General features: G+C 44.1%; 3 protein-coding genes and 1 long non-coding RNA gene across 8 annotated transcripts; 3 read left to right on the forward strand and 1 right to left on the reverse strand.

Moving 5' to 3' along the window:
* The first annotated feature begins 2,481 nt into the window (after positions 1-2,481).
* Positions 2,482-71,154, forward strand: KDM3B (lysine demethylase 3B). 3 transcript variants are annotated; one of them, XM_030319048.1, is made up of 24 exons: positions 2,482-2,694; positions 18,641-18,808; positions 23,701-23,814; positions 25,328-25,433; positions 27,227-27,351; positions 29,081-29,155; positions 31,529-32,128; positions 35,813-37,049; positions 37,929-38,130; positions 42,241-42,455; positions 43,154-43,306; positions 52,892-52,999; positions 56,078-56,205; positions 57,332-57,611; positions 58,464-58,720; positions 61,965-62,231; positions 63,016-63,187; positions 63,576-63,666; positions 63,804-63,934; positions 64,941-65,060; positions 66,032-66,171; positions 66,664-66,840; positions 67,333-67,467; positions 69,720-71,154. In XM_030319048.1, exons 1-24 carry the CDS (start codon positions 2,500-2,502, stop codon positions 69,798-69,800), a joined length of 5,277 nt encoding a protein of 1,758 aa, XP_030174908.1. In that variant the 5' UTR covers positions 2,482-2,499; the 3' UTR covers positions 69,801-71,154. The 3 variants fall into 3 exon arrangements, with proteins under 3 accessions (XP_030174908.1, XP_030174916.1, XP_030174925.1); XM_030319056.1 differs by lacking the exon at positions 31,529-32,128 and having other exon boundaries at positions 2,483-2,694; XM_030319065.1 differs by lacking the exons at positions 29,081-29,155; positions 31,529-32,128 and having other exon boundaries at positions 2,483-2,694.
* Positions 71,155-72,926: 1,772 nt separating this feature from the next.
* On the forward strand, positions 72,927-79,654 carry REEP2 (receptor accessory protein 2). Of its 3 annotated transcripts, none has more exons than XM_030319096.1 (8): positions 72,927-73,109; positions 74,963-75,035; positions 75,319-75,395; positions 77,138-77,258; positions 77,495-77,608; positions 77,963-78,104; positions 78,212-78,342; positions 78,429-79,654. In XM_030319096.1, the coding sequence occupies exons 1-8, from the start codon at positions 73,078-73,080 to the stop codon at positions 78,495-78,497; spliced, it is 759 nt and encodes a 252-aa protein (XP_030174956.1). In that variant the 5' UTR covers positions 72,927-73,077; the 3' UTR covers positions 78,498-79,654. The 3 variants fall into 3 exon arrangements, with proteins under 3 accessions (XP_030174956.1, XP_030174948.1, XP_030174963.1); XM_030319088.1 differs by having other exon boundaries at positions 72,930-73,109; positions 77,957-78,104; XM_030319103.1 differs by having other exon boundaries at positions 72,934-73,109; positions 74,884-75,035; positions 77,957-78,104.
* A 5,032-nt stretch (positions 79,655-84,686) lies between these two features.
* On the reverse strand, positions 84,687-88,476 carry LOC115516459. Its single transcript, XR_003969551.1, has 3 exons — positions 88,380-88,476; positions 85,784-85,893; positions 84,687-84,725 (listed from the first exon to the last, which is right to left on the reverse strand). It is a non-coding gene; the product is annotated as an uncharacterized LOC115516459 (long non-coding RNA).
* Positions 88,477-93,841: 5,365 nt separating this feature from the next.
* On the forward strand, positions 93,842-97,688 carry EGR1 (early growth response 1). The gene is made up of 2 exons (XM_030319078.2): positions 93,842-94,424; positions 95,129-97,688. The coding sequence occupies exons 1-2, from the start codon at positions 94,124-94,126 to the stop codon at positions 96,454-96,456; spliced, it is 1,629 nt and encodes a 542-aa protein (XP_030174938.1). The 5' UTR covers positions 93,842-94,123; the 3' UTR covers positions 96,457-97,688.
* Positions 97,689-126,823: the final 29,135 nt, after the last annotated feature.

Genomic DNA, 126,823 nt, shown 5'->3' on the forward strand with positions numbered 1-126,823 from the left:
CCCAGTTTCCTGCTTCAGATTTGTGGCACTCATCATTGAATACCAATGAAGTGTGCAAGAGGACAGGATTGGCTTGATAACCTGGAGCAGGAACCTTTGAGGGGATGAAAATACACTCCATAAATAGTGAGGGTTGTCACCTGCCCCAGAAACCAAGAAGAGGCTTTGAGGAGGGTGGGGCTTTGGCATGTGGTTAAAGAAGTCTCAGTATTATAAGTTTTTTCATTACTTAACACTGCTGCTGTTTTCATTTCACCTACCGTTTGAGCAAGAGTCAAGTTGGAGCATCTCAAATGACTTTTTTTTTTCCTTTCTGTTCATTCGTTGTTGTTGTTGTTAGATTTTTCTACTATTTTCTGTGAAGCGAAGTGTGATTTCATTTTCTGTTCCTGAAGTCCTGCTAGTATAAGGAAGAACTCCATGAGAACACAAGGGTTCTGTTCAGTGTTGTGTCCCTGGCATGTTGAAAAGTTAATAGCACATGAAAAGTGCCTACTATGTTTGTTGAATGAATTTCTCATCTTTGCCTTCCCATCCCTGAGCTTAGGCATATTTCTGTCTCCGGTGCTGTGAGAATCCAGCTTTAGACACTGGGGCTGTAATTAGAGCTCCTTATGGGAGAAAGTCTCAACAGTGAATTTTGGTAGGAATCCTGCAAAGCAGGTAGGTCTTAGGGATTCACCCTGGTTCTATTACCAACTACAATTTGTGGGCCATGTGCTTTAAGAGGTGTCTTTTGGCCCGGGAAAGCATTCTGATTCAGGACTCAGGTTGGCTTATGGGAGGTGGAGGTTCTAAGGAATAGAAGAGAAAAAGTCCAAGGAAATGTTTCCCTGGCATTCCACAAGGTTAGTTCTAGAATGACTTCCTCTAGTGGTTTTGTACTTTTAGAAAAGTCAGTAGTTGCTCCCCGATCCCCAGTGCAGACCCCAACCTTTGCAAGGAAAGTATGTCTAGGGTAAAGAAAAGATAGAGTCAGGAGATAACTGGGTAAGCACTTAAGTCTTGGAGAAAGAACCAGCTACTGTTCTTTCTGTAGTGCAGATCATTGAAAGAAATGGCCACTTTGAGGGTAACAATCCATGATTTCTGGTTTGTATCTACTTCCATATATACTCAGTCTGCATCTGTAAAGCTATAGAACCTGTGCTAGTCTCTGATACTACCAATGTTAATGGATTTTTTTAATGTTTATTTTTGAGTGTGTATATTTGAGAGTGTGTGCAAGCGGGGGAGGGGCAGAGAAAGAGAGGAAGACACAGAATCCGAAGCAGGCTCCAGGCTTCAAGCTGTCAGTCAGAGCCTGACGCAGGGCTCAAACTCAAGAGCCGTGAGATCATGACCTGAGCCAAAGTCGAATGCTTAACAGGCTGAGCCACCCAGGTACCCCACCAATGTTAATGTTTTAATGATTGAGGTTTCCCAGTGCCTGGTGTGAATGACCATCTAGGCAAAAAATTCAGTATCTCTCCTTCTCTACAATCCCTTTTCTAACAGGAACTATCAATCTCCCACACCTGTATTAAATGAATTGAGATAGGAGTGGTTGGGGTTTTATTTTTTTTTTGGCCCCCAACACCACTACTTCCATGGTAAGATGAGGTGCTGTTGAGCCAAAGAGAATCTCTTTATTGCTGATCTCTTTCCAATTCCCCTAAAAGTTGAATTGAGAAACACCTGTACTGAATAACATTGGCAGACTTGGAAAGGGAAGAAGTTCCATCGGTTTAAGTAAATATACCAAGATGTTGGAAACACATTGGCCTTCACCCAGTGGAAAGAGTGGTATTACAACATCCAGTGGATGTAGCACATTGGTCAATGGAAAGGAACCTATGAAGTACTAGTAGTATAGAATAGGATGGTACCATGTTATGGGCCAGTGAGAAGACAATGTGTCCCAGGGACCAGTGGGGAGAGTTTTCTAAAAGATAATGACAGGACTGATAGGGCATATTTTCAGGATAGGAAATGAATAGTTATTGCGGTGCTAACTGCTGAGCTCAAAACGCTACCTCTAGGTACCTTGCCCCTCAAGCCCCCTACCCCAGGAAAAGTCTTGGGTGTCCGAGGCGGGTAAGCTACAGCCTTCTCACATATGGGACACCCCAGAAGGAAGGTTGGGACCAGGATGGTACCAAGGAAGACTGAAGGGCCCGCCCACTTCCCTACCCCCGCCTAAACTGCAATTCCCCTCCCTGCCGCAGGGGGCACTGCAGGCCCGGGGGAGGTTGGGGCGGAGCGCTGTGAGGGGCCCGGAGCTGCCGTCCCGCTCCAGAGCGCGGGGGGCGCTGTGCGGGGCCCGGGCTGCGGCTCCGCTCCCGGCCACGGGGGGCGCTGCGCGGCGCCGGTGGTTGGTGGTGGCTGTTGGGGGGGGTGGGGGGGAGGGAGCCGCGGCCGCGGGTGGTGCGGAGGGAGGCCTTGCGGGCGGATCGGGCGCTCAGCGGCAGAGGTGGTGGGAGGCGGCGGGTGGGAGCGCGGGTCTGGCCGGCCCTGGCGATGGCGGACGCGGCGGCCTCCCCGGTGGGTAAGCGGCTGCTGCTTCTGTTCGCGGATACCGCGGCCTCGTCCTCGGCCTCGGTCCCCGCGGCGGCGGCGGCGGCGGGTGGAGATCCGGGGCCTGCGCTGCGCACTCGGGCCTGGCGGGCCGGCACAGTGCGGGCTATGAGCGGGGCGGTGCCCCAGGACCTAGCGGTGAGTGGCGGCCGAGGCAGGCACTTGAGGCCGGGGCTGCGGGGCCTGCGGGCGGCCTCCCCGGGGGCCTTTGTGAGGGGGCGGTGGGGTGGGGGTGACCCAGTTCCTCGCCCCCAGATCTCCTCAGCGCCCCCCACCGGCTCCTCGGCACCCCGAGCTCTGGCCGGCATGGCTTCCGCGTCGGGGTGCGCGCCCCGGTTTCCCCCGGGGGGCAGCCAGGGCGCCAAGAGCTGCTGCCTCCACCCGACAGGCCCCGCCTCCTCAGCGACCCCTTTCTCAGCGTCCCCCCCCCACACCCCCAAAACACGCCTTGCGAGCAGGCTCCCGAACCCTGGGCTCCTGGGCCCCTCAAGAGTTCGGCTGGTGCTGTCGCTGCTCCCTGAAAGACGCGGACCTGTAGTTCGCAGCCTCCCTCGAAATCTGCACCCTGTTCCCTTCCTCCCGGGAGCCCCGAGTGGGGCGGGAATGTGGGCAATTGTGGGAGGCACAGAGGCTGCAGTTGGAGCTGCTCGGGGCTTTTTTATCAGGCAGTTACTTCCTCCTTGTCTGAGCCGGGCTTGGCCTGGCGGTCTCCAGAAAGGCCAGCTCTCAGGACTCTTCAGGCTCCCTTTCTCTTTGAGCTTCTGGGTGACAGGAGCTGCGGTTGTGGCTGTTTTTGATAAGTTTGAGATCTGTCTTAGGAGCGGAATGGGGCTGCTAGGTGGTGCTTTTTTGCTCCCAGCTCGGCTACTCCCTCAACCCTGGGAGAGGTTTTGTTTTGAAACTTTGTGTTGGAGCTTGGGCGTTTTTGAATACTTGGCCTTGGTGTATTTCGTGATTGAAGTTATTCAGTAAAATAGAACTTAACTAGCATTTGGGACCTTGTGTTATTTTTGTTAATGTGGCGGCACAATATTGTCTTTGAGCTTTGGCAAGCCTCTTTAGTTCCTCATTCTGATAGCAGCCCTAGCTTCTCTGTTAAGACTATGAAAATAGGGAGATTCTTTTGGAATGTAATAGACAGAAGGTAAATTTTCGTGATGAACTTGCTTCTGCAGATATTTTATTTGCTGTAAGTGGGAATGATTTCCTGAGATTTGATGTTAATATTGTAGGCTTCTGATACTCATTTTTCTACCTATTGATTAGTGGTGTTAGGCTTTTTTTTTTTTTTTTTTGCTTTTTTTTTTTTCTTTTCCTCTGATATGCAGGCTTTATGGGTTGTTTAGCTTGCGGCTGGCTTAGCCTTTCCTTCTGCTACTTGAGTTCACATTCTTTGATCTTTCTCCATGCTAAATAAGAAAAGGCTGTTTGGGCATTTATGTGGCTTCAGTGGGGCGAATTTATAAAAAGCTACCAGGAATATAAAGGGATGAGGATGATGCTTAAGGAGGGGATTTGGTTGTAAAATACTCTGTGCTTTCTTTAAAAGATTGCTTTCTAAGTTGGGATGGGGGAGAGGTGTCTATCTCAGATCCAAAAATTTACTCCCATAAACGAAAAACATAATTAGGATCCACTATTATATGCATACTTCGACCTAAGGCCTAGTCTGCCCTAGCTTTTCAGTTAGAATTTTATATTCTAGTTGTTTCCTCCATCAGATGAATTGCTAATGAGCTCTGCACCTGAAATGGCTACCCATTCACTTTGTTGTTTGCTGAGCTCCCTAAGGACAGAGGTTTTTGAAGCTCACTGAAATGCTGGACACCTACTAAGCTAAATACTGAATAATTTTACCACTGGGCTCATGAAGTGGTTTCCCAAACCAAGTAAAAAGTTGCAGTGATTCTTGGAAATTAAAGTTAAGGGTACATTAGAAGTGTGTTGGGGTCTCTCATGGAGCTGTGTGCATACAGAAGCAAAGGCAGATTTAGTTTTGAGAATAAACTTAAGCTTGTATGTATATTAAGGGACATAGGTGAGAAAACTACCACAACAAAACTCACAGCCTTTAGAATTTTTCACCAGTTTGCAAAATTGCTCAAGAATTACAGTAGCTATGTTGAGGTTCTGTTAATGACAATGACTAGCCTAGGATGAGAACTGGACATTTGTTTTTCTTTTTCATTAAAGAGATTTCCTTTGGACCCTAGACATGTGGGCCTTTCCAATTTGCACCACACACCGTAGTAAACACAACCGTCTTCCAATCAAAAGTGTTCTTCCTGTACTCACGGGTGGAGTTTTCAAGCAGCTGGCCTGTGATTGGGCAGATTTTCATTCAGTTAGTTTAAGATGTTTTCAGGCATGCTTGGTTTTGAGCATTGCATAGCAGGGCGCCCCCTGTTAAGGATGAGTAATTGAGGGTTGGATGAATGAGTTTTTGAAGTGATTGAAAACACTTTTCAGTTTTAGGCTCCATTAATGGTCTCTTTCTAAATATTATTTGATCCTGAAATCTTTAAAAATGTAGTCCTGCCCCTTTTAATGAACCCTTTTCTGGAAAACATTACCAAAGCCATGTACTTCCTTAAGATGAAATATGAAAATAGAAAAGTCAGGATCCTGTTGATTGGGAGTTTGGTTGGTAAAGGTTTGCTAGAGGGCATTTTCATCTTCAAAGCTATGCTGACAAATAACTAATGAGAATTTTAGATGTAATAGGACAACAGCTTTTTACCACTACCCCCCCCCCCCCATGGAGTAGTAGCTTTATTTGTATTTCAAAATAGGCCTGTCCTGTTATGTTTAAAAAAAAAAAAAATGTGTTGCTGCAAGATTAGTTTAATGGGTTTCTATGCATTTATTTCTGATTCTTCTAACTGTCCTCTTTGTGTTCCCAATCATTACTGGTCCGTATAAGTTGCAGAGACCTTGGGACCTTCATATATGTAGGTGTGGTAGTTAAACACACAGACCAAAAAAAAAAAAAAAACAAAAAAAACAAACCATGGGTTTTCCTTTTTTTATTAAAAGGCAAAACTTCTATTTTGCGAAATGTCTAATAACCAAAAGAATACACAGGAAAAGCCAACAGTATCTTTCACAGGCTTCCACATTGCAAAAAAAAGGCTTTGCTTGTCTTTTTTAATTTTTTTAAGTAAAAAAGCCCAGCGTGGGGCTTGAACTCACAACCCTGAGACCAAGCAAGGGTCACATGCTCTGTTGACTGAGCCAGCCAGGCACCCCATTATCTTTCTTAATACTGGTACAAAAAATATAAAAACATTCATCTGTTTACAAAAGGTTGCTTTTATTAGTGAATAGTATCATACTGCAGCCTTCCCCTCCCCCCCTTTTTTGTAAGGACTTTTTTTTTTTTTAAGATTTTGTTTTTAAGTCATCTCTTTACCCAGTATGGGGCTCAAACTTAGAACCCCAGGATCAAGAGTTGCATGCTCTATGGACTGAGCCAGCCAGGCACCCCTCCCCTTTTTTCTATTTACCATTATACCATGGACATCAATACCTATAAATCTTACTCATCCTTTTAGATAACTACATGATATTTCATAGAACGGATGTACCATCATTTGTTTAATCATTCCTCCTTATCCTGGATGTTCAAGTTAGTTATATTTTTGGCACTACAAATAATGCTGTGCTTAATAAACTTGTACACATATCTTGTGTAATGGTTTTGTTTCTGTAGTTTAGACACCTAGGAGTGGGTTAGGAATTCTAGGAGTACATGAATCTTCAGTTGTATTAGATAATACCAGGTAGTTTTCCACTAAGATGATAGCATTTCTCATGCCCACCAGCAGTGCATACATGCAATGCTGGTTTCCACCTTTCCCATCACTCGTGTCATCAGTCTGTCTCTTTTGGCAATCTGATGGGTGAAAAATAATACCTAGCAGTTTCACGACTACTGGTCTTTTTCTATCTTTATTGGCCTTTTATATTTTTAATGAGTTATATACCTATCTTTTGTCCATTTAAAAAAAATAGGAGTCTTTTCACTCTGTACAAGTTCTGTGCATTTTAAGGATATTAACTCCTTTATCCCTCAGGTGTGTTACAATTATTTCCTCTCATTTGTCTTTGAACTTTATGAGTTGTTTTGCCATACAGAAAAACAAGATGTTTACATCATTAAATTTCTTACACTTTTCTTAATGGTTTCTTTACTTGCTTGGGGATAGCTCCTTGCCCTTGAATCTATGTAAATGTTATTTAATGTTTCTGTATTTTTACCTTTAGATCTTTGGTCTGCCTGGAATATTTTTGTAAGTGGCATGTGCGGTGGGGGATCTAGCTTGCTTCCTACTGAGTAATCAGTTGTGGTAGCACCAGTTTTATTAAATAAACTATCCTTTTCTTGCTGTTTGTTAGAATTAAATGATTCTTTTAGTAGCCAATGATTTGTTTTGAATGTGTATCTTAGCTATCACAGCTATCCAGAATTTGCAAGAGGAGTAGAAGCATATCTGCTTTATTGTTTTTATCCCTTAATCTTTCATCTTTATCTGGCAGAAAGGTGGACTCTAAAGTACTCCTTTCCTTTGATTCCAGATAATGTAATAATTGTAGCAGTGTCCAGGCTAGTACCATGTTTCTTCTATCTGGGAGTCTTCCAAGAGGAATGAAAACTTATCTGTATCTGCCTTATTTTTTTACGTCCTCCTCCAACCTTTCTTCCTTGTCTCAGGTTAGGTGGACTTTAAAATACCTCTCTACTTTGTTCCTAGATAATGATTATAATCAGGTCTAGGACAGTACTCTGTTTCCAGGGCACAATCTCCACCTATGTTCACACAAACGTAGAACTCAGCCCTAATTGAAATGGGAGTTAATGATTATCCTTAAGTGTCCTTTACTTTTAATTCCAGGAGTTTAATAAAAATCTGCCTGGTACATGATACACTGTTTATTAAAATAAATAGAATATGTTTTGTGGATCAGTGTACTGTTTACAGAACTGTAAATAAAAGTGAGATTATACAAAAGAATATGTAATGTTTAAGTGTGAGCCCCTCTAATGTTTTTCATCTTAATTCTCTTAGAGCAGGAGGTCTATTTTTGAACCTTAAGGTCTATTTTTGAACATTAAGCCATCCTTGAGTTTTTCAGGCACTCAAGTGCTTCATATAATTCATTTTTTAAAAAAAAAGTTTGTCTTATTGTGTGTGTATAGTTGTTAGTAGTTCTATCTTAATTTGCATTCTGTTGAGTTTAGAGCTGTGCAGTATGTCCACCAGTGATCACATACTCTGGCCATTTTGTCCATCCAGCATCCTCTCCCTTTAGTGCACAAATATTTCCTCTTAATTACCATTTATTTCTAAGAGTTGCTTCACTAATTCCCCACCTGCCAGGGGCTCAGTCCCTCCTTTAGTACTCACTTGCCTACTTTTTATCTCCGACTTGTTATGGTTGATTCACTTGCCCCACTTCCCTTCTTGTAAATGGTGGGTGAATAACTGTAAATGGTGGGTAAGTTACTTGGCCTTTTCTGTTGTTAGTGATTTTCTCAACAGCTGGAGTTGATTTCTGTAGGGTTTGCTTCCACAAAGCCTGCGGGATGACACCTGTTGCTGCTTCTCAGTTTTTCCACTGCCTTTGACAGGTTGGTGGTTTTTAAGTACTCCCGACCCCACTATCCCGACTGCCAGAGTGTCTTTTACCCTTGTTCTGTAGGTGTATAAAACCTACCTGATGTTCAAGTAGTGACTCATATATATGACCTCTCTCAGTTTTGCAAGGGTAAAAACTCCATTTGTGTGTGTGTGTGTGTGTGTGTGTGTGTGTGTGTGTGTGTAGGGGTAATCAGGCTCTGGGGAACTGATTCTCACCACACTCTGGAGACTGATTTGTAAATTCGCATATAAGGTTATTAATTTACAGTAGGAGATACACCTATCCAGAGATCTGCACAGAGCCTCTTCCTGGTCTACTCACGAGACCAAATTATAGATACGAAGGACCCTTGGTGTGCAAAGAATCCTATGAGGGAAATTGGGTGTTGCCAAAAGGATGTTTAAAGCAAGCAGCCCTGATTCAGTGATCCTCCACTTTCTTAGTACTTTTTGGCTTTTATTGCTTTGTTTCCCCTTTCCTCTTTGCTTTTAATATTAACCATCAAAATCCTATAAAGAGAAAGTTTGTCCATTCCAGGTTCTACCACCTCTATAAAGCCTTTCTGAATCCCCAACATGTTATTTTTTTCTTTGCTGTTGTAGCACTTTGTGATATACCTCTTTTGGAATATTAATCACATTTTTCTTCTTATAGATATATAACAAGATATATAGCTTATTTCCTCTACTAAATGTAAGTTCCATCAAGAACAGAATGTGAATTTTTCTGTTAGTATTTTTAAGAGGTCTTTTCTGACTACCATATCTTAAAAAGTAGACTAGGGGCACCTGGGTGGCACAGTCGGTTAAGCATCCGACTCTTGATGTTGGCTTCGGTCATGATCTCATGAATCATGGGTTTGCCCCGTATCAGGCTCTGCACTGACGTTGCAGAGCCTGCTTGGGATTCTGTCTACTTCTCTCTGACCCTCCCCTGCTTGTGCTCTCTCTCTCTCTCTCAAAATAAACTTAAAATTTTTTTTTAAAGTAGACTATGTAGAAGCCAGTATTAGATTGTTAACTTTCATTTCTGATTTCTTATGGAATTTCTGCTCTCTGGCCTCCTGTTTTAAGGTGTTTATAATTGATCTTTAACTTTTTTCTGTTTATATATATATATATTTTATTTTATTTTTTTAACGTTTATTTATTATTGAGAGACAGAGACAGAGCATGAGCATGGGAGGGGCAGAGAGAGGAGGAGCATAGAATCCGAAGCAGGCTCCAGTCTCTGAGCTATCCTCACAGAACCCGACGCAGGGCTTGAACTCACAAATCGCGAAATTATGACCTGAGCCGAAGTTGGACTTAACTACTTAACCTACTGAGCCACCCAAGCACCCCTGTTTATATATTTTTATGGATATGGACTCACTACTAATTTTTTTGTCTTGAGATTATTGGAATCTTATTGGAGACCCCAATCCAAGGCCCATTGTCCACCTGACTTGTCACATTAGAAGCTTTAGATATTTTATTTTTGTGGTTTTGTGGTAATACATGCCTGTAATACAAAATGAAATTAATTTGATAATAATTTTAAAAGTCATCCCTGTATGTCACAACCAATTAGAAACAGCTGTTCATATTTTGATACATATTTTGATACATATTCATCTAATCTCTTTTTAGAATTGTCAGAAGTTGAATTGTACTGTATTTTCAGTTTTGTGTTTTGCTATTTTACTTAATGTAGCACTTTTCCTGTATTACTGAAAACTTTTGTATATGGGTAATTTTAATTTTCTTGGGGCTTTATTTTCCACAGGTAACATGTATTGCTCTCGTAAGTGAAAGGAAAACAATAAAAGCTCTTTAAGAAAAATTTTATAATTTTTATTCTGGATAAATTATTAAACTGTTCCTCTTTCACTGAATATTGAAATTGTTTAAGATTTTAGACTTTATCAATAATGCTGTGTGAGCATTTTTGTGAATAAAGCCTTCCCTCTGTTTAAGGTTATTTCCTAGAATTATTGCTAGGAATGGTTATTATGAAGACCCAGAGTATGCACATATTTAAGATTCTTGATAATATGTTTTCTTGTTTTTAAATCATACCAATTTATAATCTGACCAGTAGTGTGAGTTTCTTAAGGAGTGCATGTTTTTCAGGAGCCCCAAATCTGCTAGACATTTTATGCTTTCATTTCATTTAATCCTTAGACAATCCTTTGAGGTACTTACTGTCCCTATTTATAGGCAAAGGAAATGAGGCTCAAAGAGGCTAAAGTGTCTTGCCCTGGGCTACACAGCTAAGAAATAAGGAAGTTGGGATGCAAAGTCAGTTCTTTATGATGCTACAGCCCCTAAAAACACTATATATTTGTATGCTTGAGTTTTTATTTAGGCTATCCTTATGATACTCAAGTACTTAACATTTCATATATTGTAGATGTTAGAAATTGGGGGGGGGGGTTGATGAGGTTAATTGTTAGAAAGCTATCTCTTGAGAAAAAAAGAAAGCTATCTCTTGATCAGATGAACCATATAGAAAAAATTGTTTTATATTTGAAAACAGCCGTCTTCTAGACGTGCATCATTCCCCATCTTGGCTGTCAAGATATCCCACAGTTTTGTAAAATCATTTCTTTAAAAAAAATTTTTTTTTAAGTTTATTTTTCAGAGAGAGAGAAAGAGACAGAGCATGGGTGGGGGAGGGGCAGAGAGAGGGAGACACAGAATCCGAAGCAGGCTCCAGGCTCTGTCTGAGCTGTCAGCACAGAGCCCGATGGGGGCTCAAACTCATGGACCGTGAGATCATGACCTGAGCCGAAGTTGGACGCTCAACCTACTGAGCCACTCAGGCACACCTGTAAAATCATTTCTAATAGACTTTACATTTTGTTTAGAATCATTTAAAAAATAAAATTCAGCTGGTAAATTTACAGATCTTCTTGGCTTTATTCAACAATACCTGAATCAACAGCATCCCTTCGAGCTGAGAGAAAGGAGCTCCAGAGAGCTGTGCAAAATGGAAGACTTTAATAGGCAGAAGGAGGTGGCACAAGGTGGTTATTCTAGCAAAGAGCTGATTGTTTCAGACAAGGTTACCTTCCTTTGGGGGAGAGCAGGGGTCCATCAGGCAGATTACCTCTCTAGTGCTGACCAGGTAATTCCAGATTTACTGGTTTAAGATTCCCTTCCTAGGAGAAGTTAAGTTGTGGTTTGATGACTTGCGCTTAGCACAAGTGACTCCATTTTGGGCTTGTGCGTTTTTTAATGGTATGTATGTAGGTAGTAAAATTGGAAAACTTAGGGACTTCGGGAGTTGAGTTATTCTTCCATTTCTCTTACTCTCAGCCATCATCATCTGTTATTTTTATCTCTGTAGTTTCTCAAATACACTTTGTTTTCCATTCATACCTGTTTGGATTAAGCCTTTTTCATCTTTTTACTGGATTATCATGACTTTGTAATTTGTCCCCCTGCCTCCAGTTTCTTCTCTCTGTAATTAACCTTCCACCCTGCTCCCAAAGTTAATTCTTTCCTTTTTAAAACGTGTTAATTATTTAAGCATTATATGAATATAGATTTTGTTTTGTTTTTAAAAAAGCATTTACTGATTAAGGCAAAAATGCTATTATCCCCTCTGTCCCAATCCTCCTATTCTCTCACATACACATCCTAAAATCTGCAACCAGCTTCTTTTGCATATAACACATCTTGGAGATCTTTCCATGGTAGTCTTCTAGATATATCTCATTTTTTAAAACTTCTCGATATTTTTCCATAGTATGAATAAAGTGTTTTGCCATTCATCTAATTATAAAATACTTTGTAATTTCTATTTTGATTTTCTATTTAAATTGAGCATTGAGAAGTTTTCCCACAGATGATATTATCTTTATAAAACATTGTACCATGTCTTCCCCCTCCCCATTTAAAACTATCAGTGGCTCCCTCGAGGCCTATATCAGGGAACATAAACCCACTTGTGTCCAAGGTACCAGGTGTATGAAAACAGCTAGATGACAGACTAGAGAATATAGTGGATTGGCAACTGGAGAGTGCAGATAATGCCTACAGATGTTCAATGCACATTAAAAACAAATCAACAAAAAAACCACTCTGCTGGCCAAATATGATACCTTTGCCACCAGGTTTCAGTGCATCATGCATTAACATGCCAATCAGAGCCCTTACAGCTTACTTACTAACAGCTGCCACTGCTGCCTGGAACACTCAATCAGCTTTTATGTTTCTCTTCCTTTGCACCTGCCAGAAAGTCTTTCTCTGCCAGAAGGCAACTTGTCCTTTTAGACCCAGCTTGTATACTACTATCCCTTCTGTGAAACCATTCTAGTTTCTCAAGGCAGATATGTTTTCTAGCCTAACATAACATGTTTGTTATTGCCCTTATTACACAGCTCTGTAATCATTTTTATACCTCTGTGTTGACTCTTTTGGGGTGTGAGTCCCTCCTGCCAATTGCTACCGTTATTCACCTTGATATTCTTGGTCAGTAAATGCTCTGTATATACATAAGAGATGTTCTATTTTTGGTGAGCATGACTGAATGAATAACTTTATTAATTATAGTAAGAGTAGCCTTAGGCAGAACCAGACCTCAAGCTGATATTAACACAATAAACATGAAAGCTTATATTACTCAGGTTACTAGTTAGTATCTGATGTTATCAAACTTAGGAGAACTTAATTGATTTTATTAAAGAATTTCTTTGGTTTTAATGTCACTAAAATAAATGTAAGTCACATATATACCATAAAAGGAATTTTGAAATGAAAGCAAGAGTTTTACTACTATCTCTCCTTAACTCATGAAATATTTTACATCTACTGCTTGGATTCTAGCTATAGCATGTGTGGTTCTATTTGCTATTTTTATTCTAATAGTAGAAATTTTTAAAGACTTTTTAAATAATCAACTCAAACTGTTTTAGTCTTGTTCTATTCAGATTATCAGCCTGTCTTGGTCATCTGTGACTCAGTTCAACCACAGCCATTGATTTTTTGTTAGTTTAAAATTTTTTTTTCAACGTTTTTTATTTATTTTTGGGACAGAGAGAGACAGAGCATGAACGGGGGGGGGGGGGTGCAGAGAGAGAGGGAGACACAGAATCGGAAACAGGCTCCAGGCTCTGAGCCATCAGCCCAGAGCCCCACGTGGGGCTCGAACTCACGGACCGCAAGATCATGACCTGGCTGAAGTCAGACGCTTAACCGACTGCGCCACCCAGGCGCCCCGATTTTTTGTTAGTTTATATGCCTTCTTCCTCTTCTCTGGTCTTGCCACTACCATTTTAAGAGTTCATGTTGTAGGTACTTTGATCTGAAATTATTGTTTACCTTATATGTTCTCCTTTGTTCCATTACCTAAGCTAGGAAGTAAAGCACAGTGCTAGGGCCAGAAATAAGCCTTAGTGTTCAGAGAACGTGCTTACATATATCCACATTCCATATTGCTCTTAAAACAGATTCATATTGGAGCTCCTGGGTCGCTCAACCAATTCAGTATCTGACTCTTAGTTTTGACTCAGGTCTTGATCTTGTAGTTTGTGAATTCAAGCCCCTCATCCAGCTCCATGCTGACAGTGCAGAGTCTGCTTGGGATTCTCTCTCTCTCCCTCTGTCTGCTCCACCCCTGCTCGTGCTCTCTCTCTCAAAGTAAAGAAATAAACTTAAAAAAAAATAGCAAACATTCATACTGTTAGCCTCGAACTGTAGCTTGATCCCAGAATGTGTAGCACTGTTGTTGTTGTCAAAGTAAACACTTCATTCCATATATGTCCTTTGCTGGGGTGGGTTGAAAGTTTATTTCCTTTAAGTTGGGTGAAATCTGGTTTTTCAGTAATTGAACTTTTCCCTGATGTTTTCAGGTAAGTAATGATAGGATTCCTGAATATTAACTTTTTGAGTGTTGAAGTTCTTTTGTAAAAGCAATAAAAATTGTTATAGCTATAGTACAATGACTTCTTTTAGTATTGTATTTGTGTATTGCTATAACTTAGAATTTTGTGACTCGCCTTTGATTTTTAAAGTGGTTTCAGCATGGCACCTTGCCATCAGTCACGGTGGAGCCTCAGACTCTGGTTTTCTGAGTGATGCCTGGTAGCGTACTCAGGGTCAGACTCAGCCAGGGCGTTTAATACTCCATGCTACTTTTCATGCCGTGCAGGGTCTTGTCTGTCCTCCAGCCATCTCCTCCTCTTGATATCAGTTATGTAATGGTATCACTCTGGTTCAAAATCCAATTCATTTTTAAATTTTCCTTTATCCTTTTATCCAGCCATTCATCAAGCTTGATGATTCTTAACAACCACAAGTCACTTTTCTTCCTAGTCTCACTGCTCCCACTCTAGGTCATGTAAGAATACTCCCTATAACCTTCCCCCAACTCCAGTCTGTCTGTATCCACTGGTTAGTAGCTGAATTTCCTTAAAACCAACTACTCTGTTCATATCTTGACCTCACTTAGAAACCCTTTAATGACACTTGTGTGCATGCACACGTATACACAGCCCTCCCATTGGCAGCTAGATGAAGCCTCAGTTTTTTATCCCAGTATTCAAGGTTTGCCACATTGACTTTTTTTTTTAAGCCTCATCTCTCACTCCTTCCCCCACAGTCTGCTTATATAGCTCCTGGCCATCCTAGAACTTGAGTGGACTTTTTTTGGGGGGGGTGGGTAGGGGGCTCAGCCCATATCAGTCCCCTCTGCACCCTTAAAGTGATCTCTCCTGCCTCTGAACATCCCCCGTACTTGATTTTTTTACTTTATTTCTCCTTATTTTATGGCATATTATGCTTTTGAATCCATTACTTTATTTGAACTTCACAACCAGTCTATGAGATAAACAAGACAAGTGTGTCTTATCACAGGGGAGAAAACCAAAACTTGAGGAGGGAAGAGTGACTTGTCCAAGTTTTGGGGTTAATAGAGTAGACCTCAGGGTGCCTGTGTGGCTCAGTCGGTTGAGCGTCCAACTTCAGCTCAGGTCATGATCTCGCGGTTCGTGGGTTCGAGCCCTGTGTTGGGCTCTGTGCTGACAGCTCAGAGCCTGGAGCCTACTTCAACTGGTGTGTCTCCCTCTCTCTCTGCCCCTCCCCTGCTCGCTCTCTCTCTCTCTCTCTCTCAAAAATAAATAAACATTAAAAAAATTTTTTTTTAATTTTTTTAAACATTTATTTATTTTTGAGACAGAGAGAGACAGAGCATGAACGGGGGAGGGTCAGAGAGAGAGGGAGACGCAGAATCTGAAACAGGCTCCAGGCTCTGAGCTGTCAGCACAGAGTCCGACGTGGGGCTCGAACTCACAGACCGCGGAGATCATGACCTGAGCCAAAGTCAGCCGCTTAACCGACTGAGCCACCCAGGTGCCCCAATATTAAAAAAAAAATTTTTTTTTTTTTTAATTTTTTTTTCAACGTTTATTTATTTTTGGGACAGAGAGAGACAGAGCATGAACGGGGGAGGGGCAGAGAGAGAGGGAGACACAGAATCGGAAACAGGCTCCAGGCTCTGAGCCATCAGCCCAGAGCCTGACGCGGGGCTCGAACTCACGGACCGCGAGATCGTGACCTGGCTGAAGTCGGACGCTTAACCGACTGCGCCACCCAGGCGCCCCCAAAAAAATTTTTTTTAATAGTGTGGAGCTGGTACTCAAATCCAAGTCTCCTGGAACATAAGCCCCAACCTGTGTTTATTATGCTGCTACTACCTTTCTTGGTGCCTGAGTCTGCACATAAGTATAAGTTTGATTATCTCTTTCCAATGGTCTGCAAGTTATTTGAAGTTGTGTCTTATTCCCTTGGAACATTTATGTATATATGAGTGAGCCCATTCATGTATTAAATATATTGCAATTCATTGTTCTCCTCTTTCTCAGTAAAAATTGTGCTTCTCGTTTCTGAACCTTGTTTCCCCACTGTGTGTGGGGGGGGTGGGTATGTATATGTGTGTTTAATCAGAAGTGAAGCTTGGTATATTACAATAATAAAACTGGAGCTTTATATAGTGGATTTGATTTCTGGGATAACTTCTCAGCAATGCACTCCACATTCACAAGTATGCATTGGCTGTGAAGAGATTAAGCCTAACACTAGGCTACTGCACAGTGCTTTCACACTTTGTGAGAATGTAAGTATCCTAGATTTTCATTTAATTTTACCTTTAATTTTTATGTTGAATAGATGAGAACATGTATACCATGAAAGGCTGATATGAACTCAGTAACAATTTTAATGGATTTGAATTTTATTCATTGTATCATCTACACATATTTTAAAAATAACAGTACATACATGTACTGGAAGCTTCGTGTGAGAAATTTCTTATTGTGCCAAGAGGTTGGAAAAGCATTGCTTCCCTGAGTAATTACTTTGTTTTCCTTTTAGACCGTGGGAGGAGCTCCTGGCTCCTCCAGTTGGTAGAGCATGTAAGTTCAAGCCCCATGTTGGGTGCAGAGTTTAAAAAACAACAACAACAAAAAAAACCAGGCACCTGGGTGGTTCAGTCTGTTCAGTGTCCAACTTTGGCTCAGGTTATGATCTCGCAGTTCATGAGTTCAGGCCCGGGGTCAGGCTCTGTGCTGACAGCTGAGTTTGGAGCCTGCTTGGGATTCTGTGTCTCCCTCTCTCTCTCTGCCCCTCCCCCGCTTACACTCTATCTTCTCTCTCGATTTTAAATAAATAAACATTACCAAAAAATTTTTTAAAAAAAGATGCTGACAGTGGAAACTATGCAACTAACCTCCTCATTTTCAAATTGGCCTTTAGGAAGCTCAGAGGCACATGTATCACTCAGTCATACAGCTGTATAGATCCTTGTGGCCAGCTTAAGTTTTCCCTTTTACACTTTCATAGTGACTTCTTGTTGTAGTTTGCTTGGCCTTGATTTTTTTTTTTTCATTTGTATTTTGTCATTTTATTGCATGTGCTTCTCAAAAACCAACTAAAATTCTATGAAAATGAAGGGGCTATGAATAAAATAGTCTTTCACCAGCTATAATTTAAGTCCTGGGTATTTCTATGCTAACTATTGATACCTGTATGCATATGTCTTGCTCTTTATGCTGCATGTGAAACATACTCAGAATTTATATAGAAAAGCCAAACCTAAGCATACTCGTTATTAGAAAAATGTAGTTTTGGGTACCTGGGTGGCTCAGTCGGTTAAGTGGCTGTCTTCGGCTCAGTTCATGACCTCACAGTTCAGGAGTTCAAGCCCTAAACTGGGCTCTCTGCTGTCAGCATGAAGCCCACTTCGGATCCTCTGTGTCACTCTTTCTGCCTCTTCCCTGCTCCTGCGGGTGTACTCTCTCTCTCTGTCTCTTTCAAAAATAAATATTATTTAAAAATTAAAATTAAAAAAAAAAGAATAATGTGGTTTAGGGGCGCCTGGGTGGCTCAGTAGGTTGAGCGTCCGACTCTTGATTTTGGCTCAGGTCATGATTCCTGGGATGTGGTATCAAGCCCTGCATCAGGCTCCACACTCAGTGTGGAGCTGTCTCCCTCTGCCCTTCTCCCCCGCTCGCACTGTCTCTCTCTCTCTCTAAAGTAAAATAAAATGAAATAAAAGAAAAAAGAAAAATGAAGTTTTGTTAAATCTGAATCACTTTTTAAAACTTTCTGCACTGTCTATGTAACTATATCTCAAAAAGTAGAGTATCTCTGCTGGGAGGGAGTGAAGTATTGTTGATGTTGACAGCATGCCTCTTCTAACAGATATGAGATCACTCCTGGCAGGGGTAGTTAAAAAATCCACATGCAGAACTGGGAAGGAACCTTTTTTTTGGTGTTCATCCTTTGAATTTTATATCATGTTCGTATATCACCTATTCAAAAAAATTCCTCAAAGAAGTTCACTGGGGTGCCTGGGTGGCTCAGTTGAGAATCCGACTTCTGTTCAGGTCATGATTTCAAGGTTTGTAAGTTCAAGCCCTGCATCAAGGTCACTGCTGTCAGTACAGAGCCTGCTTTGGACCTCTGTCCCCCTCTCTCTACCCCTCCCCTGCTTGCACACTCTGAAAAAAAAAAAATAAACATTTAAAAAAAAGTTCTGTCATATTCAGTACAAGTGTAAAGAATTTCTCTCTAACCTGTTAGACTATGAGCTCCTTAAGACCAGGAAATGTGCTAGATTTCTCTATTTCTGAACCTAGCATGGTGTCTCATACATAGTAGGCCCCTAGCTGGTGTGCATAGATATAAATTGGAAACAAAGAGTTACAAATTTCAATAGGATAACAGCTAAAAATTGCTAACTGTGGATGTGCCCCCTTAACTCTGCTACCCATTTCAAAGTGAAGCTGAGATCAGCTTCCTTGCTCTGAAATAAGATGGATTTTTATTGAAATTCATCAAAAGGACTTAAAAACAAATTAGGATTTTTCCTAGTCACAGTTTATGTCTGTTTATATATTATAATGTGGGATTTTTCCAAATGTGACCTCCAAACTCCTTTTTATCTCTTTTTGCAGATCTTTGTAGAATTTGATGGCTGTAATTGGAAGCAGCACTCCTGGGTTAAAGTTCATGCTGAAGAAGTTATTGTGCTTCTGCTGGAAGGGTCTCTGGTGTGGGCACCCCGGAAGGACCCAGTCCTTGTCCAGGGTACTCGAGTCTCAATTGCACAGTGGCCAGCCCTGGTGAGTGACTTACTGCCTACGAACATATTTGAGCTTTACTCCTGTACTATAACTGTAACTATGGTATTTATCCAATAGCTGAACTCCTGGGGCGCCTGGGTGGCTACTCATTTAGGTGTCTGACTTCAGCTCAGGTCACGATTTCACGGTCTGTGGGTTCAAGCCCTGCGTCGGGATCTGTGCTGACAGGTCAGACTGGCCTGGAGCCTGCTTCAGATTCTCTGTCTCCCTCTCTCTCTGCCCCTCCCCTGCTCGTGCTCTGTAGATCTCTCAAGAATAATAAATATTTTTTTAAAAATAGCTGAACTCTTTAGAGTTCCCAAAGCATGTATATTCCTAATATACTTTTATTCTGATGCTACTGAAGCAGAAAGTGGGAGATCTTTTCAACTGTGTCTTCTGAACTTGTTTTGTGTTTTTGAAATATAATTAACATACAGTGTTTATATTAGTTTTAGGTGTACACTATAATGATTCAACAGTTCCATTCATTACTCAGTGCTTGTAGTGATAAGTATTTCTGAAGTTTGACAAAATAATGCCATAAATTTAATCCTCTTTATTTCACTCATGGCCCCACCCATCTCCCCTCCGGCAACCACCAGTTCTCTATTAAAGAGTGTGGGGTTTTTGTTTCTTTTTCTTTGTTCATTTATTTTGTTTCTTACATTCCACAAATGTGGAGCGCCTGAGTAGCTCAATCGATTTAAGCATCCAGCTCTTGATTTCAGCTCAGGTCATGATCTCACTGGTCAGGAGATCAAGCCCTGTGCTGGACTCTGCCCTGATAGTGTGGAGCCTGCTTGGGATCCTCTCTCTCCCTTTCTCCCTGCTCCTGCCCATCTTGGCACGCTCGCATGTGTGCTCTCTCTCTCACTCTCTTCCAAATAAATTAACAGTTAAAAAAAAATCCACATATATGTGAAATCATATGGCATTTGTTTTTCTGTGACTTATTTCACTTAGCATTATCCCCTCTGAGTCCATTCATGCGGTTGCATATGGCAAGATCTCATTCTTTTTTTTATGAATGAATAATATTTCTGTGTGTGTGTGTGTGTGTGTGTGTGTGTTCTTTATTCAGTTATGGATAGACATTTGAATTGCTTCCATGTCTTGCCTGTTGTAAATAATGCTGCAGGAAACATAGGGGTGCATGTATCTTTTTAAATTTGTGTTTTCGTTTTCTTTGGGTAAACACCTAGTTGTGAAATTCTTGGATCATATGGTAATTCTACTTTTAATTTTTTGAGGACCTTCCATACTATTTGCCACAGTGGTTACACTAATTTACCTTCCCACCAACAGTGCAGGAGAGTTTTTGTTCTCTACCTCCAACCCAACACTTTTTGATACTCTCCATTCAGACAGACAGATGTGAGGTGGTATCTTGTGGTTTTGATGTGCATTCACCTGATGATTCGTGGTGTTGAGCATCTTTTTATGCACCTGTTGGCCATTTACATGTCTTCTCTGGAAAAGTGTCTGTTCAGGTCCTCTGCCCATTTTTAACTGGATTATTTGGACAGTTGTTGGTGTTACATATTTTGGATATTAACCCCTTATCAAGTATATCATTCTCTATCTTCTCCCATACAGTAGGTTGCCATGTCATTTTTTGGGTGGTTTACTTTGCTGTGCAAAAGCTTTTTATTTTGGTGTAAAATCCCAATAGTTTATTTTTGCTTTTGTTTCCCTTGCTGAGATGTATTGAGAAAAATGTTTGTATGACCAATGTCTACAAAATACTGCCTTGTTTTTCTTCTAGGAGTTTTATGGTTCCAGGTCTTACCTTTAGATGTTTATTTTTGTATATGTTGTAAGAGAGGCGTCCAGTTTCATTCTTTTGCATGTAGCTGTCCAGTTTTCCCAGCACCATTTGTTGAAGAGACTGTCTTTTTGTCATTGTATAGTCTTGTGTCCTGTCTCAGAGATTAATTGATCATATAAGCTATAAGCATGGGTTTGTTTCTGGGCTCTTTATTTCTGTTCTGTTGATCTCTATGTCTTTTTTTGTGCCAGTGCTGTATTCAATAATATTTGATACTTTTATTTCTAAAGAATTTTTTCACCTTAGTGTTTTCTCATGTAAGGTTGTGAAACAATGTTTGTAATCCTTAAAGCCTTTTCTTTCCATAAGAACTCTTATTTTTTTTTCCCAGCCTTACTGAGGTAAAATTGACATATAACATTGTGCAAGTTTGTAACAATATAATAATTTGATATATATTGTGAAATGATTACCACAATAAAGTTAGTTAACACATCCACTGTTCACAGAGTTAACATTTTGTGTGTATGTGGTAAGAACTTTGAAGATTTAGTTTCTGGGGTGCCTAGGTGGCTCAGTCAGTTGAGCATCTGACTCTTGTTTTTGGCTCAGGTCCTGTTCTCATAGTTTGTGAGTTCGAGCCCTGCAATGGACTCTGTGCTGACATCATGGAGCCTGCTTGGGATTCTCCCTCTCTCTCTGATCCCCCCCCCATTTGCATTCTCTGTCTCTCAAAATAAACTTAAAAAAAAAAAGAAAGAAAAGATTTACTTTCTTAGCAACTTTTAAGTATACATTATTGTTTTTTTAATGTTTAATTATGTTTAATAATGTTTAATTATTTCTTTTTGAGAGGGGGAGGACCTAGCCAACCTAGCCGCTCAGGCGCCCCACATCATTGTTAACTATAGTCACCATGCTGTATGTTAGAACCCCAGAACTTATAACTGAAGTTTGTACCTTTTGACCACATTCACCACATTTCACATTCCCCACTGCCCACACCCATAGGAACTATAGATCTACTCTAGGAGTTCTTTTTTTTTTCACACGTAAGTGAAATCATACAGTATTTCATTTGCATTTGTGACTTATTTCACTTAGTTTAATGCCCTCAGGTTTTATCCATGGTGTAAATGGCAGGATTTCCTCCTCTTTTTTTTATTTTTTTTATTTTTTTTTTAATGTTTATTTATCTTTGAGAGAGAGAGAAAGACAGAGAGCATGTGGGGGAGGGACCAAGAGAGTGGGAGACACAGAATCTGAAGCAGGCTCCAGGCTCTGAGCTGTCAGCACAGATCCCTACATGGGGCTCGAACTCACCATGAGATCATGACCCAAGCCGAAGTCGGACGTCCAACCAATTGAGCCACCCAGGCACCCCAGATTTCCTCCTTTTTTATGACTGAATAATATTTCTGTGTGTGTGTGTGTGTGTGTGTGTGTGCATACGCGCGTGCACGTGCATGCACATACACCTCATATCATTCCCCGTATCCATTCACCCATCACTGGAAGCTTAGGTTGTTTCTATATCTTAGCTGTTGTGAATAACACTGCAGTGAATGTGGGTGTGCAGATAATCCTTTGAAATGGTGATTTCATTTTCTTCAGATACATACTCAGAAGTGGGATTGCTGCATCATATGGTAGTTCTGCTCTTAATTTTTTGAGGAGCCTCCACACTGTTTTCTATGGTGGCTGCACCAATTTATAGTCCCACCAACTGCAAAAGGGTTTGCTTTTCTCTGCATCCTTGCCAGCCCTTATTTTATTGTCTTTGATGATAGGTCTTCTAACAGGTGTGAAGTGATGGCTTCTTGTGGTATTGATTTGCATTTCCCTAATAATTAGTGTTGTTCACCCCTTTTTATATACCTATTGGCCATTTGTATATTTTCTTAGGAAAAATGTCTATTTAGGGTGATTTGCCCATTTTTAAAGTCAGATTATTTGGTCTTTTGCTTTTGAGTTGTATGAGTTCCTTATATATGTATTTGGATATTAACCTCTTGTGTGATACATGATTTGCAAATATTTTCTCTCATTCCTTACGTTGCCTTTCATTTTGCGGATCATTTTTTTACTATGCATAAACTTTTTAGTTTGTTATAGCCCCACTTATTTATTTTTGCTTTTGTTGTTTGTGCTTTATTATTATTATTAAGTTTTGTTTTCTGAAGTTTGACAAAATAATGCCATAAATTTAATTCTGAGAGTATCCTTTTGTTTCTATCCTGTTAGCAAAGTAAAGGCATAAATGGCTACATTTAAAAAAAACCTACTTCTATGGCTAACCAGATCAAATAAATAATATTCAAAGTAAATTTTCTACTTAATTGATTATATGTAACATCATTTACTATACTCTCCTTTTTCATTTGTTTTGTTTGTTTGTTTGTTTTTTCCAGTTTATTCATTTTTGAAAGAGAGAGCATGAGTTGGGGAGGGACAGAGAGAGGGAGACACAGAATCTGAAGCAGGCTCTAGGCTCTGAGCTGTCAGCACAGAGCCCGACTCAGGGCACGAACCATGAGATCATGACCTGAGCCGAAGTTGGACACTTAACCGATGTAGCCACCCAGGCACCCCCTTTTTTGTTTGTTTTTAAGTCCATTTCCAATTGAACTTTTGGAAGAAGCTCAAATGGACATGGGCCCCGGGTGGCTTTTATAGGCTATTCATTTATGAGACAGCAATATGAATTCACCCATGAGCATTTATACCAGTGATTATTTTACATATCTCCCAAAGATTTTAGGAGTTCTAGAGACGATAATGTTGTAAGTCTTTATTTTGGGAATTTACTGTAATTTAGCCCTCTTGAAGCCTGGCAAGATTAGTCAGATCCCTAGAGGTAATTGGGAATTTCTTATTCTTTGTGTCCTTTTCAGCTGTAAATCGGAGTATTGGGCTGAGTTTCTGCTCTAGTTTGCTTCCTATGATTATTTGTGGGGTAGATGATGGGTTGGGAATGTTTTATGCTTTAGTTTATCTGTATTTACTGGGGTGAAAGATATATTAATGATGGATACTGTCTCTGAAGTTAGAGATGTGGATGAATTGTTACCTATTTTCTTTTCCAAGTTCTAATCAATTTCTTGTCATTTCTGTTTCACAGACTTTCACTCCCCTAGTAGATAAACTTGGTTTGGGTTCTGTGGTTCCAGTTGAATACCTTTTGGATCGAGAGCTTCGTTTCCTGTCAGATGCTAATGGATTGCATCTGTTTCAGGTACTTAATACTTCCTCTAGTCCTAAACTTATTTCCCTCCTTGCTAATTTGTTTGTTGATTATAAATATGTTTCCCCTTTTCTTTTAGTATTGAAACAAGTGCTTCCGTTAATTCCCTGTGCATTTTAAAGCTTTTCTGCTACCTTGAAAGTCCATTCAGTGGCTGAGACTTGTTTCCTCTTCAGCACACCCCACCCTACCTTGAAACCACTTAAGACTTAAGACCACAATTCTTTTTATTATTATTATTATTTTTAATGTTTTCATTTTATTTCTGAGAGAGAGAGAGAGAGAGAGCACGCGAGCAAGCAGGGAGGGGCAGAGAGGGATAGATACAGAATCTGAAGTAGGCTCCAGGCTCTGAGCTGTCAACATAGAGCCTGACATGGGGCTCAAACTCATGAACTGTGAGATCATGACCTGAGCCAAAGTTGGATGCTTAACTGATTGAGCCACCCAGGTGCCCCAAAGACCACAATTCTAAGGGTCACCTCAGAAGGTGGTTTCACAGAGGTGGCTGCTTGTATAACTTGAGGGGGCCTATACTTAGGTCAGTGGCAGAGAGGCTGGGAGTTTGGGCTTATTCCAAGCAGCATTAAATATTAAAGAGCTTAGGTGTATCTCTACTTAGAAAGAAAAGGGGTAAATTAGTAGTTTAAACAAACTAGCATCTGAGTTAGAGTTTGAAAATTTTTGGATGGTAATATTTATTTCTCACTTGTAAGATTTATTGTCTGAAGGCTAAAAATTAGGAAACTTCTAAGTTTTGCTGTCTTATTGAGGCAGCCAAGAACAGTATTTCCTTAACTGTGTTGTGTGAAATATTAGTGATGATTTCCTTGTTGATATGTCTTCCTTTCTCTTTCGGCCTCACTCCCTCTCACCACCCTTACTTTATTCATCTTTGCAATCTTAGTGTTTATATGAGTAGGCACTCAGTAAATGTTGAATAAATATCAACATATACCAAAAGTTTTACATGGAATAAAATATTTTGTGGTCATATATGTGTGAAAAACCTAAACAAATTTTTTTTTACATGTCTTGTCAGAGCCTTTCATCTGCTACAACATATAGAAAGATAGAGTATATAGTATTTCCTATATAATTAAATGATCCGAGCATCATTTTTTGCAGAACATCTCATGAGACTAGGGTTCTACAGAACATTCTTTGGTGGGGTGCCTGGGTGGCTCACTTGGCTGAGCATCTGACTCTTGATTTTGGCTCAGATCATGATCTCACAGTTTTGTGAGTTTGAGCCACATCTGGCTCTGTGCTAGCAGCGCGGGGCCTGCTTGGGATTCTCTTTCTCCCTCTACCCCTGCTCGCGCTCTCTTTCTTTCTTTCTTTCCCTCAAAATAAATTTAAAAAAACAAACAAAAACAAAACAAAAAAAAAACATTCTTTGGCACTGTCAGTATAGAGCTCCTCAAGGGTATGATTTTCTCACCTGGTTAGATATTGCTATTTATTTTAATATTCGGTTGTTTTCTTTGTTTGTCTTTACCAGATGGGAACAGATAGCCAAAACCAGATTCTTTTGGAACATGCTGCACTGAGAGAAACAGTTAATGCTTTGATCAGTGACCAGAAGCTACAAGAGATATTCAGTCGAGGTAAGAACAAGCAGTCTTCTGTCCTTGAATCCTGAATCAGGTGTGTGGTCAGTGTTGAAGTGATAGTATGTGAAGGACACCATGCAACTCTAAACATTTGTGTTTCTTCTTGTGGGTAGAGTCCAGAGTATTTCCAGTTAGCAAGATCTCTAGAATAGATGGGAAAAATAGAATCTCACTCAGACCACAGTTACCTCTTTAAATTACATTTCATAATATCCAGTTTTGTTGTGAGTTTTGTTTTGTTTTCCATTTCCTAAATAGTTACCAAGGACAAATCTTGTACTAAACACAATGTTAAGGAACTAGAGCTAGAAAACCTCTGCCCTTATTGAGCTCAGTGTCTGTGAGGTTCCTAAGGACTAAAAAGACCAGTAACATAAACAACAACCTAGAGTGCAAGGTACATGTTCATAAAAGAAGGTATCCACAGACTCGTTCACATTAACAACATGTTATTTTTTTAAGAATTAAAACAAAAGAATCCTTAGCTGTTTCCAGTTCAGATACAGATTTTGCCCAAGAGTCTACATAAAGAATATTTATCCTTCCCTTCGTGTTGCACATCTACTCCTCTTTTTTTCTGAGCCTCTTGAAAATCATGATTTTCAGTGAAACAGGGTCCTTGGTTCTCTTTGTCAAACTGTATCTGAATGGGTAAAAGTAGGAAAACTGGCTTATTTGGAGAAGGAGAGTATCAGCATAAAGTGATGTTTAATGGTCAAGGAAAGATATGAAAGAAAGAATGTGAGAAAAACTTGATAGAAGAAAACTGGACAGAATGAGAAGTGAATATGTACATGGATACATAGAGAAACATTGAGGAAGCTTCATTATAGTTGTGAGAGATAATAATAATTTAAAATAAGTGATGACTTAACTATATAGTCTCAAGTGTATGAGATAATGCAGAGGAGAGAAACTGTCCTTCTTGGAGGGCAAATGAAATTGCAGGGTAACATTACCTGCTGATAAAGTAATATCTTTAAAACTTTGTTTTCCTAGGAAGGCAGGTGCTATGTTTGTTCAGACTATTACTAGTGCAGAGGCTGGAGACCTCATAAATGGAACTCTCCACCTATTGCTATTGAAAGTCAGCAGAGTACAGATGGTTATCTAACATTCCTATGGTCACATGACAAAATAGTATGTTCAACTTACTGACCTCCCTTTTTTGTTGTTTTTAATTTTTTATTTATTTTGAGAGCAAGAAAGAACGCGCCAGCCAAGGAGGGGCAGAGTGGGAGAGGGAGAGAGGGGGGGGGGGAGAGAGAGAGAGAGAGAGAGAGAGAGAGAGAGAGAGAGAGAATCCCAAGCAGGCTCCGCACTGTTAGCGCAGAGCTGGACTTCGGGCTCGATCCCACGAACTGTGAGATCATGACCCGAACTGAAATGAAAAGTTGGACACTCAACCAACTGGGCCACGTGGGCGCCCCACTGACCTCCCATTTTTTTTATATGTGTATATCAGATGAGATACGTCTGATAAATTTTCTTACTACCTGTAGTTTTTGTTTGTAAGTTTTGTCTTCCTTTTATTCCTTCTAGAATTGGAAGATTCAGATAGGGTGAAATCAGATTTGGAATGCTACAGAATCTCCACATAGAATTTACAAAGATCATGAGGAAAAATTATTTTGTTTTTAAGTGGCTTAATAACCATTTTATTCAGCTCTATACAAGAGAAGTGAAAGTGCTAAATATTTACACCAAAGTTTTCTTTCTGCTTTTAGAAAGAACCATGAATTATAACTTTGGCAAACATTTTCAGTACTGACTGATCTCTCCTGTAGGTCCCTACAGTGTTCAAGGTCACAGGGTCAAAGTATACCAGCCAGAGGGGGAAGAAAGTTGGCTCTGTGGTGTTGTAAGCCATCAAGACTCCATCACCCGTCTTATGGAAGTGTCTGTAACTGAGGTGAGGTTTGGGGTTATTTCCTTTACGATTCATCCATCCTCTTACAGAGGGTGGTGTAGAGAAAGGGAGCATTTAGCTATATGTAAGAAGACTTAGGTTCTGTCTCCAGCTCTTTCACTTAATGACTGTATGATCTTGAGAAAGGCTATTCAACTTTCTTAACCTCTTTGTTCTCATTTGTAAATTAAGAGATAATTAGGTAATCCCCCAGCCCCACCTCAGCACTGTTTTGGGAACTGGGATAGTAGATCTGAACGTGCTTTGCACTCTGTAAAACAGTGTAAAAATGTGAAGTAGAATTATCATTATTTTATCATATCCATAAAGGTTAGTAGTTTAAAATCTAGTCAGTTAGCATTTGCTTCTGTAATGCTTATGCCACTCCCCTTTGGACGGTGAACGTATCTAGAGCGACCTGGAGAATTGTCTCAGAAAAACAATAGATGAATGGGTTTTTTTAACTTATTTTTGAGAGAGAGAGAGAGAGAGAAAGAGAGCGCGAGGGAGGGGCAGAGAGCGAGAGGGAGACATAGAATCTGAAGCAGGTTCTAGGCTCTGAGCTGTCAGCACAGCCCGATGTGGGGCTTGAACTCTTGAACTGCAAGATCATGACCTGAGCTGAGGGTGGATGGGCTTGACTGACTGAGCCACCCAGGCGCCCCTAGATGAGTGTTTTGAGGCAAACATAAATGTATTTATCTTTGAATTGGTTTCAGAGTTGTTCTTAACCACATATAATGTAAGCATAAATGATTTTACTTAATTTTTTACTGAGTTTTCAAAAAAATTACTAATTAATCTTCATTTTAAAATTTCAAAAATACACATATATAAAGTATATATTGGAAGCCACCCCTTCCCTCAGGGAAATACCACTCCCCTCAGTGGTAACCACCATTAACAGTTTGGTATGTATTTTTTATATTCTTCCAAATATCTTCTGTGTGTATGTGTAATATTTGTATGTTATCTATTTATGTGATATATATATATATGAACCATACTTTATTAACAAATGGAATTATACCATACATATATAGTTCTTTACCTTTTTTACATAACTGTAAATTATCAATATCTTTCTTGTAAATATACATAGAAATTTGCCTTATCTACTGAATGGGTATGTCATAACTAATTTAATCTAAAATTGGTGGACATTTACATAATTGCCATTATTTTCAGTAATACAAATAATGCTGCAGTGAATATCCTTGAATAGGTATCATTGTATACTGCCACACATTGTTTATTGGAATAAGTTTTTACATATATAATTTCTAGATCATAGGATATGCACATTAAATCTGACAGTGTCTGTCAAATTGGCTGCTCCCTAATGCTTTTATTCTTTATTAGTAGAGTGATTCCTTTAATGACTTGATTCTGTAGGTTTACTTTCTGATATGTACAGAATAGGAAGATTTTAGAGATGTAGACTTTGAAATTAACATCTCTAAAAGAGACACTTGGTCATTGAGCTCAATTCTTTCATTCATGTAACAAATATTTGAGTGCTTACTGTATTCTAGACCTTGTTTTGGATGTTGTTATTCTGGCAGTGAATGAGATTGCAGGGATTCCTGGTTTCATGGAGCTTTCATTCTATTGGGGGAGTAGAAATAGATAATTACATGGATTAAAAAAATACATAATTATATCTTTGGACAGGGCTTAAATCTTTTTCCTCCCCTTTTTCATATTTTCTGCTATCCTTCTCCTACTCTAGAGTGGTGAGATCAAGTCCGTAGATCCCAGACTGATCCATGTGATGCTGATGGATAATTCAACTACTCAGAGCGAGGTACAGTAATCAACTAAGTCTCTGAGACTCATGAGCTTTCTTTATCTTATTATGCAGATTCCTCATGTGTGTGTTATCCATGGATGCCCTTTGGGTCTCCATTCTGGCCACTGTACATTTCTTGCTCTCACCACAGTCTTATCTACTTAAGGGAAATACAGTCTCAAGCAGGAGTTGTAGTCTAAGAAAACCCTTTTAATCATGACTGTGTTGCCTAGCCTTTTTAAAATCCATGGCCTAACTATTTCTTTTTACAGTCATTCAGGACAGATATATTTGAAAGAAACACTAGACAGTTAAAGCTGTAATAAGCAGTAGTAATATTTATAACCCATCGAGTAATAAGAAATGGAGAAGATGCATCCTCTTTTTCTTTTCATTAGGTGGTAGTGAGCTCCAAGAAGTCTGAAATTTTGTACTCCAAGAAAACTCAAATCAAACAGGTGCCTAGTTCAGTGCTCAGCACACAGTGGATTACTCCATAATTACTCTGAACCAGGCCAGCTCTTGGTTCATTCAGAATTATCATAACCCAAATAAAGATACATAATAAATCAGTACCTAAATCAATCAGGAATCCTGTTTGAATTTCCTTCAGTAAGACATTGAGTATGACAGCCATCTATCCACATATTCCTGACAGTCTCTTAGCATCTCTGTAATATTGCTGTCTTGGCCACTCCTGCTAAGTAAGTATACATTTCTTCACATTTATCCAGTCATTCTTGACTTGATATAACAAGATCACATTAGGAAAAGAAGAATCAGAGTTGAATTCAATAGCTTTTCACTACATGTTATATTGCCACAAGTAGGATATGCCTTTTGACTATAAACATGACTGAAAACACTTTTTACTTTGAGGGTGTGTTGGGCCCCTTTCTTATTCCCTTCCTTATTTCATTCATTCATTAACTACTACTTACATGCCAGCCACTATTCAGCTGGTCAGATATAGCTGTAGAGTACTAGTCTCAGTGTCTTATGCCATCTACTCACATGTGAGGAGCTCACTGTAAGTAGGACATACATATAATTTCAGGGAAGTTGCTGTGAGCCAAGATCAGCAACTTGGCTGGATGTGTTGGATAGAAGATCTGTGGTTTCCACAGCAGACTACCAACAGTATGGGGGGAACAGGAGTAAATCTTGGGTTTGGTTAAGAGCAGTAGAAGGAAATTAAGGAGAAAAGATGCAAATGAAGGCAGCAAAAAAGAGAGAATACAAAAGCTAGAACTGGCAAGATGAAATATAAAATTTGAAAAAGTTACAGTTATAACTATAGTAATGGTTACAATAAAAATATAGATCTGCTCAAAGATTCTATAAATATTCAAGAGCATTAAGAGTAGTTTAATGAAGTTGGTAAATATTAATGGCTAAATAACTACATATCACTAGCTTATTACCAGCCCAACACATGTTATTTGAGTAAAACTATCTGAAAGTTAACTGAATAAAGCTAAAAAAAAAAAAAAAAATTGCTTCATGGTGGGATACCAATCTAAGAATGTTCTAGACATAAGTTCTTGCTGCACAAAGATTGTTTGAGAGAATGGTACTGTGTTCCTAGCCCCTTTCCCCATGCTCTTGTCGGGGGAGGAGTTTATTCAGAGATAGGAATCATGTCTCCTAATCTATCTTTTAAGGTTGTTAGGCCTCTCAAATAAGACATAAGTAAGATTTCATAAAATGGGCTGAAATTATTGGAAAAGCTGCGGGATTTGGCTGTATGGTCTGTGGTAGCCTCCCTTTTTTGCTTTCCTTTGTCTAATACTTTGAAATAAGTTCTGGAAATTGTTTGAGTATTTATAGTGTCCACAAGAGCAATCCACACTTGTCTTTGTTGGGCTCACTTTTCCTTTGGTCATAGACTCACCACTGTTAGTCGTCTTATTGCTAAGTTGTCCCCAGTTTTTTAGTGACTTCTGGATAGAGGAGATTTTTATATTTCAATAATTGAAATGCGATTGTCAGGCAAACAAGGAGAAAAATATGAAAGAAAGCAGATTTTTTTTTCATCAAGGGGCAGTTGAGCTCCCAGCCTAGCAATAGCAGTCTTGTTTTATAAAAGAAATTCCACAAATTTTTAAAGCCCTCAAAAAAGTCCATTTGAGGAAGCATTTTATTTAAGGGGAGGGTTTGCCAAGTGAGTGAACTTGTAGTAACTCTTATCTTGAATATGTGTGTAAAATGAGTCACAGGAAGATTGGAGCTTTCTGACTAAGGGGATGTCTTAGAGCTGGCATTGGAATGTAGCAATCTGCCTGCTTTCATTGTCTGCTTCTAGAGATGGGAAAGAGCTAATGGTTTATGGTTTTCACAGGATGGAAGGTTCCTTATAATAAATCTCTTTTGAATTTTGTTTTGTAGGGGGGTACGTTAAAAGCAGTAAAATCTTCCAAAGGAAAGAAGAAGAGAGAGAGCATAGAGGGGAAAGATGGCCGGAGGAGGAAAAGTGCTTCGGACTCTGGGTGTGACCCTGCATCAAAGAAATTAAAAGGAGACAGGGGTGAAGTAGACAGTAATGGGAGCGATGGAGGTGAGGCGAGCCGAGGGCCCTGGAAAGGAGGGAATGCCAGTGGAGAGCCAGGGCTGGATCAGAGAGCCAAGCAGCCACCGACTACATTTGTCCCCCAGATTAACCGCAACATTCGCTTTGCCACTTACACCAAAGAAAACGGCAGGACTCTGGTGGTACAGGATGAGCCTGTAGGTGGGGACACACCTGTACCTTTCACTCCATATTCTACAGCCACAGGTCAGACACCTTTGGCCCCAGAGGTGGGTGGAGCCGAAAACAAAGAGGCAGGAAAAACACTGGAACAAGTTGGCCAGGGCATGGTGGCTTCAGCAGCTGTGGTCACTACCGCCAGCTCCACCCCAACCACGGTGAGGATCTCAGACACTGGCCTTGCAGCAGGGACTGGGCCGGAAAAACAGAAAGGCAGCCGGTTACAGGCCCCAGGAGAGGTGAGTTGTTTCAGGGGCAGATTTGCAAGATTTGGGTTCATTCTTTTACCCTACTTTATTGTTAACACATTAAGAAGCATCTAAAATGCCACAGGAAAGGAAGTATTTCTGACATGTGCTTAAATTGTGCTCTGAACAGTCCTTTACTGCTCATTGGGCAAATGTATATATTTTCATAACTTTATCAGCTATTAAAAGTCACCCGAACAATTGCACTAATCAAAAACTGATGATAAAACCCAATTTAATGAGATATTAAAGTAGATCTGATGGGGAATCTTTTTAATTCAATTATCTATTTAGTTCACACAGTGGTTGAGCCTCTACCAGGCCTATGAGAGACAAGGTTAATGAATTACAGTGTTGGTAACAGTGAACACTATAATTAAGGCTATGTGAGAGTGACTATTACCATCCCCTGTTTTTAGTTCATCATTTTCTATGATATTTTCCTTTGAGGCTGGGCTTCTTTCCATGATTTGATATAGCTATAAAAGCGTTTTGGTTTTTTTTCTTTTCTTTTCTGACTTAATCTTTTTAAGCCTTACTGGAAAATTTGATGGAATTAATCACAGTAGTATCCAACTTCCTACGTTTTTTATCTGATTTGCATGTATTGTTGCTGAAATGGAACTTCTGTTAAATAAAAGTTAACATTGGGGCACCTGGGTAGCTCATTCGGTTAAACGTCCCACTATTAATTTCAGCTCAGGTCTTGATCTCAGGGTTGTGAGTTCAGGCCCCACATTGGGCTTCACACTGGGCATGAAACCTACTTAAAAACAGATAGATGGATGGATAGATAGATAGATAGATAGATAAACTTCTAAAAAAATACAAGTTAAATTTGAAACAATATCAAAATCATTTCTCACAGTCTTGACTCTTGTACACCACAGAATGATTTATGATGCTAGTCATTTTCTTTCAAACTGGCTGTTTCTTCAAGCTGGAATATGAAATACAAAAAGTACTAAATGATTTTTTTAATTATGTATAAGAAACTACTGTGTGCTAAGTACTGTATATTATAGACAAGGAATTGAAATCCCTATTTGAAGGAGCTCACATCTTAAGATGGATCATTATAGGCATAACAATGCCAGATAAAACATGGCATATACATTTCATCTGAGTTCGTCCCCTTCTAGCAAATGTGATTTGTGAATCCCTAGTGTGCAAGGATGGGCAGGGACGTGAAATGTCCAGGCAGAAGAGAAGGTTTGTAAATGCAGATTTCATACTGATAAATGGTTTGTCCTTTGTTAGTTCACCAGCATTCCCAAGAGAAGTAGGTGAGGATCTTAAGTGAATTTCCACCGTGTATAAGTCATTATATTGCTCAAACTAATTAAAATCCACTCCATGCTGAAGGCTGTGTAGATGTAAAGGGGGTTACAAAGTAGACCAAATCTTATATGCTGGGAGATCCACTGAATGCTATTATTCTTGGGGTAGCAAAGCTGATTAGAAGAAATGTGGATTCAAAGGGCATTTCTTTTCCAAATAGATTGGAGAAGTTTCTGTGACTGTATCAGTGATTTTGGTAATGTGTCAGCCTAGGTATTCTCCTGGGATATGATTTAGAAGTACAGAAAAGGATGTTTCATTATGGTATCACATCTAAATTAGGGACATAGCCCCCAGGAAATTTCTTGCCCTAAAAATTAAGTTGAAATCAATTTGTCATCACTTTCTTATAAGAAGAGGATTTAGAATTTAATCATGTGAAGGAAAATGAAAGACCATCCAAATTATTTTGCATTCATGTGTATATTTATTTTCAAAGGGTAACTTTAGTAGTGAAACCTAAGCTACCCATGCTGGATCCTTGGAGTCATGCAGGTGTCAAGGCTTCTGGCCAAATTCTGCTTAATGAAACAACAGACAATTCTTAGGGCTGTGTCTTTCTTGTCTCTTCTTTTTAGTTGGGAAGGGGTTTAAATCAGTAGTAGTTGATTAGTGGGAAGGAAAAGAAAAAGTATAATGGGGTTACTGGCTGGCTCAGTTGGTAGTAGAACATGTGACTCTTGATCTCCGGTTCGTGAGTTTGACTAAGTAGAGTTTACCTTAAAGAAAATAAATAAATAAATAATAAACAACTTTAAGTTTTTAACTCTAAAATGCCCTGAAGCAGCCTCTGTAGCAAATGTCAACTGGAGACAAGCCATAGGTGGCATGCCTGGTTCTCATGCCTCTGTGCCATCCTCAAGGAAAGTCCTAATGTAGGCTCTTCTTGCATATTTAATGAGTACCTTAAGTAAATTAACACCTTTTTTTGAACAATAGCCCTTTCATTTATCTGGAATAATTTTTTTTTAATGTCGAAAAGTAATAACCATTAGATTTACCATTTTAACCATTTAAAGTGTTCCAATACTGTAGTATTTAGTACATCCACAATGTTACACAAGAATCACCACTTTCTAGTGGTGATTTTCATCACCCCAGAAGGAAACTCCATATCCGTTAAGCACTCCTAGAATAATTTTTATTTGCCATGTTTTAAAATGAATGTTTAATGGTATCCTACTACTACTACCTGAAGGTTGATTTTAAATGTTCAAACCCACCTGTGGATGAATGTTTCCCTCTTTGTATAATATATATGAAAGTGATCCTCCCCTTCTTTATGCACACACCTTTTATTTACATGCAGAAGTTAACATTAACAAGGTGAAAAAAAGGAAAATTTTTTTTCATTCTCCAATTTGTTGGGCTGAATGCTTTTGTTTGGTGGGTGTATCAGTATCTACACTTTTCTTGTTTGGAGGCTTGTTAGATCCTAATGATAACAGAAGGGTTCAGTAATGAGTGCTTTGTAATTCAACATCTTTTTTTTTTTTAACATCTTTTATTTTGAGAGAGAGTGAGTGAGCACGAATGTGGAAGGGGCAGAGAGAGAGAAGGAGACACAGAATCTGAAGCAGGCTCCAGACTCCCGAGCTGTCAGCACAGTCTAACGTGGGGCTCGAACCCACGGACCGTGAGATCCTGACCTGAGCTGAAGTCGGGCACTTAACCGACTGAGTCACCCAGATGCCCTGATAATTTAACACCTTTAGGTCTAACTTTAATTGAAGTAGATACTCAACTTTTAGATTGATTTGGACGCATAAATAAATGGCCAAATTCTAAAAGGGTCCATCTTGGGGAGTTTCAGACTAAGAAAGAGAATATTTTTCCTTGTTATGGGGCAGAAGTCACTTTTGTAAAATGGGCAGTTAGTTTAAATAAATCGAAACTTTGACAGTAGCTAAGATCATTGAGGGAGATTAATATAACAGGGTCACTAGGTACATTTCAGAGTAAAAGCTAGTATCTGTCTGTTCAGGAATCCTTTTCTCCAATTCCTGGTAGAATCTTCCATTTCCAAGTAGAAACTGAGAATCCTACACAGCCTCCTAGTACTGTGACAGACAGTTGGCTAACAGTCAAGGGAGTGGCAGGGTGAGTGACATCCTGCTGTCTATAGCTCACCTTGTTAAAGATGCCCTCTGTGTGGTCTGTGGCAGGTGTCATCTCTAACACTGGTAAAAATCTAGTTATAAGAGCAGTTTTCATGGAATTGTAGGGGAGAAAAGTTGATTTGACCCACAAGAAATGTTGGCCTAGGCCCAGGAAAGAGGTGGTAAGGTTGTCAAGAGAAACTAGAATTACTAATTCAGGTTATCTTCTTTTCAGAATTCAAGAAGTACTGTTCTGGCCTCTTCTGGATTTGGAGCATCTCTCCCAAGTTCATCACAACCTTTGACTTTTGGAAGTGGAAGGAGCCAGTCCAATGGGGTTCTAGCCACAGAGAATAAACCTTTGGGTTTCTCTTTTGGCTGTAGCTCTGCACCAGAGTCTCAGAAAGACTCTGATCTCTCCAAAAACTTGTTTTTTCAATGCATGTCCCAAACTTTACCCACCAGTAACTACTTCACTACCGTTTCAGAGAGTTTGGCTGATGATTCCTCCAGTCGAGACTCATTCAAACAAAGCCTTGAGAGCCTGTGTAAAGGCAGATCGGCTCTTGGAGCAGACACTAAATCAGGCTCTAAAGCTGGCAGCTCTGTGGACCGGAAGGTGCCTGCAGAGTCCATGCCCACCCTCACGCCAGCCTTCCCACGGAGCCTCCTAAACGCCCGCACCCCAGAGAGTCATGAAAATCTATTTTTACAACCCCCTAAACTATCCCGAGAAGAGCCCTCTAACCCTTTCCTAGCATTTGTGGAGAAAGTTGAACATAGCCCTTTCAGCAGCTTTGCATCTCAGGCGTCAGGTAGCTCTTCCTCTGCTACCACTGTCACCTCTAAGGCAGCACCCAGCTGGCCCGAGGCTCACTCTTCTACAGATTCGGCATCTTTAGCAAAGAAGAAAACCCTCTTCATCACAACTGACTCCTCCAAACTGGTGTCTGGTGTTCTGGGCTCAACTCTTACCACCGGGGGTCCGAGCCTCTCTGCCATGGGGAATGGCCGCTCCAGTTCACCCACCAGCAGCCTCACCCAACCCATTGAGATGCCTACTCTCTCCTCCAGCCCCACAGAGGAGAGGCCAACTGTGGGGCCTGGGCAACAGGACAATCCCCTCCTCAAAACCTTTAGTAACGTCTTTGGCAGGCACTCAGGCAGCTTTCTGTCCTCCCCAGCAGATTTTTCACAGGAGAACAAAGCTCCTTTTGAAGCTGTGAAAAGGTTCTCACTGGATGAGCGAAGCTTGGCTTGCAGACAGGACTCGGACTCCAGTACCAACAGTGACCTATCAGATTTGAGCGACTCTGAGGAGCAGCTGCAGGCCAAGACTGGCCTGAAGGGGATTCCAGAGCACCTGATGGGGAAGCTGGGCCCCAATGGGGAGCGCAGTGCTGAGCTATTACTGGGCAAAGGCAAAGGGAAGCAGGCCCCGAAGGGCCGGCCACGGACCGCCCCCCTGAAAGGTGATCTTGCTGGGCTTATTCATGGGCTTGGCTCTAGCACTGGCTTCGAATGCCTATTGTGGTCTTGGGCAGCAGAAGCCCTTTCTTTGATGGAAAGTTCTGTAATCACGTAGAATAACATGGCCAAAAGGGCCTATTAGAGGCCCCTCATCAGACCTGTTGGTTCAGGGCAGGATTGCATCTAAACCCCAACACTGTAAGAGGGATATCTACCTGTATAATGAGGACAGAGAAAGGGAAGACCCCTGATACTCCTTTCAGTCAAGAGTTCTTTCCCGGTGTTTTTCTCATCCCTTTCTACTTCTCTTTGGCCCATCCTCTTTAATTTACTTTAGAGGAATTACTGAGTACTGGACTCTGTTCTCACATAGCAGCCTTTCATAGACTTAATTAGGCAAAAAGAATCACCCCTCAAATTTACTTCTGTTACATATATCAGGTTTTAACACCTCTTCCAAAAGCCATTAACTCCTATGCTGTGAGCTTCTAGCCCAGAAATGTGTAAGGGCAAGCGTCCATTACTATTGTCATTAGGAATTGGTACCATGGGGGCCCAACAGTCTGTGATTAATAGAACAGTCGTATCCTGAGAGTCTAGAGGCAAGTGGCTACCTTCTGCCTTCTTGGGTTTTCCTCACCCATACCAGAGTTGTTTCCTTGTAATGGGGCAATGCCCACAAATTCTCCATGGTCCTTAGCTTCCTTTTGAAGCCTCTTGGTTCCCTCCCTTTCTGTCACGGCTGGACATGATGCACACAAGCCCAGCCATGGCAGGAGCAATGACCCAGGTCAGGACAAGAATTCATCCCCAAGAGGATTATGTTATTGGGTCTCATTAATACCAATCATGACCAACCGTTTCTCCTTCCCTTGCCACAGTTGGCCAGTCAGTGCTAAAAGATGTGAGCAAGGTGAAGAAGCTGAAGCAGTCTGGAGAGCCCTTCCTGCAGGATGGGTCATGCATCAATGTAGCTCCTCACCTGCACAAGTGTCGGGAATGCCGCCTGGAGCGGTATCGGAAGTTTAAAGAACAGGAGCAAGATGATTCCACTGTGGCCTGCCGCTTCTTTCACTTCCGGAGGTACCCAAACCTGCCTGTCTCCTTCCCACTTTCCATTAGTGATATACAACTCCCACTCTCTGAATCTGTAAGCATATGTCCAGTCTATTCCTTGTTTTCCTTAACCTGTTTGCTCTTGAGTCTTTGCTGAGGCTCTATCCATAGTAGCCATTCAGTTTGGATTGTGAAGTGACTTGTGGCTTTGTCCGTAGGGAACTGAACAGCTCAGCCGCTGGCCCCTGAACTACGTTGAGTCATTCCTAATTTGGATTCCATTTGAAACCAGTGGTAGAAGCAGAGGATGCTATTTTGTATTATGGATGTGTCTGACCCTTTATTCCTCTACAGTGCTAGAGTAACTTGAGTCTCAGGGAGAAGGGCAAGTAAGATGAGGAGATACTGTGAAGTGTCTTTGGAATAGATATAACTGATGAAAATCTTGGGAGTATCCCCTGCTTTTACCAAACAGCAGATAGTCACTTTTTTCTGCTTGATAAACTTAGAAGAAGAATTTCTTCTAAACAATCTTCCAAGAATTCTTAATTTTTAAGATACAGAAATCCAAATGATTTATCCACATAGTGTAGCTTCACTTATTCTGCAAATGTTTACTGAGCACATACTCTGTGCCAGCCATCGTTGTAGGCATTGAGGATTAAACACTGTATAAAACCATAAAAATCTAGCCCTTCAGAGGTTTGCTGAGGAGGCAGACAATAAATAAGGAAAAGAGATTAAATGTATGGCATGTTAGCTGTTAATAACTGAGAAAAATAAGGACAGGAAAGAGGATTGAACCGTGGGGAGGTTAGAAAGCCTACAGTTTAGTGGGGGGTTTTTGTTTTTGTTTTTTTGAGAGAGAGCATGTGCATGTGAGTGAGGGAGAGGCAGAGGGAGTGGGGCACAGAGGATCCAAAGCAGGCCATGTGCTGATAGCAGTGAGCCCAATGCAGGGCTCGAACTCACGAACCACAAGATCCCGACCTGAGCCAAAGTCAGACACTCCACTCACCGAACCACCCAGGCGCCCCTAGAGAGGCTATAGTTTAAATAGGATGACTTGAGAAGATAAGTAAGACTTGAGTAAAGACATGAAGGAGGTGAGAGAGTGGACCACACATGTCTCTGAGAGACAAGTTTTCCGGGTAGAGGGCACAAGGGCAACTGTCCTGAGGTTGGAATATTCCTGGTGTGTTTGTGGACCTAGGGTGGCTAAAATACAGAATGGAGGCAGGGGAATTGAGGTCACAAAATTAATGATGAGTCCATATTTTAAAGGACTAATCTAAGGGCCTTGGCTTTTGTGCTGAATAAGAAGTCATCGGAGGTTTTGAGTTGATGAGTGACGCTGAGGAATGTTTTAAAGAATCACTGTGACTACCTTACTGAGGATAGATTATATTGAAGCAAAGGCAGGAGCACAGAGAAATTAGGAGGCTGTTGGAATTATCCAGGTGAGAATGACAGTAGCTTAGTGATCGAAGTGATGAGTCCAGTTGGATTAAGGATATATTTTGAAGGTAGAACTCACAGGATTTTCTGATTGATCAGATGTGGAGCATGAAAGAAGAAATGGATTCTACAGCTTTTGACCTGAAAACTGGAAAAATGGGACTGCAATTTACTGATGAGGAGATTCCTTAGGGAAAAGCGGGTTTGGGGAAGAAAATGGGAACTTTTAATTTGGGCATGTAAAATTTGAGATGCCTGTTAGATTTCTAGATTGAGGGGCACCTGGGTGGCTCTGTCGGTTGAATGTCCAACTTTTGATTTTGGCTCAGGTCATGAAATCAGGGTTTGTGGGTTAGGGCCCCACATCAGGCTCCATGCTGACAGGGCAGAGCCTGCTTGGGATTCTCTCTCTCTCCCTCTCTCTCTGCCCCTCCTCTGAATTAACTAACACTCTCTCTTTCTCTCTCTCTCTCTCTCAAAAATAAATGAATAAACTTAAAAAAAAAAAAAGATTTCTAGATGGAGATGTTGAAAGGGCAGCTGGAAACTCAACTCTAGAGTTGAGGGGAAAAGTCCAGGCAGATAAAAATTTTGATGTCATCAGGTATTTAAGCCTAATTGAGATTACTGAAGGAGTCCAAATGTAGACAAAGAAGAAAAGCATTCCTAGGACCGAGTCCTGGAGTTCTCCCACATTGACAGATGGGAAAGATGAGGAGGAGCTAGTAAAGGCAGCTAAGAAAGAACAGCCAGTAAGGTATCCTGGAAGGCAAGTGAAGAAAGTATTTCCAGGAAGGAATAATGAACTCTGGCAAATACTGGGGATTGGGTCAAGTCAGATGAGAACGGAAAGTGACCGTTGGATTTAATGAGGGGTAATGACCTTGTCAAAAAACGGTTTTGGTATGTTGGTGAGGGAAAGCCTGCTTGGAGTGCAGTAAGAAAATGAAAGGGAAGAGGAGCTGGTAACAATCAGTATAGACAACTCGGTCAAGAAACATTGCTCTTACAAGCAGATAAATGGAGGGGGGTGTGGGATCGAGAGGATTTTTGAGATAGAAAATTCTTAGAGAATTTTTGAGATAGTTCAAATACAAGAATGATTCAGTAGAGAGGAAGATAGATGATGTAGAAGAAAGAATATGTGGAGGGCTGCCTACGTGAGAGGATGTAGAGGATGTAGAGCATAGGTGGAGAGATTGGTCTTCGCTGGGATCCTAGTTCATTCCTAGCAGCAGCACGTCAGATGGAACATGGGCCCAGTTGCAGGAAGGCATGGTAGTATGGTGTTGGGAACTTGGGGGACATCTCTTCTGACTCCTTGTATTTTCTCCATGGAATACGTAATAAGGTCCTCATGAGAGAATTATATTGGAGGTTAGAAAAGAAAAGAGAAGCTACGAAACAGGCATCTAGGAGAGGGCGTGCACCAGGAAACTGTTGTAACTGGAAGGCAACATGAAGGGCTCAGCTGACATAGTTAGACGTGAATTTCAAATGTGACAATGAGCATGGCTGTTTTCCTCTGGTCACATTCAGTGGTGTGGGTGCACACCACTCAGGTGGATAGAGAAACTGAAAGATGTTTCTTGACACAGCTTTTTAAAGAACCCAGACATATTAAGTGTTAATAATAAGCCTTTCTACTATTGCAGAGAATGTATACTGTGTTGGTCAAATAGGGTGAAAATTCGTTTTTATTTTTATTTTTTTGTTTTGTTTTTATTTTTTGAAAATTAGTTTTTAAACAAAATTTGGGGGCACCTGGCTGGCTCAGTTGGATAAGCATCTGACTCTGGCTCAGGTCATGATACCATGGTTGGTGAGTTCAAGCGCCACATTGGGCTCTGTGCTGACAGCTCGGAGCCTGGAACCTGCTTCAGATTCTGTGTCTCCCTCTGTCTCTGCTCCTCCCCTGCTACACTCTGTCTCTCTCTCTGTCTCAAAAATAAATAAACATTAAAAAAAATAGATAAATAAAATTTGGAGGGGTGCCTGTGTGGCTCAGCCAGTTAAGCATCTGACTCTTGATGTTGGCTCAGGTCATGATCTCACAGCTCATGAGATCAAGCCTCACATCAGGCTCTGTGCTCACGGCGTGGAGCCTCCTTGGGATTCTTTTTTCTCCCTATCTCTGCCTGTATCTATCCCTCTAACATTCTTTCTTTCTCAGAATAAATGAATAAACTTAAAAAAAATTTTTTTTCCTTTTTTTTTATTTTTATTTTTTTTTACATTTATTTATTTTTGAGACAGAGAGAGACAGAGCATGAACGGGGGAGGGTCAGAGAGAGAGAGGGAGACACAGAATCTGAAACAGGCTCCAGGCTCTGAGCGGTCAGCACAGAGCCCGACGGGGGGCTTGAACTCAGAACCGCAAGATCGTGACCTGAGCCAATGTCGGAAGCTTAACCGACTGAGCCACCCAGGTGCCCCCTTTTTTTTCCTTTTTAAATATGTCTACACCCAATGTGGGGATGGAACTCATAAACCCAAGATCAAGAGTCACATGCTTTTCTGACTGAGCTAGCCAGGTGCCCCACTAGGGTGAAAATTCTTAATGCACTCTAATGCCTTTTAAGGCTCATTTAATTTTTGTAGATCCTAGGCTTTTAGGTGTGTTTTAGTTTGCATGGCTTCTATTTACCATGTATTTGATTATCTGCCTTCCTATCTCAGGTTGATCTTCACTCGAAAGGGAGTACTCCGTGTGGAGGGGTTTCTGAGTCCCCAGCAAAGTGACCCTGATGCCATGAACCTGTGGATTCCCTCTTCCTCCCTTGCAGAAGGAATAGACCTAGAAACCTCAAAATACATCCTCGCCAACGTTGGGGACCAGTTCTGCCAGCTCGTGATGTCAGAGAAAGAGGCCATGATGATGGTGGAGCCACATCGTAAGACACCCACTTCCTTGTCTTCCAGGCACTTCTATTTGGGAACTTGTATTTTCTGTTACGTCACAGGAGTAGAAGGAGTGACAAATGGCATTCTCTGTGGACAAATTAAGACTGATAAGACTTCTCTTTGTAGCAAACTAAGAAGCTGAGGCTCTAACTATATCCAGCAGACATTATTCCTTCCTTGATCCCTGTCTGGGTTTGGGTCACTCTAAATACTTTGAGTTTGCTTTGAACCTATTTGTGTTAGTAAGTGATATTATGTGGTTTGTGAGTAGATGAAGTGCTAGTGGGTACGATGTTTCATACCTAGAACCCGCTGTTATTCAGACATTGATGATGTTTCCATATCTGTGAGATACTGTACCCTATTTCTACACCAAGGAAAATTCTCCCAAGACATTATACCCTACATTTCAAGTGAAGAATCCTCTTATTTCAGACTCCCCCACATTGACATTTTTACAGTATCTTTAAGTAACAACACGTGGCATTTATATCGTTGACACTTGTTTAGAAATATTAACAATTCCATCTATTTTGTTTTTCTTACATTTATAGAAACACTAACTTCTTGCATCTTTGAGTTTGATTGCTGGACAAAACAGTTTGAGGAGCAGTCAGTGGATCTGTAGTCTTTTACTGTTATTCAGGATGATCAATGCCAACAATATCCCTCTTCCTCTTTCCACCAGAGAAAGTGGCATGGAAGCGAGCAGTGCGTGGTGTGCGGGAGATGTGTGATGTATGTGAAACAACTCTCTTCAACATCCACTGGGTTTGTCGCAAATGTGGATTTGGGGTCTGCCTTGACTGTTACAGGCTCAGAAAAAGCCGTCCGCGCAGTGGTGAGCAAATATTGTCCTGTTCAATTCTAAAGGTAACCTGTCATTGGAGGTATGGGACTTGAAGCAAGAATGGGTTTGTGCCCCCATTTTAGCTGCTTAGCTTCACTCATTTTTGTTGCATTATGAGGCGTTATGGTTGCCAATATTCCAGCCTAACTGGGAAGGCTAAAACAATCCAAGGAGAGTTATTCTTCATCTTCCCTTGTGTGTGTTTTTTTTTTTAACAGCATCTTTATTGAGATATAATTCACATGCCATAAAATTCACCCTTTTAAAGTGTACAATTCAAAAGTTTCTAGTATATTCTCAAGGTTGTACAACCATTTCCACTATCAAATTTCACTTTTGTCATTCCAAAAAAAAATGTAACCTGTAGCACTAACTCCCTATTTTTCTCCCTCTCCTCAACCCTTGGTAACCATTAATCTTCTTACTGTCTCATCTCTCCCTGTTCTGTACATGTCATATAAATGGAATCATACGATATTTGGCCTCCTGTGACTTGACTTCTTTCACTTTAGCATACTGTTTTAAAGCTTCATCCATGTGATAGCACGTATCATTAACTCATTCTTTTGTGTTGCCAAATAATATTCCATTGTATGGGTATATTATATTTTGTCTATCCATTCATTAGTCAGTGGACATGTAGGTTGTGTCTGTTTTGAGCTATTATGAAAAGTACCACTATGAACATTTGTGTACAGGTTTTTGTGTGAACATAGGTTTTCATTTCTTTTGAGTATATACCTAATGGATTTTATGTGTTATATGGCAGTCCTATGTTTTTAATTCTTTCAGAAACTGCCAAGTTGTATTCCATAGTAGCTATATCATTTTATAATCCCACTAGCAATGCACAAGGCTTCCAGTTTTTCCACGTCTTTGCCAATGCTTATTATTGTCTGCCTTTTAGGTTATAGCCATCACAGTGGCTATGAAGTAGTCCCTGTTTCATTGTGTGATTCTGATTTGCATTTCCCTGATGACTAATGGTGTTGACCGTCTTTTCATGTGCTTGTTGGCTGTATTCATCTTTGGAAAAAGGCTATTCAAATCTTGTGCTTCCTTTTTTCCTTGCTTTATCTTACTACTTGCCCCTTAACCTCATTCTTCCCTCTTCAGAGATAGTGTGCAACCATTGGAACATGGTGATTTAGAGGTATGCAACTGGGATTTGAATCCTACTTCCACATCTTTTACACCACCTGTGGTATCTTAGGCTATTTTCTTAATCCCTCAGAGCTTCAGTTTCCTTATCTATAAAACAAAGATAATATGAGTATTTCTCTCACAGCATTGTTGTGAGGATTAAATGAGATCATGTACTTGAAATGGTTAGCACAGGGCCTGACATCTACTAAGTACTATGTGTTGTGTAGCTATTAGATCTTCCACTTCTGCCCACGAAAGATTAACTTCTACAGGAATTGCCCTCCTGCCATAAACAATAAGAAAACCAGACTAAATATATGAAATCATGGATTTAAACATTGGATAGCAGGCAGCATGAGTCTGTCTCTTAAGAGAAGGGAAGAAACAAGGCACATCCTACAATTGCTCCCGTTTACTGCCCGCAGGCTGCTTCCAGGCTGTAGTAGAGGGAAAAGCAACTACAACGGTTTGACAGTCTCACTGAACTGAAAAAGAGATAAGAGTCTGAGAAGAGTGAGGCAGAGTGCTGAAGGCGTTAGAACTGCAGAGAGATCACCTCAGTTTTTGGCTCTGTAGTGATCTGCACACACATGAGGTGAAACTCCTTAAGCCCCAAAAAGGAACTTTCAGAAAGCAATTGACTGAATAATTTCCAGAACTTACCATTTGTGTTGCCACGAGCCAGACTGGAAAGACTCTAGATAAGAGTGCACAAGGGTCACGTTTTAGCACTGGGACTAATGTAGTCCCAGAATAATGGCTGTTGTGGAGATGCCATAACAAAGTGTAAAGCAAGCCTTGGAGGGATCAAACTGATCTGCAGGTTACTTAACTATGCACCAGACTAAAATCAAACATTCTTTAAAGGATTACAACAAAATCCAGTACTCTGAAACATTAAAGTCACAAAGCTCTGCATTCAATCAGGAAAAATCAGGGTATGAGTAATAATCAGCTAAATGGCTGGCTCATTTGGTAGAGCCAAGGTCTTGAGTTTGAGCCCCCCAATGAGGATAGAGTTTACTTAAAAAAAAAAAAAAAAAAAGCATAATCAGGTGTGAGTCTCTTAAGTAAATGGTGCTGAGAAAACTAGACAGCTACATGCAAAGGAATGAAACTGGACTACCCTCTTACCCTATACACAAAAATAAACTCAAAATGGATTAAAGAATTAAATGTGAGACCCAAAACCATAAAACACCTGTAAGAAAACACAGGCAGTAATCTCTTGGGCACTGGCCATAGCAACATTTTTCTGGATATGTCTCCTCAGGCAAGGAAAACAAAAGAAAAATAAATGAAAGCTTTTGCACAGCGAAGGAAACCACCAACAAAACAAAAAGGCAACCTTCTGAATGGGAAAAGATATTTGATATTTGCAAATGATATATCCAATAAAGAGTTAATATCCAAACTAGAATACTTACACAACTCAACACCAAAAAAAAAAAAAAAAAAAAAAAAAAAAAAACAAAAAAAAAAACAACTAAAACTGCCCGATTAAAAAGTGGGCAGAGGACCTGCATAGACATTTTTTCAAAGAAGACCTACAGATGGCCAAAAGATACATGAAGACACGCTGCACATCACTCTCATCAGGTAAATGCACATAAAAACTACAATGAGATACCACCTCACACCTGTCAGAATGGCTAGTATCAAAAAGACAAGAAATGACAAGTGTTGGGGAGGGTGTGGAAATAAAAGGAACCGTTGTGCATTGTTGGTGGCAATGTAAATCTGTGTAGCCACTGTGGAAACAGTGTGGAAGTCTCTCAAAAAATAAAATACAGAAATGCAATCCAGTAATTCCACTACTGGGTAATTACTCAAAGAAGATGGAAACACTAATTCAAAAAGATATATGCACCCCTATGTTTACTGCACTGTTATTTACAACAGGCAAGATATAGAAGTAGCCTAAGTGTGTATATACATGTATACACCTACATATACATTATGGAATATTACTTGGCCATAAAAAACTATGACATCTTGCCGCTTGCAGCAACAGAGATGGACATACAGGGTATTACACTAAGTGAAATAAAGATACCATATTTTTCACTTACATGTGGAATCTAAAAAACAAAACGGGGGTGCCTCTCTGGCTCAGTCACTAGAGCATGCATGTCTTGATCCTGGGAACATGAGTTCACGCTCCACGTTGGGCATAGAAACCACTTTAAAAAAATAAGGGTGCCTGGGTGGCTCAGTCGGTTAAGCATCCAGCTTTTGCTCAGGTCATGATCTCATGGTTTGTGAGTTCAAGCCCCACATTGGGCTCTCTGCTGTCAGTGCAGAGCCCGCTTCACTTCCTCTGTCTCCCTCTCTCTCTGCTCCTCCCCTACTCTTGCTTTATCTCTCAAAAATGAAACTTTAAAAAAAATAAAAATTAATTAAAAAAAAAACAAGACAAACTCATAAATGCAGAAAACAAACTAGTGATTGCCAGAAGGGAGGCAATGGGGGTGGGGTGAGTGAAATACGTATCAGGGATTAAGCAGTACAAACTTCCAATGATAAATAAGTCAAAAGGATGGAAAGTATGGCACAGAGAATATAGTCAATAATACTGTAATGACATTGTATGGTGACATATGGCAACTACATTTATTATAGTGAGCATTGCATAATGTATAGAATTGTCAAATCACTGTGTTGTACACCGGAACTACTTTAGTATGTTAACTGTACATGTCAACTATACTTTAGTGATAAAGTTTTGTTAAATAAAAGAATAATCAAGTATGCAAAAAAGAATGTGACCAATAATCTGGGGGAAAGAAACATTCAATAGAAACACATCCAGAAATGACAGTGATGATAGAATTACTGTAAAAAGGCCTTAAAGCAGCAATTATAAATCATATGAATATATTTAAAGACATAAAGGGAAGAGCGCCTGGGTAGCTCAGTCAATTGAGCATCCGACTCTTGATTTCAGCTGGTTGAACATCCGACTCGATTTCGGCTCAATTCATCATCTCACGGTAGTGAGATCAAACCCCATGTTGGGCTCCACACTGGGCATGGATTTTCCCCCTCCCTCTGCCCCTTCCTCACTCAAGCACATGCTCACTCGCTCTCCCTCTCCCTCCGTCTCTCTCTCTCTCTCTCTCAAAAAATAAAAATAAATATATAAAGGGAAATATGAGAGAAATAGAAAATACATAAAAGACCCAAATAAATCGTCTAGAGATTAAAAAATCCCCAAAAAATTATACTAGGTGGGATTAATGGCAAATTAGATACTGCACAAGAAGCTGAATTTAAAGATGTAACAATAGAAACTATCCAAAACTAAGCACAAAGAGAAGAAAGACTTAAATTTATAAGTTAAAGAGTGCCTTGTTTATGTATAGGAAATATCAGGCAGCCTGCCAGAACTTTAACTAGAGTTTCAGAAAGAGAAATGGTCAGAGAGCAGATACAAAAAATACCTGGAAAATTCCAAAAATTTTCCAAATTTGATGAAAAAGCTATAAAACCACAAATCAACAATAAATCTCAAATAGAAGAAGCATGGGCACATGGGTGGCTCAGTTGGTTAAACATCCAACTTTGGCCCAGGCCATTGAGCCTCTTGTCGGGCTCTGCTGACAGCTCAGAGCCTGGAGCCTGCTTCCGATTCTGTGTCTCCCTCTTTCTGTGTCCCTCCCCTGCTTGCACTCTGTCTCTCTTTCTCAAAAATAAACATTTTTTTAAATTAAAAGAAAACTACACCAAAGCACATCATTACCCACCTTACTGAAAAGCAATAAGGAGAAAATCTGAAAATCACAAGAGGGAAAAAAAGTACTTTATATATACAAACTAACAAAGATGACAGCCAAGTTGTCAGAAACGCTCTTCTACTGAAGACAACGGAACAGCATCTTAAAGTGCTGAAAACCAATTATTAACCTAAAATTCATACCTAGTGAGAATATCTTCAAAAACGAGAGTGAAATAGTCTTTCAGACAAAGAAAAGCTGGTAGAATTCATCACCAGCAGATTCACGGTGCAAACAAAGGTAGTTATTCAAGGGGAAAAAAAGATACAGTAAGGGAATTTGGATTTACACAAAGGAATGAAGAACATCTATGGGTAAATATGTGACTACATATAAAAGACTTTTTCTTATTTTTAAACTTTTTAAAAGATAATTGTTTAAAGCAAAAGTAACAAAGTAATTTGGGACTTAGAATGTGTAAAATTAGGGGTGCCTGGGTGGCTCAGTTGGTTAAACGTCCAACTTCGTCTCAGGTCATGATCTCATGATTTGTGGGTTCAAGCCCCGCATTGGGCTCTTTGCTGATAGCTCAGAGCCTGGAGCCTGCTTTGGATTCTGTCTGTCTGTCTGTCTTTCTGTCTGTCTGTCTGTCTGTCTGTCTCTCTCTCTCTGCCCCTCCCCTGCTTGCACTCTGTCTCCCTCAAAAATAAACATTAAAAAATTTTTAAAAATGTGTAAAATTAAAATATGTAACAGCACAAAGGAAAGGAAGGGGAAATGGAAGAATATAAGAATCTTACACAGTGTGTGAAGAATGGTATACTATTTGAAGACAGACTGTGGTAAGCTAGAGATACTACAAACCCAAGAACAAACAGTAGCAAATAAAGAGGTGTATATAGCCAGTCAGCCAAAAGTGGAGACAAAGGCAACTCATACAAAAGCAGTTAATTCAAAAGAAGAAGGAAAATGAAACGGTATATACAATACAGATCTGTAGTGTATCTTGCATTCAGTTTTCTTGGGGTGGGTAGTATAATTACCAAAAAAAAAAAAAAAAAAAGTCTATAAAGGTCTTGGGAGAGAAGTGATAAAGAAATAAGGGTCAAAAAACACTGAACCTAGGTATAGATAGGAACATCTTACATAATGCAAAAGACTGAATATTTCTCCTTAAGATCAGGAGCAAACAAAAATACCTGTTTTCACAGCTTCTATTCAGCACTGAGCTGGAGTTACTAGTCAGCATGAGAAATAAAAGACAAAAGCATAATGCCATCCCTCCCACAAAAAGCATATACTGGAATGAAGTAAAAAAAAAATTTTAAGATTTATTTATTTTTGAGAGAGAGACAGCAAGTGAGGGAGAGAAGGACAGGACAGAAGATTCGAAGCAGGCTCTACACTGACAGGAGCAAGCCTGATGCAGGGCTCGAACTCATGAGCCGTGAGATCATGACCTGAGCCAAAGTCAGCCATTTAACCAACTGAGCCACCCAGGTGCCCCAAGTAAAATGTGTTTTATTCTCAGGTGACATGATCATCTATATAGAAAACCCCAAGGAGGGCTTCCTGCCTGGCTTGGTCGGAAGAGCATATGGCTCTTGATCTGGGGCCATGGGTTTGTGCCCCACGTTGGGTGGGGCGCCTGGGTGGCTCAGTCAGTTAACTCTCTGAATCTTGGTTTCAGCTCGGTTCATGGAATTGAGCTCAAAGAGCTGCGCTGAGCTCTTTGCTGAGAGCATGGAGCCTGCTTGGGATTCTCTCTGCCTCTCCCCTGCTTGCACTCCCTCTCCCTCTCTCTCTCAAATAAACTTAAAAAAAAAAAAACTTAATAAAGAAAACCCCAAGTAATCTACAAAAAAAAAGCTACAAGAACTAATAAGTGAGTTTAAGCAAGATTACTGGACAAACTGAACAAAAATCAATTATATTTCTATATGCTGTCAATGAGCAACTAGAAATTGAATTTTTAAATTAATATCATTTATAGTAACATCAAAAAACCATGAAGTGCTTAAGGATAAATTCAATTAATAGGTAAGAAACACATGGGGTGCCTTGGTGGCTCAGTTGATTGAGCATCCGTCTCTTGGTTTCAGCTCAGGTCATGATCCCAGGGTTGTGGGATGGAGCCCAATGTTAGGCTCCGTATTCAGCGTGGAGCCTGCCTAAAATTCTCTTTCTGTCCCCCACTCACACTGTCTCTCTCAAAAAATAAATTTAAAGGTGCCTAGGTGGCTCAGTTGGTTGAGGGTCTGACTTCAGTTTGGGTCATGATCTCATGGTTCATGAGTTCAAGCACCACGTTGGGCTCTCTGCTGTCAGCACAGAACCTGTTTTGGATCTTCTGTCCCTCTCTCCCTCCCTCTCTCTCTCTCTCTCTCTCTCTTCCCCTCCTCTGCTTGCATGTTCTCTCTCAAAAATAAACTTAAAAAAAAAAAGACTAGAATAACAAAAACAATTTTGAGTAAGAAGGCATTTGGAGGATTTATACTATTTCATTTTAAGACTATACAGCTACAGGAATTTAAGGCACTGTGATAATACAACAGCAGAGATGTACACACATATATAGTCAGCTGATTAGGTAATGAAGGTGCCAAGATAATTCAGTTGGGAAGAGATAGTTCAACAACTGGTACTGGGATAATTATGTATCTGTACTAAATATAGTGAGCTTTATTTGTTTATTTTTTAGTGTTTATTTTTGAGACAGATCGAGAATGAGTGGGGGAGGGGCACAGAGAGAGGGAGACACAGAATCTGAAGCAGGCTCTAGACTCTGAGCTGTCAGCACAGAGCCTGACGTGGGGCTCAAACTTATGAACCATATGATCATGACCTGAGCCGAAGTCGGATGGACACATAACTGACTGAGCCACCCAGGCGCCCCAAATGAGCTTTATTTTTACCCACACGATATATCAAAAGTAAATTGTAGGCCTAACCATAAAAAGCTAAAACTACAAAATTTCTAGAAAAAAAAATAGGAGAAAATCTTTGTGTCCTTGGGTTGGATAACTACTTATATGGACACAAAAAGCAAAAGAAAAATTGTTACCAAATTTGAAATATTTTGCTCCTCAAACAACACTTTGAGTAAATGAAAAGACAAGCCACAGATTGGGAGAAAAGATTTGCTGATTGCCTATTTGTTAAAGGACTTGAATCCACCATAAAGAGCTCTCACAACTCAATAAGAAGACAACAACCTGATTTTTAAGTGAGCAAAAGATTTGAACAGATACTTTATCAAAGAAGATAGATCAATGGAAAATAAATGCATTAAAAAAATTACCACTACTCATTTGGAAAAGGAAAAAATAAAACCGTAACGAGAAACCCCTCTACCCACTTAGAAGGCTAGAATTTTAGAAACTGACAGTACCTGGTGTTTCCAAGAATGTGGAGGAACTAGAACTCTTAACAGTTGCTGGTAGGAATGGAAATTGGTACCATCCTTTTGGAAAACGGTATGACCATGTCTTATAAGTTTAAACATAAATTTTCCATATGACCCAGCATCCCACTTCTACATGTTTATGAGAGAAATGAAAATGTGTCCACACATGGGGTACCTGGGTGGCTCAGTTAGTTGAGCGTCCGACTGCAGCTCAGGTCATGATCTCACAGCTTGTGAGTTTGAGCCCAGAGTTGGGCTCTGTTGCTGACAGCCCAGACCCTGGAACCTGCTTCGGATTCTGTGTCTCCCTCCCTCCTTCCCTCCGTGTCAATCTCTCTCTCTCTCTCTCTCTCTCTCTCTCTCTCCCTCCCTCCCTCCCCCACGCTTGTGCTTTCTCTCTCTCTTTCTCTCTGTCTATCCATCTCATAAGTAAACATCAGGGGCACCTGGGTGGCTCTCTTGGTTAGGCGTCTGACTTCGGCTCAGGTCACAGTCTCACGGTTCGTGGGTTTGAGCCCTGCGTCAGGCTCTTTGCTGACGGCTCTGAGCCTGGAGCCTTCTTTGGATTCTGTGTCCCCATCTCTCTCTGCCCCTCCCCACTTGTGCTCTGTGTCTCTCTCAAAAATAAATAAACACATAAAATAAACATTTTAAAAAATGAGAAAAGAATATATGTCCACACAAAAGATTGTACTTGGATGTTAATAGTAGTTTTATTCATAATAGCCCCAAATTGGAAATAATCCAACTGTTCACCAGCTGGTAAATGGGTAATAAAAATGTATATCCATACCACAGTATAGTATTCAGCCATGAAAGGAAATGAATTGCCAATACATGAACAATATGGATGAATCTCCAATCATGCTAAATGAAATAAATCCAACACAAATGACTATATACTGTATGCTTCCAGTTATATGAAATTCTAGAAAAAGCAAAAATGTTAGTATTAGGAAGTTGACCACTGGTGACCAGGGGTTAAGAAAAGGCTATTGACTTTAAGCAAAGGGCTCGAAGGAACTTTAGGAAGGAAGATGGAAATGTTCTATATTATGATTGTGGTAGTGCTTATGCAGCTGTATACATTCATGAAAATTCATGGGAGTGCACACTAAATTGTTGGATTTTTTGTATGTAGATACAATAAATAACAGTAAATCAGTGAAGTAGATTTTTTTGAGTTAGATACTATCTTCTTTGGCTGAAGAGAAAATTGGCCTTCAGGATCTGAAACTCTGACTCACTAAGAGGGATACATCTTATGACCCTAGTAATATAAATAAAGTCGTTTCATTTCTGTTTCAGAGACGGAGGAGATGGGTGATGAAGAAGTTTTCTCCTGGTTGAAGTGTGCAAAGGGGCAGTCCCATGAACCAGAGAATCTCATGCCTACACAGATTATCCCTGGCACAGGTAAGGGAGTTCTTTTTTTTTTTTTTTTAAAGTTTATTTCTTTTGAGAGAGAGAAAGAGTATTCAAGCAGGAGAGGGGCAGAGAGAGAGAGAATCCCAAGCAAGCTCTGCACTGCCAGTGCAGAGCCCAACTTGGGGCTTGATCCTATGAACTGTGAGATCCTGACCTGAGTGGAAATCAAGAGTTAGATGCTTAAATGACTGAGCTGCCCAGGCACCCAAAGGAGTTCTTTTTTAAATTTGATGAAAGAGTGGCTCCTGGCTGACTCAGTCAGAGGACCATGTGGCTGTCGATCTTGGGGTCATGAGTTCGAGCCTCACATTGGGTATTGAGATTACTTGAATAAAAAAACTTAAAAAATAAATAAGTAAATAAATAGAGGCACCTGGTTGGCTCACTCAGTTAAGTGTCTCACTCTTGGTTTAAGCTCAGGTCCTGATTTCTGGGGTTCGTGGGATCAAGCTGCGCATCCGGCTTTGCTCTGACAGCAGGAAGCTTGCTTGAGATTTTCTCTCTCCTTCTCTCTCTGTTCCTCTCCCACTTGCACACTCTATCTCAGAATAAATAAACCTTAAAAAATATTTTTAAGCAAAGAAAAAATAAAAATACATAAATTTGGTGGAAAAAAAGTTTTTTATTTAGTTGAGGTTTAATTCATACATCATAAGATCTGGTAAAATGGTTTTATCTCAGCCTGATTTTTGTTAAGCTTCCCCAGATTTTTCTGAGTATTTGAATCTTCAGATATGTGTTAGATTCTGTGTAGCCATTGCACACACTATGCCTCACCTTTCAGGTTAGAGAAGTTGGTTACTTTTCTACATAACATTTTACATTCCTGTGGTTGGCAGGACCAGAATAGAAAAAAGTCCCACATGCTTCCAGAAAGACCTTTGCTTTTAGGCTTGTAAAAATCCAGCTGAAGGTAAGCAAACCTTTTGAATCCATGAAGGCAGCCTATGAATGGTCATGTTTATGTCACTATTGAAATCATTAGTTCAATGATTCCTCCAAAAAGTGTGTTTTCACCTTCCATACTTACAATAACACACATTGAAGATGATCAATCTACTGCCTATATTCTCCTCCAGTGTGACAGAGGGCACTTGTTGAATCCTTTATACCTCAGCGCTTCCAAGCAGAGGGGCTCCCTCAGGGCACTGGTAGGATGCTTGCTCCCTACTGATCTAAGCATTGGTTAAATGTTCACGTTAAGTTTACAGTGGTCTGCTTTTTCCCCACTTTTCCTTTTTTTTTTTTTTTTTTTTTTTTTTTTAGGTATAAGTTAAAGTATATAAATCTCACGTGTACAATTTAAAATGTTTACATGGGGCGCCTGGGTGGCTCAGTCGGTTAAGTGGCTGACTTTGGCCCAGGTCATGATCTCGCGGTCCGTGAGTTCAAGCCCCGCGTCGGGCTCTGTGCTGACAGCTCAGAGCCTGGAGCCTGTTTCAGATTCTGTGTCTCCCTCTCTCTGACCCTCCCCTGTTCATGCTTTGTCTCTCTCTGTCTCAAAAATAAATAAACGCTAAAAAAAAAAAAAAAAAAAAAAATTAAAAATAAATAAAAAATAAAATGTTTACATGGTCGGGAAGCCTGGGTGGCTCAGTGGGTTGAGCGTCTGACTTCAGCTCAGGTCATGATCTCATGGTTCGTGAGTTTGGGCCCTGCATCAGGCTCTGTGCTGACAGCTCAGAGCCTGGAGCTTGCTTTGGATTCTGTGTTTCCCTCTCTCTCTGCCCCTCCCCCACTCATGCTCTGTCTCTTTCTGTCAAAAATAAAGAAAACTAATAAAAAAAAATTAAAATGGGGGCGCCTGTGTGGCTCAGTCGGTTAAGCGTCCGACTTCAGCTCAGGTCATGATCTCGCGGTCCGTGAGTTCGAGCCCCGCGTCGGGCTCTGTGCTGACAGCTCAGAGCCTGGAGCCTGCTTCGGATTCTGTGTCTCCCTCTCTCTCTGACCCTCCCGTGTTCATGCCCTGTCTCTCTCTGTCTCAAAAATAAATAAACATTAAAAAAAAAAAATTAAAATGTTTTACATGCTCTTGAACGGAAGGGAATCTACCCCCTAGAGTTTCTCCTGCAAGACACCTTAATATTTACTGTAACAGGGAGAGAGTGTAACTTGTTAAGAGTACACAGAACTTTAGGCTAGTTATACTTGGGTTAAAATATTAGTACTTCCATTTACCAACTATATGTATTTGAGAAATGATGTTCTCTGAGTATCAGTTTCATCATCAAAAATTGAGAGTATGGGGTGCTTGGCTGGTTCATTTGGTGGAGTATGAGACTCTTGATCTTGGGGTTGTGTGTTCAAGTCCCACATTGGGTGTAGAAATTATTTAAAAACTAAAATCCTTAGGGGCACATATCTAGCTCAGTTGGTAGCATATGGCACTCCTTATTTTTATTTTTTTAATGTTTATTAATTTTTGAGAGATGGAGACAGAGCATGAGCAGGGAAGGGACAGAGAGAGAGGGAGACATAGAATCTAAAGCAGGCTCCAGGCTCTGAGCTGTCAGCACAGAGCCCAACGCAGGCTCGAACTCACAAATGGTGAGATCATGACTTGAACTGAAGTCTGATGCTGATTGACAGAGCCACCCTGGTGCCCCACACATGGGCGTCTTAATCTCAGGTTTGTGAGTTCAAGCCCCATGTTGGGTGTGGAGCCTGCTTAAAAAATGAACTTAAGAAAATAGTCTTTTTTGTTGTTGTTGTTAAGTTTGTTTATTTCGAGAGAAAATGGGAGAGGGGCAGAGAGAGAGAGAGAGAGAGAGAGAGAGAGAGAGAGAATCCCAAGCAGGCTCCACAGTCAGCACCAGAGCCAGACTTGGGGCTCCATCCCATAAACTGTGAGATCACAACCTGAGCCAAAATCAGGAGTCAGACGCTTAACCGACTGAGTCACATAGGTGCCCTAATAAATAATATCTTTAAAAAAATGTTGAGGGTAATAGCTGCCACCTCATTGAAATGTGGGTAAGGATTGAGGAAGATAATGTAAATGAGATCATTAGCACAATATCTGGCACATAAGACATTCTGAGGCTTCTGTTGCTGTCTTTCTCCCAGCTCTTTACAATATTGGAGACATGGTACATGCTGCCCGGGGCAAGTGGGGAATAAAAGCAAACTGCCCTTGTATTAGTCGGCAGAACAAATCTGTGTTGAGACCTGCTGTCACCAATGGGATGTCACAGGTAAAGTGGTATGTGTGGGTATGAATGAGAGAAACTTCTCTTCTTAGTACCAGGAAATGCCCCATTTTCACCTGTGTTGTCCTAGGAATTAGGGGATGGAGAAGCCTATCTAGAGAGAACCCCCAAAAAGTTACTCAAGGGATTTTAATTCCCTCCAGCTGGTATGAGTTTCTCTTCATTTGTCTTTAAAACCAATTCAGGCTGGGTTGATGAGTAGCACAATGAGATTCTTTTCATCTTGTCAAGATTTATACCTCAGGGTCCTTGTATAGGTGAAGAGTATAGAAAAGGTTAACAGGAAGGCAGTCCAATATGTGTGCATGGTCCCTGTCCTTGTCATGTTAGGTACTGAGGACAGAAATATGAAGATTGGCCTGCTGAGCTGGGATCATTCTACTCTGAAAACAATCCCAAGCCTCCAGAGAGGCAGTGGTTTGCTCATTGCTCTATCAGAGGTGGAGGTCATTCCGGTTTGATGGTAACTGTTTTGAACAAGAGGCCGTTTTAAACACACACACACGCGCGCGCACACACACACACACACACACACACACACACACAGCTAACTTGCTTATATTTGGAGTGCTTTCCAGGAACACTACTAATTCATGGTCTGTAGGAGGTACAAGAATTAAGGCTGAGGGATCTCAAGATATATTTTCAATAGAGTTGACATATTAGAGCAAATCATGTGGAAAATTCAGTAATAGAATAGTAAACATTTATGGAACATTTATGTATGCCAAACACTCTACTAAGCTTTTTGCATATACTATCTCATTTAATCCTCAGAACAGCTTTATGAGGTCACATTTTAATCATCGGTTTACCATTGCAGAAACTGAGCCTCAGGCATGCTAAATAAATATATTTTAATATTTTAAAATAAATTGTATTATTTATTTTTATGTTCACTGATCTTTTCACAGAACCAAGCATAGTTTCTGTCATGTTGTAGGACTCCTTAAATATGTGTTAAATTAATCAATGAATGAAATAGTTTATGAGACAGTTTCAGGTTGTTTTCCCAGACTTTTTTAGTGTCAGTAGCCCTTGCTATGTGTTTGTTTGTTTTTTTTCCTACACAAGAACAGCACTCTAACCATGTTGGCCTTCTGTGCTTTAGCTCCCTAGCATAAACCCTAGTGCCTCTTCTGGAAATGAAACCACTTTCTCAGGCGGAGGAGGAACTGCAGCAGTAACAACATCAGAGACTGACCATGTTCCCAAAGCTGACAGCACTGACATCAGATCTGATGAGTCTCTGAAAGCAGATAGTTCGACTTCAAATAGCAATAGTGAGCTAAAAACCATCAGGCCCCCTTGCCCTGACACAGCCCCCCCCTCATCTGCCCTGCACTGGTTGGCGGATTTAGCAACTCAGAAGGCTAAAGAAGAAACAAAAGGTGAGATGAACACAAGCCTCTGCCCTGCCTTTGGGTGGAACCTGGACTTATTCCCAGATTCTTCAAACTCACACATGACCATCCACGTTTATGAAACATGATGCTTGCTTTCTCTGGGTAATCACATAAAATGAGGGAATTGCTTTCAATATTTTTGCAGAAGCGGAGCTTTTTTAAAAGACACATGCCTGGGTACCTGAGTGGCTCAGTTGGTAGAGCATCCGATTCTTGATCTCAGGGTGATGAGTTCAAGCCCCACATTGGGCGTGGAGTCTACTTTTAAGAAAATAAAACATAAAACTTCAAAAGAAAAGGCACATGCCTGGGCTGTACCCCCGACCTCTTTAGTCAGAATTGATAGGAGATTTTTATTAACCTTCCAGGTGGTTCTGTTATGCAGCCAGGGTTGATTTTCCATGGGCCCAAGAGTTGCCTGGGGAATTATTATAAATAGAGATTCCTGGGCCCCACCAGAACTGTTAAATGACATTCTCTTAGAGTACAAACAGGAATCTCCATTTTTAGTAAACACTCCAGGTGATTCCAATACAAGTATTCTGAAGACCCCCTTGCAGAAACACTATGTTAGAAAGGGAGATGAAAGATGGATTGGAACAAAAGGAAATTTGAAATCCAGATCTGGTAAAGGAAGGAAGAAGTAGGAGAGCTTCTCCTTGGCCATGATCCTGCTATAGTCATAACCTTGTCAAGGTTGGCATGGACAAACTGTATGTAGTTTGTGGACCAGGGAAGGGGAAAGTCCTCCTCCCCTCTTGGCTCATTTTTAGGAGTCATTTGCTTGCTGGGTATTACTTGTCATGCCTAATGCTATTCCTGGTTATGTCCTTACAGAAGCAGGGTCCCTGAGGTCGGTGCTCAGTAAAGAGTCTCATTCACCCTTTGGGCTGGACTCGTTCAACTCCACTGCAAAGGTCTCTCCATTGACTCCAAAGCTTTTTAACAGTCTGTTACTGGGTCCCACTGCCTCCAACAACAAAACCGAAGGCTCTAGCCTTCGAGACCTCCTTCACTCCGGACCCGGAAAGCTTCCTCAAGCCCCCTTGGACACAGGCATACCCTTCCCCCCGGTCTTCTCTACATCCTCAGCAGTAAGTGTCCTTTCTACAACTCTAGCCTTTGCTGCTTTTCCAAGGAAGAGCCATCAGAGATCTGATAACTGGATTAGAGTATATATGGGTAACTTGTGTTATCTGTGTTGTCTGTCCAACTGACAAGTTATTTACATCGCGTTTGGGAAATGTTTGAGATCCGTTTAAATAGTGAACCTTTTGTGCCATGTTAAGAAGTCAATAGGGGCGCCTGGGTGGCTTGGTCAGTTAAGCGTCCGACTTCGGCTCAGGTCATGATCTCACGGTCCGTGAGTTCGAGCCCCGCATCGGGATCTGCTGACAGCTCAGAGCCTGGAGCCTGTTTCAGATTGTGTGTCTCCCTCTCTCTCTGCCCCTCCCCTGTTCATGCTCTGTCTCTCTGTCTCAAAAATAAATAAACGTTAAAAAAAATTTTTTTTTTTAAAAGAAGTCAATAGAAATTGAGACATTGAAATTTTCAGTCAGCAGGAATCACTATTTTCTTGACACTAACAGGCATTATTATTTTTTTTAACCTAGACAGTACATTCATACTGCCTTTTCTTGGATATCTATAATAGACACCTAAACCTAACACATCTAAGACCACATGCCTGATCTTCTGCGTATAAGCCTCCTTCTCCTGTAGTTTCCTCTCTTGGTCATGAGCATCTACATTCTTCCAGTTGCTTGGCCAAAAATCTTGGAGTCATTTGGGACTTTGCCTTTTCTTGGATATCTATAATAGACACCTAAACCTAACACGTCTAAGACCACATGCCTGATCTTCTGCGTATAAGCCTCCTTCTCCTGTAGTTTCCTCTCTTGGTCATGAGCATCTGCATTCTTCCAGTTGCTTGGCCAAAAATCTTGGAGTCATTTGGGACTCCCCTCTCTCATATTTCCTATCTAATCTGCCAGCACATCCTTTTAGTCTGATCTTTAAAATGTATGCAGGGGCACCTCAGTGGCTCAGCCATTTGAGCGTCCAGCTCTCAATTTCAGCTCAGGTCGTGATCCCAGGGTCATGGAATCGAGCCCTGCATCAAGCTCTGTGCTGAGCATGGAACCTGCTTAAGATTTTCTCTCTTTCCTTTTGCCCCTCTCGCTCTCTCTCTCTGTCTCTCTCTGTCTCTCTCAAATAAAAAATAACATGTATTCAGAGTCCACCCATTTCTCATTAGCTCCACCACTTCCTCTCTGGTCTGAGCCAACATCCTCTCTTGCCTGCATGTTTGCAGTAAACTTCTTACAGGTCTCCTTTATTTCTTCCCTTTTCCACTCTATAGTCTATTGTCAACACAGCAGCTTGAGTGGTTCTTTTTAAATATGAGTGGTTTCATTGACATGATTTTTGTTAGCTCTGCTGAAAATCCTTCAAGGGCTTCCTATTTCTCTAATAATATAAACAGAATCCTTTCAGTGGACAATAATGCTCTAGCTTTATCTGTGCAAGACTTCTTCCTTGCACTTCTCTGACTTCACCCACCACTTTCCTTGTTCACTCTGCTCTGACCACACCCACCTTCTTACTGACCGTGACCAGGCAAGAATCCCTGGTCAGAGCCTTTGCGCTTACCCTTTTCTTCCACTTGGAACTCTCTTTGCCATGTAACCATATGCTTGCTTCATCATTAATTTCATCTCCTCCCTTCTGAAATGTCACGTCCTGTAGGCCTTCTTAAACCACCCTTTGTAAAATCCATCACAGCTCCATCCTCCATATCTGTTTTGTCTGCACTTACTATTTTTTCCATAGCATTCATTACCATGATTGATTTGTTGTCTGTCTTCCCTTTTCTTAAAAGATTTTTGACTGTTTTATTCACTGCTGTATCACTAGTGCCACAGTGTTTGATACATAGTAGGTATTCGGTAAGCATTTACTGAATGAATGAATTCACAAGATAAAAATTTAAATGATGTAGTGAAAAGTCTCCTTCCCATCATCATCTCCCAGCCACCTGTTTTCTTTTCTGCAGGTCAGTCATTGTATGGTTTTTTTCCTTTTTTTACTCAGATGCTCTACACCTTGCTTTTCTGTTTTCAGTGTGTATTGTCTTAGAGAACATTTCAAACAAGTACATAAATATATTTCTCCTTCTATTTTATAATTAGTGGCTAAAATTCAGTGAGCTGTGGATGGTTGAGCCATGTACGATGTGGGTTATTTGTTTCTTTTGCATTAGTGACTTGAAAAAATTACTTTTGGCTCTCTTTTATATGTACTTGCTCTGACCTTCAGTTCTCCTTTTTCTTTTTTGATTTTCCCAGGAAGTTCTATGATTACATGTACTTTGTAGAGATAATAATTAGTGATACTTCAGACTTAGGAATACTTCAGGCTTTTTATAAAAGCCCTCTCAGTTCTGTGACATTAGGTATGTCACTTTGATTTTTGAGCCTGGTGATTTCATCACCTGGAACGTGTGAGAGATTCTCAGTGGGGTGATAAGCAAGGGAAGAATTGAACATTAGGAGACTACTTTCAGAATATTTAGTTCCTTTTGAATACTTTCATTTACCACTTTTTTGGGGTATACTCCCTGGTTAAAAAACAAACAAACAAACAAAAAACCACTGCCTTGGCACCTGGGTGGCTCCGTTGTTAAGTGTCCAACTTTGACCCAGGTCATGATCTCACAATTCGTGAGTTCAAGCCCCGCGTCGGGCTCTGTGCTGACAGCTCAGAGCCTGGAGCCTGCTTTGGATTCTGTGTCTCCGTCTCTCTCTACCCCTGCCCCGCTTGCACTCTGACCCCCTCTCTCTCTCAAAAATAAAAATAAACATTAAAAGAAATAAAAAACATTGCCTTGATAAGTCACTTTATTATTTAGTTGAAGTATCCTTGGGCATGCTAGACAGAAAAAAATTTATAAGCCTCAAAGTAAATAATCTTTTTCACTCAGTTAAAGCATTTTGTGATCCTTGTGGTCCACATGCAAATCCTTAATACAAGGCTGGATGGTAAAGACATTTCTTAGGTCTCTAGGCTCTTGAGGCAGATGCGATCTTTGCATACTTTTCTTGCATAAATGTAAAGCACAGTATAAAAGATGGAAATTTAAGATACTGACTTCATAAACCCCCATTCAATTACAAAAAGTATCTCAGAAAAAAAAAAAAAAAGTATCTCAGAAACGTTTGTGAAACTTAATCAGGTAAGTCATAACTCCTTCTTGTGAGTACAGTTGTGAGACAGTTTTTTGAATGCTCTTCTCATGGTGCCTCATTCATACTTACCTGATAGAATTGTATCTGGCAGGGAGTGAAGAACAAGGCCAGCCTACCCAACTTCCTTGACCACATCATTGCCTCAGTGGTAGAAAATAAGAAAACCTCAGATGCTGCAAAGCGGGCCTGTAACTTGACTGATACCCAAAAGGAAGTGAAGGAGATGGTGATGGGGTTGAATGTGCTGGACCCCCATACATCTCACTCCTGGCTCTGTGATGGCCGACTTCTGTGTCTTCATGACCCCAGCAACAAAAACAATTGGAAGATCTTCCGGGAATGTTGGAAGCAAGGCCAGGTAAGTAAGGATAAGTAGCTACCAGGACCAGCTGGCTGCTTGCCCACCACAACTACAACAATAGTTTCAATTCTGTCTAGGAGATTTTTTGACAGGGAGATTGAGACATAGTAAGTTCACCGAAAAGTTCCTTGCTACTTCGATTTTACTTGGATTTTAAAAAATCAGAAGATTCCTAAAAATATATTGTGGTTCCTTCTATTTCTAAGCTCTATAGGTCTGCGTTCTGAAAAGGGTAGTTGAAATTTCTGGGAAGTGGTGATCTGACATTAATGACACTTTTAGAGGAAAATCCTTAAGTGTGATAGGGGTAAGGTGAAGGTGGGTAGAAATGGGTAGTACTTTTCTAGGTAAATGTTCCAAGGCTGCACAAATTTGGATGATAGTGTGATAACACTTCCTAATTTTTATACTTTAGCAGGTGCTTGAAAAACGGGGAGCTTATGGAATTGTCTGGATAGTTCTTCATTCTCACTGAGAGGAAGTATTCTCAAAGTTGCATTAGTCAGCTTTTTGTCCTCTCACCTCAAAATAGTGGTAGATACCAGAGCAACAGAAGTGATTTCTGTAGCATGCTTCCCAGCATGAAACTCAAAAATTATAATGGAGAAGTGGTTTCCATTTCCTGCACCTGACATGTTGAAACCTATAGATTCTGAAGCTGGGACAGAACAGTAAATCATCATGAAGAAGAGGTTGTCCTCAGGAAACCTATCCTGTCCTTGAGCTCTGAGCTAAAAAGTATTTCCTAAATGGTTCTGATTGGCATATTTTGTTTCCACAGCCAGTGTTGGTTTCAGGGGTACATAAAAAGCTCAAGTCTGAACTCTGGAAGCCAGAAGCCTTTAGCCAGGAATTTGGAGACCAAGATGTGGACTTAGTGAACTGCAGGAACTGTGCTATAATTTCCGATGTGAAAGTTCGGGATTTCTGGGATGGCTTTGAGATCATATGCAGTAAGTAGTTTTGATGACGGCAGACTGGAAAGGAAGTCCAGCTCTGCCCTTGGACACAAATCATACCCCCTTGGCGGGGGGACAGTCTGTCTTGGTGCCAACCAAGCTAGCTCTCCTGGCAATCATTGGCTCCCAGAGCACACCTGGGCTTAAGCACCTTCTCCCATGGGTTGTGTGGAGCACTTTCACTCTTGAGGCTGGAATTCTTGTGAGATGGAAAAATATAGCATGTGTTAAATAAAGCAGTGGGCGAGGAAAACAAAGCTCACCTAGTCCATTAGGATGGGTTACAAGTGTGAAAATAAGTTAGTCTCCTAAAACTTGCAGTCTTTGGAAAACCAGGCAGCAGCCAAACAAGCAGATTGTGGGAGTGCTGTCTGTCTTTCAGAGCGATTAAGATCAGAAGATGGGCAGCCTATGGTGCTTAAACTCAAGGACTGGCCTCCTGGGGAAGATTTTCGAGACATGATGCCCACAAGGTTAGTGAACTACAGTAGGTCATCTTGAGACCCTGTGCCTTGCTGAAGCATCACAAAGTAATGATAGAAAAGTGGACTTTGCCTCTTTGCTTTTTTCCCTCTTAACAAGCTAAGTCATCTTTCCTGATCTTCTGTAGGTTTGAAGATCTGATGGAGAATCTTCCTCTGCCAGAGTACACCAAACGAGATGGCAGGCTGAATCTGGCTTCTAGGCTACCCAGCTACTTTGTAAGGCCCGATCTGGGCCCCAAGATGTACAATGCCTACGGTATGAAGAAGCCAAAGCCGTAATTGCCCTTTTGGGACACTACTGTTCCCCATTTCACCTATAGAGGGAGATATTTAGTCAAGGTCCTGTGTAGAGCTAATAGAGCACAAAGTGACAGGTGCTAAAGAATTTAACAGTAGCCATAATGGTTTGAGGTTTGTTTGTTTGTTTGTTTGTTAAGATTTTTTTTATTTTTAAGTAATCTTTATACCCATTATGGGGCTTGAACTTACAACCCTGAGATCAAGAGTCACATGCTTTACCAACTGAGCCAGGCACAGGCCCCAGGGTGGATTTAAATGCGATGGCTTTTGTCATACTGATTTGTATCACATCTATACTTTGTATATCTACAATAATTAGAAAGTTTCCTCTCAAACATTCTGTGCAAGAAGACATGATTCTTAGTTTTTAAGAGCCTTGATAAAATAACAGTGAAGAAGACAGAGTTCCATACCACCCAGCAAGCTCTTTGTGAAGTCACAATAAGGCCATAAATCACTGTGAAAGCCAATTCTCATTTGTATGTCAGTAATGCACATATCTGTTTTGCTTTTAAAGGAAAGATTGTTGGGGTGCCTGGGTGACTCAGTCAGTTTAGCATCCAACTTCAGCTCACATCATGATCTCACAGTTCATGAGTTCAAGCCCTGCATTGGGCTCGCTGCTTTCACTGCAGAGCCTGCTTCAAATCCTCTGTTCTGCCCCTCTCCTGCTCATTCTATCTCAGAAAGAAACATTAAAAAAATAAATAAATAAATAGAGATAGTGTTGTAGGGAGTGGAATTGGTTCAGTGAATGGCCAAAACTATAGTGTCAACCGAGCTAGAAATCAATCTTAAAACACTAGAAAAGAGATGAGAGTGATTTTTTTTAATAAACCGATATACTTCACTCTCCCTGTTACCCATTTAAGAACATCTTAGAGTATGTTCTCACTTGTAGAGTTGGTATGGATTTTTCACAATATTGCCCTTTCACCCTGCATATCCTCCTTTTCCCTCAGGCTTAATAACCGCAGAAGATAGAAGAGTTGGCACAACAAACCTTCATTTAGATGTATCTGATGCAGTCAATGTGATGGTGTATGTTGGGATCCCCATCGGGGAGGGTGCTCATGATGAAGGTACTATTTCTATATACCCTCTACTTCAGGATGGTGAGGCTCAACGTCAGGAGTAGAATCGGGTGACTTTCTCCTCAGGGCCTATGCATAGTAGGTGCCCAGTAGATGTTGCTAAGTGAAAGGAGGTTTTAGGAAAGAAGAGTGGTACTTGTGTATCTCTGACCACAGTCATTCTCTTTCTGGGAATGCTCCCTTTTCCACTGAGTATAGAGCATCAGAAATAGGAGCAAAGAAGGAAGGGCAGTCTGGCTCACTTGCCATCAGCCAGATCAGTTTATCAGATGATAAAGCCAGCTTATTTGCGCAGAACGAAAGCATCAAAGTGATATTTTGCTGCATTTTTACTCCCTGCCATCTCAGTATAAAATTAATACGTGTTAATTATGGACATTTTAGAAAATGTACAAAATGTTAAAGAAATACGTAATTCAAAATCTCACAGTTCAGGGATTATTGGTGTCATTATTTTGGATATTTGCTGCCACACATTTGCTTTTAATGCGATACACCTGCAGATCCTTCCGTTAGTTGTCCTTTAGAGGATTATAATAGACAAGCATTAGAAGTCTACCCTCTTAACTTGCCAGAGAAGCTTTATGTTTCATGGCCTTATATCCGTAGAACCCTAGAGTTTATAAAGAGGTCTTGAAAAAGTACATGGAGTCTGTCTGCTTACAGCAGGAAATAACCTGCATTTTGAACATAAGATGTGGCTAAACAGTTTGAGCAAGAAATATGTTTTAAAAGACTACTCTCCCTCCAAAAAAATGCAGAGTCTCTATTAAGGAAGATTTAGGGTTGCTCTTACTGTGTGTAGAAAGCTTAGGCAAATATGAGTTTTGATTCTTTGATTCTACCTTACATTGCTTCAGAGAGATGGAGAATAGTAGAGACTAAGCTTGTTTGAATTGAACATTTTGCTTTACTCAGAGGAAGTGAAATGACTGGAAAAGTAATTTTGCTCTTTTCAGAGGTACTCAAGACAATTGATGAGGGAGATGCTGATGAGGTGACAAAGCAGAGGATTCATGATGGAAAGGAGAAGCCTGGTGCTTTGTGGCACATCTATGCAGCCAAGGATGCAGAAAAGATCCGGGAATTGCTACGAAAGGTATGCCCCCAAGTAGGCTATCCACTCACGGATGAAGGGTCTGGGGGTGATGAGACCACCTGTTTAGGTTTCTCGTGTGGGGTTTCTTGGCTTTTAAGACCTGTACTTTTGGGACACCTGGGAGGCTCAGTTAAGTGTCTGACTTTGGCTCACGGTTTGTGAGTTCGAGTCCCGTGTCTGGCTCTGTGCTGACAGCTTGGAGCCTGGAGCCTGCTTCGGATTCTGTGTCTCCCTCTCTCTCTGTGCCTCCCCTGCTCATGCTCTGTCTCTCTCTGTCTCTCAAAAATAAATAAATGTTAAAAAAAAAAAAAAATTAAAGACAGGTACTTTTCGTCCAAATGCCCTGAAGGCCTGAATCCACACCTGAAGGGTGTTGAATAGAATAAAGCAGAAGACTTTGGCCCCACTAGGGACATTGCTGCAGGAAGTTGGGTTTATGCTATAATTTTTATGCATTGATTTTTCCATCTTTGGGTTTGGTTATGGCTTCAGGTTGGAGAAGAGCAAGGCCAAGAGAATCCCCCTGATCATGACCCAATCCATGACCAAAGTTGGTACCTGGACCAGACCCTCCGTAAGCGACTCTATGAGGAGTATGGTGTGCAAGGCTGGGCCATCGTTCAGTTCCTGGGAGATGCTGTCTTCATACCTGCTGGAGCCCCACACCAGGTGGGTTCTACTGGATTCCATAGGCTTCCTTATTTCTGAGTTTCCTACTAATCTGGCAATAGATACATATAAATGGCTGCATTAGGCTGACTGTTCTTACACTGCAACTTCTTTTTTGCTCTTTAAGTTTCATCAGTGTAATTCTCAATGCACGTTTGAAAATTTTTAAATAAGGGAGAAAGTGAAAGTCCCAACTCGGCTACTTGTGCCATGCCCCTTTTCCATCCCCTCACCCTGCTTTCTCCAGAAGTAGCTTGTGGTTAACAGTTTGGTATATATTTTTCCAGATCCTCTTCTGTGAGAATACTAACATTTTCATTTATAAATATATACTTGGAATTTTTCTGCTTTTGTTTTTATGACAATGGAATATCATAAGCATTTCTCAAGTTTGGGGGGTTTTGTCTTCTTTTTAAAACTATGTCATGGATATTTTCCATATATTGCTGAACATCTCAGGGCTCTTTTCCCTCTGAATTTTTCCTCTCCCAGGTGCACAATCTATACAGTTGCATAAAAGTAGCAGAAGACTTTGTATCTCCAGAACATGTAAAGCACTGTTTCCGCCTGACGCAGGAATTCAGGCATCTCTCTAACACTCATACAAACCATGAGGATAAACTGCAGGTAAATAACTCCTCCTTCACCCCCACTCTCTCTCCTTATCTCCTGCTTGCCTACATACATAGGATGAGCATTCTGCTTTCTGAGGGTATTCTACGGGAGGTATTACTGGAGAGATGATCCTCTTCCACAGAGTATTTAATGAGTCCTCTTCCGATTTGCTTTTAGAGGATACACATCTTTTAACCTAGTCATTTCTGCTATCATCTTCTATTTCTCTGCCCCTGGGAGATAAAGTATTTCAGTGTTAATAACTGACTAGACTGACTTTTCCCAGTTAGATGGCGAAAGCACTGTGGCAGAGTGTTCCAAGCATGTTTCCAAGAAGGGCATTTCCCCAGAGCTGCTTCTCACAGCATGTTTCTGTGCAGGCTCCATTCCTTACTGCCCTGCTAGGTACTGCAATCCATATCCCTGAGAATTGTTGGGTGCTTTAGTAGCATTAAAAAAAAAGAAGAAGAAGAAGAAGGAAGCAAGATTTCCCAGGCAGGACTTCAGCAATCTGAATATAGTCTCCCAGCCTCCCGCAGGTAGATTCAGACATCTTCAACCCTGAGTCTCCTCATTTTTGCTGTTCCTTTTTAAAAATTAAGAACATTTCAGGCTGCCTGGGTGGCTCAGTCGGTTAAGCATCTAACTCTTGATTTTGACTCAGGTCTTGATCTCTGGGTTCGTGTTCCGAGCCCTGCCTCCAGCTCTGTGCTGACAGAGCAGAGCCTACTTGGGATTCGGTCTCCCTCTCTCTCTGCCCCTCCTGCTTACACTCACTCTCTCTCTCTCAAAAATAAATAAACTTAAATAAAATTTTTTTTGAACGTTTCAACCTTAAAGTTCTTATTACAAAGTACAATCACATTGATAGATAACATTGATATTATAGATATAATGCAAATATGCAGACATATATATTTTCAGATATCAGCTCCATTAGGTCTCTATTTATAATATGTCACCTCCAACACTCCCAATCCTCTGTCACTGCTCTATTTTTGTCTGTAGTATTTTTTATTGTCTAACATATTATGTATTTTTTCTGTTTGTTTGTATCCCTACTAGAATATAAGCTATTTAAGCTCCATGAAGGCAGGAATTTTATTCCTTTATTCACTGCTTTTCCCTAGCATGATATCTGATACATACTAGGTACTCAGTAAATATTTGTTGAATTAGGGGCGCCTGGGTGGCTCAGTCGGTTAGGCATCCGACTTGGGCTCGGGCCATATTCTCACGGTTTGTGAGTTTGAGCCCCATGTCGGGCTCTGTGCTGACAGCTCGGAGTCTGGAGCCTGCTTCAGATTCTGTGTCTCCCTCTCTCTCCCTGTCCCTCCCCTGCTCATGCTCTGTCTCTCAATAATAAATAAACATTAAAAAAATTAAATAAAAAAAATATTTGTTTAATTAATACAAAAATTATTTTTTTTTAACGTTTATTCATTTTTGAGAGACGGAGAGACAGAGCACTAGTGAGGGAGAGGCAGAGAGAGAGGTTGACACAGAATCTTAAAGTAGGCTCCAGCCTCTGAACTGTCAGCACAGACCCCGAGGCAGGGCCTGTAGCCTGCCTGGAGCCTGGAGCCTGGAGCCTGCTTCACATTCTATGTCTCCCTCTCTCTCTGCCCCATCCCCACTCATGCTCTGTCTCTCTGTCTTAAAAATAAATAAAACATTAAAAAAAAAATTTTTTTTAAAGAATAGACCTAATAAGACTGTGGTAAGGATTAAGTGAAAGTCCACATAAAAAGCTTAGCAATAGGGCACCTGGGTGACTCAGTCAGTTAAGCATCGGACTTCAGCTCAGGTCATGATCATGTGGTCCATGAGTTCAAGCCCCACGTCGGGCTCTGTGCTGACAACTCAGAGCCTGGAGCCTGCTTCGGGTTCTGTGTGTCCCTCTGTCTCTGCTCCTCTGCCGCTCACACTCTGTCTCTCTCTCTCTCTCTCTGAAAAATAAACATTTAAAAAAATTAAGCAACAAAAACAAAAAACTTAGCAATAGTGCCCAGCATGTACTGAGTACATAGATGATGGTGATTATATAGCCTTTCAAATGATTTCATCATTCTTTTTTGAATATAGACCTTCTATCCTCTGTGATTTGTAAATCATCTATGGGATTGATTTGGGAAGTATGCAGTCCTCGTTGAAGGATTTCCTCACTCACTAGTAGGCTTTATAGGTTGTTTCAAATATATATCTTCATTTGAGAATATAATATGAGGCCACCATGAACTGACTGTGCCGATTGCTCTCTCCAGGTGAAGAACATCATTTATCACGCAGTGAAAGATGCCGTCGGCACCCTCAAGGCTCATGAATCCAAACTGGCAAGATCTTAGGCATGGAGAAATTGTTAACTCCCCTGTGAAGCAGGTCTTTCACTCACAACACATACAGGGAACGGCAGGGTTCTCTGCTGGAGCAGAGGCCCTTCACTGGGAGCCAGTGTGGTCAGTATTACAAACTCTCCAGCCACTCTTTTCTACGCTGCCTCAACACTGAAGGTTGACCCAGGAAAGTCACACTGTTCACACACACAGTTTCAGACTCCAAGCCAAGGGTGCCACATACCCATCCTGTGGTCTTTGGGACTCTGAATTGCCTGAACATTGCTGGGCTTTCCTGCACATTCTCGTGACTTGAGATTCATGGAAACCGGGAATGTGGGCACACCTTTCTTTTCTTTGTTCTCTCGTGCCTAGTTAAGTGGGAATGTGTTTGGAGGTAGGGGGAATCACATAACTGGTACAAGTAGGGGCTAATTGCTTAAACACACCTGGTGGAAGCCTGACAGTGTCTCTGCACGTGACCTCTGACACAGACCATCCCAGGAGACGGGGTGAAGCCATTCCCCACAATCTCTCTCGTGAACACTGGAGTCTTGCAGGACCCAGGGAGAACCCACTGCTTTTCCCAGGAGGCTCCAGGATTAGGAAACGTGTGTATTTAGTGAAAAATAGGTTTGTAGTGAAATAGTTACTATTTCATGAAAGTAGATATTTTTAGAATTTTTGAAATACCACAGTTGTTTTCCTGGATTATGAGGAAAGGCACATTACATTTAGTCTTCCTTTCGATAAAAATCTTTGAAGAATTATGATTTTTAGAAATCAACTGCCCATTATAGCACAAAATCAGCCAAAGCAGAATTGAAAAGAATTGGCTTTTTAGGATTCTTTTAGTTTCTTCCCTTCCCATCTCAGTCCTATCTTGAGGGAACAGCCATCTGAGAAAGAACTTTGTCATGTCTGAGCTGTGGTGTGTTTTACAGATACACACACTGGTGTCGCAGGAACCATTTTCACATATTACCAGCGTTCCCTTGGGACTCCTCTTACATTTCCGAATGCAAAGGAAAGTTTGATTTCCTACATGAGTCTGTTTGGTTTTTTGGGTTTTTTGTCCAAAAATGTTTTCAGCAAAACTTTCCAACTCTGTGGAGTTTTATTAAGAATTTATTTGAAAATGATGGAATTCATTAGCCCATAGATACATTGGAAAATGTATCTATCTTCTTTCCAGCTGTACTGTAGTGCCCTGCAGGCTTGTTTATATGTTCACAATTACCTTTTTTTTTTTTTTTTAATAAAAGTCATTTACTGTAGAATACTTTTAATTTCACTTTCTGTATTTTAATTTTGTTGAAGGGCTGATTGGGATTTCCATGTTCTTATTAAAAATCTAACAAATCTGTTTGGAGTGGACTAAATTCTTCTGTGCTGGCCATTCTAAAAAGCAAAGGCAGGTTGAGGGCGGGGTTGGAGGTGGCGAATGGTTCATTTTCTGACTTTCATTACATTGCTGCATCCGATTACCCTTTACTTCCTGAATTTGTGCCCATTTGAGAGCGGAAAGTGCCAGGTCATTGTGGTTTGTGGGTTTGGGGGGTGAAGGGAAAAGAGTGGCAGAAAAGATGGGTTTTCCATTGTTGATGCTATGTGAATGGAGTGGGAAAGATGAGGTCTTTAACCTTCCTAGAGCAGCTGGGGGTAAGCGCAGTGGGGGACAGCCTGAGCAAGGTTTTGGGTGATCAGTGATGAGGTTCCTCAAAGCAGGAGGCCCACCTGCCCACATAAGAAACATGTGGCCCTAGGTCCACCTCAGAGTTGGTGGGAAAAGACCCAAATGGATTTTTTGTTTATAAATCAGCAATTAAAGTAGCTTGAGGAGTAAGGACAGACTACATTCCAATTAGAAAAGGCCTTTTGAAGAGGAAGTTGTAAAGAATAGCAAGAGGGGTCATCGGAGGCTGCTTCTCCAGACTCTGTTGGAAAACATCTTCCAAAGTGTTTGAGCCTGGAAATACAATTATCAGGGTGGAAATAGACCATTGTGTGGTTCAAGGATACTGAGTTTGAATAGGACCATAACTGAAATACAGAGCTCTGAACGTGTCCTTTCAGGCTGGATGGGCACGGGTCGAGGCTGTGGTCACCAGAAGACTCACACCTCCACTTAAAGAATGCAGAAGCTTTGAAATGGGACAGGAAAGGAAAGCAATGGGGAGAAAGGGGGTTGCAGAGGTTGGAGCTTTGTTGCTTTGGTGAAAATCAGGAGGCGGGCTAGCCTACATTCTGGATATAAATGTCTTCAGAATTAGGGCATATACTGCTGCCAGCATTTGCTGGTGGGGGTGGAACTGGAGGCCCTAGATCCATCTCCAACCCAGACGCCATGCCTCCCTACCCTTTGTTTAAAGAGGGTCTACCCCTGGGTATTCACCTTGAGAGCCTGGGCTCTGTTTCCCTGCAAAGCTTAGCAAGCGACAACGTAAAAAAGATCAGAGTGGGGGACGGGTCCTCCAACAGGATTGATTGGTAATGGCCAAGAAGGGGTGAGGTGGACAGGTGTAGCTATAGCTATACCTTTGACTTGAGAAGTTCTTGGGTGGGTGTCTACAGGGCCTGTAATGGAGGAAGACAGTTTGCTAGTCAGCAGTTAGGAGAAGTGGCCTGATTAAAGTAGACTTCATGGGTTCATACCTTAGCATGACTTAGTGGTTTTGTGACCTTGGCAAATTATTGAACTTCCCTAAGCTTCCCATTTCCTTATCTTCAAAATGAGGATAATTATGACCTCTGCCTTATGAAATGAGGATTCAGTGAAATAATGCATGTGAAGCTCTTAGCTCAGAGGCTGGCACAGTAAGCACTCAGTAAGTCCTAGCTAGTATTCCTGGGGGAATGTTTAAACCTTTCAGCCTGATGTGGGCAAGGCAGGAAGAGGGCTAGGACGTCAGGATGGAACCTGAAGGCCTGTAAGGACCTCAAGCCACGGCTTGGAATCCAAGGAAGATGAACAAGCGATTAGACGAAGGCAGGGCGGTGAGGGTCAAAGGCGCATGCCCGGTGATAGCAGGTGCAGGGGGGCGCGCCGCCGCCGCCGCCGCCGCCGCCGGCGGGCCTCCCCTTTAAGAGCCGCCGCCGCCCACGGCCCGCCGCTGCGGCAGGGACCTCCCCTTTAACCGCGGCTGCTCGGCACTTCGCGGCCCCCGCGGCGGCTGCTGCTGCGGCTGCTGCTGCTATTGCGGCTCCTGCTGCCGCCGCCGCTCGACCTCCGGCACCTGCATCCTCCGCTCGGGCCGGGTCCCCGCCCCGCGCCCCGCCCGGCCCCGCCATGGTGTCCTGGATCATCTCTCGCCTGGTGGTGTGAGTGCGGCGGTGGCGGGGCGCGGCCGGCAGGGAGGGGGATGGGGAATGGGAATTGGGGGCTGAGGGGTGTTGAAGCCCAGCATGGACCGTTCCGTGGCTTCATACAACAGAGTCCCCTAAAGGCACATCGTTCCGAGGGGTTCCCAGAGACAAGACATGGAAGAGTAGGACCCAGGACCGGAGGGGGGAACATTAGAGGAGCATAGTAAACCTGGCTTCCCACCCCTTTTATTTTTAATTTTCGGTGTTCCTTCATTCTAGGGCTGGGCAGCATGGCTTGATTTATGAAGGGGAGGCAGCATGTCCCCTCCCCCACCTAGCAGATCTGGGCTGAAGAAGCAACTCAGACCTGGGCCGTCATCTTCATGCGGGGAGAGGGCTAATGGAAGAGCGGGGAGCCAGACAGGGCCTCATCATTCCATTGCTTAGGGCCGTAGTTAGCAGCCTTGGCCTCCTCTTTCTTCCAGTATCAGGACACTAGAGATGAGGGCATAAGCTCTGAAGGCCCCCCAGGGAGGACATCTGGGTGTTGGGAAGCAGAGATGCTTGGAGGACAAAGTGTGGGAGGTAACCGGGAGGGGATATGTGTGCTCAGCCTGGATTTGTGAAAGCCACAGAGGGGAGGGCCTTAGGTGGCCTTCATTCCAGGCTGCCAGCTACACTGTGGAGCTCTGTCCCTGCTCCTCCCCCGGGCTCCAGGAGGGAAGCCTGCTCCCACACCCCACACTTCGTCCTTGAGGACTCCACCCCCGACCCCTTCTCCACAGGTCGGTTTGAAAGTATCTTGCCTGTAAGAGGCAGGTCCCTGGGAGAACAGGCAATACCCACACATGGTCAGGGGGCTGGGCCCAGCAGGGGCTTTGCTTGGGCCTCAGCCAACCCCTACCCTGGCTCAGGACCCTGCCCCAGGACCCTGCCCCTCAGCCTCTACCGCGGGGGACTGACACCCCAAAATTCCCTCCCCCTGCCTTCTTCCCATTCAGTGCTGTTATATGCTTGTATTCTGGCTCCCTGTCACTGGAGTCTCCCTCCTTCCTCTCCCCCACCCCACCCCAGAGGTTATCCACAGGCGTCATACCTCCCTGTGCCCTTCAGAGTGGCTGCTTCTCTCTTGGCTGGATGAGCTCCCTGGGGAGCATCAGTCTTCTCCTTCCCTCACCTGTGTCCTGTATATGGTCTCTCTAATGGGATCACTACCAGGTTGTACTCCAGCTAGGGCCTCGAGCCCAGGACCCTCCCCCGAGATTGGTCCCAAGCGTACTTATGGGGGAATAAACCTTTTGCCCCTCTTAGGCCCTCCTGCCCCTGTGCCCTCTGTGCTCCAGGTCCCCAGAACCACAGAGGTGCCTCTGATTGCCACATAGAGTGCCCTGTTACATGGTGTCTGGTTCCCCTACAGACCTGGCCCTAACCAGCCTGGCTCAGAACTAGAGGTAGAAGGTAAGGGCAGACAGGTATGAATGAGCACTGTATCTGGAGAAGGGAGCCACCCTGTTGCAGTGACCAGACTCCCACTCCCCACAATACGGATAACCAGTGATCATGGGTGAAGATACCACATTGGACCCTCTGGCCTCTGGGTCTTTCTTTACCTAAGGGGCTGGAGAAAAACTGAAAAACAGAGAGAGGAGAGACATCACCTTCACTGGCTGGGGACCTCCAAGCTTGTCACCTGAGGCTTAATGGCTTTGACTGTAACCACTGGCCTGAGTTCATCAGTCCAGTTGATGTGGCACTCTGGAGTTCTGTCCTTCTCCCCTTACCTACCCAGGGACTGACTGATGCAGAGCTGGGAGGGAGAGGCCACTGCTCTTGGCCGAGGGGACCAGTAACCATGCCTGCCTCCCTAGGCTCATCTTTGGCACCTTGTACCCAGCCTATTCTTCCTACAAGGCCGTGAAGACAAAAAACGTGAAGGAATATGTGAGTTTATGACCCTTTAATCTCCTACCCACCCCACGTGGCAAAGATAGGCCAGTGGATCACAATACAAACAGTACTGACTTTGTGCCAGTGCTTCAGCACTAATGAGACCTTACTTCAAGGAAGTTCCTTTGTGTTCCCTTTCCCCTGTGGTGTGATCCACAGGCAAAGTTGAGGTCCCGAGTGTCCCTTCCCCACAACACCTCCAGCATAGTTGGCAAGAAAGATGGGGTCCTGGGTGTTCCCTCAAGGCCCCAGCTAATACCACTCTCTGTACCTTCAGGTGAAATGGATGATGTACTGGATCGTCTTTGCCTTCTTCACCACGGCTGAGACACTCACGGATATTGTGCTTTCCTGGTGAGGTCCAGCATCCCCACCCTGCATCTCAGGGTCCAGAGTTTAGACTCTCTACCCCCAGCAGCCCAACAGAAGATTGAGAACCAGGGTAGAGTCCTCCCACAGCTCCATGGGGTCCTGGATGTCCACTCTCCCCCCGTGCAGGCCTGGCTTAATCAGTAGAATAAGAGACCCAACCCCCACATTTCTACCTGATGATAGCCAAAGCACCACAATAGAATTCAGGAAACCTGCTTCTGCCAGACGTCCTGTATGACTTTGGGCAGGTTACAGCTTCCTAGGTCTCAGTTTCCTTATTTGTAAACTAGGCATATGATTCAATCTTATAGACATTCAGTGCTAGTATTTCAAAGCACTACTAGACTATGTTGTGAACCCTTGAAGGACAGAGAATGTCTTAATCACCTATATGTATGTTCACAGCAGGAGGGCAAAAAATGTGTACTGAGTGAGCAGATGCCTCTTGGAAGAGAGGACTAACAAAGCACAGAACACTAAATCAAGAGAGAAGAGAGTTTTATGGAGAGGTAGAGAACAAAAGATGATTGCATTGGCTCGCAAGGGCCAATGACCTTTGAGAAAAATAGTTTTAGCAGAAGTTGAGTAGGGTTAGATTAGGAAAGAATAGTGGGTTAAAAATTGTGAGGAAAGTGAGCATAGATGCTTCTTTTTTTTTAAAGTTTATTTATATTTATTTTTGAGAGAGAGAGAACCAGCAGGGGAGGGGGAGAGAGAGATGGGTCAGAGGATCTGAAGCAGGTGCTGTGCTGAGAACAGAGAGCCCGATGTGGGGCTCAAACTCACAAACTGCAAGGTCATGACCTGAACCAAAGTCAGACACTTAACTGACTGAGCCACCCAGGAGCCCCTAGCATAGATGCTTCTTGCCACAAACAAAGGAAAGTGCTTTGTGAGAATGTAGGAGACATGAAGGAGTCTGGCCTGAGGAGAAGGAGCCAGGGAATGGACAACAATCCTTAAAAGTAAGAGGCAGCAAAGAATGGGATCCAGAGCACAGCTGGAGAAGCTTCAGTCTTCCTTGTGGGAGGAAGGGCAGGAAGAGAAGGGGGTGAGGACCCAGGAGTGGACCTGGGAGGTTAGGAAGCTCGCCTTTGTGTTGGCCCTGGGATAGACAAGCAGGAGTGTTCTATCAGAGTGAGAGGCCTGGGACTCCCAAGAGAAAAATGTGCAGAGAGCCACTGCAAGGGGAATTCTGCTGGAGGCACTTACCATCCCCCTTGGAATCTCAGCTATGCCTCCCATTTTCCTTGAGATTAGAAATGCCAAGGGGCACCTGGGTGGCTCAGTCAGTTAAGCATCTGACTCTTGATTTGGGCTCAGGTCATGATCTTGTGGTTCTTAAGTTCTAGCCTCTCATCAGACTCTGTACTGACAGCCTGGAGCCTGCTTGGGATTCTCTCTCTCTCTCTCTCTCTCTCTCTCTCTCTCTCTCTCTCCCTCTCCCTCTCTCCCTCTCTCTCTCCCTCTATCTCTGCCCCTCCCCTGCTCACACTCTCTCTCTCTCTCTCTCTCTCTCGGTTTCTCTCAAAATAAATAAATAAACTTAAACTTAAACAATTAAAAAAAAGAAGGAAAGAAAGAAGGAAATGCCCAGTCTCCTGAGCCACGTGGGAACCCAAGTGCACTAAGGGGTGGGGAACCAGGCAAGGTCTTGCAGGGGATCAGCTCACCTCCTGACTCCCTATCCCAGGCTCTGCCACTTGCCTCTGTCCCACCCACAGGTTCCCCTTCTACTTTGAGCTCAAGATCGCCTTTGTGATATGGCTGCTGTCCCCTTATACCAAGGGCTCCAGCGTGCTCTACCGCAAGTTCGTGCACCCGACACTGTCCAACAAGGAGAAGGTTTGCCTCCACTCTCAGCTGACTTCCTAGCCTGCCCCAGGCCATGGCAGCCCAGTGTCTGCAGCCACGTCCATTCCTGGCTCTCCTTGTGGGCACCCAGAACCTGAAGTGATCTGGCAGGGCCCTGGCCTCCTGGAGCAGGCAGTGCCTTTGTCTGGGTGTGAACAGGGGCAGGGAATGGCCTAGCCAGCAGGGACCACCCCTCACCTCCTACTCCTTCCCCTCCCACCTCTCAGGAAATCGACGAATACATCACACAGGCCCGAGACAAGAGCTATGAGACCATGATGAGAGTGGGCAAGAGAGGCCTGAACCTGGCTGCCAATGCTGCAGTCACCGCTGCTGCCAAGGTGAGATGGGGGCAGACCAGGCTCCCAGGGCCCCACCTTGCTCATTTCATCCCTCTGGCCAAGCCTCTTTGCATCTAACCTGTCCTTGGTGCTGTGATGGTTTGGGGCTTGTGCAACTCAGGGTTGTAGGCCTGGTTCTAACACCTTCCAGCCAAGTGACTTCAACTCTCTGAGCCAGTTTCCTCAACTGTCCAAAGGGAAATTATGGGCCTTTCAGTGCTGCCAAAGGACTGGGTGAGGACAGTGTGAGGAAAACACTGAGCTCAGTGGCTGCCCGTGCTCCATAGTGACCTCTATCTCCACCCCGCCCCTTCCTCCGGTTCTCCCGGTGCGTGGTGGTGACCCTAGGGCCAGGGGGTGCTATCAGAGAAGCTCCGAAGCTTCAGCATGCAGGACCTGACCCTGATCCGGGACGAGGATGCACTGCCCCTGCAGGGGCCTGACAGCCGTCTCCGACCCAACCCTGGCAGCCTCCTGGATACCATTGAGGACTTAGGTACAGGCAGGGCCCAGGACTGGGCAGAGGGAGGGGGGACCTCAAGGGCATGGAGGCCAGGTAGGAGAGCCACCAGACCTCTGTTCTCCTTTCTTCCCCCAAACCAGGAGATGACCCTGCCCTGAATTTAAGATCTAGCACAAACCAGGCAGATCCCCGGACAGAGACCTCTGAAGATGATATGGGAGACAAGGCCCCTAAGAGGGTCAAACCTGTCAAAAAAGTGCCCAAAGCTGAGGTGAGAGCCCAGGCCAGAGCAGGAGGAAATGGGGAGGGGGTGTGACCCCAGGCTGAACTCTCTAACTTCTTCTCTCCTTCCCGCAGCCACTGGCTTCCAAGACACTGAAGACCCGGCCCAAGAAGAAGACCTCTGGTGGGGGTGACTTGGCTTGAGGTTCTGACCCCCCGGAGGCTGCACACTGTGCCAGTAACCCACACGCCTCCAGCCCCAGGGCCCCTCAGATGGCTGTTTCTGGTGCCTGCCCAGTGACCACTCCTCTGGAAGGGCTTGGAAAAGAGGAGGGAGGCCCTGCTATGGGGGTGGAGGGTAGAGGCTGGAGGAGTTACTGAAGACTGAACCCCCCCAAGGAGGCGGGGGCTCCTTAGAGCCCAAACTGCTATTCTCCCTGCTCCAGTCCTGCTCCCACCCACCCAGTGCCTTGCTGAAGACCATGGCCATCCCCTTTTCTGAGGTCCTAATATGCCCCCACTGCTCTCTCTGGGCTGGGGGAGCAGTCACAGCCCAGACTGACCAGAGATGGGCCTGAAGGCACCTGGGAGACAGAGGGAGAGGGGAAGGCTTCAGAGAACTTGTGGCACAGGCCACAGATGTGAATGGAGGACAGGGGCTTAGCATGTGCTTAAATGACCAGGATGATGAGGCCAGAGCTGCAGCTGGGGGCATTGGATAGGGCTGTGTGCTACATGTCCCCACTAAAAAGAAGTGGGGTCCTAGGGGTGTGAGTGTGTGTGTGTGTGTGTGTGTGTGTGTATCTTTCTAGGTCTAGGGCTGGGGAGATTTTGAGTAAAGGACTTTCCTGCCAGCAGTGACCACCCCCCACCCTAAGCCCCACAGCTAGCTGGCCCTTCCCTGCTTTCAGCCCTCCCTCCTAATCTCAGAGCCTCAGAGGACCTCAGCCCAAGAGAGGATGAGGCTCTGAAGGCCTCTTATCTCCTCCTCTGCCCTTGATACCCTTTTGCTTCCTCCCATTCCTGCCCTGCCCCTGGGCTGGGCTCCTCTACCCCTCAGGGCCCATTGTAGAGGGCCCTGCTGAGCCAGCTCCTTTCCTCCTCACCTGGGGGCCCATCTTCCTTTTCTCCAGACTCCTTTTCCTGTGCCAAGCAAACTGAGCCCATGTAAGCAGGCAGACCCTTATTAGCCCAGCCTTTGCCCCACACTCTACCCCAGCTTCTGCCGTGGCTTCAGGAGGAATGTGTGAAGAAGAAAAGAAATGTTGGAGCCAAAGTGCTTCCAATTCTATGAAAAGAGGGTGCCCATTGGACCTTTGGCACTGGATGAGCCAATAAACCAAATTCTGGCACCTCATGTATTTCAGCCTCTGTACTTTGTTCTTGCTCCTCCAGTCCCCAGGTGGGAAGGACCTCAAGTAAAAAGCAGGGCTCAGCTATAGGAGGAAGGGGGGAAGAGGTCAGAATGTGAGACCCAAGAGCTCTGATCTCCAAGATAAGAGATAGGTTTGAGCTGGTCCATCTGGGAAAATGGTTTGGAGGTTCAAGATACAGCCAGAGGAGTAGGAGGGACCATGACTTACGAAGGCCTAGGGGTCTCCAACTGTCAAGGTTGTCTTGTCCCTTGGAATTCTGCCCAGAGACCTCCATCCCCAGTGGACCTCCTGGTACCTTATGGAAAGTGTCAGTATAAGCTCTGAGGACAAAGACCCCCATGAGTGTCCCAGGGAAGAGGGAATAGGATTTGGGGGTTGCTGGGCAGGGAACTGGTTGGCCATGCTGCTTAGAAAGGCTTAAGAATGTTGGAGGAGGGCTGAGAGGGAGAGACTCTGAAAGGAGGAGACAGGCTGAGGGAAGAGGTAGAGATGGGGAACCAGCCTCACAGTGCATGTCTGAGCCTGGGGACAGAGAAGGATGACAGGACACCAAGGACTGGAGACAAAGAGATAGTCCCTGTGGCCCCAGGAGGAGAGGCTTGAGCCCTGGGCTGCTTGGGTAGGTTGGAGGAGACAAGGAAGGAGGCTGCAGGGCATGGGGTCTGAGTCCTTGGGAGGTAGAAGACCACCAGGGGCCAAGGGTAACAACTAGCTGGGGATGAGCCCTGCAAGGCGGTGCCCAAGAGAATGGAAAGGATGGCAGAGGAGCAGAGGCAGCATGGGAAGAGAAAAACAAAGGGAAAGAGTGGAGAGGGAGGGGGGAGAGAGCAAGGCAGGGAGGAGGAAGGGAGAAGGAAGGGGAGAAACAGTAGTGCAGCTTTGTAGAAGGAAAATGAAGGAAGCAGAGCATGGGGTGTGGCATAGGGTGTGTGGGGACCTAGCCCCAGGCTCTGGACCCCACAGTTGGCAAAATGCCCCTACAGCAGACTTCCCTCTCCCTTCCCTGGCATCACAGAGGTATGTCCTCTCCAGCCTCACACTCAGGCCAAAGTGGCCAAGAACCTCCTGAACTGAGGTCACAGTGGAGGTGGAGTGTGAAATGCCCTTTTCATCTTCTCTGGAATCCTCCAGTCAACAGCCCTCTGAAGGTCATTCTTTTCACCACTGGCCTCTGAGCAAATTGGTCCCTTCCTCTAGAAAGGAGAGGATGCGTCAGGATAGGATTCAGGGAGAGACTCCTTTGTTCTAGAAAGATCTTGAGAGAGTAAGATGCTGCAGTCTCATGCTAGCAGCTACCATATGGCCAGAAAACCAGGTTAGGCCCTCCCTAACCTAAATCCCATTTGCTGCATAACACACAAATATGAACGCGTGTGCATGGATGCACACAGATACATGCTTGCACCCACAGTGACCACTTGCTAAGAAGGTCACTGCCAGATTCCCCACTGCCAGGCTCTCCACGCACATCTGGGTTTCTCTGTGTCAACAGGAACATGCTCAGATTTCCAAGCTCCTTGGTCCGTTGCCATGGAAACAGTCTCCTAGAACTCGGCACAGGGCCTGGCCCCTGTGGTGCAGGGGAGGAGAGGAAAGATGGAGGGTGACAAGAAGATGGAGGGATCAGATTCTTGGAGGGGCAGGCAGGACACATTTGGGTCTAGGTGACATCTTGCCATCTCATTCCTTAGGACCACCCTCTCTCTCCCCTCCTCCTCAGTAGACCTCTAGGCCAGGGGAGTGGGGAATAGATGTCACAAGAGAGGTGTATGGTTAAAACTACGTGGAGAATTCTTGTTCACTCCCTGGGTCCCCAGTGAGCATTGAGAGTTACTAGCTTTTGAGTGGGAGCTAAGGTCTAGCCCTCTGTCCCACCATGCTGGGGGACACTGGACAGCCCTCCAGGCCTGAGGTCCCTGGATAGAATGTCCTCATGGCTGGAGCTGCTTCAGCTGGCTCCCCCTCTCTTTCTTGTGTGTGTCCCACACCCAGAGAACCTGCTTAAAATGGGATTTCCAGGCTGTGACGTCAGAGGAAAGCCAGCAGCTCCAGCCTGTGCCAGTTCTTCCTTGATCAACAGAGCTGAGCCCAGTCTTGCTCAGCCTGGAGGAAAGGGGGTTGGCAGAGGAGGGAGTGGATCCAAGGGCTCTAGGCCATGGACACCATATCAGTGGCATCCATGATAATAGGGAGAGACTGTAATAGGAAGAGGCAGGCCGAAGCCACTGCTGGCTTCCCCACTGCCTTAAATTTCAGCCATTTCGTGATCATTTCCCTCCCAAATTCCTCTAGTTTTTCCCTCTCTGAGCTGAAATAGGCCTGTCTGGTGGAGGAGGGCACTTTAAGTATTAGAGCCATTTGGGTTCTGCCTGACAACTTGTCCCATATCTGGGCTGGAGGCAGGGATGGGTAGGAGGGATACCAGCAAGGAGGGGGAAAAAGCCCACTAGGTGGCGCAGCTCACTCCCAGTGTGGGATTCCCAGCCCCTGAAGGGGAGAATCTTTTCCTGCTGTCAGTCAGCCTTATGGTCTGGTGAGCAGGGTGTCTCATGCCCCACTCACTGGAGTTGCAGGTTCATGAAGAAAACATTCTTGCAGGTGCATGGAACAACTATGGATTTTCAAGCAATTACTTCCTAAGCCCAGATTGTGTACCACCCCCTGCACACTCCCCAGGAGAACGTCAGGCCCAAAGGGCAGGTATTCCCTTTTGGTGAGAATCAGGCACTGTCCTGGAAGCAGGGAAGTTGCCAAGCTGACTCTGGGAGGGTCCTGCAGCCCAAGGGACCCAACATGAGTTTCTGAAATGACATCAACGAGGCCACTGGAGCTAATTTCAAGGTCAGGTGAGGAGAGGAACCCAACAGGTGGCAAGGGGTGGGGAACTTGGGAGAGGCAGGCTAGGCCCAGAGGGATGGCAGCTCACCTGGCTGCAGGACTCTTCTGGATATGATTTCCCTGATGGCCATAGTAACAGTCCCAGGCCAGGCCCAAGTGTTTGTGTTTCCTGTCCCTTCCCTTATTTTATCTGATGCACTATGAGATTTAAAAAGGAGAAAAAAAGACCCTAATTTCCAAATTCTGGAATCCCAAGGTACTTCTACAAGAGCCAAGGTTGGGCCTCCTTAGTAACCTACCTTTCCCTGACCTCCTTCCCAAACTGACCCCACCAGCCCTGCATCCCTAATGAATTACCCTCTCCTTTTGTCCCAGCCAGATGAGTGATCAATAAATAATGCTACCTGAAATATTGATGGTGAGTTTTACACTAGCATCCCTTTGCTGTGCCTGTCATTGGGGAATTTGAGAGCTGACAGAGAAATGCATGGCCACCAGAGAGTTCTTTTCTATCTCTGCCAAGAGAGGGTCTTTCTTTGCCAAGATTTCAACCTGTTCCCATCTCAGCCAGAATCATGACTCATTCTCATCAAGTAAGATGAGGACTCAGCCAGCAACCTCCAACCTGGGAAGAGTCAGGTAAGCTAAACAAAGCAGAGACCCTTCCTGATAATTTTGTCTCAAGACAAAGAGATCCCATTTCCTCTGTTCCATGTCCATCTTGGACCTTCCAGGTCCAGCTCTCTGAGCAGGATCTCAGAAGGAGAACTGCAGGTTCCCTGTCCCCCAGGTTGACCGTTTAAAGCATGAACAGAAGGACTCACATGCTCCCAGACTTCTCTGGCCCAAGTCACTGTCATCTAGTTTTGTTCTCCCTGGAAGAAGGGTAGGGGAGAGGAGGAGCAGGTAGAAACTCTTGAGCCCTGTTGAGCCTGACTCACCCGATGCCAGGGCCCTCCTTGGCAGAAACTAGGCACACTCAGATCTTTGCATGCATAATGCCTTCGGCCTAGGCACTCTAGTTCTGCTCCACTTGGTCAGCTCCTGCATGCACTTCAAGTCTCAGTTTAGAAGTGACGTCCCTGCCCCATCCCATCCCGGACCCTTTGGCATTCTGCTCTTCCTCCCCAACACCTCCCCCTGTTTGGTCATTGCCTGTTTCCCCACCAGACTGAAAGCCAGGGCATAGGCAGTGAGTGGGTCTACCTGGTGCACCACGGTTTCCCCAGCATCTAGCAGGGGTCCTGGCACACAACAAGCACTCGGCACATTTTTGCGGAATGTTCTAATGATGTCCTGTAGTGCTTTTCCACTCCTGAAAAAAACATCAACCTTCAAACTTCACTGTCTCTCTTGGCTGAGCTGTTTGCCTGCACCGGAGGATGGGTGTCTGCACTAAACAGCAGCAGCCCAGATCAGCCTCCCTTGCTCTCACTTCTCCTGCATGTGTTCATGCTCATTTGCTCTCCTTTCTCTCTCACACACACAGATGGGAGTCAGCTTTCCAGCCACATTCAGTTCTCACTTTAATTCAAAAGCTAAATTGGGAAGAAGAGCAGCTTCACACTCCTAATTTAGCCTGGGAGAGAAAAAGGGAGACAGCCTGGATTTGCCAGGGAAAGGAGAAAGTTGGGTGTGGGGTGGGGAATGGTGGCAAACATACCCATAGCCTAAGGGAAGACAATGAAACTCTTACCACCCAGCTCCTAAAAATAAACCATCTACAGCTATGACCCCAGAGTGACCCTTATTAAGCCTCTTTCCCATACAAGTGCAGCCATTCCGGGCATTCCCCCAGTCTAGGGGTAGGATTAAGGGAGGCAGAGGAGATTGTGGTTATTAAAACTATGAAAAGAGGGAGATGCTGCTGCTTTGGTCACTGGTAGTACAAAATCAGGAAGTCCTTCTTAAATCTAACTTTAATCCCTCTTTTGATAGCTGAAGTGGATGATGAATAAAAACAGTCTGCAGGTACTTGCCCACTAATATTCATAGCAGTGTTATTCACGAGAGTGAAAAGGTGGGAACAGTGGCGCCTGGCTGTCTCAGGCAGTTAAGCATCCAGCTCTTCATTTCAGCTCAGGTCATGATCTCATGGGTCATGAGTTTGAGCCCCGCGTTGGGCTCCATGCTGGCAGTTTGGAGCCTGTTTGGTATTCTTTCTCTCTCTCCTTCTCTTTCTGCCCCTCCTGTGCTCATGAAAAACAAATAAATAAACCTAAAACAAAACAAAACAAAAGGTGGAAATGGTCTAAATGTCCATCAACAGATGAAGGATTAAACAGAATGTGGTATATACATACAATGGAATATTATTCAGCCTTAGGAAGGAATGAAGTTATGACACATGCTGCAACATGGACAAAGCTCAAAAACATTATGCAAAGTGAGATAAGGCAGTCAAAAAAGGGCAAATATTATGATTCCACTTACATGTAGTACCTAGAATAGACAAATTCATCAAGACAGAAACTATAATAGAGGTTACTAGGCAGTGGTGTGAGGGAGCAGGATGAGTACAGAGTTTCTCTTCAGGAAGATGAAAAAGTTCTGGAGATGGATGAAAGTGATGGTTGCACATTGTGAGTGTACTTAATGTCAGTGAATTGTACACTTAAAAAAAATGGTTAAACTGGTGGGATGCCTAGCTGGCTTGGTTGGCCGAGCCTGCGCCTCTTTATCTCCAAGTCCTGAGTTCAAGCCCCACGTTGGGCATAGAGTTTACTTTTTCAAAAAAAAAGATTAAAATGGTAAATATTATGGTATGTATATTTTATAAATGTCTTTATTTTATTTTATTTTATTTTATTTTATTTTATTTTATTTTATTTTATTTTATTTTGAGAGAGAGAGAGCACAAGCAGGGGAGGGGCAGAGAGAGAGGGAGAATGAGAATCCCAAGCAGGCTCTGAGCTGTCAGCATAAAGCCTGATGACACAGGGCTTGATCCCACGAACCATGAGATCATGACCTGAGCTGAAAATTCAGGTCAGACTTAAGAGTCGGATACTTAACTGACTGAGCCACTCAAGTACCCCTATGGCGTATATATTTTACCGCAATACATTTTTTAAGAAGGCACTGAGTCCAATGTTGGCTTGAAGACTGTCACCCTGCCATGATGACTCTCTCTGAGGCATGACCAGAGGGAAACTGAGTCCTAGAAGCTCAAAAGACCCCTCCCCTTACTCACAGGAACAGAAATGCTGCTTTTGCCTGGAGTACAGAGAAGAACCCTCTGGGGCATTCCTGAGGATAGGAGCTAACTCTGCCTACCTCTTATGTCTTCTTATCAGTATGATAATCTGGAGGGAAGTTCTTCTTCCTGGTTCTGGATTCCAGCATCCTCTTCAGTCACTTCTTTTGACTTTGCCCTAAACAGGGCTCTTATATGGGTGTAGTAGATAAGGGGATGGTTAGAGAAGGGAAAAAGAGAAGACCCTTCCATTTAGCCTCTCCCACTTCCCTGTGGCCACTGTACCAAGGAAAAGGGATGCATGCACCTTTGGGCTGAGCTGCCTGTCAGTAAATTTGGGTGTCAAATTTTCTTGCTCTCTGCGTCTGACTGGGTGGCACCTGAAGGGAGTGTGTGATAGCTGGTACTGATGCATCCAGACCTCACCCTCTCTCCTAGATGACTACATGATTTCCTGCCTGGTCTCCCCACCAGCACTCCCACCCAGCCTCCTGCATGCAGAATGGCTAGTTGGCTCCCCAACTGCCTGGGAAGCACTTCGGTGGGTAGGAGATGATTAGGGGTTCCACAGTCACTAAGCTTCCCCTATGATAGCACATTTCACACTGTTGTGATTGCCTGTTTATCTGTCTGTCTCCCACACCCAGACTACAAACTGCAAAAGAGGAGTCACCTTTTTACTTCTTTTTGTATCTTTAATACCTAGAGGAGCAGATGTTTGATAAGTAACTGTTGAAATGGTCTGTTCACATGTCTGTCTGCCCTACTCGACTTGACTCAAGAATCCCTAGAGGGTGGGGGTGCCTGGGTGGCTCAGTTGGTTAAGCATCCAACTTTGATTCAGGTCGTGATCTCAAGGTCTGAGTTCAAGCCCCATGTCGTGCTCTGCGCCGACAGCTCAGAGGCTGGAGCCTGCTTCAGATTCTGTGTCTCCCTCTCTCTCTCTGCCCCTCCCCTGCTCATTCTCTCTCTCTCTCTCTCAAAAATAATAAATAAACGTTAAAATGTTTAAAATAAATAAATAAATACAAATAAAGAATCCCTAGGGGTGAAAGCTTTGTCCAGTTCATTCTGGAACCCCAGAGAATATGTTGTTCATGGTATGACTTTGGTTTCAGCCAGAGGTTCTGAAGCCAGACTATCTGGATTGGAATCCTGGCTCCCCCATTGCTCAGCTTTCTGACCTTAATCAAGTCACCTGCCCTCTCTGAGCCCCCTTCCTCATCAATGACATGGGGGTGAGAATAGTACTTACTTCATGAGGTATTGTGAATACAAATGTCTGTCAAATGTTTAGCACAGAGCCTGTCACATTGTAAATGTGTCTTATGGGTGAGGTGGGGGTAGAGAATGCATCTAGATGTTAAGAAGAATAAAAAAAAAACAAGCACCCACAGCTCATGGCTGCATCCTGGTATTTTGGGGTAGGGGGTGAGGCCAGTGCCACCGTGACACAACCCCAGGGGCTGCCTGTCCCCTACTTCCCTCCCCCTCCCACCAGGTCTACAGAGTCCAAGCTCACCCACCATGAAGCTGAGCACCCCCGGCGCTGGGCTGGGCGGCGGTGAGGGGCCAGAAATAACCGCCGTTGCTATTCCTGCTTTTCTAGGCTGGATGGGAACGCTGCCTCTCTCATCTAAAGGCTGCTCCAGACTTCCTGCACATCAGTGGGCTCTTATGTAACGCTCCCCTCCCTCTGCCTGCCCAACACGCTTCCAGAGATTTCTGCAGCCAGCTTTGCTGCACACTCAGCTGAGGGGTGGGGAGAGCAAAGAATCCACCACAGGCCAAATTGTCCTGTTAAGTCCAGGGTCTTGACAGCCCCAGGCCTGGGAGAGGATCCACACAGCACAGGGCAGAGAGACTGATGTCCAAGGACAGCAGCCTCTTTCTGCATCTGCAGGTTACTCTGAGGCAGAAAGGACCAGGAGAGCCCTATCTGAGTGTTCACCCTCTCCCTCTGCCCAAAACAGATGCTCTGTGCCAAAGTATTATGCTTTAGTGTCTCCACTTTAGACCTAACCTGTGTCTGGCACACAACCCATCAGCCAGACTCTGAGGATGGCAACACAGACCCCAACTCTCTCAGGCAGAACCCCTATTCTTGGCCAAATCCTCCATGTCCCTTTCCCGAAGCTCCTAGAACCCACCCCGAGCATGCCAGGTACCCTCTTCAGAGCCAGGGGCCCCTGTGCCTCAGGCCTCAGCATCACTCTCCATGAGCCCTTCTTAGAACTTGCCCCTCTCTGGGCACCTGTCAGTTAAACATCTGGCCCTTGGTTTTAGCTCAGGTCGTGATTGCAACATTCTCGGGATTGAGCCCTGACAGCATGGAGTCTGCTTGGGATCTCTCTCCCCATCTCTTTCTGCCCCTCCCACGCTCTCTCTCTCTTAAAATAAATAAACATTAAAAAAAAAAAAACATTAAAAAAAAAAAAAAGAACATGCCCTTCTCCACCTGGCTTAGGAGTCAGGGTTTTCCTCTGGCACCTGGTTTCCCCACCTGTAACTGGAGCAAAATACAATGGCTTCACACTCCAACACCTCGAGGGGATTTTCTCTTTCATCTCCCCTGGTCATTCTTCATGTCTCCATTTCTCCTCTTCTGTCAGTGCACTTTCTGTCCCCTCATTCGACCCCCCACCAGATCTGGCCTCTCCAGAGGTTTCTCCTCACCTCTCACAACCCTTCCTTCACAGGGTGGGAGTAGAGCTGTACCCAGACCTATTGAAGGCCAGGCCCTCCATATTTCCGGCAGAACCCATCAGCCATCGGAAAGTGTGACAGGCACCCCAGACGGAACTGAAGGGAGAGTCACTTCCTGAGCCCCAGGCTGGCCACAGCAGTGGCAAACCACGATCTGAGCAGCACATGTGGGTGCTGACGTAGTCGGGGTTGAGGAGGAGGAAGTGGCAGTGGAAAATGGGGCTTGTTTTCCTCCGACAGATGCTGGGTGCTCAGCAATGGGTCAAGTTTCTGAGACATAATGATTCCCACTGGCTTTTGCTTGGAGCCCCAGGTGCCCTGGGCAAGCTTAGTTCTGCTCTCACCTCTGTTCCCTACTCCTCTCCTGCTTGCAAGGAAAGTCGGAGTGTAGATGGCAGCCGGAGTGGACGGCACCCCTTCCAAGAGCTTCTCACCTTTCCCAGGGCTTCTGGCACCAGTCACCCAGGATGCAAGGTGTGAGAGTCCCACACTCATCCCTAATGCTCCTGGAAACCCTGTAGATCCCAGGTCAGGGTGCAGGAGTGACTCTGAGTCTTGTTTACCCCCAGTTTCATTTCCATTAGACCCCAGGCTGGTTGTCAGGTTTGTTGGGCACAAGTTAGGTAGGTGCTCAAAAGCCCACCTGAGATTTGGCTCCTTGGGAGGGGTCAGTTCTTTTCACTCTGTCTCCTCCTCGCCTTCCAGTCCTCCCCCAGCCCCCACCCATGAGAGCAACCAGGGTTGTGCCATTGCCCAGAAGACAAACCAGAGGAGAATGGGGATAACCTAGATGCTTCCAGCTGTATTGCTGAGAAGGCAGGCCCAGAGCATAACTCTATCCAGGGAGAAGACTCTCAGGCCCTCCTTCTCACTGGTTTCCCAGTCAGAGAGAGGGCTAAGGTCTGTGCAGTGTGTAGGGGCTTTGAGCCCACTCCTCCCAGTGCTCTTCAGGGGCGTATACCATGAAGGCAGAGCAGGGTGGAAAATGATACCTCCTCCTCTGTATGAGCTATAGGGGGCAGAATAAGGGAGAAGAGGGTGGAGGGGTACAGTTGAGCCCTAAACATTCTCACTGCCCATACCTTAGCTTGAGGCCCTAGACTGATCGCAGCCTTTCCCTCCTGAGGCCTTTGCACAGCTGTCCCCTTTGCCTGGAATGCCCTCCCCACCACACTGTTGGTTGCACTGTTGGTTTCCTCTCATCCTTTATGTCTCTGCATAAATGTCACCTCCTCTGAGATGCTTCCCTCACCTCTCTAGTATGTTTTACTTACCATAATCTGAAATCATCCTTTTTATTTACATAGTTGTTTACTTGTGTCACTGAATAGCAGTTTCCAAGAGGGCATAACTCCATCTGCTTTCTTCATTGCAGAATCCCCAAGACTTAGAATTGTTTCTGATACAAGCAAGGGCCAATAAACCTTTTAAAAAATAAATCAATGTGTTTTTTTTAAATGAATGTTTTACTCAGCCTTACCTCCTGCTATCTCCCAATCGAAACCCTCTCTACTCTAGCGCTTTAAAAAAATATATTTATTTATTAATTAAAGTTTATTTATTTATTTTTAGAGAGACAGAGACAGGGTGAGTGGGGGAGGGGCCGAGAGAGAGGGAGAGAGAGAATCCCAAGCAGGCTCCATGCTGCCAGCACAGAGCCCAACGTGGGGCTCAAACTCGTGAAACTGTGAGATCATGACCTGAGCCAAAACCAAGAGTCAGATGCTTTACCAATTGAGCCACCCAGGTGCCCCTGAATGTTTATTTGTGTGTGTGTGTGTGGGGGGGAAGCGAGCCAGAGAGGGGCAGAGAGAGAGGGAGACAGAGGATCTGAAGCTGACAGCAGAGAGCACAATACAGGGCTCAAACTCACCAACCATGTGATCGTGACCTGAGCCAAAGTCAGACACTTAACCAACTGAACCACCCAGGTGCCCCTTAGCTCATTTTTTCCAGGCAGATCACACAAGGACTGTTCTGGCCACCCTCCCCCCAACCCTGGCCTGAAAGTGCTTCACTTCCTCACCACAACGTTTGGTTCTTCTCATGTTCGCTCTCCTCTAAAATCTTTTTATCATCTTTGTCCCCTTCCCTGGAATCTCTCCCTCCTCTTATCTTCTGTGTTCTTCAGCACAACTGACATTTGGAGGCTAACAGGGCTTCTTCCTATTCTTAATTCTCTTGCAACATGGAATCCAGTCTTCTTTTACCTAACTGTAAGCTTCTTAGAGGCCGGGGTGTATGCCATAGGCCTTCCCAATCCTTGCCCACAGAAAGTCCTCAGAAAAGTTCTTTTTGTTGTGGAAAATGGGTGTATTAATCAGAAACTGCTGGATTGTGAGTAACAGAAACTGAAAGGAGCCTATTTTATTAAATCAAAAAGAAATGCATTGGCCTGCATAACTAAAAACCTCAGGCTGTATCCAAAGACTTACTCTCTGTATGTAGAAGCCTTCTATGTTTTCCTCTGCATTGGCTTCATTTTCAGGTAGGCTTTCCAGTCCTCATGGCAAGATGGCCTCCAGGCTTACATTCCATTGGCTTAGTACCATCAGAGAGAGAATTGTCCTTTTTCAAGAGTTCCAGAAAAAATCCCAGAAGTGCTTTTCATTAGCCTTGTTTGGGTCATGTGCCCATCCTAACTCAGTTGCTCTGGCTAGGGACATGGAATGGTCCTAGGATGGAGCATTCTAGATGGATGGCCAGGTGTGGGTGACATACCCACTCCTAGGTCTAGAACAGGGTTGTCTTCCTCCAACCATATGGACTGGAGTGGTTCCCCAAAAGAAACCGTTGTCTGGGGAGCAATTATGAAAAGAGAGGGGAATTGATGTTGCATATGCAGAACAAAAGATATAGACTGTAAGGATTTCCATTGCCCAGCTCCAGTAAGGATCTGAAGATAACTTAGGTCAACTTCCACATGAGAATCATAGGGGAATTGGTTTGTTCTGGCTGTGCTCTTGGGATCTGGGCAGCTCCCCAGGGACAGAAGGAGGATCCTAACTAAGATGAGGAATCCACTCAGTTCAGTTCTGGCACTCACAAGGTCAGAAAAATTGTGACTCAGTAGGTCTAAGGTAAAATTTCTTCTTCTTTTTTTCCCAGAGCTCCAGAAGTGATTCTGTCACACACACAAGGTTGTAAAATTCTGTTCTAGGAAGTGATGTTTTACTTCAGCAAGAAAGATTCAGATTAGCTCTTCAGGACAATGTCCCCTGTGTTAGAATTGGAATGTTTCTCCCTTTCTGCACAGTTTTTCAGAAAAGGATCACTGGAGTTTGCTTGGAGGCTGAAGACGGGTGGGTGAATTGTGGGTGACCCTGTGGGTCAAAAGCCCCTGAAAATAACAATAGTCACTGTTTATTGAATGGTAATTCCAAGGCAGGAACTGTGCTTTGGGACTTCAGTGATGTCAGTCCATGTAAGCTTCAATTTTTCACAACAATTCTTCCATGTGGGTATCATTAACATTAGCTCTATTTTACAGTTGAAGAAAGTGAGATACAAAAGGCCTGGCCAAGACACCCAACCTGGGAGTGGCATTCAGACACAAGGCCATCTGACCCTGACTGGCAGGAGGCCTCAGAGAAGGTACATCACTCATGGGCAACACGGTTAGGCATTAGGAGTGGGCCTCTCACCACGCCCTAGCCATTTGGGTTGGGGAGCTCAGACTTAGAGCACACAGGTTCATTGCTAGATTCCTTAAATAGATTTTTATAAGAAAACATGTGTGTGTGTGCCTGTGTGTGTGTGTGTTGGCATGCGTGTGTGCGTGTGTAGAGGATAGAAAAGGATGAAGCCCAAAAGTTAGTGCCCCTCCCATTTAAACCCCAGGACTCTGACCTGTTTGGGTTCACAGGGACCCCAGACCTACCCCCGTCCGTCCTTGTGTCCTCAGCACCCTCCTTCCACACAAATTTTGTGCTTTCTTTTTAAATTCAGAAAAACAGCACCTCCCTGGATTGAGAGCTAGAGCAGGAGCCTTCCCCTCTCGGAATCCCTGTTTTCTTGGGGTGCGCATTTAAATGCGGGGGTAGGGATGGGACCGAAAGGGCTTCCCCATTCGCGTCCTGCTCCTGGAAGACCTGCGGGAATCGTTCCCGCCTACCCACCCCCGCCCTCCCGCCCTTAGGCTGGCTCCAGGAGGGAAGTGTTATCCCGCCTGGAGTCTGGGCGCCTCGGCGGTGGCGGCTCCCCAGGGACTGCAGGGAGAACCCAGGCTGCGGCGCCTGCTCAGTTCGCGCTCACTGCGTCTAAGGCTCCCCCGGCCTGGCTACGCGCCCAGCACAGGAGCAGGGAGGGGGAACCCGAAGCCGGCGGAAGAGCCCACTCGGCCCGGGGCCCGGGGAACTGAGCTGGAGAGGGGACCTCCAGGGGGCAGCACCAGGCCGCTAAGCAGGTCCTCTCGGTGCCAGCCTAGGGGTCCCCAGACAGCCCATAGGGAAGCCCCCTTTTCAGATTGCCGCACTGCCCGCCCATCTCCATTTGTTCTGGATAAAGGTGGGAAAGTCTCCCACCACCACACGGACCACCAGCTCCTGGTTGAGAAGCAGGTGGCCCACCGCAACCCAAAGAGACCTAGGGAACCACCTAGCGAGTATTTCCTAGCCTCAGTTTCCCCCATGACATCTGGAATGGCTTCGTGCCATTGGTCAAGGCCGGGGGGTCAATGCCCCGCCTCTCCTGGGCGGCCTCTGCCCCGGCCAGCCCAGCCGCTCCTCCCCTTAGCTCCCGCCCCGCTCCCACGGTCCCAGAGGTGGGCGGGAGGGCCCTGGATGACGGTGGCAGAACCCCGGGCCGACTCGCCCTCGCCCCCGCCCCGGGCCCGGGCTTCCCCAGCCCAGTCCCCGCTGGGGAGTCTCCTGAGCCGCGATGCGCCAAGCGCTACGCGCCCGGAGACCTCCACCAGGGCGTCCCCAGCTCTTGCGCTCATTCTGGCTCCCGGGGAGGGGGAGGGGGGGCAACCAGGGAGCAGCGAGCAACGACCCGGAAACGCCATATAAGGAGCAGGAAGGATCCCCCGCCGGAACAACCCTTATTTGGGCAGCGCCTTATTTGGAACGGCCAGATATGGCCCGGCCGCTTCCGGCTCCGGGAGGAGGGAAGAAGGCGGAGGGAAGAGGCGGGGGCAAGGCTGGGAACTCCGAGGCAGCCTGAGTCCGGGAGTCCCCAGCTGAGGCTTGAGTCCTAAGCTTTCTCGAAGCCTAGACGCCCAGGGTCCAGGAGTCCGCGCAGGGGCCGGGGTGAGTGATGGCGGTGCCCACAGCTCTAGGATAGGGGGCTTCACGTCACTCTGGGTCCTCCCGGCCGGTCTTGCCATATTAGGGCTTCCTGCTTCCCTTATATGGCCATGTACGTCACGACGGAGGCGGGCCCGTGGCGTTCCAGACCCTTCAAATAGAAGCGGATCTGGGGAGTCGCGAGAGATCCCAGCGCGCAGAACTTGGGGAGCCGCCGCCGCCGCCTGCTGCCATCGCCGCCAGCTTCCGCCGCCGCAGGACCGGCCCCTGCCCCAGCCTCGGTAGCAGCGCCGCGTCCACACCCGCTGGCTGCGAGGGCGAGCCTAGAGGCCCCACCTGCTCCCGCCACAGTGTGCCCTGCGTCCCGCATGTGACCCGGCCAGGCCCCCGAGAGTGTGTCCCCCGCAGCCACGGCTCCGGGCTGCGCCCACCCGCCCCAACACCAGCTCTCCAGCCTGCCCGTCCGGGATGGCCGCAGCCAAGGCCGAGATGCAGCTGATGTCTCCGCTGCAGATCTCCGACCCGTTCGGCTCCTTTCCTCACTCGCCCACCATGGACAACTACCCTAAGCTGGAGGAGATGATGCTGCTGAGCAACGGGGCTCCCCAGTTTCTCGGTGCTGCCGGGGCCTCAGAGGGCAGCGGCGGTAACAGCAGCAGCAGCAGCGGGGGCGGTGGAGGTGGAGGGGGCGGCAGCAGCGCCAGCAGCAACAGCGCCTTCAACCCTCAGGGGGAGGCAGGCGAGCAGCCCTACGAGCACCTGACCGCAGGTAAGCGGTGGCCGACGCCGAGGATTAGCCCCTTCGCCACCATCCTGGCATCCAATCCTTCCCCACAGCCTTGCAGCGCCCCCTTCACCGCAGCAGTGCTCCTGGACCTCAGGGATGCAAGTGGGGTTTCCCTTCCCTTCCTCGCATCCTTAGGGTCATGTGCTAGAGGGATACCTGGGGACACCCACCTCACCCTCACCCTCCTGTCCCTAGCTGTGCGCAGAAGAGCGAGCTTCTGTTTTGGATGGAGAGCTCGGGCTGCGTGGGTGGGTGGAGGGGGGAGGGCTTGTTTTGAAGATCAGGGCTGCGCCCCCCTTTCTCCAGACATCCTTGCGTTGCTTGCCGCCTGTGCCCAAGGAATGGCCGTGATCCGTGCCCAGGGATGTCCTGGCAGCTCGGGGTAGGGGGCGCGCACTAGCCGCGGCGGAGGGGTTGCTGGCGGGAATCCCTCCGTGGCGCAGCCGCCGCTGCGGAGCGCGGTGAGCTGCAGTGGAGGGGGATTCTCCGTATTTGCGTCAGCTGTTGTTGAAATGGGCTCTGCCGCTGGAGCGGGTCCAGGAACATTGCAATCTGCTGCTATCAATTATTAACCAGCTCAGGAGTCAGTGGTAGCCAGCCCGACCTCTTGCCTGGCAGCTCGTGTCCTCGTCCTCCAGTGATTGCTCTCCAGTAACCGGGCCTCCTCCCTCTCTCTCTCCTGCCAGAGTCTTTTCCTGATATCTCTCTGAATAACGAGAAGGTTCTAGTGGAGACAAGTTACCCCAGCCAAACCACCCGGCTGCCCCCCATCACCTACACTGGCCGCTTCTCTCTGGAGCCTGCACCCAACAGTGGCAACACCTTGTGGCCTGAGCCCCTCTTCAGCCTGGTCAGCGGCCTCGTGAGCATGACCAACCCACCGGCCACCTCATCTTCAGCACCATCTCCAGCAGCCTCCTCCTCCTCCTCTGCCTCTCAGAGCCCACCCCTGAGCTGTGCAGTACAGTCCAATGACAGCAGCCCCATTTACTCAGCAGCACCCACGTTCCCCACACCTAACACTGACATCTTCCCTGAGCCACAAAGCCAGGCCTTTCCAGGCTCGGCAGGCACCGCGCTCCAGTACCCGCCTCCTGCCTACCCTGCTGCCAAGGGTAGCTTCCAGGTCCCCATGATCCCTGACTATTTGTTTCCACAACAGCAGGGGGACCTGGGCCTGGGCACCCCAGACCAGAAGCCTTTCCAAGGCCTGGAAGGCCGTACCCAGCAGCCTTCACTCACTCCACTGTCTACCATCAAGGCCTTTGCCACACAGTCGGGCTCCCAGGACTTGAAGGCCCTCAACACCACCTACCAGTCCCAGCTCATCAAACCCAGCCGCATGCGCAAGTACCCCAACCGGCCCAGCAAGACGCCCCCCCACGAACGCCCCTATGCCTGCCCCGTGGAGTCCTGTGACCGCCGCTTCTCCCGCTCAGATGAGCTCACCCGCCACATTCGCATCCATACTGGCCAGAAGCCCTTCCAGTGTCGCATCTGCATGCGCAACTTCAGCCGCAGTGACCATCTCACCACCCACATCCGCACACACACAGGCGAGAAACCCTTCGCCTGCGACATCTGTGGGAGAAAGTTTGCCAGGAGTGATGAACGCAAGAGGCATACCAAGATCCACTTGCGGCAGAAGGACAAAAAGGCAGACAAAGGTGTTGTGGCTTCTTCTGCCACCACCTCCCTCTCTTCCTACCCGTCCCAGGTGGCTACCTCCTACACATCCCCAGTTACTACCTCTTATCCGTCCCCAGCCACCACTTCATATCCATCACCTGTGCCCACCTCCTACTCCTCTCCTGGTTCCTCAACCTACCCATCCCCTGTGCACAGTGGCTTCCCCTCACCCTCAGTGGCTACCACATACTCCTCCGTTCCCCCTGCTTTCCCAGCCCAAGTCAGCAGCTTCCCTTCCTCGGCTGTCACCAACTCCTTCAGCGCCTCAACAGGGCTTTCGGACATGACAACAACCTTTTCTCCCAGGACAATTGAAATTTGCTAAAGGGAAAGGGGGAAAAAAGGAAAAGGGAGAAAAAGAAACACAAGAGACTTAGAACAGCAGGAGGAGATGGCCACAGGAGGGGGTTCCTCTTAGGTGAGATGGAGGTTCTCAGAGCCAAACCCTCCCCCTCTACTCTACCCTAGGGTCGGCGTGGAAGGTCTATTGGCCTGCAATCCTCTCTGCCCACTTGCCCTTCCTCCCCCATCCCTACTCCCTTTGACTTCAGCTGCCTGAAACAGCCATGTCCAAGTTCTTCACCTCTTTCCAAAGAACTTGATTTGCATGGATTTTGGATATATCATTTCAGTATCATCTCCATCGTATGCCTGACCCCCTGGTCCCTTCAATGCTAGAAAATCAAGTTGGCAAAATGCGGTTTGGGCCGTAAGAGCCCAGCCCTGCACCCTTGTACAGTGTCTGTGCCATGGATTTTGTTTTTCTTGGGGTACTCTTGATGTGAAGATAATTTGCATATTCTATTGTATTATTTGGAGTTAGGGCCTCACTTTGGAAAAAAAAAAAAAAAAGAAAAGCCAAGCAAACCAACGGTGATCCTTTATTTTGTGATGATGCTGTGACGATTAAGTTTGAAGCTTTTTTTGAAACAGCAGTCCTTGATATTAATCAGAGCATGTGTCAGAGTGATGTTCCGTTAACCTTTTTGTAAATATTGCCCGACTGTACTCTCACATGTGACAAAATACGGTTTGGTTTTTCTTCTTTTTTTGGAAAGTGTTTTTTTTTTTCGTCCTTTTGGTTTAAGGAGTTTCACGTCTTGGTGCCTTTTGTGTGCTGCGCCTTGCTGACAGCTTGACTCATGCCGTAGTGAGGGACGTGCTCACCTCTAGCCTTAAGGGGGGCAGGGAGTGATGATTCGGGGGAGGCTTTGGGAGCAAAATAAGGAAGAGGGCTGAGCTGAGCCTCAGTTCTCCAGAATGTAAGAAAACAAAATCTAAAACAAAATCTGAACTCTCAAAAGTCTATTTTTTTAACTGAAAATGTAAATTTATAAATATATTCAGGAGTTGGAATGTTGTAGTTACCTACTGAGTAGGCGGCGATTTTTGTATGTTATGAACATGCAGTTCATTATTTTGTGGTTTTATTTTACTTTGTACTTGTGTTTGCTTAAACAAAGTGACTGTTTGGCTTATAAACACATTGAATGCGCTTTATTGCCCATGGGATATGTGGTGTATATCCTTCAGAAAAATTAAAAGGAAAATAAAATAGTTGTGGTTGGGTGCGTGTTTCCTGGGGTGGGAGAGGGGGCGGCCCTTTTGTAGCCATCTTTATCGAGGGCTTTGAAGGGCTTTTACAGAGACAGGGAGATTCCTTTCTTGTTTTTTAAGATTTTATTTTTAAGTAATCTCTACACCCAACATGGGGCTTGAACTCACAACACTGAGATCAAGAGTCACATGCTCTGCAGACTGAGCCAGCCAGGCTCCCTGGAGACAGGGAAATTCCAGTCAAAGTCGTGCCTGCTGTGTGTCACTGGAGTGAATTCTTTGAGAACTGTGTGTGGGTCTCTTGATACTGGGCCTCTTCCTTAGTCTAGCAGACTGGAACCTTAACTTGGTTAATTAAAGCTGAAGAAGGCTACAGGTAGAAATGGAACATGAAGGGCACCTGGGTGGCTCATTCGGTTGAGCGTCCAACCAGACTTCGGCTCAGGTCATGATCTGTTGGTTCTTGAGTTCAAGCCCTGCATCGGGCTCTGTGCTGACAGCTCAGAGCCTGGAGCTTGGCAGATTCTGTGTCTCCCTCTCTCTCTGCCCATCCACTGCTCATGCTTTGTCTTTCTCTGTCTCTCTCTCTCTCTTAAAAATAAATAAACATTAAAGAAAAAACAAAAAACAAAAAAATAAAAAGTGGAACATGAGTGCTCAGAAGCAGTGCTATTCTCCTGGCCCCAAATGTTTGGCCGACCCTGCCCCCTATCTCTACCCAGGGTTGGGGAAAGCTATGTTCTTGGGAGTTCCTGCCATATATACTTGGAGGAGATAAAGGGTGGGCCTGAGGGCTTTGGGAAGTAGTAACAAGGCTGGAGCTGACTCAGCCTCTCTTTCCCATTCTCCACGTCCCCCGAAACCTGAGGGTATCGAAGAAGCCTAGAAGAGACGAGGGCCAGTTCTCAAGCCAAGAATCCTTCCAGGAAGAAATCTAACTACTTGCCAGCTGGAGCTGCGATCCTTGGCAGCTTCTGGGAACACAAGGCAGAGTGGGCAGGAGGCTGGCCTGGTATTTAAGGTTCCCATCCAGACCAAGTCTGTTCCCATTGTGTAGGAGGCCTGAGGTTCTAGGTTCCCTAGCCCCAGCTCCCTGATGGTGCACACTCATGGCTGGAGCAATTCTTATGGGTTTATTAGCATCTTCTGCTCTGTGAGAGGCCTTGAGCTGGTCACAACAATGTAGACTGTTGAGGACACGGATATGTAGGCCAAAAATTATAACATGGTGTTATATAATATGGACAAGCATGGGGCTCTCTGAGAGCAAGGAGAAGGACACCCAACCCCCACAGGAGCTTAGGAAAGGTGGAAAAGTTGAGTTGGGAAGGCTAAGAGTCAACTCAATTGACTTACTTTTTATGTGTGAGCTAGGGAGGGTGTTGGTGAGTTTTTACCTGGGAGAATGAATGAATGAATGGGTAGATTACTGAATGCAAGCACTACCTTCAGCCCTGATTTGAGTCTTCTGTAAATGGGTCAGACACTACCAACCATTGGTCATTTGGGTACAATAGATTTGATGTCCTGGAATTCCCAAGCCTTGGATCCTGTCAACTTCTGATCCTCCCAGTCAGGAACAATGAAGTATATTCTATACCCAGTGTGGTTATCAGCCTTTGAGTGAGGGTGAGGTCTAACCTGTCTCCTCCATTCCTTCTCCCTCTGAGGGTCTCCCACACTACTTCTGAAGCCAGGGAAATTCCAGAAGTCTCCTGGCATTAGTCCAATTCTTTCTCTTCTATTCTAGCCCTCAGCCACCAACACTGTTGATCTTTGCCCTTTCCCATGATACCACACTGCTCAGTCTAGAGCAGGAGCAACCAAGCCACCTTCTCCAGCTAAGGTCACATCCCCATGAGCGTTCTGGCAAAGTTGCCAGGTCCTGATGGGACAGTATTTGCATTGACACACCTTTTCCCAGCCCCACCTTCCCTTCCCCATCTCACTCTGGCCCCAGAAACACAAGTCTATGCCTGTAACACAGTCTTAATAATTTCTCACCACAGACTACCAAGGCAAGGGTGGGCATGGGAGGACATGGCAAGAATAAAATATGTAAGAAGGAGCAAAGAAACTCTATTCCTTTAAAGCAGAAAATCTTCTATGTTATTACAATGCATTAGAATCATATTCCCAAGCCCCATCCCAGAGCATCTGATTCTTGAGGTCAGGGTGGGGGCCTGGACCTGGTCTTGACAACAAGCACGCCAGGCAACTCTGATGTAGAGGGTTTGTAGAGAAATTCTGCCAATATTGCCAGCTAATTTTTATTAGTCCTGTTACCAGGGTTCCTTTGGATTCTGTCACTTGAAACTCAAGTTTCTCTGCATAGCTGAAATAGGGCAAGACTAAAAAATTGCCCCATTTTATAGTCCTATAGTATTAAAAAAAAAAAAAAAAGGAAAGTATTTTAACTCCTGCTTCTGTGAGGGAAATCTGAAACCAAGGGCACAGGGTGGTGCTGATAAAAGCTCTATCATCATAAAGGCTGAGGTTTAGGAAGGGACCCAGATAGTGTTGAACAATTGATTGCTACCTGGGGACATTGTCTAGGGCTTCAAGGATGTTGAGGACAGAGGAGTGGGGTGGAAGAAGAGAAGGGGCAGGGAAAACTTGGCCAGCGAAGGATAGGTTTAGATTCTGAATTTTAAAAAGAACCTGGTTTTAAGGACCCTTGACCCTTCTTTCTAGAACCTGAGAGGTACTCTTTTCTCTTTAATTTCAGGAATGTTGAGTCTATGAGGCTTTCCATTTGGAAAGATTCTAAGCACTCAGGCAGAGTTTAGCCTGGTTGTCAGGCTGAGTTTGAGGTGTGCTTCCTTCTACCTACCCCCCTCTTGGAACCTCCAACTCTAGGAAGCAGGAATGGGTACTAGAGGGTTAGAGGTAGTTCCTGCAATGTCCCTCTCACTCCCTATCCCTGCTGTTTTCCCTGGTTCAGCCACACTTAGTGTAGTTTGAAAGGCAAGGAGTAAGCAGAGCAAGATCTCAGTGGTCCTAAAGGACCAATGAGGCCGAGTCTAAAAGAATCAGGCACTGAGCAAACAAGGTTTCAACATTTTATCTGTTAGCGTCCAGGTGCTATTAAGATTTTTGCCCCCAAATAGCAAATCTAGTCCTTCACTGCAGTGAGTTTTCTTTCTATCTCCCTTTCCCCATTACTAGAACCTAGGAAAGCCTTTTGAGACAAAGCTTACTTGAGAAATTCTCCTCGGTCAAGTTGGCAGCTCAGCTTCTCAGTTGTAAGTAAATCTATTTCTTTTCCTTTTTTGGGGAGCTATCTCAGACGAGCCTATTCTCCTCAGTGCTTAGGTTATTTATTATTATAGCTTTTTTGAGTACAACTGATATACAATAAACTGTACCATTTGATGAAGTCTTGATGTATGTGTTCGCAGGTGAAACCATAACCGCAATTAAGATAATGAACATATCAGGGGTGCCTGCCTGGCTCAGTTGGAAGAGCATGAGGCTCTTGATCTTGGGGTCATGAGTTCAAGCCCCATGTTGTGTATAGAGATTATTTAAATAAATAAATACTTAAGAAAAAAAGATAATGAACACATCCATCACCTGCAAAACTTTCCTTGTGCCCCTTGGAAATGTTTCCTTCTTCCATCCCTGTCCCCAGGCATCCACTGATCTGCTTTCTTTGGCTGTGTAGATCAGTTTGCATTTTCTGGAGTTTCATAGAAATTCACTAATTCTGTATGTACTCATTTGGGTCTTGTTCTTTAACCTAGCATTATGATTTTGCGATTCATCCATGTTATTGCTTACATAAATAGTTCACTCCTTTTTATTGCTGAGTGGTATTTCGCTCTATGGCTATAGCACAATTTGTTCACCCTTTCACCTGTGGATGGACATTGGGGTTGGTTCCCTCTGGGGCTATTATAAACAAAGCTGCTATGAACACCTGAGTACAAGTCTTTGTGTGGATGTGATCCCATTTACTCCACAGCCCCTGTTCTGACTCCTTCTTCCCACCATGTCCCCATTTACTCACCTCCCTCTTACTAGAAGCAATAATCCCCCACCTTCCCCCACACTCACATAGTGAAGGCCCAGCCTTCTAAAAGAACTGCTTCGTTTAATCTTTCCTCACGTAAACAGAGCCAGCCCTTCATCATTTTTATTGCCCTACTTCAAACTCCCTCTCATTCATTTATACCTTCTGGTAATGAGACGTCTGGGGCTAAGCAACGTATCCTGTTGCTATTTATTCAGCTTAGCAAATATACATGAGTCCTTGGTGATACTTCTCTAAGGTACCTGGTAGAGGGTGGGCTACATATCGATGAGGCACTTCTACCTCATAAGGAGGAAGGAGCTAAGCTCAAATGGTGTGGGAAGCTGCCCTAGGGTACTAGTCCTTTGAGGTTATCTGTCCATGTTATTACTATATCCTATGGGCTCTTCCCTGGGTGGGTTTTCTGAAACACAGGCCCCACTCACTCACTAGTTGTCAAAAACACTATCCTACCAAATTCCCACTTCTCAATTCTGAGGTAATGTAACTATAGCTTCTCTTTTTCTCTTCTTTGGGCCTAGGGAGCCTAGAACTGAGGAGCAGCCTGAGAGTGGAAAGGGCAGCTAAGGCTCTGTGTTCTCAACTCTGATAAATTGGCACTTGTTGCCTTCTGGGGTATGAGTTGGGGTTGGGGTAAGGAGAGATGGCTTTACTTATTTTAGAAAATTATCTTGGGATGCCTGTGTGGCTCAGTCGGTTAAGCGTCAGACTTCAGCTCAGGTCATGATCTCATGAACCCGGAGATCATGACCTGAGCCAAACATTTAACCAACTGAGCCACCCAGGAGCCCCAAGCAACAAACTCTTGATTTCACTTCAGGTCTCACCATCGTGAATCAAGCCCCAAGTCAGGATCTGCATTGACAGCACGGAGCCTGCTTAGGATTCTCTGTCTCCCTCTCTCTCTGTCCCTCCCCTGCTTACACTCACAATCCACTCTCAAAATAAGTGAATAAACTTAAAAAAGAAAAAAAAAAGTAAAGACTATCATTTAAAAAAATATCTTTTTTAAGGGCGCCTGGGTGGCTCAGTCGGTTAAGCATCCAACTTTGGCTCAGGTCATGATCTCACAGTTTGTGAGTTTGTGAGTTTGAGCCCCATGTCTGGCTGTATGCTTACAGCTCGGAGCCTGGAGCCTGCTTCGGATTCTGTGTCTCCCTCTCTCTCTGCCCCTCCCCTGCTCTCTCTCTCTCTCTCTCTCTCTCAAAAATAAACATTAAAAAAATTTTTAAAAAATCTTTTCTTTCCCTGTCTTTGAGTGCCCATTCTCCAGGTGGGCTTTGCAGTGTTAATTCTACCCTACAGATCTGTCCTCCATCCTTATGGGTATACATCTTGGGTCCTCTCTCCTGCCACCTGCCTTGGCCTGTGCTCTGACAAGATCCTCTGCTCGGAGGACACAGCCCTCTAAGATTGTGGTGCTGATTTGCAAGCTGGAGGCCTAAGAGCAGGCCTTACGGTAGTGGGGGTGGAGGTCTTCCTAAGACTTGCACTTAGGGACTCATTTTGAAGGACGGGACTTTAAAAATCTGAGGAGGCAAATGCATGGAAATGAGTTTCTGCTGGAGTGTCTTGTCCCATCTCTGTGACCCAGGTAAATCAGTCTGCCCACCTGGGTTAGAGTGCCTCCTCACTTCCCAAACAAACCTGGAAGTCGAGTTGCCACAGAACCACCCACAGTGGGTGCGCTCCTTAGAGAAAATGATTTTAGCCTTCTCTGAAACTCTTTTCTCCTTAGAACCAACTTCTCACCCTAGAATCTTTTCAGATCCAATAACCAGACTCCTGAGAACCAAACTGTACTTCATTTATTCAACAAATTGGTGAAACATCTACTAATGCTACCTGGGAGCATCTCCCAGGGGTCTGAGAGAAAGAGAAACAAATCCATCCCAGCCTGCCAATCACCTGTGACTCTCTTTAGAACCAATTTTGGGTTCCCTCAAACTGGCTTCTCAGACACAGTGAATAACCTCCAGCTTTCTTATCAGAACCAATTTTCAGTCATCTCAACATCAATTGTTCATCTCAAACTGTGTTCTCAGAACCACCTCTTCACTATTCTCCGGTCCACCTGACTTAATAATCCTTCCCAAATCAGTGATGAGGCTAGCAGTACCTTGGTGAGTGTTCCCAATCTTCTATGAATGATATAAACACAACTTTATGATTGCCCCCAAGTCTCTATAAAACAGAAACCCTGAAGTGGTAACTGCTTCCAGTCCTATTTCAGCAGCTTCAGAATTTCGTTCCCTCAGATTTGTGATGACTCCCCAGAATTATCTCCTCAGAACCATATTTCTTTCTCTTCAAAGCCAGATTTCATTTTTGGCTAATGAGACTGCCAAGGTCCTTAGAATTTTCTTCTCAGAAGCATGTTGGTTCTATCCAGAAACACTTTTTTCAACGTCCTCAGACCCAACTGTCAGGCTTCATAAAGCTGTTCTTTTTAAGTTATTCACCCATGTACCACTGTCTTATGGGAAAATGTGTATTTTCTTCTTTTTAAAATAAAACAAATTTTCTTCCTGATTACAAATATACTCATTGTGAGGAATACAGAAAGTCTTACCTTTTTCACTTTGACCACGAAACTCACACACTGGTGGAAGGAAGATAAACTGGTATAAGCTGTCCCGAGGGCAATTCAACAATGTGCACCAACAGCCTTATAAAAGTTCATGCCCTCTGACCTAGCAATTCTTCCAGGAGTGCTGTTAATTACAGTATTTTTGGTAATGGAGACAAACTGGGAACAACATAAATGGCCAAGAGATGATGGCTGAAATAAATTGTTATCTGATGGGCTATCATTATAAATCATGTTCTAAAATAATTATTAACCTGAAAAAATGCCTACAATATAATTTTAAGTGATAAAATAATGTATAAAACTTTATATGGCATGATTTCAATTTTATAAAATATACACATGTGCACACACATACATCAAATGTTAATGGTTGTTACTTCTTTGTAAGTTTATTTATTTATTTTTGAGAGAGAGGGAGAGAGACAGCACAAGAGAGGGAGAGGCGGAGAGAGAGAATCCTAAGCAGGTTCCCTGCTGTCAGAGACAGGCTCAAAACAAACTGTGAAATCATGACCTGAATTGAAAGCAAGAGTCAAATGCTTGACCAAATGAGCCACCCAGGTGCCCCAATTCTGATGGGTTTATGGAAACTTTTTATTTCATTTTTATACTTTTCCTTATTTTTCAAGTAAGTAGGTATTTTTTTAAGTTCATTTATTTGTTGAGAAAGAGACAGAGAGAGCAGAGGAGGGGCAGAGATAGAATCCCAAGCAGGCTTTGCGCTGTCAGCACAGAGCCCGATGTAGGGCTAAGTCTCATGAACTGTGAGATCATGACCTGAGCCAAAATCAAGAGTTGGATTTTTTTTTTTTAATTTTTTTTTTAACATTTATTTATTTTTGAGACAGAGAGAGAGCATGAACAGGGAGGGTCAGAGAAAGAGGGAGACACAGAATCCGAAACAGGCTCCAGGCTCTGAGCTGTCAGCACAGAGCCTGACGCGGGGCTCAAACCCACGGACCGTGAGATCATGACCTGAGCCGAAGTCGGACGCTTAACCGACTGAGCCACCCAGGCGCCCCAAGAGTTGGATTCTTAATTGACTGAGCCACCCAGGTGCTTCTGAGCAGAAGAAAATCATTCTAGGGGTGCCTGACTGGCTCAGTCAATAGAACTTGAGACTCCTGATCTCAGGATCATGAGTTCAAGCCCCATCTTGGTCATACAGCTTGCTTAAAAAACAAAACAAAACAAAACAAAACAAAACAAAACAAAACAAAACAAAATATTGTATGCCTTAAACTTACACAGTGTTATATATACATATCAATTGCATCTTAAGAAAGCTGGTAAAAACGTAAAAAAGACGGGCACCTAGCTGGTTCAGTACGTAGAGCCATACATCTCTTGATTTCTGAGTTGTGAGTTCAAGCCCCATGTTGGGTGTAGAGATTACTTAAAAATAAAATCTTTGAGGGGCGCCTGGGTGGCGCAGTCGGTTAAGCGTCCGACTTCAGCCAGGTCACGATCTCGCGGTCCGTGAGTTCGAGCCCCGCGTCGGGCTCTGTGCTGACGGCTCAGAGCCTGGAGCCTGTTTCTGATTCTGTGTCTCCCTCTCTCTCTGCCCCTCCCCCGTTCATGCTCTGTCTCTCTCTGTCCCAAAAATAAATAAACGTTGAAAAAAAAATTAAAAAAAAAAATAAATAAATAAATAAAATCTTTGAAAAAAAGGGAAAAAAGGAAAATCATTCCATTTATGAAAGAAAATGAAAAAAATAAGACTAAGAAAATAATTATTTTTTAGAGTCTGGTGTGATGTACAGGTCTTCATGAAGGTCCTCTGATAGAGTATTCTCTCCCCCTGCAGTGATCTGCCGCTTCATTTGTAAGGTGTTAAAGAAGAGTGCTAAAGAAAAAAGAAAGATTTTCTAGAGATTTAGGGCTCTAGGTCCTTTACTATGTGGACATAAGTTGGCTGTTTCCCTGTAGGTGGGTCATCTATTGGGACTGACAGGATGGAAATACCAGAGAGCTGCTACTGGCTTCTAAATTTGAGGGATGTAGGTTTTTTAAAAATCAGGAATGGTTGTGATTTTATTAACTCTCTGAGCTCTCTCAACTATGTCTTAGAGAACTCTTGAGATCTTAACCCACCATTGAATATCTCTACCCCCATTTCTTCCCCCCCTTTTTTAAAATTTTATTTTTTATGTTTTAAAATTGACATCCAAATTAGTTAGCATCTAGTGTAACAATGATTTCAGGAGTAGATTCCTTAGTGCCCCTTACCCATTTAGCCCATCCCCCCTCCCACAACCTCTCCAGTAACCTTCAGTTTGTTCTCCATATTTATGGGTCTCTTTTGGTTTGTCTCCCTCCCTGGTTTTGTGTTATTTTTGTTTCCCTTCCCTTATGTTCATCTGTTTTGTCTCCTAAAGTCCTCATATGAGTGAAGTCGTATGATTTTTGTCTTTCTCTGACTAATTTCACTTAGCATAATACCCTCCAGTTCCATCCACGTAGTTGCAAATGGCAAGATTTCATTCTTTTTGATTGCCAAGTAATACTCCATTGTATATATATACCACATCTTCTTTATCCATTTATCCATCGATGGACATTTGGGCTCTTTCCATACTTTGGCTATTGTTGATAGTGCTGCTATAAACATGAGGGTGCATGTGTCCCTTTGAAACAGCACACCTGTATCCCATGAATAAATGCTTAGTAGTGCAATTGCTGGGTCGTAGGGTAGTTCTATTTTTAGTTTTTTGAGGAACCTCCATACTGTTTTCCAGAGTGGCTGTACCAGCTTGCATTCCCACCAACAATGCAAAAGAGATCCTCTTTATCCGCATCCTCACCAGCAACTGTTGTTGCTTGAGTTGTTAATGTTAGCCATTCTGACAGGTGTATTTCCCCCTTTTTTTTGAGGGAGTGAGAGAGAAAGAGGGAGAAAATCTCAAGCAGGCCCCACCCTCAGCGTGGAGCTTCATGTAGGGCTTGATCCCACAACCCTGGGATCATGACCTGAGCCAAAATCAAGAGCCAGAGGCACAACCAACTGAGCTACCCAAGGGCCCATTCCCACTCCTAATATACAATTCATGCATACCACTAAGCTCAGAGCCTTTCTCTTAAATTTCTTTCTTCTACTTATTACTGAGTTGATATTAACCAGGTGATCTTGTTAGTTATTCTTGGATCAGACTGCTTGCTTTGTTGTGTCCTAACTTAGTAGGCACATAAAGGGACAAGTGCAGGTCTGGGTAACTGGGCTATCCAAAGTCTATGCTGCTCCTTCAGCCCCCGTCTGTTGTCCAAAAAACATTTATCAAATACCTACTTTATGTCAGACCCTGAACATGTAGAGATAAACAATATAGAGTCTGGGGCAGCACAGAGTTGGGTGTGGGGGAGATTTAAACATAAATAATACCTTACAGTGTGATGTATCAGAAGCACGTACAGAACAGGGAATGGCTAATTCTGTCGAAGAGAAGGAGACATGTGTAAAGGGTGTGAAAGAAAGATTGGGAGTTCACAGAAGGATTTGCAGGCAAGGATTTAAAGGCAAGGGAGTCAGTATGTTCAGAAACCAGTGAATTACTGGCGGCCAGGAATCAAGGAGAGGAGGGTGAGGAAACAAGGCTGGAAAGGCAGGTCAGGACCAGATTTGGAAGCTTGTACTTTTCCTAGAGGCAACAAGGAGTCAGGTGTTGTTAGAGGGAAGATCAACATCTTAGTATGACTGTGTTTCTTGGTGTATGAAAGGCTATACCACTTCCTGGCTCCTTGGGAGGGTCCTGGTGCCCTTGCAATTTAGTTATTGCAATAATAACAGTAGTGATTACAATAATTTGGGCTGGTCACTTCAGATTGTGCATATGTTCTTTAATTTCAGCTTTTAATAAAGTAGGAGTCATCTCAAATTCAACTATTCGATCTCAGCCCATTTTCCTTCAAAGAAGATAGACTTTCTAAATATACTCCAATTTAATGGATAATCCAAGCCTCATATATATTTTTTAAGATTTTATTTCTTAAAGCAATCTCTACACCCAGTATGGGGCTGGAAATCACAACCCCCAAAGAGTTGTATGCTCTACCGAGTGAGCCAGCCAGGTGCCCCGTAATTCTCATATTTTTTAAGTTTTTGAACATTCACAAAAGTAGGAGAGAATAGTGTAATAAACCTCTCTGTATCTATCAAGTAGTTCAACAACTGTCATTTCACAGATGGTCTAGTTTTGTCTCTACCACCCTCCTCTACCAGCACACACTGGATTGTTTTGAAGCAAATTCTGGACATTATATAATTTCATGTGTAAATACTTTAGTGTATTTAGTATATATATATATGTGTATATATATATGTGTGTATATATATATACACACACACACACACATATATATGTATATATATACATATACATATATATGTATGTATATATATATTTAAGTTCATTTATTTTTGAGAGAGAGAGAGAGAGAGAGAGAGAGAGAGCACATGTGAGCAGAGGACGGGCAGAGAGAGAGAGGCAGAGAGTGAATGCCAAGCAGGCTCCCAATGCGGGGCTCAGTCCCATGAACCATGAGATCATGACCTGAGCCAAAATCAAGAGTTGGACACTTAACTGAGCTACCCAGGTGCCCCACTTAGCATAATGTTTTTAAGGTTCATTCCTGTTACACTATTCATCAATACTTCATATCTGTTTTTTGGCTGAATAATATTCCATTGTATGAATATACCACATTTTTGTTTATCGATTCATCAGTGGGTGGACGTTTGGATTGTTTCCACTTTTGCCTATTACAAATAATGCTAATGCTATGAACATTATGTACAGATTTCTATGTGAATATGTTTTTAGTTCTCTTGGGTGGTCTCTTTTTGTGATGTTAAAAATAATTGGTGGGCTTAAGTATTATTGGTATTATAAAGTTCCTTCATTCTTTGACCCAATAGAATCCCTGATGATTGATGATCCTTGTCTAAATCCTTACCCCACAGAGGTTACAAAATGGTGATTTTATTATTCTGTCATTCCATTTGCACTTATTAGCCAAAATTTGACAATAAAGACTTTAGGCTAAATCAAGTTGTTAAGGGTTCCTCGGCTAGTTCAGTCAGTAGACCATACAACTCTTGATCTCGGGGTTATGAGTTTGAGCCTCGCATTGGGGTAGAATTTTATTAATTAAAAAAAATTTTTTTAATCTTTATTTATTTTGAGAAAGAGAGATGGAGTGTGAGCAGGGGAGGAGCTGAGGGGAGGGAGACACAGAATCAGAAGCAGGCTCCAGGCCCTGAGCTGTCAGCTCAGAGCCCAAACCAACGAACCGTGAGATCACAACCTGAGTCAAAGTCGAACGCCCAACCGACTGAGCCTCCCAGGCACCCCTAGAATTTTATTAACTAAAAAAAAAAACAAAAACATGGCTGTTAAAAAAAAAAAAGGTCAGGATAAATACTTGCCTGTTTTCTTTCTTTTATCAAATAATGATATTTTATAATTTCCTGTATGGAATCTTAGTAATTTCTGGATCCCTACATGGTCAAGTCTCTAGGTGGAGTTACAAATAAAGAATTATAATCCTGGGGGCGCCTGAGTGGCTGGTTGGTTGAGGGTCTGACTTCAGCTCAGGTCATGATCTCGCGGTTCACGGGTTTGAGCACTGCATCAAGCTCTAGGGTGACAGCTTGGAGCCTGGAGCCTGCTTGGGATTCTGTGTCTCCCTCTCTCTACCTCTCCCCTACTCGTACTCTGTCTCTGTCTCTCTCTCAAAAATAAATAAAACATTAAAAAAAAAAGAATTATAGTCCTGGAGCCAGAGAATAAAAATGGTATTTCAATCTCTACTTGAGGAATTACAGGGGATCCATTTAATTCTCCACAGTGACCCTTGATAAAATTCCTCCTAGTTTTCCTTTTGCAACCCATCTCTTTGTCTCCTTCCCTTGTTCTTTTTTTTTTTAAGTTTATTTATTTTGAGAGAGAGCGAGAGAGCATAGGCATGCTTGTGCATGAGCTGGGGAGGAGCAGAGAAAGAGGGAGAGAGAGAATGCCAAGCAACTTTCATGCTCAGCATTGAGCCAGACAGGGCTCAATCCCACCGCCTTGAGATTATGACCTGAGCTAACCTCAAGAGTCAGATACTCAACGGACTGAGCCACCCAGGTGCCCCACCTTGTTCTTTATTATACAGATCAATTTAGCCTCTCTGCCCCAATTTTTCCTTCTCCCAGCCTCTCAGGCTCTACATCTCATTCTCTGTCTCTAACCAGAATGACCCCCTTCCCTTCCCTACCATTTACGATTCTACATTTTAAAAGATCCAGGAATTGGTCTGGCAAAGACCAAACTTTATTTATTTACAAATTTTTTTTTAATGTTCATTATTTTTGAGTGAGAGAGACACAGCATGAGTGGGGGAGGGGCAAAGAGAGAGGGAGACACAGAAACAGAAGCAGGCTCCAGGTTCTGAGTTGTCAGTACAGAGCCTGATGCAGGGCTTGAACCCACAAACTGTGAGATCATGACCTGAACTGAAGTCTGACGTTTAACCAACTAAGCCACCCAGGTGCCCAAGATCCAACTCTTTAAACTAGAAAGTGGGATAGGATTCTAAACTGTAAAACATTTCGTGGATGGGTAAGAGGAGAGAAGAAAATGGAGGAACATTCATACTAATAAGTCTTATTATCTTCACGTGTATTTTCTGCAGTGAACATGCATAAAAAAGACATAAATGGAATAAAAAATACATAAAAAATATTTTAAACATAAAAGAGATGATAGGGAAGGAAATGAGTACTATACTTTCTCACTTTCCAGTTCCCCTTCCTCTCTAGATAGACTGACTGCTGCATCCTTGACATTCCAGGGAAAGTGAAGTGCAACCTTTACTCTGACTCAGGATTTCAAGTGTTTCCCACCCCCACAGCCCTGCAGCATGGGTGGGAGTGGTGGAGTTGGCTCCTGTAACAAGGCAGAGGAGCCTTTGGGAGAGGCCCCAGGGAGCCCGCCTAGCTGGAGAGTCTGCCACTCTGTGGTCTCCCTGATTGATTGCTGGGTTCTCCAGACTCTTCTCCAAAAAGTACCTCCCTTGGGCATTAAGGAGCCCTCCTGAGGGCTGTTCAATTTATGTTTTTGCATCTCTTCCGGAAATGTCAAGGCGTGGGGAAGGTAGAGAAGCCCTCTCAAGGCTCCTTCTTGCCTTGGGAATCTGGATTGAATGTAATGAGAGCCCTATGACACAGGGCCCATGTTACCCTGGCCCATCTGTCTAGACCCTAGAAATACTCTGGTGGCAAGTCTGAACTAAAGCAAGTGAACATTCTTGGCCAGGTTTTTGCCTGTGTGGCCAGCACTACAGAAATGTAGGTGTGAGCAGATTTTTGTGGTTTCAGCCTATGTGAGAAGGAGCCCTGGAAGATGTGGAGAAGCCTTGGTGTCAGCAAGGCCAAGTAGTCAAGCCCACATGCTCTAGAGTCACACATCAAATTGTAATCCTTTACTCTGCCACTTATATCACTTAGTGATCACAGACAAGATCCCTACTTCTCTGATCCTCAGTTTTCACCTGTAGAAAATGGCCACAATGGTTCCATCTCATTGGTTTGTGGTGAGGATTATATAAGATAATGTCTACAGAGTGCTTGATCCACTCTCATTAATTGGGAGCTATTTTTATTGAGGAGCTCATAAACCTCAGTTTCCTTATCTCCAAAACAGGGATAACGGTGGGATCTACCTGAGGGAAGGGATTCAGATAATAAATAAGGCATGGTCAGCACACTATAAATAAATATTAACTATTAACACTATTAATACTTCCTATGTTGGGGCACCTGGGTGGCTCAGTCAGTTAAGCGTCCGACTCTGGATTTCAGTTCATGTCATGATCTCATGGTACATGGGTTCGAGCCCCACGTCAACTCTATGCTGATAGTGTGGAACCTGTTTGGGATTCTCTGTCCCACCCCCCTCTCTCTGCTCCTCCCTCACTCATGCTATTTCAACAATAAATAAAATAAACATTAATAAAAATACTTCCTATGTTTTGCTCGAGGTCATTACCTGGTAGTACCTTCCTCCTACTGCTTTCTTCCTCACCCTGTTCCAGTTGCCAGTACTCTTCTCATTTTTTTGGACAGAAGACTTGCAGAAAGAAAAATGATACCTATGAAGTAGCACATGAGGAGACCATGAGGAGATCCAGGAGTCTCTCTCCCTCCTGAGACCTGTCTCCTCTTCTCTCCCACCACAGTCAAATCCAGGCTTTCCTACTAATGTCTCTCCTGGGCAAAGCTCTTGCCCAAGGGTTCATTTTAGAGTCTTCCATAATCTCGAGAGGATCAGTATTAATCTTCCCCACCTACAAAATGAGTGACAGCTCGAAGCCAAGTGCTTCCCAGCCGGGGAAAAAAATGGAAGTTTCCTTTTTTTCTGTGTGTCGCTCTCCCCCTCCTTTTTGCGGGGGAGCTGAATGTGCTCACTCTGGAGGGACTGAGGGAAGCCGGGGCTGGCTGTAATGCAATTTTGCCTAGACGAAGCTGGCAGCTGGGAACCACTTTCCCTCAGCTTGCCCTCTGCCGGGGAAACTCCATGACGAGACAAGGCAGCTGGCAGGGGGAAGCCTCAAGTTTGAGGCTGCTGCTGCTGCTGCTGCTGCTGCAATGCCACACAGAGCCACACAGGACCTCGTGGCCATGGAGATTGATGCTAATGCCCATTTTGTTCCTGTGGACCTCATAGAAGGGCAGTGCCTTGGGTTCCTGGGGGAAGGATTTCTCAGTAGCAGGATAGTAAATACAAAGGAACACAAAACCTAGTAAAAAGTGCGAGATTGGGAATCTGAAGACCAGGGTTCAAGTCCTGATGCCACCACTCCATGGCCATGTGATTTTTGGTCAAGTTGCATAAGATCTTTGTTTTTAGTTTTTTCCATTTGTAAAATGTCCTAATACCTCTCTCATAGGGACTGTGGGAAGAATTAGTTGAAATAATGTATGCGAAACTGCAACACAGGAAATGGTTAATAAATATTCATTTATTCCACAGAGGGACTGAGGAGAAAGGAAATCACTGGATTCTGGAGGCTTTCTGGTTTATCAGCTTATTCTACAGAATTAAGCACTGGGCCTCATACCATTTGTTGGGTGCCTGATTTTAGTGAAGATGTGTGTTTACCATTCACTATGAGATGTCGAGAGGCCCCCTAAATATTCTGGGCCTCAGAACTGGTTTCTCTGGGCGGCAGAGGATCAACATGTAGGACAGAAGGAACCTGTTCTTCAGAGATCCAATCAGCGTGTGCCTTAGGCCCTTTGCTGCTCTCCTGAACCAAACCTCCTTTTGTGCCACCAGCACCATGTCCCCATTCTGGAGGAGGCCAGAATGACACAGCTACATGTCACCCAATGATCTACAGTGCAGGGAAGGAGCTATGTCCCTGCTGGAATTGAAAAACATCCTTGAGGGCTGCAACTTTTATAGGGAAGGTTACCATGCCAACAACAGCCTCCTTGCCCAACAAGGATGAAAGGAAACAAGGCCGTGGGTGACACACATCTATTGTGTATGTCCACAAACTTGCCTGGAACCTCTTAGGGTTGCAGCTCAGCAGGATGGGACTTCGACTGAGAGGCAGGAAGATTCAGGTTAGATACAAGTGGGACTCCAGGACATGGAAAACTGATGAGGGCAGGGCAGGGACAGGGAGGATTGGGAAATGTATTTCTGAGATTGATACCCATCTCTTGCTGAAATGTGTGGGTGTGGTAGTGACAGGCTGTGGGAGGGTACGGTGTCCTAGATACCAGGTTCTGGCTGTGATGGGAACTTCAACTTCCTATAAGTTCTTTTGCCCTTGCCAGACTGTCCAGGTCACCTATGCTCTGGGAGTAGGTAGAGAACAGCAGCAGGGAAGACAGGTTATTTGGGTGGTGGCTGAACTGAGAAAGGGGGGCATTAGGGCCACACACACTTCTGGCAAAGGTATCATATCTTGGCAATAAGGCCCCAGAGATGCCAAAGAAGGGACAGAAGAATGGCCAACTACTCAATCCCTTCATATCTTCTCCCACCTCCCATTTGGGAAAGCGCACTGAGAACTGAGGAACTGACATCAGTTCAGCATTTACTCAATGTCAGGTATGTTATGCACACACAGGCTCCATTTCATTTGATTATCATTACAGCCTTGCAAATCAGAAATTATTTTCTCCATTTTACCTATGAGGAAATTAAGATTCAGGAAAGGGAAGCACCTTCCCAGCATCAACCAGTTGGTAAGAGACGCTGGGATTGGAGCCCTCTCGATGTGAACCTCACAGACTCGAAGGGAAAACTCTAGACCTTAAAGTTGCCTTATTTTCTTCTGGAACGGTCTCTTCTGAAGCCGTCAGCTCCCCTACAGCCTTTCATTCAGGCTCCCCAGTAGTTGGCGGGGGAGGGGTTTAAGGGACACAGACCGTAGGTGATTGGGAAAACCGCCCCCCCCTCCCGCCCCCAGCCCTTCAGTTGTTAGGGTGACAGACTGTCACTGCGGGCCTGGCTCGCTCGAGGAACTGCTTAACTGGTGTCCTCTCATTTTGTCCCCACAACCCTCGGAAGAGGAATCTGAGACTCAGAGACAAGGTGCTTGGCCCAAGGTCACAGAGCGAGGGCATGGTGGAGCTGGGAATCCAGCTCGGCTCAGCCAGGCGTCTAAGCCGGGCTGGATCCCCCGCCGCGCCGGCCCCCGAGAGTCCCCTGCGGCCCCCCCATTCCTGTGGCCCGGGCCCGAGGAGTGGGATGGAGTAGGAGGGGTGGGGTAGGGGGCGCGGGCCGCGGCCGGGGAGGGGCCAGAGGCACGGGCGCGCGGTGGGGGTGGTGCGGCACAGGCGCCGGAAGCTCGCTCCATTCCGGGCGGACTGCCCGCCCCCGGCCCATGCCTGCCCGCCCCTCGCCATGTATGGCGCTTCCTCCCCGGGCCCTACAAGGCGCTTCCTCCCTGTCCTAGGCCCATACAAGGCGCTTCCTTCCCGGCGCGTCTGGCAGACGGCCCGCGGGCGGCTGTGGGCGGGAGCCAGCGGCCAGGGGATCCGCTGCCAAGGAGGGGGCGGCTGGCGGCGCTGGGAACGCGCGGCCTGGCCTCTTCGCGGCCGGGCCTGGCTGAGGTAAACGCGGACAGGCGGACTGAGGAGTCTGTATGTAGGCATGGTGTCTTGCTCCATCCCCAGGTCTGAGGTTCCCACCGGCTCCACCGGTTTCATTTTTTTGCCTCCCTCTTCTTCCCCATTTCTGAACACAGCACGCCTTGCTGGAGATCCCTCCGCGGTTGCCAACCCCGGGCCTGAAGCCCCAAATCCTAAACAACGGTGTGAGGGCCTACCGCTCCTCTCTCACTGCTCCCCTTATGTATCGCAAGTGGGTGTTTGTTATTTGTTCTTGCCGCCCTCCTTGCTGTTTCTTGAGCCTTCCTGCCTTTACTCAAGCTGTCGGCCCTCCCTGGAGTGCCTTTCCCAGGTACAACTGCTACTCATCCTTTACCTGGTTGAGACATGCGGCCTTCTGGAAATCCTTCCCGCCCCCAACTCCTAGGCACGTTATGCACTTAACACAGTATTATATACCTTTTTATTTATTGAGACTGCTGTTTGATCTTACTCCTCTTTGCATTCCTGGTGCCTAGCTCACTGAGTTATATCTGTGTGAGGAGAAAGAGGGGAAAGGACCCCGTTTTTAGGCCAACTACACCGTTTTTTAGGCCGTTTCACCTTGGACAGGCGTCCCTGACTTCAGGCTGGGCCCCTAACACGCTGTGCGGTGCATCCTGTGGTCTGGAAGTCTGTGAGCCCCAGAACTCTATCTACATCAATAGTTTGACTCTGTAGAGAAAACTAGAGGGATGGTGTGGGGTCAGCCAGAGCTGGGGCAGGTATACAGCTGCAGTGGGGATGAGGTCTGGAGCAGGGCACACTGGGTGCCCCTACCACCCAGAATGGCCTTTGCTCAGCCTGACAATTCTGGTTTATCCACTGCAGGAACCAGCAAGTCCTTACAGGCCCTTCCAACAGCACCTCCAGAGATTTAAACGTGGTTCAATCACATGGTTACTCTGATCTGTCTGCCTGGAGATGAGCACAGGTCAGAGTGAGGGACCAGACCTCAGCACAGACCAAACCAGCAGCAGCAGCTCAAACGCCACCCTCCAGCTCTTCCAGAAGTGCAACACATCATCAACGTACAGGCATTCTGGTGGACCAACCCGTGAGACCCTGACTGTTCTCCTTCAGGTGAGGCAGGGAAAGAAAAGCTCAGCAGGGAATATGCCCTAGAAGGGGCTTCTAGCACCAAGCAGCCTCTAGACTTGATCACTCACAGGTTTCCAGTTTTTTGGTTGTGCACATGTGTGTATATGTGTGTGTGTGTGCGTGCATGCACACACACACACACACACACACACACACAGTGAATAAGGTCAAAAGATAAGGAGCTTTGTTGGTTTCCCTGACTCCAGGTGGGCTGAGTGCTTGTGAATTGGATGCATGGAGAGGAGATGATCTCTGAAGTCCAGGACTGAGGGTTTAGGGGTTAGCTTTTGGGGAAAAAAACTGGGTTTCACGGCCTGGACTGCACACCCAGGGCCTAGGATTCCGCTGGCCTTGTTTTCCCTTCTAAGGCTTCCTCCTCTTCCCAACTATTGTCTGGGATTGTGGGTAATGTAGTCCAGGGGCCAGCTTCTGTGTAGTGCTTGTTCCTGCCCTCCCCTCCTCTCCTCTCCTTCCCCCTTCCAGCCACCACCCCCTTCTCCAGGCTGAGGGCAGCACTGGGTGAGAAGGCGGTGCTTGCTCCTGCAGGGCTGGGAGATCCCCTGCTGGAAACCAACTAGCTATTTATAGCTGAGCCTAGCAGAGGGGGAAGGCCTGAGAGAGAAACCAGGGAGCTCCAGCAGCCTCCTCTCCAGCTACAGAATTTACAGGAACCCCAGGCCTCTGCTGGGCAGGTCTTGTGTTCTATTCTGGGTGAAAGGGCTTTGAGCCTCAGAAAGCCCTATGAAGCACTAGGGATACTGGGTTGCTCCTTGCTTTGAGAGAGTGAGGTTACTACGTGGGCCTCTCTAAGGGTGGGGATATTTGGGACCCGGAAACTGATAAGCTGAGATTTTTGCAAAAAAAAAGTCAGTGTGACACCCAGTATGATGGTCACCTAATACTTATATACATTTTTCTTCTCAATTGTTTTCCTGTGCTTGCTTTCTCAACCAAGTTATTATCTTTAAGGACAGGAACCAAACCTCTTGCCGGTAACACCAATGCTGTCTTCATGCTATAACAAGTGATCTTGCCAAAAGGAAAAACCAAACCCTCCCTACCAAGAATGGGTTGGGTGTGATTTTTATTCCCACCACTACCCAATCCTTCTCCCAGTGCCCTGTGCCTTTCTCATAGGAGCACCAAATTTTTACTTGACTGGGTTCTTCACTAGATTGGGCAGTCCTTATTGACATGGATGGGTCTGTCTTGTTGACTACGATAGCCTCATTGCCTAGCATCATAAATAATTGATGAATGAATATGAATGAATGAATATGAGACTATGATAGCCAGTACTGTTTGTGGAGTACTTGATACATACTTGTCACATTTATTTATTTATTTTTGAGAAAGAGCATGAATGGGTGAGGAGCATAGACAGAGAGAGAGAGAGAGAGACTCCCACATGGACTCTATGCTGACAAATATGGGGCTTGATCCCAGGGACTGTGAGATATCACCTGAGCCATAATCAAGAGTCTGAGGCTCAACTGAGCCATCCAGGAGCCCCTTTACTGTTACATTTAATCACAGGGTTTTACAGGTTGGAAAACAGCTCTGTTTAAGTATCTTTCACCAAGATCTTGTTAAGTGGTAGAGTTGTGATATGAACTAGTATCTGACTTCAGAGTATTGCTTAGCCATGGCAAGAGGTTGCCTTTATGCTGGCACCCAGTAGGTACCTCTGGCTCCCAAGCAGATAGATGGGTGAGGTGGTTAGATGAGGTGGGCAGACATGGTTGACCTGGCCTGGCCCCATGACACAGCTAGTGCAACCAGCCAGGAGAGCTGCCAGGGAATCCTCAGAAGCTTAATGAGAAAGACCTGCCCTTATCTGCCAGAGAGAAAGTTCTGAGGCAGGTGCCATGGGGGCTGGAAATGGCAGACAGGCTCTGAGGGCTGAGCAGTGGTGTTGGGGGGCTCCTCAGATGTTACCAGGGACCTCTTGTTTCTTGAGTAGATTTTTTAGTCCTCTTCTTCCTTCAGTAATTTTCAACAGCATTTAACTCGTATGTGACCATCTTTTCTTTTTTATAAATATTTTTACTTATTTTTGAGAGAGAGAGAGACAGAGCACAAGTGGGGGGAGGGGCAGAGAGAGAAAGAGAGAGGGAGACACAGAATCCGAAGCAGGCTTCAGGCTGTGAGCTATCAGCATAGAGCCCGAGATGGGGCTCGAACTCATGAACCCCGAGATCATGACCTGAGAGGAAGTCAGATGTTTAACTGACTGACCCACCCAGGTGCCCCTGTTCATCTCTTATACCCTCTCTCTCGGCTTATATGTTTTGAACAATGTTCTAGTTGGATATTAAGTGCTTCAGGACTCAGCCCCATGCTCTCTTCTCACATATAAAACAGATTTGAAGTTTGAAAAACAAATCTGAGTTTTCATCTTCTTGCCTAAAACCTCTGAATGGCTTTTCATAATCTTTGGAATAAAATTTCAAATTCTCAGCAAGGCCTTGAAGCATAGCCTGTTCTGTGCTTGCTGGCCTCTCTTCCAGTTTCACATTGTATCGCATGTCTCCTTCATTCTTTGAGCTTCTTCTACACTTCCACACTGAGCTTCTTTCACCTACCTCCTTAACTATACTCTATCCCACCTCCCAAGTGTTCTCACTTTGTTTGGGATGCTCTTCCTCTTCTTTGCCTAGTTAACTCCTTTGTGCTCAGTTAAAGCATCAGTGTTTTTAGAAAAGCTTTCTCTGGACTCTGGCCAGGTCAAAGTCCTGTGCAACAGGTGTTAATTGTAATAAGGATTTCACATTCATTGGGGTGGTCCACTGGCCTGGAAACCCACTGGGATGGCAGTTGTGTGTTTTTTGCTTCTGACTGTAATGTAGGGTCTAGCACAATGCTTGACTGGGGTAGCCACTTATTTTATGTAACAAATGGAATAAACTGTTAAACTTGAACGAAATGAAAGAGAAGTTAAGCAAGGTTAAGTTAAATTATGCCCAAGGTCATGCAGTTAGTAAGTGGCAGAGTGGGACAATAGTCATCTGGTTCCAGTCCCTGTGGTCTTAACTTTCTGACCTGTGCTACCCCTCTACTTGTTAAGTACTTTTTGAAAGTAAAGGGAAAGGGAAGAAGGGAGTAAGGGTATTTGAGACAAAGGGATTCCCTGTCTCCACTCAGAGTTGGAGATTAAGAGTTGGAGATTAAGAATGAAAGATTAAGGGGGGCTGCTGGGTGGCTCAGTCGGGTAGTCAGAGAAGACTCTTGATTTCGGCTCAGGTCATGATTGTAAATTGGAGCCCCAAGTGGCAGCGAAGAGCCTGCTTGGGGTTCTCTATCTCTTTCTCTGCCCCTTCTCTGCTTGCTCTCTCTCGCTCTCTCTCAAAATAAATAAATAAACTTTAAAAAATTTAAAAGAATGAAAGATTAAGATGGTAGCTGTCCTTGTGGTGAGCATAGCAACTATAGAGTTTTGGAATCAGTGTATTGTAAATCTGAAGCTAATGTGATATTGTTTGTCAACTGTGTTTCAGTTAAAACAAAAGAAAACACTGGAATAGGATAAATAGGTCTGGAGGAAAAAAAAAGAAAGATTACATTCTGCCAAAAGAGATATATGAATGGCCAATAAGCACTTGAAAAGATGCTCAACATCATTAGCCTTCAGGAAAATGCAAATGAAAACCAGAATGACATCAACAATGAACAATCCAAAAAGGAAATTAAGAAAACAATTCTACAGTAGCATTCAAAAGAATGCCTAGGCATAAACTTAACCAAGGAAGTAAAACATTTGTACACAGAAAACTACAGAACGCAGTTGAAGGAAACTAAAGACCTAAATAAATGGAAAGACATACTATATTTGTTGATTGGAAGACTTAATATCTTCAAAATGGTAATATTACTCAAACCAATCTACAGATTCAGTGCAATCTGTATCAAAATTCCAGTGGTCTTTTTGCTGAAATGGAAAAACTGATCCTCAGATTCATATAGAATTACAAGGAGCCCTCCCAATGCTTCAGTATGTTCACCAACCTGGAAGCTCTCTGAACCCCATAATTTAGGGGTTTTAAGGGAAGCATCATTATGTAGACATTGTTGACTAAATCATGGACCATTGGTGATTAACTTACCCTCCAGTCTCTTTCCCCTCCCTTGAATTGAGACTGAAAGTTCCAACCCTGTAATCACACTTTTCTGCCAACCAGGCTCCATCCTGAAGCCTTCTAGGGGCACCCAGACACCAATTCATCTCATTAGCATACAAAACACTCTTATCACTATGCAAATTCCAAGGGTTTTAGGAACTGTATGTATACCTGGAACTGGGGACAGAAACCAAATATATATAATTAAAAATTCTTTAAAAAAATAGATTTTTAAAATATTTTTTTTAACATCCATTTTTTTTTTAATTTTTTTTTTTTTTTTTATTTATTTTTGGGACAGAGAGAGACAGAGCATGAACGGGGGAGGGGCAGAGAGAGAGGGAGACACAGAATCGGAAACAGGCTCCAGGCTCTGGGCCTTCAGCCCAGAGCCCGACGCGGGGCTCGAACCCACGGACGTGAGATCGTGACCTGGCTGAAGTCGGACGCTTAACCGACTGCGCCACCCAGGCGCCCCAACATCCATTTTTTGAGAGTGTGAGGGGGGGAGAGGGGCAGGGAGAGTGGGAGACAAAGAATCTGAAGCAGGCTCCAGGCTCTGAGCTGTCAGCACAGAGCCTGATGTGGGGCTCAAACACACGAACTGTGAGATCATGACCTGAGCCAAAGTCAGATGCTTAACCAACTGAGCCATCTGGGTGCCCTTTAATACTATTTCTTATTGTATCATACTCCTCAACAATAAAAAGGAACAAACATACAACAACATGGATGTATCTAAAAAATTCATCTGAATGGAAGGAGCTAAGTCAAAGAAGCGTGAACATATAAAAGGCTACATAGGGGTGCTTGGGTGGTTAAGTTGGCTGAGCATCTAGCTCTTTGGTTTTGACTCATGTCATGATCTCATGGTTCATGAGGTTGAGCCTTGAGGTTGGGCTCTGCACTGAGAGTGAGGAACCTGCTTGGGATTCTCTCTCTCTGCCCCTTCCACACTCGTGTGTGCGCTCTCAAATAAAATAAACTAGAAAAAAAGTACAACCAAAGAAAAAGACTACGTATTACATTAGTCCAGTAATACAGAGTTTCTAGGAAAGGGCAAACTGGAGAGACAAAGCTGATCAGTCGTTGGCTAAGGCTGGGAGTGGGACCAGGATTGACTGCAGAAGGGCACAGAAGACCTTTTGGGGGTGATAGACACTGGATTATGTTGTTTGCATAACTGTACAGATTTATTCCAGAGAGCCATTAAACTATATTTACAGTGGACAAATTTTAATAGTATATAAATTATACCTCAATAAATAGACCACAAAAAAAAGTGATAGCAAGATGAAAAAAATCAGTGTCCTGAAATCTGGCATCCTGGCCTTTGGATCAAGACAGGACCAACTCATCTGCCTCTCCAAACTCACTTCTCATGTGTCCAAGCTGCCCTGCTGCTTCCCAGGTGGGTCAGGCACTCCCAGATGATGTGGGAGCCACCCTTATATTCTAGCACTCCTCCCTCTGTCATTCCTTGCTAATTGCCTCTGCCGCTGAAGGGGAGGGATAGTGCCTGTGTTCACCGTGTTCCAGCATCTAGCACAGGCGCAGCACACAAGAAATGTCTGTAAAAGCTTGAATGGAAGATTTATATCAGGGTTAATCTAAGTGTCATTTAAGGAATAGAGGAGGCAGTGGGCTCTGTCTGTGGAAATAGAAAGCTAAGGAGACTGGGTTTCTAAGGCCCTTTGCTCAGTTCCCCAGGGAGAGTCAGAGCCCCTTCGGTGCTACATCTCTTCGTAATCAGATTTTGACACAGGTGCAAGGGAGGCCCTCTAGTGCTGAGCACGGGAATGCAACTTCATCTAGAGGAACTTTACTTCCTCTTCCCTAGGTGACATCCTGCCATATTACTGATAGAGTCCTCTTCTGTAGGCTTTTCAGTGGGGATTGTATCATGAGCTGGTTGTTCCATTTCCACCCCTTGGGGAGCCTAGGCTGAGAATGTACTTGGCTCTGGACAGCCATGTAACATGGGGCAGGTGTCCCCACCTCACTCCCATGATTTTTCCTCCTTAAACTAAGCTGTCTCCCACCTACCTTCCTCCCAAGTAGCAGAATGTCCCTGCATCTTTGCCTTTACCTTAGAAGATCTTTGCCATTCCTCAGAGAACCTCTCTCTGAAGTTTTCACTCTTCTTTCCTAGTCTTCAGCGTTCCCTGGGAAATGGATTTACCCTCTAGGTTTCCTTTATGTGGGGAAGGAGAACTGAGCAGAAGGGGCTGAGCCCAGTCAGGGTCTCTCAGCAGAGCGGAAGAGCTGGAAATCTGACACGGAAGCCTAGATGGAGCTAATTTGGAACCCTGGGGGCTGGAGAAGCAAGTTAATCTACACACTCAAGCCAACCCTGACTCACAGGGAAGTGACTTCAAAACAGCTTTCATAACCCCTCTGGATGTTGGCCACCTTCCCCCTCCCCAATGTCTTTGGCATTAAGCCACTCTCTGATCCTCCCTTTTCTCATCCTTAACAAGGGGAAGAATGGGGTTGTGATGAAGAATAACAAGACCATCCATGTGTTAAGAGCAAAGAATTTGTAGCTGTAACGTCACGTGTTCATGTTGGCTTTGCTAATCTGCTGCACAAGCATAACAGGTCATTGGGTTGCTCTCTCGGCTTCAGCTTCCTTCTGTCTTTAAAAAACAATTTTTTTTAACGTTTATTAATTTTTGAGAGACAGAAGGAGACAGAGCATGAGCGGGGAAGGGGCAGAGAGAGGGAGACACAGAGTCTGAAGCAGGCTCCAGGCTCTGAGCTATTAGCACAGAGCCTGATGCAGGGCTCAAACTCATGAACTGTGAGATCATGACCTGAGCTGAAGTCAGAGGCTCAACCGACTGAGCCACCTAGGCACCCCCAGCTTTCTTCTGTCTTTAATGAGATTGGATTAGCAATGTTAATTGGATTGGAGTAGCAAGGTCCCCTTTAAGTACTAAAATTATGGTTCCTTAAGTGAAAGTATGGAGCAATGGAAGAGCTGTGTGTGACTGTAGACAAAGGACTAGAGTGTCTAATGATACTCTCGTCCTGAGAAAGGGCTCTAGGCTCCCAGGTACAGCTCTGCCTCCTTCCCATCATGCCTGAGTTGCTCACTAAGCTAGGGGTCAAGCGATCCCCAAGAAGCCCTGTTCTTTACATGGCCTCATCTCATCCATCCAGCAGCACCAGACCAACCCCAAAGTGTTTTTGTTTTTTTTTAAATATTTTATTTATTTTTATTCTGTAGAGATTACACCCAATGAGGGCCTCAAACTCACAACCTTGGGATCAAGGGTCACATGCTCTACCAGGTGTCCCCACTCCAAAGTGATTTTATCTCTGTGGTGTGTGACAGTAGCTCCTCTCTTGGCCCTGCCTCTGCTCTGCTTTCCAGTCTGGGCCCAACTCCCAGGCAGTCCCCCAGCCCCACTGGCTGACTGCGTAAGGATTTCTCCTGAGCTGTAAACCCTGTAGCAGAACTTCTAAATTACGACCTCTGAGTCAAACCCACATTCTCAGTGAAAACCAAACTTGAATGAAGATTCAAACCAAAGTTGTTTTAAATGCCTTGTGAACCAGTTTGAACCTAAGCACTCATTATCGCACTATTCTATAATGGATGTTCATGATGACTCTAAACTGTTAAAGATAAATGATCCATTTTTCTTTTACATTTCTGAAATTTCAAAATCTTCCTTAATGAATTCGTCTTATTTAAAATCCCTTGATGCTTCAATATATATATTTCCTAAGAAAAAGGGTATTCTCTTACATAACCACAGTAGAGTTATCAAATCCAGGAGATTTAAGATTGATACCATACTTTTATCTATAGTCCATATTCCAGTTCTGTTGTTCTACAGATGACCTATTAAGAGCAGGGACAGATACCCTAGTCTCTGAGAAATTCCATTATGTGTGTACATTCTTCTATGAAGGTGCTGGATCAATTATAGGGATCTTGTACAGAGTCCAAGGGAGCTCTTTTTATCCATCCTCAACTGTAGTTCTGCTGGGCTGACCAGTCAAAATGCTGTTGGGGGAAGGACAGGATTGCTAGATGGGTGCCTTTGAAATGAATTTGAGCTGTTGATGGTCTCTGAAAGCACAAGGGTTGGTGAGGTGAATCCACAAATCTTCTTAGCAGTACTAGCAATGGTCCTGTCCCTTTGTATTCCCTTCTTGAGTCATGAATGACCTGCAGTTACATTGGCTTTGTAACCAATTAGACTTGAGTCCGAAATTTTTCCACTTAGTAGTTTATGAACTTGAATGTGCAGATATAAAATATCCACCTCATTGCTTTTCTAAGGATCAAATAACATGATGATGTGACATAGCATTAGCGTTAACTATTTAACCAATGTTGGGGATTGTAGTTATTTTACAGATTGGTAGCTCAAAGCCCAGATGGAGACTCTTGAGTTCTCCTTGGTGTTCACTCATCCCTACATCCTTTAGTAGTTTGCCCTATTTCTCGATATTTTAAGGGCAATCAAGCTGTCTCAGCTTGTCAAGATTTAATGCTCATCAAAAATCTCCCCACCAGATGCAACAAATTTATCCCACAGCCAGTATCCTTAACTCTAGCACCATCTGGCGGTTGCCAGTGTAAACTCACCCTAGTTACTTCCAGAGGACCAAGGTTGGTAGTGGTGGCACTGAGGATCAGAGCAGCTCCCGTCTAAATCTTTGCAAAAGCATGTCACATGCCTTCAATCCTTAACAATCCTTGTGGAGTAGGCATTATTACAGGTAGGGAAACTGCTGTTCAGAGACATTAAATAATTTGCCAAAGTATCACTGGCAGGATTTCTACCACAGTCAGAAGTGAGATTTGCTTGCTCGCCATGATGCTGTCCTTATGGCTTTAAGGCTGCAAAGTCTCTTTTCATTCACAGATTTCCTTACCCTGATGGGGAAACTGAGGGATAAGAAGAGACTTACCTGAAAATCACAAGGCCAACTAATGCAAAGCCAGAATGAAATGTTTGTCCTAAAAATTTGACTCTGACCTGGGCTCTTAACTGAAACCCAGGATAAGCCTCCCAAAACGAATTTCAAACTATACCTGAAACCACATTCAGACAGGATTTAGTTACCCAAGAATCCTGGAAATGAAGTTTTCACATGTACCTCTAGTTCCTGTTGTCCAGCCATGTCCTCAGCAACTCTGGCATCAGTGCTTCTATACTCCTTGGCTGGTCATTTCCTATGTCCCTGGAGGCACAGTCCCACTAGGGTGGGACTTGGCAGGTGGGAGTCCCAGCAGGCCCTCAAATTGGCAACAAAGGAGAAGCTGGCATGAGGCTTAAATTCCACTTTGGCACTCAGCCCTGAATCCAGTGTGCTTGTCTGGGAGCGTTGCATGAGAACCAGAGCCAGAGAACAAAAGATGGCAAGCGCTGCAGGCCCAGACAGGCAAACACAACAGCCCACACACCCAGCACCAGTGTGCTGCCTTCCAACTTTTGACTTTAGCAGCACCTAGGGATGCATTAGGAGGAAAAATTATAGATCTCCACCATGCACAGGCATGTCTGCCCTTCCCAGAGGGTGACTGGGTTTCATCAAAGCTATCCTCTAAATCTGCTGGAAAATGGGCAAAAGTATGCTAAAAAGTACCATTACTGGTCAATTTTGTTAAATACGTTTTCTTAAATCTGGAGAAAGCAAATCACGGATCACACCTTGACTTTTTAAGTAGGCTTTCTAAACCACCAACTAGGAGCTCTTAAGAATCTAAATCTTTGAGAAAAACAAAATTATCTTCTCTTGACACAACCTGGAAGGCTTGCTCTTGGATGAAGTTATTTATTACTCTCCTACACAGTACCAGGTATGCAAGATCAAGGAGGCTTAGTTTCTGCTCTTCCATCTGGACGATCCAAAGGTGATGAGATGTAGAAAGAGAATCAAATGTGGGATTAGGCCTGGGGTAAGATTTGGCTTCACCACTATAGGGCTGTTGTCTGATGTCTTTTGGCCTGTTTCATCACTTGTAAAATGGGCACAACATATACCTCCATGAAATGTTGAGTTGCATGGCATAACATACTTGAAACAGCTTTTTAAAAAGAGCAAGATTTCCCTTCGGTGGGCATGTAGAATAAGGGAAGCTACAAATTAGTTTCACCCCAGCAACTTGAACTTTCT

Source organism: Lynx canadensis, chromosome A1, assembly GCF_007474595.2.
Source record: "Lynx canadensis isolate LIC74 chromosome A1, mLynCan4.pri.v2, whole genome shotgun sequence".
Classification (NCBI taxonomy): domain Eukaryota; kingdom Metazoa; phylum Chordata; class Mammalia; order Carnivora; family Felidae; genus Lynx; species Lynx canadensis.

Bases quoted from the DNA above. Each gene is read 5' to 3' on its own strand.
- KDM3B (XM_030319048.1), top strand. From the start codon at position 2,500: ATGGCGGACGCGGCGGCCTCCCCGGTGGGTAAGCGGCTGCTGCTTCTG. The intron at 38,131-42,240 runs GTACCCAAACCT...TTCCTATCTCAG, and splicing joins CGCTTCTTTCACTTCCGGAG to GTTGATCTTCACTCGAAAGG. The intron at 63,188-63,575 runs GTAAGTAGTTTT...TCTGTCTTTCAG, and splicing joins TGGCTTTGAGATCATATGCA to AGCGATTAAGATCAGAAGAT.
- EGR1 (XM_030319078.2), top strand. From the start codon at position 94,124: ATGGCCGCAGCCAAGGCCGAGATGCAGCTGATGTCTCCGCTGCAGATC. The intron at 94,425-95,128 runs GTAAGCGGTGGC...CTCTCCTGCCAG, and splicing joins CTACGAGCACCTGACCGCAG to AGTCTTTTCCTGATATCTCT.
- REEP2 (XM_030319088.1), top strand. From the start codon at position 73,078: ATGGTGTCCTGGATCATCTCTCGCCTGGTGGT. The intron at 73,110-74,962 runs GTGAGTGCGGCG...CTGCCTCCCTAG, and splicing joins ATCATCTCTCGCCTGGTGGT to GCTCATCTTTGGCACCTTGT. The intron at 75,396-77,137 runs GTGAGGTCCAGC...TCCCACCCACAG, and splicing joins ACGGATATTGTGCTTTCCTG to GTTCCCCTTCTACTTTGAGC.